At 42.9% G+C, this 144179-nt stretch overlaps 5 protein-coding genes across 12 annotated transcripts in view; 4 read left to right on the plus strand and 1 right to left on the minus strand.

Annotated features, from left to right (window-relative positions):
• The first annotated feature begins 36164 nt into the window (after positions 1-36164).
• miip (migration and invasion inhibitory protein) lies at positions 36165-43321 on the plus strand. Its single transcript, XM_079509788.1, has 9 exons — positions 36165-36692; positions 38274-38359; positions 39818-39923; positions 40013-40124; positions 41752-41831; positions 41925-42051; positions 42565-42661; positions 42816-42947; positions 43056-43321. The coding sequence occupies exons 1-9, from the start codon at positions 36344-36346 to the stop codon at positions 43152-43154; spliced, it is 1188 nt and encodes a 395-aa protein (XP_079365914.1). The 5' UTR covers positions 36165-36343; the 3' UTR covers positions 43155-43321.
• A 4572-nt stretch (positions 43322-47893) lies between these two features.
• On the plus strand, positions 47894-57520 carry tnfrsf1b (tumor necrosis factor receptor superfamily, member 1B). 3 transcript variants are annotated; one of them, XM_079511398.1, is made up of 10 exons: positions 47894-48088; positions 50906-51017; positions 52910-53038; positions 53137-53295; positions 54245-54338; positions 54440-54705; positions 55181-55276; positions 55434-55492; positions 55601-55703; positions 56297-57520. In XM_079511398.1, the coding sequence occupies exons 1-10, from the start codon at positions 48032-48034 to the stop codon at positions 56641-56643; spliced, it is 1422 nt and encodes a 473-aa protein (XP_079367524.1). In that variant the 5' UTR covers positions 47894-48031; the 3' UTR covers positions 56644-57520. The 3 variants fall into 3 exon arrangements, with proteins under 3 accessions (XP_079367524.1, XP_079367525.1, XP_079367526.1); XM_079511399.1 differs by having other exon boundaries at positions 50909-51017; XM_079511400.1 differs by having other exon boundaries at positions 56292-56427.
• A 2683-nt stretch (positions 57521-60203) lies between these two features.
• trim62.1 (tripartite motif containing 62, tandem duplicate 1) lies at positions 60204-115397 on the plus strand. 2 transcript variants are annotated; one of them, XM_079509463.1, is made up of 6 exons: positions 60204-60469; positions 61328-61893; positions 96371-96466; positions 105665-105921; positions 108859-108974; positions 113360-115397. In XM_079509463.1, the coding sequence occupies exons 2-6, from the start codon at positions 61486-61488 to the stop codon at positions 113908-113910; spliced, it is 1428 nt and encodes a 475-aa protein (XP_079365589.1). In that variant the 5' UTR covers positions 60204-60469; positions 61328-61485; the 3' UTR covers positions 113911-115397. The 2 variants fall into 2 exon arrangements, with proteins under 2 accessions (XP_079365589.1, XP_079365590.1); XM_079509464.1 differs by lacking the exon at positions 60204-60469 and adding an exon at positions 60589-60925.
• An 11089-nt stretch (positions 115398-126486) lies between these two features.
• LOC306930381 (uncharacterized protein) lies at positions 126487-138429 on the minus strand. Its single transcript, XM_079511323.1, has 3 exons — positions 138373-138429; positions 128523-128672; positions 126487-128291 (listed from the first exon to the last, which is right to left on the minus strand). Exons 2-3 carry the CDS (start codon positions 128668-128670, stop codon positions 127129-127131), a joined length of 1311 nt encoding a protein of 436 aa, XP_079367449.1. The 5' UTR covers positions 128671-128672; positions 138373-138429; the 3' UTR covers positions 126487-127128.
• A 5100-nt stretch (positions 138430-143529) lies between these two features.
• znf362a (zinc finger protein 362a) overlaps positions 143530-144179 on the plus strand; it is a 14831-nt gene continuing 14181 nt past the window's right edge. For all 5 annotated transcript variants that reach the window (XM_079511318.1, XM_079511321.1, XM_079511319.1 and 2 more), the window contains exon 1: positions 143530-143633. The gene's annotated coding sequence lies outside the window, so the exon portion shown is untranslated. The remainder of the gene's footprint in view (positions 143634-144179) is intronic.

A 144179-nucleotide genomic window follows, 5' to 3' on the forward strand; every position in this document is an offset into this window, starting at 1 on the left:
ACCAGAGTTTCACCCCTAGAGTGGCTGTACCAAAGCCACTGGCACCAGAGTTTCACCCCTAGAGTGGCTGTACCAAAGCCACTGGCACCAGAGTTTCACCCCTAGAGTGGCTGTACCAAAGCCACTGGCACCAGAGTTTCACCCCTAGAGTGGCTGTACCAAAGCCACTGGCACCAGAGTTTCACCCCTAGAGTGGCTGTACCAAAGCCACTGGCACCAGAGTTTCACCCCTAGAGTTGCTGTACCAAAGCCACTGGCACCAGAGTTTCACCCCTAGAGTTGCTGTACCAAAGCCACTGGCACCAGAGTTTCACCCCTAGAGTGGCTGTACCAAAGCCACTGGCACCAGTGACAACACACAGAAATGTGTGAGGGTATGAAACAATTGGCATAAGGACTAAATTGGGGAGGGAAAAAAGGAATAAAAAGCGCACAAAAACAGTGGGTGGACTCAGTTATTTGCAGTAATTTTGCAATGTTTGAAATTGCAAACCATTTTTATTTGTTTTGCACAAATGGAGTTTGGAATAAAAGTACTCCATTTGGAGATGAAAGTATGATTTTGTGTCGTTTCATCTATTTATGCAGTGCACAATGGTAGAACATACTAATTTATATACTTTATATGAAGGGGAAAGGCTTCAGAGTGTGTAATTGTCCATCTGTAATGGAAATCAATTGGAATTTACATGAAAATCCCCTGTTTTGAGGCAAAAAATCTATTTGGCACACTTTGGGCACATTTGCTATCCAAATGGCTAAGAGTAGAGTCCGTCTATTACAACTATGTCTAAATTGGCTGTATAATTGTTGTACTTCAGTTCTAAGACACCACATTTGTAGGAACTGCAGTTCATAAGTTGTAGAACACATTAGGTGCATCCTTGGCCTGCTGGTAAATGGTATAGTGATGTTATTCTCATTCAAATCCAAGTTTTGTTTAGGCGGAGGTAAAGAAATATAATTTCTGCTGTGTTATATCTGCTGTCACTCTGTCCTGGTGGATGCCACCACTAAACTTCCACTTGATATACATTTTTTAAGGTGTCAACTATCCATAGAAAACCAGATTGTACATCTAGGCCTTGTAGTTATGGAGTTATAACTGATTTAGTTTGGGTATGTAATATCAGGCGAATTTTTTTAAAATGACCCTGGGGTTTAAGTGGTTAAAGTATTTTGAAAATAGCCAATGCTATTTTCAAATAAATGGTGAAAAACAATTGTGACAAATGTAGTTATAGAAGGATGCTCATATATAGGGAGGAGCTGGGCTCGTGTGGCACTGCTGGTGGAGATATGAACCCTGGCCTGATGTCAAAATGAGATGGCACCGCTCCCAAGCACATTATCAGCTTGATTAACCACACTAATTATCTAATCTTATGGAGAAAGCCGGACCCATCGAATGCTGGTTAAAATGCTCCTAGTCACGCAATTGACCGTGCTGCTCAGGTGGTGGTGTTGAGTAATTTATGACGGGAGCTCATCTTCAAAGTAAACAATTTTGAAAGGGAGACATTTTCATGCAGCACTGTTATGTAAAATGACCATCTTTATACACAGGCACACATGTTCACATATAGGCTACAGTATCAGTCAAAATGAATGAATGAGTTCATGCCCGTGGTGACAACCTGAACCTGACAGTAACACAACAAAAACACTAAAACACTAAAATCTACATGAGAGAAGTACTGACAGGGAAATCAATGGTTGCAGTTGTGTCCACGAACCGAGCTCTGTTTTACCAACAAGGTACTTTCACTGTAAACGTGAAGCAGTCATTTTTTTTAAAGCCATATGTTATAATGGATCATGGTTATGCTTTAGAATTGGTTTAAAATACTAATATGAATAGATTTGATTGAGCTACAAAAAAATAATCATATAAAGCAGGGGTTTTCAACAGGTGGTCCGTGGACCACTGACGGTCCGTGGAAGTATTGCACGTGATCCCTGACCATTCATGTAGGATTTGTTGATTTTTAAAATGTTCTTTCCACAAGTTGGAGGTCAAGAAATTCAACAGAAAATGCACTGGATTGAGTCATTATTATTATTATGAAATTGTTAGTAGTCAATGGACCATTGTTTGAAAAACAGTGGGATGTATACACATGGGATGCATAGCAAGTGTTACGAAATCACTAAGCTTAGCCTAACCCAACACAACAGTGGTCCCCAGGTTGATTTGGTTCCTCAGGCTCAGACAGAGTTGGGCAAGACAGCTTATGGCCCAACCTTGTGGAACGAACTTCAAAATTCCTTAAAACTGAGCTCCCTGCCATCCTTCGGTCAGTTCGAAGGAATGCTCCAGAAAAATTTTCACCGTGATTGCTCCTGCTTCAATGGATTTATTTCACTGGTTGTTCTGCATTTAAGTTCCTTTGTAATTGTATCCTGATTTATATTGTTGTGTTGATCTTCTTCTTTCGTGTATCGTCGTCATATGTCCAGCTCAGTGTCAGAACATGGAAGAGGCCAGCCTCTGAAGGAGGTCTGTACAGAGGACAGGTGGTAATTATGTGGTCGGCAGTCTGCTCAGGCTCGCCACACTCGCATGCTGCGCTGTCTGCCAGGCCCCACTCCTTCATAGACGATTTGAAGCGTCCGACCCCAGTACGGAGGCGGTTTAACAGGGTCCAGTGTAGGCGTGGTAGGTGTTCTCCTTCGACTCCGTCTCCCGGGTCTTGGGTGTAGCAGTGCAGACGTGTAGGCTCGGCCGACTCCCATTCCCGCTTCCAGGTGGTTGCCAGCCATGCCCTTGTCGACAGGTCCTCAGGGATGGAACCAAGCATGTCTTGTGCTCTCCTGTTATAGTTTTGTACTCTGATGCAGAGTTTTGTGTTGATGTATTGTTTTGACTGTATTTGTGAATTGTAACCTCGGCTACATTGAAAATGAGGGTTATTTCCGAGAATAAATAAAGGTGATGATGATGATGATGATTCCAAATCAGGGTGTTGGTCCCTCGTTCACAATCAGTTGAAAACCTGGCCCTGATAAAAAAGCATTTACATCATATAAATTGGGCAGCAAAAAAGTAATGATAGTCTAAATGTAATTTATTTGACCACAGTCTACGTCTGTATGAGGCCCTCAAATATTTTCACTCACACTCATTTTCACTCACTCTCTCTTTGGTGACAATAACAGATCTACAATTACAATCTACAAGCTTGTAAATATGTTATTTTCACCGAATGTTCACCCCAGAATAGGGACGCTACGCTACGGTCGATGTGGTTAAATAACCGCTTCCTTAACCATAGTGTTTTCTCAGTCAGGGTATAAGCTGAGACAGAATGTTAATAGTCTCTGAAGGCTGAAGTGCTTTTGTCTAACATGGGCCCCCTGAAACATAGGTCCTTCTGAGCTTTGGTCATCTTCTAAAGTAAGGTATGAAGTAAGAAACGTCTGATCTGTGTTATTACATGCACAGCCGCTGGCTTGAATGAAAGGGTGAGTTGTGTCCTTTATCGTCAGGGGAAACACTGTATTTGAGCCATGTACTCATAGGGGTCAGAATAGAGTGAGAGAGCATGTGAGTGATCAATTGTCAGGTCCATGTCTCCAGTTCCCACTGAACTTACCACCATCCCACTGGGATTGCGGTAAGAGCATAATTGAAAATAGAAAGGAGTGACACTGTCCAGTTATATTATGGTTTAGTACAGAACTGAAAAGGGTTCTTAAAGTCAACTTTTATGAAAGGGGAAACTTAGACAATTTCCTTTGTGGGAAAACTATTCTCCCAACACTCTTTTTACGACAAATTCTATCAAATTTTATCTCATTGAAATCATATAACTGTACCCATGGACCTCGTGCTTTTAGTAGTCTGAGTATTTTTTTTCTTTTTCAGAATAATTGTACTGTGTATGTTTTCTTACATTTTCTTGTTTGAAAGCATAGAGCCAACTCAGCAAAGCTCTTTTTTTTTATCTCAGCTTCTGTGTTCTCCACTCTCTGCTTCTGCACACTTGTTGCTCCATGTAATGTAATGTAATGTATCATGGTCACTGAAACCGAAACAGAAAACAGGCTGTTTATTGACATAATTTGTCACGTTACTACTTTTGGTTTGTTCCAAGAGGAGGCCGTATAAAGACTTCAGTTATTGCAAGTCTTCATGGTATGGAATCTCAAATGTAATACCGTAATTGGAAAATTAGCTGCACTAAGTGAAAGGCTCGCGCTCACATAAAGGCCATAAATGAATTGCCTCTTGGTGGTCGCAGGGTCTGAACAACACGCCTGAAAGCTTTTTGATGAGGCTAATTGTAACCTATTTGATGGAGAAGGTTGCACAACTTTGCTAAAAGCCTTGGAAACAGAAATCTATCAGAACAGATAACGGAAAGGGTTGTCTGAGCTGCAGTAGGCGCAGCTCAGACAACAATTTGAGTTTGTGCTTGAAATGTACTGTAATTCTGCAAACTGTTAATACATATTTCAATCAATCAATCAATCAAAACAAAGAAGAAGAACAAACAAAATAAACTAAATTATAGGATGCACAATTTGGACAACATACATGAACCGTAGTGTCCCTTTTTGGGGTATGTCATAATTTAAAGGACCAAAATGGAAAGCTTTGTGTTTATCGTGTTTTATGTAAAAAAAAAAATTGGTACGAACAGACACGTAAACTAACAAAGCTGAAATCACACCCGGGTGAACTGGGTGACCATAGCAACCATGCTCATTTTTTGGTACGAACAGACAGACACGTAAACTAACAAAGCCAGTCGTAGGAGTGGTTTACACCACTCAAAAAAACATCAATCAAGGTGAACAATCAGTGACAACCTATTTTCAGCAAAGAGATAGTGTCTAGTGTGTAGAGAGAAAAAAGGAGGGTGTCACATACAGCATATAGGCCTACCTCTGTGGGACCGCATGGTTGTTATAACAATTTTCAATAGGAGTAAATACAATTTCCTAGTTCCTGTCAGTTTTATCCCCTGAGAAATTTTGTTGGATTAAGCCTTACACAACATGTACAACCAACCCAGCATACTTGGGCCCTCAACTGCATAATTTGTATCATATAAATATAATGAGTGGATTTTCTTTTCTCTCTTTTAACATTTAAACAGTATATGGCATTGCTACGTTGCTATGTGTTGTAATCTAAATACGGGACCCTCGTCTGGGTTGACAGACAGGTAGTGTGTGCAGGCTGGGTGGTGTGTGACAATCCTGTTGAAGTATTACTTTGGTACGGCGACTGTGGCGGCGGCCGGCGGGTACCCGGGAGAACAAATTAACGAGACACGAGACAGTATCACGCTAAGGTTCACAAAGTTTATTACACAAACATGAAACATATATAGTGCTGGATCATAATGACGTAACAATAAGATATGAGACAGAAGAACGTGCCTACTGCAGCAAGGCTGACCTTGCTGTCGCCTAGATGTCTCTCGTAGCCTATCTATAAAGAATGCTACAGTACCGGCAGTACACAATACATATCAAGTACACTGTATCTCAAGTTCAAGTACATAGACTAAGATGTACTGTGCATGGGCTAATATCACAACACTATGCTTTTTTGTTTTGTTTTGATCAGATAGGTCACTGAAGAGAGACAAGAAACCAAGGGCAGAGAGAATATAGTCCACACAGCTGGATCTCCGCTCTTCCTCAGACCTCGAACCTTGGTGGTAATTAAATAAATGGTAACATGATCCAGTGTGTGGACTCTATATTTCTATTTTGTAAGTGTTCAGCAAATGGGATTTCATCATTTTGATGCGTTTTTTTTTCCAGAGGGAGAATAGAGAAACATCAACACCAGATACCCCATGTGGATCCTATTTAAACGTAATCAAAGTAAATTGTCCCCATTTTCAAACCAGAACATCATGCTTGTGTGTTCTTGATTAGGTAACAAGGAATTGCTGAGCCCCGGATGAAATAAGAGACAGGATCCTTTCTGGTCAGTGGTGGCCGGTAAGGCCGGCCCTTCTGTCTGGTATGTCTATACTCTATAGTCGATACAGACTGTCTGTCAGGTTGGTGGTGGCGTACATTCACTGGCTGCCTTTAGCCTGACACTGATGCTGTGATTATTACTGAATAATCTGATTAACGGCTACTCCTGCTTTATTGATTTACCCCACATCTTTAAATGTATACTAGGGAGAAAAAAAAAGTTTTCTATCAATTACTCACTGCACGAAGCCTTGAATTCTTGGAGATGTTTTTGTTTTTGTCGCATTCCTGAACCAATAATCCAATATAGACTGATGCTGCTCTAGTAGTAGACGAATGCAAAATCATATAAAAGAATAATGTAAATTCCAAAACAACTCTCACAGTGTAATCTCTAAGAGGCCTACTGATGATCCAGGTTCAAAGAGAATGCTTCAAAAATAGTGTTGCTCTGATTGGTCTATTAGCTTCAATTAGTCAAATATTGGATTATTGACTCAGGAACGGGACAAAAAAGATTATCTCCGTGTATTCAAGGCTTCATGGGGCAAGTAAGTCATTGATAGAAAATGCGTAATTCTTGGGGTGAAGTATTCCTTTAACCAAATGGGAGGGAAAGGGAGGGAGACGTGTGTTAGTCCCACAGGGGAAATCCAATGTCAGCTGAAAGCTGCTCTGCTGGTCATGATGAGTGCCTGGGTGGAGCAGTTAAGAGTCTTGCTCAGGGACACTTTGACACATAGTTGGGGACGGAACACGAACCGGGGACCTTCTTTTTCCCAGACAGACAACTAAGTACAGACCCCTGGGGGACCCCGGTCAACAAACTATATAATATAGGGTTTAAGTGGAAAATGGGCCATCAGCCGTTAGGCACAAGCGTCAAAAATAAAATCTCATGATGGGGTCCCATATACTGGCTAACTCACGATGAATACATCTTAAAGCAAACTACATTATGATATTTCTCTTTGTCTCTCATTCATCGTTGTACAGCATAGTACAGCGCATTCATTGACGAACAACAAAGAAAGAGAAAGAAAAAAACCTACTAAGAACTCCTTAACCGCTTGGACCTTAGCGTCCCTATTCTGGGGCTAACATCGGTGTTAGTAATCTGCGACCTTCGACCGGTTGCAATAATAATTGCGACTGTAGGTCGCAGATTACTATGAAAACCTGAAAAACCTGTCAGTCAGGTCCGTCCGTCACGCCTCCATATATGGTGGTCAGTCCGTCACAGGAGGCGTGATGGACGGATGTGACTGACTGACAGGTGTGACGGACGGAATTGACCGACGGACGGATCTGACTGACGGACTGACTGACGGGTTTTTCAGAAAACTAGAGTTCTCAACAGGCCCACCTGTCCATTCAAACTCTAGACGGGCCTGCCCCAAAGTTATTAGTGCAGCCGAGCCCGGAAGCCGGCGAAAACTAGAGTTTTCAACAGGCCGAAAATAAAGGCCCAGCCCTACCTGGGCCCTCATCAAACCCTGTACACTCAAGAGAATGTCCCCGCTACCACCCTTAGATCTCCATATACTGTATGAGGCTCACCTGTACTGATATTCCATATGTTGCTCTGACCTCATCAAACCCTGTACACTCAAGACATGCTCCTTATATGGCCAGGACAGAATTCATTCCATGTACAGAATTCACCCCCCATGCCAAAGCACCAGCGCTCGCCCCCGCAGTCTGCTGCCAACGAGGCCGGATGCGTAAAGGGCGAGTTCGTCTTACTGGTCATTATTATATTGTCAAAACACCAATGTTTTGGCAGCAAGTCTGCTGTCTTCAGGCCTCGTAGAGCCCTTAGCAATCCAGGTTTTCCAATCAATCCATAAAGTTAATTTTGACAGAAGATTACTACTGTATGAATTATTGAATTTTCCAGGCTTTTTTTTTTTAAAGTTAGCAGACTTAAACAGCCAGTCTAGTCTTTGCTCTTCCAAACTGAATTTCAGGGTTTTGTTGAATGATTTAATAGATACAGTACTTTGGTGTTTGCGTTTTATTGATTGTGTTCTGTGTTTTTGTTTTGTTGTTTGTGTTAAAAGAAAGGGGGAGGGAATACAAATGGCATGTTTATTCCCTTGGACACATCGTAAAGTTGGATAATAATAATGAATTGCATTTTTATAGCGCTTTTCCAAGTGCTCAAAGCGCTTTACAATGGTTCATTCATTCATACATTGGGAGGTGAAGCGGCGAACAGTCAACGCCAGCGTCCTCACTTCCCACATTCACACACACCAATGGTGGCGAGCTCACACCGACCAACTCATTGGAGGCAACGTGGGGTTCAGTGTCTTGCCCAAGGACACTTCGACATGTGGACAGGAGGAGCCGGGATTCGAACCGCCTACCCTGGGGTCATTGGACGACCTGCTCTACCTCCTGAGCCACAGCCGCCCCTAAATACATACATGTAGAATAGCCAAGATTATTGCATAGTTTCAGTTTATTAGTCATAAATTCATCAGGAAAAATATGTGCTAGCATATTCTAAAGCAACAGAGCCAAAACTAGTTAGTAAACTAACACTAGTTTGTGTACTTCCTTCCTTTTGGAAATGTGTTAATTGTGTTTTTCCTTGGTTTATTGATAATCTACTTATGACACCATAGACTAACCACAACATATTGACAGATTCCTTAATCACATAATTGTATGTATGATAAATTCCTTGGGAGAGAAAATAAAGCATTATCTGCTATTAGTGCGTTTTCTCTCTCTCTCTCTCTCTCTCTCTCTCGCTCTCTCTCTCTCTCTCTCTCTCTCTCTCTCTCCTCTCTCCTCTCTCTCTCTCTCTCCCCATGTATGTTGAAGGTGGGTGGTGGTCTGAGCCGTCCCGTACAGATACAGAGGGGAATCAGGCAGGGGTGTCCCATCAATCACAAGTGTGATCATGTCATCACAAATGTGATGAGGTCAGCACATTTTGGGGGATTTGGGCACATTTGGGCAAGTGGCTATGGCCGTTTTTAGCCCAAGGAGTGCTTTTTGTGAAAGACTAATGCTTGAAATGGATTCAGAATCATGAAACCCCCTAGTTTGTCACATGTCACGTGCTACATAAAGAATAATGAACTTTTGAAAATCTTTCCTTGTATAGGATGTTAATGGTATGGTCCCATATAAACCCCTATTAAAATAATTGCTCAATGCCGACAGCCGGTCAGCAAGTGGATTCATGAATGTACGTAGACAATATTTTAGGCCAATAAAAAAAAGACTATACCAAATTTCCCACTTTAAACAAAAGAAGCCTGTCGGCTGCCGGACTAATAGCTGCGAACAGGTATCTGGCAGTAACAGGGTGGGGTCACTGGGGTGTCCATTTTGTGGACGAGATGAAACTGTGTTTCATTTGTTTGTTGAGTGTCCCAGGCTAAGTAGGGTGTTAGATTTTGCAGAGGTAACATTTTGCAGAGATAACAAGGCAAATAGGGGAACATTTTTGTCTTGAAATTTTTCTTTGGTCCAAAATACAGCAGCAAAAGAAGACCTGTTGTAGCACTGGTCAATTTTGTACAACGAGGAAGAATAAGGTGCAGGGTTTGGGGTCGGTTGATCCCTTGTTGATGGCAATGGGGATAATGGCAGCTCGCATTAAAGTAGAAAAGGCCTATTACAGTCTGGTGGGGGACATTGGGTGGTTTGTACAGGTGTGGTGAGTAGGAGAGGCATTATGCACAGTCACTATTGACGGCACCTTACAAATTGCTTTTTGAGTGGTGCAACCACTCCCTTACGGAGCTATGTGTGTGTGTGTGGGTGGGTGGGTGCGTCTGAGCACGAAAACAGCATGGTTGTTTTTCACCACCTAACACACACAAACACACAGTATTAACTCTATATATGGTGATTTTGGGTGTGCCAGTACAGTACAGTGACAGTACAGTACAGTAGAGGGTACAGTAGAGGGACCCCCACACGGTAACTCTGTCATTTCTCAACCGTTTCGGACACGGGGTGGCTCACCGGAATCGGGCCGGCACCCTGGGTGTGTTCCTGTGGGTCTGGAACTTCCGCCCCCCCCCCCCCCGGGACCCCCGCACGGAGTTGCACCACTCACTTCAGGGTGTGATTTTGTTTTTAAAGAAAAAAAGTGTTTTTTATTTTACTTCTGTTTTTAAATCTCTAATAATATATAGACACCCTTTGGCTATAATCATCTGACTGTCATTTATCATGTACTGAAAAAAGACTTAATAAAGAGTTCTTGAAAATCTTTCTCTCTCACACACGTGCACGCACGTGCACACACACACACACACACACACACACACACATGACACATTGTTTAATATATAGCTAATGTATAGCTCTATACAGTACATTTAACATCATTAATTCTGTGTGCCTGCCATGCAATGGCAAAACACAGCTTGGATTCCTCCATACAATACCAATCGTATAATATTTATTGCACAAAAGTTCTGCGCTTAATTCCGGCCGCACGGTTTACACAAGCTTACACAATATTTCCGTTACACGTTACCATGGCGACGTAATACGCAATAAACAACGCCAAAAATCCCCAATTGAAAGTCAATGGGGAATAACAGGGAAAAAGAGAAAACGTCACGTTACTTTGGAGCCACATTACTCTGGCATACGGTTACGTAGAACAATGATTTAAACGTCAAATAGGAACAGCACGTGAGAACAGCGACTTTCCCGTGTGAAATTTGCGCAAAATATTCCAAAATATTCACTTTACACTCATGTTTTTTGGTGATTTTGACACCTTTCACACAATGTGACTAGGCCAACATAAACATCAAATCGAACGACACTCTCATCACTGACAAGCTTGATGTGGCCAACTACTTGAACATCTTCTTTACAAACATAGCAACAACTCTGGTTAACAAACTGCCCTCCCACTCTGGGCTATTTGGTGTAGAGCACATTAAAACCTTCTACAGAAACCTAGGTGTTTGTAAAGATGATTTTAAACTAGTTATGGTAACAACTGATGAGGTAATTAAGAAAATGAGTGCCCTCCAACCCCACAAGGCCACTGGCCATGACAATATTCCCTCCAAATTTCTCAGAGACTCAGCCATCTCTATAGCTCCAATTATCACCCACATAGTAAACCTCTCCATCAAACAGGGACAGGTCCCCCAAGATTTCAAACTGGCCAAAGTAACCCCCTTGCACAAGAAAGGGAGTAAATTAGACCCCGGCAACTACCGCCCTATTTCTATTCTAAGCTCCATCTCGAAAGTGATGGAAAAAATAGTCTATGAACAGGTTGAAAAGTATCTTGCCACAAATAAATTAATGTACGAGTTCCAATCTGGCTTCAGATTGGAACCAGTTTGTTTTGGGAAGTCTGGAGCCTAGTTTTAAGGGCCTTTGAGGTGCTGTGGTACCAGGAGGTGCATGCATAGTCAAAGAAACCTTGTACGAGGGCTCCTGTTAAGGTCTTCAAGGTGTTTTTGTTGACCAGTGAGGAGATCCTGTAAAGGAATCTTGTTCTTTGGTTGACTTTTTTGATTACGTTGGTGGCCATTTTATCACCGGAAAGATTAGCCTCCAGGATGGAACCTAGGTAGGTAATTTCATCTTTACGTGTGATAACATTGTCACCCACTCTAACCAAGAAGCCATTTGCCTTGCTGAGATTACTATTAGAGCCAAAGAGAATGGATTCAGTTTTTCCCAGGTGTAAAGATAGCTTGTTATCAGCGAGCCAGGTGCAGATTCTACCGAGTTCAGAGCTGAGGGCCTTTTCAACCTGCAGTTTGTTCCTGTCCGAGACTAGCAGTGCCGAGTCATCTGCGAACAGGAACAAGTTGCAGTCACAAGCTGAAGTCATGTCGTTAACATATTAGGAACAGTAAAGGCCCTAGTATGCTTCCTTGTGGAACGCCAGCTCACTGGGAGGGGGGGGGGGGGACAGTGTTCCATTCACCTCCACCATCTGTTCTCTCCCCTCCAGGTAGGATTGCATCCAGCTCACTGATGTGCTATCGAAACCAATTGCTTTAAGCTTGTTAACCAGTATGGAGTGGTTCACGGTGTCAAAAGCCTTTTGGAGGTCCAGCATGACCATGCCGCAGTATTTGCCAGCATCCACTTCATGTTTGATGTGGTCGCTCAAATAGAGAAGGCATGTGTCAGTGGAGTGGGATGTTCTGAAGCCAGATTGGAACTCGTACATTAATTTATTTGTGGCAAGATACTTTTCAACCTGTTCATTTTTTCCATCACTTTCGAGATGGAGCTTAGAATAGAAATAGGGTGGTAGTTGCCGGGGTCTAATTTACTCCCTTTCTTGTGCAAGGGGGAGAGGTTTACTATGTGGGTGATAATTGTCTCCACCAGGCCGAAGGCATGGGGAGAGAGTATGTTTTGCACTCCGTCTGTGTGTCCGTCCGTCCGTCCGTTACCAGCTAATCTCCGGCACCGTTAACCCGGTCGATGCCAAACTTCGCACACACCCTCCCTGGATGCCAACGATGAACCTCTGCCCCACATTTTCCAGAACGGACTGTTATAGCGCCACCATGAGGCAGCTTTTCACATTTTTTACCTAAAACTGCACCGATCTGCGTGAAACGTTGCATTCACACTCCCTAGAGGCCAAGGACAAACCTTTGACCTGCATTTTCCGCATCTGCCTTTTATAGCGCCACCAGGAGGCCGACCTTTGTAAAACACATTTTTTGATATTACTCCTCCAGATTCTGTCCAAAAATCTCACAAATCCTTACACAGTATCTCTATGGTCATGTGCTCAAGTTGGATCTGTCCCATATTTCATATTCCATCCTAATTGGCTATAATTGGCTTTCACAGTTTGCAAGATTTCCCCGTTTTGAACAAAAGCCTCAAATCATGAACGCAGCATGCAATTTACGTGAAATCTTTCACACATTTTCTTACTAGGCTGAGGAATATATCCCACCCTTTTCACATTGGCCTGTTATAGCGCCACCAACAGGTTGATTTTTGCAAAACACATTTTTGGAACAAAATGCCTCAAATCATCCAATTGCCATCAAAGGCGTATGAAGAAATGGCAATCGGTACACATGATCTCTGTAGTCATGTGATCAAGACGAGTCTGTTGGATTTCTCAGATTGTACACTGATTGGCTTCCAAAGTTTTCAGGAGTGGCCCGTTTTGTACAAAATGCTGCACATGTCCTGCTCATCCAGAATTCTATCCTCAGAGATGCTATGAGTGATCTGGCTCTGCATTTCCTCAACAAAATGAAGAAAATTGTTGCAAAAACAAAACAAAAAAAACATCCTCCTAAACATTTTGCCAAACATCACACACACTCCTATCCTCCTGGTGGAGACATGTGCCCAGAAGGGCACTTTTTCTAGTTGGAGCTATAGAGATGGCTGAGTCTCTGAGAAATATGGAGGGAATATTGTCATGGCCAGTGGCCTTGTGGGGTTGGAGGGCACTCATTTTCTTAGTTGTTACCATAACTAGTTTAAAATCATCTTTACAAACACCTAGGTTTCTGTAGAAGGTTTTAATGTGCTCTACACCAAAGAGCCCAGAGTGGGAGGGCAGTTTGTTAACCATATTTCTCTGTAGGAACACAATTCTTAACTCGCTCTTATAATCACGTTTTCTATCGTACCAACTCCACAATCGCTCAATGTCTCGGGCCACTCAGAGTGAAAAGAATTCTTCTTCCGCTATAGTCATTCGTTCAGAGATACGTTAGTTCAGTGTAAAGTGGTGCTGCGCTACAAGCCATTTGGGTTTAAAACTCATCCACCGCTAAATGGCAGTAGCAATAGTTCAGCACAGGCCACCATAGATTTGTTCAATTTTTTTAGAACGAGAGTTGTAAGTGCTTAACAATATAAAAATCACACCCGTGTGAACTGAGTGGTGTAAGGTCTTATATAGCCTGTCTGACGTAATGAAATCATGTCTGACGTAATGAAATCACACCCGGGTGAACAGGGTGAACATAGCAACCATGCTCATTTTTTCTGCACAGACTAACAAAGCCAGTTGTAGGAGTGGTTTACACCACTCAATAATGAAATCACACCCGGGTGAACAGGGTGAACATAGCAACCATGCTCATTTTTTCTGCACAGACTAACAAAGCCAGTTGTAGGAGTGGTTTACACCACTCAAAACAAAGCCAGTTGTAGGAGTGGTTTACACCACTCAAAAACAACAGTGTTACATAACAATCAATTTACAACAACAAGGCAGAATGGAATTACAGTAGGCTATCAAGGAAATTAAAAGCATACATTGTTTATGGGTTTAAAAAGGCTTTCCTAAAAGTGTGTCTTTAATTTAGTTTAGTCCGATGGCAGGCTGTTCCAAAGCCTGGGAGCCCTACTTGCAAAGGCCCTATCCCCCTTTGTTTTTGGAACCTCTAGTAGGGCTAAATTAGAGGACCTTAATTGGCGAACAGGCACGTGGGGTTCAAGTAGATCCGCTAGGTATTGCGGTGTCAGGCCATTTCGAGCTTTAAAAGCCAGTATTAAAATCTTAAAATCAATTCTAAAATGTACAGGGAGCCAGTGCAGTGAGGCCAGTACCGGGGTGATGTGTTCAGATTTTCTTGTTCCAGTGATAAGTCTTGCAGCTGCGTTCTGTACTGTAGGCGGTGTATGGATCCTTTGCTGAGTGTTGAATAGAGGGTGTGGTGGCTCTTTTGTTGGTTCCAAACATTTCCAACAAACCCACTGATGCACCCAGAGACTTTGGATGTACGCAGATCAAATAAAGATTGTCCACAGGTTCAATGTCATTTTTGGTTGGATTTACTTTCCTTTCGAAGTGCAGTGATACATTACAAACAGGCACATTCTCTCTTCCTTATGGCATGATCTCTGTGCTGTGCTGTCTTTCTCTCTGTCTGGTAAAAACTGGTTTGTCCACCAGGTGCATGCCGCTCCCCAATCACCCAGGCCTACGTATGCTCTCCATCAATCAATTAGGCCTGGGGAGGCGTGCCCTTGGTGTCCAAACAGTGATTCAAATACATAATAACCCATCAAACCAATACCCAATAATTCCAAATAATAACTACAACAATTGTGATAATAATAATAACAAATAGACATACAAAACAGTGAGGATGGCTTCTACAGAGGGTGTTACAATAGTCCAAACAGGATGAAATGAGAGCGTTGACAACTTTATGAGTTAGGGGTGGAAAGGACTGGTATTTTGGCAGGCCTTTATGCCGTCGTAATGACTGATTTTACATTTGCTGAAAATAGCAGATCTACAAGCTCACAACGAGCGACGCGTTGTGAGCTTGTACGCGTTGTGAGCTTGATCTGCTATTTTCAGCATGCAACCAATACAAGTGTAAAATGACTTATACTGGATCTCTTGTCCACTAGTCCCTTCCTAACATTTTAGTCTAGTTTTTATTTGTTGACGAAATTGTCAGTATAATATTATTTAGTCTTAGTTTTAGTCATTAGTTTCCATTTAGTTTTCCCCAAACAATACTCATTTTCCATTAATTACACATTTTGTTTTTGTCGCATTCCTAAGCCAATAATGTGATGAGGTGTTGTTCACAAAAAACATTTAAATATCCATGCCAGGTTGGTTAACTAGGCCTGATTGAATCAGTCCTTGTGTTCTTCTTGGAAAGCCTGTTCTATTTAAACTGCATAGTGACGGTTAACCTCTGTGCTGAGGTATTTCACACCCACCACGTGACCTCTCCACCTGTCCCTCGGGTGCTGGCAGTCAGGACAGCGGTTTGGATGTACCTTGGGTCTAATCCTCCTTATCTTAATGGCATCCACTGCTATCGCCAGAGCAGCAGGGACAATCGACCACTTCTGTCGCTTTATCAGTCAAACCACCACATACCCACCCTGACACACACTCCGACACCCTCCTCCCCCCCCTCCATCTGATGCCTTGGCTGATCCTTCCCTCTTATATTATCTCATGCCTTTGCTTTGTCGGACTCTTATGAAATCAGCACTTCCTTTGCAGTTTTATTTCTAAAGACAAGTATTTTTCTTGCTCCTTTTTTTTTTTTACTACTATAGACTTTGTGGTATACATGTCAAAAAGCAGAAATAGATGATCTGCATGTTCACGGTGCATGTGTCTGAACACCAAGCATTATGAGCTTTTAGAACTTCAATCTTTGCAGAATGTTTATATTATGAACTGCACAAGAGAGGGGGGCTAGGGTTTATTTGGTGTATTAGTCCACTATCCAGTATACTATGCAGCCAGTTAAACACAAATAAGAGCTTAATTTGACACATGCACACACAGGAGTAATGTGTATTTTGGCTATTGGATTTGGTATGTTTTCCTTTCCCTTTTCCCAGTACATGCAGTCCTTTTGATTGATTGATTGAAAATTTTATTAACAGTTTGCAGAATTACAGTACATTTCAAGCACAAACTCAATACAAAGACTGTTAACTGTGAGTGGACGACCCAATTAAGCATTACACTTGTTTACAACAGGGTCCACCATGTTCAATTCATCAAAACATTTAGAGACGTACAAATAGACACTTCTATATAGACAAAGAACAGTACAGGAATTCATCATAATGGAGGTAAAAAGGGAAAAGAAACATATACAGTGAAGGGGAAAAAGGGGGGGGCGGTGGGGGGGGATTCAGATTTTACGGGGGCCAGTTTCGAATTGCAGCCCTCCGTAGGTGCCCTTTGAGAGCGGTTTTGAAGGAGTCAAGGGATTCGCATGTCTTAATGACTGTTGGTAGGGCGTTCCACATTTTGGTGGCATAGGAGCGAAAATAATTTAGTCCCTTGTTTGTGCCGAATCTGGGTTGAACATGATTCGTTGCACTCCCTCTGGTGTTGTGGGTGTGGACTTCGTTAACATTAAGGAAGTATCTACACAGGTACATGGGTATCTTGGTGGAATATCGAATCTTGTGGACCAGACCCCTTGGGCGACTGCTCTCCATTACATTGACTACAGTATGTATACGAGCACCGGGAAGAAGAAAATAAATGCAGCTCAACTGACCTTAACTTTTTGAGTTTTTTCACCTTTGGGTTATATAACAAAGTAGTTGTCAATGTGGGGCCCGGGAACCCCAGGGGTCCTTGAGGGGATCCACGAGTCCCCAGCAAAATGAGGAGCAGTTTAATTGCATTATTATTGCACAGGCTATATAAGTTGCCAACAATTACGTACATATAAGAATGATTTTTCAGATCGATTTCACTCTCTCCACTGTTATCTCCCTGTCTCTGCCTGTAGTATAGAGAATAACAAGATATGAGCCTGATATTTTGCGAATCAATCAAGATTCGCTCCACAGCAGAACGTTGGGGCACCCCGGGAACGTACGTCCCAGCTCTTTTAGGTGTCTGGTCCGGAGAGTACACTGACCTGTTCTATTCTCCACACACTTATATGGAACTATGTGCTTGTCTGTGGCTTTGCCATGTACAGCTACTGTGAACAAAGCAAAGCAAAGCAAAGCAAAGCAAAGTTACTATATTTACCCAGGGTAACTGGACTAAGCATCAGATACTTGTTTACAGCCAGGCCCTGCTCATAAAACATTTCATGGTAGTGGTTCAATGCCTTGCTCAAGGGCACTTCAGCGGTGGTAATTTTACCGTGCCGGTCCGGGGATACGAACTGGCGACCTTCCGGTATCAAGACCGCTCCGCAAACCGTTCGGCCACCGCTGCCACTCTTTTGAACACTCTTTTAAATAATGGTTGATGCTCTAGGTCAGGGCAACTTTGACGATGGAGAGGGCCACTATATTTCCACACTCACTCCAGAGGGCCATATATTATTGTCGTAGCAAAAATAGCCGATCTACAAGCTCAAAACGCGTCGCGCTGCGACAACTTTTGAGCTTGTAGATCGGCTATTTTTGCTATATTCGAATTGAAATCTTGAATTATTTTTTTCTATATTTGAATTGGAATACTGAAAATTTACATTTTTATGTAATTTCAAATGCCTTTAATTATACTTGTGTCGAGCAATGAGCTACTAATTTAGACTGAAGTAATTAAAGCGGGTCATGTTTGCACCAATATTATATCAGTATTCTGACATTAACCTGAGGGCCACATTAAGTGAAGGTGGGGGCCGCATGTGGCCCGCCAGTTGCCCACAAGTTCAAGTTCAAGTTTATTTGAGAACAGCATTGTATAACAGTATGAACTAGAACTGCACTCTGTCGAGTGCCTACTTGCTTGTTGCACACAAGTACACCATAAATGGCCTACTAGTACGCAAGCAGAGCACGCACTAGTGTTGAAAAATGGTGATGGTAATTACTTATAAGCTTGTTTGACGTCACACTGGAACACGTCATCGTTACGTCACAGTCAACTATACCCTGGCACTGGTACATATATTTAACACGTCATTATGCTCATGTGTCCATATATGTGTACATGTATATATGTATGTATATTTACTTTTCTGAGTGGTTGGTGGTATAATGTAATCGGCTGGGTCAATTGACACTGAAACGTATCATCATCGTCAACCAATTATACCCTGGCATTGGTACATAATCTAAATCACGATTCACGGAAAACATACCTGCACGGTCAGCTTCCGTATGTCCGTATGACATCATATCACGTGCATTCTAAGGGACATTTGTACATATCTTCATCACATCATGGGACATATGCTTCGTAGCATGACAAAAACACAGCTGCGCGGTCAGCTTGGGGTCAGCATATGACGTCATAACATGTGCTGGCCCCAAACATCGCACCTGGCCGAAAACATGACTTGCACGCTCTGCTTGCGCAAGTAATTATGATGTTTCTTACAAGAGGGACATGAGACACAAGAGGACCGCTCTATTAAAAAACAACCAAAAAAACTAATACAAATACAACACTAAAAAGGTTTCTATTACTTCTGATAAAGTTTGTACGCTCTTGGGAGGAACGACATCTGGTGCCTTTCTGTGTGACTCACAGGTTGTGTGACTCACAGGTTGTGTGAGTGTCCTCCCATTCGTGAGAACAGCGACTTTCTCGTGTGAAATTTGCGCAGAATTCCTTCGAACAGATCGTCCTCACGGCCAAAATATTCACTTTACACTCATGTTTTTTGGTGATTTTGACATCTTTCACACAATGTGACTAGGCCTACCGACACATACAGAATGTGAACTACAGCCCTTAAAGTGACAGGAGTACCGTCAGAATTAGCTATATTTTCAATGTTAGTAGTTGCCCAATTTCTCTTTAGGAACACAATTCTTAACTCGCTCTTATAATCACGTTTTTTATCGTACCAACTCCACGATCGCTCAATGTCTCGGGCCACACAGAGTGAAAAAAATCACACCCGTGTGAACTGAGTGGTGTAAGGTTTTATATAGCATGATCAGCTGTGGTCTGACGTAATGTCTGACGTAATAAAATCACACCCGGATGTGATTTCACAACTGGCTTTTTTTGTGCAGAAAAAATGAGCATGGTTGCTACAGTCATCCAGTTCACCCGGGTGTGATTTAATTACGTCAGAAATTATTTTGAACATAGCAACCATGCTCATTTTTTTCTGCACACAAAAGCCAGTTGTAGGAGTGGTTTACACCACTCAAAAATATAGCGTTTGACTTGTACTTCTTCCGCTATAGTCATTCGTAGTGAGTAGCGACTTGTATGTGTAGCCAGGCCCTGGATCATTGGACTGGTCCCTTCTCTCAGTAGTCTATTGAATTCCCTTAGAGTGGCCTCCTCTCTCCTCGCCTCCAGAGTGGGGAAGGAGTTAGTTGGTATCCCAATGATGCGGCAGCACCTTCTCTGCAGACATTCCAGTTCCTGTATCAAGTGTTTTGGGAGGCCGGCCCAGACAGGTGAAGCATATTCCAGCACTGGTCACATATACCTGGGTCAACACATCTGGGGGGAGCTGTGCTCGTTTGGCCACACTCAGATAATGAACCCTTGGCTGAGCCTTCTTCAGCATGAACTGAACTTGTGCATCCCATTTCAGGTCAGAGGAGAGCTGTAAACGATAGGAGGGGGAATTGGTCTGTTTTGAAGCTCCCTGAGACTAATCAACAGCTGCTTGCATCTGTCCCGGCAGGGAGCCCATGAGATGTTCGTGAGAGTCAAATCATCTGCATATTTTATTGGCTCGACACTAGTTGGCAACAATTGATCAAGAGAGTTCATGCGGAGAACAAACAGGAGAGGGGATAAAACCCCACCTTACAATTTACAATTTAGGCATTTAGCAGACGCTCTTAATCCAGAGCGATTTACATTAAGCAATAACAAAAAGCATGGCATACATCACATATATAAAAAGTAGTTATCATGAATCATGCGTAAACTAAGAACGTAACAGTGGAGTATCTATGTAAACTATACATACTATACTATATAATATATTATACATGTGTACTATAAAGTGCTATGACTACATAAAGTGCAATTCTAGAGCTGTCTACATAACAAGCTATAAGTCTGTTTAAAATACTATCTAAGTCTACATAATGTGCTATCTAAGGGGCTAGGCTAGGGCAAGTGCTACGGGCCATGGTGGAGTCTGAAGAGGTGGGTTTTCAGACTACGGCGGAAGATTGGGAGTGAGGCTTGAGGGACACCAGCTAAAACTGCCTGCGGCTTAGAAAGATGGTTTCCCCATTTGACTGTTTGCCTCCTATCCTCCAGATAGCTGCTCACTGTAAGCCAGATGTTCTTTGATACTCCAAGCATTTTCAGTGAATGAAGGAGATGACCATGGTTGATTGTGTCAAACGCACAAGTGAAGTCAATGTATGTAAATGGTAAATGGTAAATGGTGCATTTATATAGCGCCTTTGTCCAAGGCGCTTTACATAGATTGTGCATTACATTCACCCATTCACACACACATTCATACACCGATTGCGGCGGAGGCCATGCAAGGTACCAACCAGCACATCGGGAGCAATTTGGGGTTCAGTCTTGCCCAAGGACACTTCGACATGTAGACAGGAGGAGCCGGGATTCGAACCGCCGACCCATGGATCATTGGACGACCTGCTCTACCCCTTGAGCCACAGACGCCACAGTCGCCACAGTCGCATGTGACAGTCTAGACCTCCTGATCAGCAAGGCTTTTATGATATTCTTGAGGGTTGCTTAGCTGAGGAGGAGGGTGCAGAGAAAATCCTGATGGGCGATCTGAATACAGACGTACAGCGTAAAGAGGCGCCTGTTTTCAAATCATTTAGTAGGTTTTGTGATCTGCATAGTATTAGCCAGCTTATTACCCAACCCACTAGAGTGTGTGTTTCTACTCAAACTGTCATTGATCTCATTCTGACCTCGGACAAATCCAGAATCTCCAAGAAAGGTGTTATTGTATGCGGGCTTAGTGATCATTTCATGATATTCTGTACCCGCAAAAAACAAAAACAAAAGGCTGGCTGCCACAAAGCAGTCATATCAAGGGACCTCAAAACCTACTCGTGTGAGGTCTTTAACCAAGAATTGGAGAGTCTGGATTGGTCCGATGAGCTTAACAGCACACTTGTCGAAGAAGCTTGGCTTGGCTTCAAAACTAAATTTACATCAGTACTGAACTACATGGCTCCTCTGAGAACCATCAGGGTCAAAACCCGCTCGGAGCCATGGATGAATTCGGACATAATGACTGCAACGAATGCCAGAGACAAAAAATGCTCTGAATTTCTAAAATGCAAGTCAAAGCTTGCCAAGCGCTTCAACAGGGGTCTCCAAGCTCAGCTGGACAACCTAAAAACCCAACGAAACAGGCTAAGAAATAATGTTACTGCCATGATCAAATCCGCCAAAAGTAACTTTATTAATAAAGCTGAGGAAAACAAAAACAATCCTCGAGAGCTCTGGAAGCTACTCAACAACCAATTAGGCTATAGTCAGAAACTGAAAACCAGGTTTTCAAACATAAACATTAAAGCGAACAACACTCTCATCACTGACAAGCTTGATGTGGCCAACTACTTGAACATCTTCTTTACAAACATATCAACAACGCTGGTTAACAATCTGCCCTCCCACTCTGGGCTCTTTGCTGTAGAGCACATTAAAACCTTCTACAGAAACCTAGGTGTTTGTAAAGACGATTTTAAATTAGTTATGGTAACAACTGATGAGGTACTTAAGAAACTGAGTGCCCTCCAACCCCACAAGGCCACTGGCCATGACAATATTCCCTCCAAATTTCTCAGAGACTCAGCCATCTCTATAGCTCCAATCATCACCCACATAGTAAACCTCTCCATCAAACAGGGACAGGTCCCCCTAGATTTCAAACTGGCCAAAGTAACCCCCCTGCACAAGAAAGGGAGTAAATTAGACCCCGGCAACTACCGCCCTATTTCTATTCTAAGCTCCATCTCGAAAGTGATGGAAAAAATAGTCTATGAACAGGTTGAAAAGTATCTTGCCACTAATAAATTATTGTACGAGTTCCAATCTGGCTTCAGAACATCCCACTCCACTGACACATGCCTTCTCTATTTGAGCGACCACATCAAACAAGAGGTGGACGCTGGCAAATACTGCGGCATGGTCATGCTGGACCTCCAAAAGGCTTTTGACACAGTGAACCACTCCATACTGGTTAACAAGCTAAAAGCAATTGGTTTCGATAGCACATCAGCGAGCTGGATGCAATCCTACCTGGAGGGGAGAGAACAGATGGTGGAAGTAAACGGAACACTGTCCCCCCCCCCTCCCAGTGAGCTGTGGCGTTCCACAAGGAAGCATACTAGGGCCTCTACTGTTCCTAATATATGTTAACGACATGACTTCAGCTTGTGACTGCAACTTGTTCCTGTTCGCAGACTGGCATGGCTTAGGGTCGGCGACAGAGTACAGCATCTTGCAATGGGTCTGGTCCACAAGATTCGATACTCCACCAAGATACCCATGTACCTGTGTAGATACTTCCTTAATGTTAATGAAGTCCACACCCACAACACCAGAGGGAGTGCAATGAATCATGTTCAACCCAGATTCGGCACAAACAAAGGACTAAATTCTTTTCGCTCCTATGCCACCAAAATGTGGAACGCCCTACCAAGTCATTAAGACATGTGAATCCCTTGACTCCTTCAAAACCGCTCTCAAAGGGCACCTACGGATGGCTGCAATTCGAAACTGGCCCCCGTAAAATCTGAACCCCCCCCCACCGCCCTCCCCCTTTTTCCCCTCACTGTATATGTTTCTTTTCCCTTTTTACCTCCATTATGATGAATTCCTGTACTGTTCTTTGTCTATATAGAAGTGTCTATTTGTACGTCTCTAAATGTTTTGATGATTTGAACATGGTGGACCCTGTTGTAAACAAGTGTAATGCTTAATTGGGTCGTCCACTCACAGTTAACAGCCTTTGTATTGAGTTTGTGCTTGAAATGTACTGTAATTCTGCAAATTGTTAATACAATTTTCAATCAATCAATCAAACATGCACATCAAATTTAGGTTTTTCATCAACAGCATCATGCCAGCTTTGCAGAATGTGCAATAAAGCTGACACAGTAGATCTGTTCTTCATAAACCCATGCTCTGAATTAAGTATAGTTTTTTCAGTTTCCTGCAGAAGTTGGTCCTTCAGGATTCCCTCGAACATTTTGCCAACACAGCTCAGAAGAGAGATCTGTCGATAGTCCTGTGGGAACCGTGGTTTACTGCACTTAGGAACTGCACAGATCCACTGGGTAGGGAAATGTCCTTCTTTCAGACAAGCATTAAACAGATGAGTCAGCACTGGAGCAAGCTCTTCATTAAAGGTTTTAAGAATCCAGGCAGGAATGCCATCCTTCCCAGCTGCCTTTTTCCCATCAACTTTACGTAGAAGCGAAAACCCCACCCCTGCTCTAGGTTGAGAACCACCGATATAACAAATGCTGGCTGCAATCTCTGAAGGCAGCCAGCCATCTGAGATTGGCTCCTCTGGCCGCAATGGGACACCAAGAAACGGCAAAGCTGCCCTCTGGCCAATGGGAAGAGGAGGGGCAAATATTGCACTGTAGCCACGCAGGCTGCAGTGCAGAGCAACACGGCAGAGAAGCACTGCATGATCACAGTCACACTCACGGGGTGACGGGGAAGGAATAGTATCGATATGACTAGTACTCGATATAACTTCAAACCAAACGCGGCTGAAACAGCGCAGCCAATGCAAAGCCACAACAGTCATTGAAGCGTTATTATGTATCCCACCGCAGTTCTAGGAAAGCCCTGCCGTGATTGACAGTTCTCGTTTTTGCGACCAGTCATTAGTCTTACAACTACAACCTATCTCAAACCCTTAACCTAACCTCCCACGGGGCAGCACACCTAAACCTAACCTTAACCCATGTCTAATCAATGACTAACCAATGTCTAATTAAGTATGCACCCCCCTAAACCTAACCCGAACGGCCTAACCTCAGTAAAACGATGCCTTCCCGGGAGCCAATCAGACACATGGTGAGGCGGGTCTACCCTAGAACGTTGGTGGGATTCATAATCACGCGTCATTGAACCACACACAGAATGTCGGAAACGAACGCATATGGTCACGCATATCGTCATGCCACGTGACATCATCAGGGATGGAGATCCCTGATGTATGGAGATCCCTGATGTCATCAATATTAAGCCCATATATGCAGATCCCTGATGTCATCAATATTGGCCAGCAACTCTACATCTGACCTCATAATGTGGTACGAGGTGTACTTCCATAGGATTTCTTTGCTAAAATTGTTTTTTTTTTGCTGTTTTGGCTTTTATAGGGACCAAACTGTCAGAAAATGATGGGGTTCAAATTTTCCCGACCCCCATCCCTTTATAGTATGCCAGACGATTTTCATAATATTAGGGTTGTTTTGTAGGTTTTAAAATATTCTAAGTTGATTTCTTACACTTTTAAAGTAGCCAGAATAATCTTTTCTGACTTTTGGCTGGGGTCTTTCTTTCCCCCGGGACCCCCGGACTCATTACATTCCTCGCTCTGCTCCTGTTAGTCTACTTGCCAGCCCATAGAAACCCAGACATTTTGAGTACCCTAAAGTTTTATGTTAGAAATGTTGAGTATGGGTCCCCAGCATTTAGAAACTGCCGGATGCTAACTTGCATATGTTGGGCAATTTTCATAATTAGCATAATAAGCTGGGGTACCAAAACTGGCTATGGCCAGATCTAGCCCAAGGAGTGTTTTTTGTGCAAAACTTATGCTTGGAATGGATTCAGAATCATTGAAACCCCCTAGTTTGACCCGTCACATGCTACTTAAAGCATAATGATTTTTTTTTAATGTTGCCTTATATTGGATGTTAATGGTACCCCAGCTTATTATGCTAATTATGAAAATTGCCCAACATATGCAAGTTAGCATCCGGCAGTTTCTAAAAGCTGGGGACCCATACTCAACATTTCTAACATAAAAACATAAGGTACTCAAAACGTCTGGGTTCACATTCTGGCAAGTAGACTACAATGTCAAATTGGATCATAATTGAAGCATAAAAGTTTTTTGTAGCTGGGCTCCACATCATCACAGTGTGATGCCCAATTTACTTTCATTAGTCATTGTTGGAAATATTTAAGATAAGGGAAGACTCGAAGACCAATTTGTTGCATATAAAATGCAGCAGGGACAATTAATGATTTACTAATGATAAAAAGGACTGTATAATACTGTATTACTGAGCTGCAACAGAGCTGAAACTGTAAAAATACTTTACTAAAGTAATCAGAGTATAAATAAATACTCTGCACCAAATCTAGGCAGAGAACCTCTAACAATTGGCAAAAATGGTTATTAAACCATTGAGGATAAAGTTGAGAATTAGTTTTAACAGGAATACTATCAATATCCAAATGTTACCTTAAGCAGGAAATACTCTTTAGAAAAATACCTTTAAATACCCAATAAAAAAGATGAGACCACCAGGAAGAATGATTGTCCAGTCAGAGCAAATATGGTTTTGTCAGTTCATTTTCAGTTCGGAGAGAGCAAAGAACAGATCCCACATACAGCCAAATTACAAAATGTCTCTCCCCCGTGCCACCAAATGGACACGGTATATATGGGATACTGTAATCAGATGAATACGCTACACAGAGCAACGTGTCAAACAGCCAAAGGAGGATTCACTGTCACTTCCTATCTAAACCAGGAAGCATAATGTATGGGATATGTAGTCTTTCAGGTAAATGTAGTTCATAATTAAAAGAATGCCAACCAGCTAACATAACTAGCAGACAACTTGTCTGCTCTGGCAAAGCACCAAGGCCGAATAACAGGGTGTTGTGGCAAACAGGAGAAAACAATACTTTATCAGCACGCCGGCTGGGGGGAGAATTAATACTTATCTACAGGCTGGGCAGAAATGAGATGCAACCCAGTGGGACACAGGGCATGAAAAATACATGGTCATTGGGAACATGGAAACTTCCATCCACAAAATAACAGATCTACAATAATCCAAAATTATCCATCAGTCATCTCCTCAACCCTGCTAGTTCCCTCTGTCTTAGTGAAGGTGTAAGAGAAGACATCTCAATTGGAAATTGTTCCAGCTAACCTGCCGAGAGCAGACGTCGACAGAAAGAAAGAAACACCATGCTTTCTGAAGAAGTGTGATTTTCTGAGGTGGGAATTAATGTTCACAGGTTTCTCAATTAATTTGAACAATGTATGTGACTGACAGGCTCCTGAGGTGACTTTATCTTGGACACAATATAGTTTTCAATAGTGGTTTTCAACCCTTTTCATATCAAGGTTCATTATTTATTCGGCATTTGAGCCACGGACCATCATTTGATTAAATTTAGCCCCTGCAGACCCAAAACTAAAGAATGGATAAGATCCAAAATGCCATGCAGATGATTTGACTCTCAGCGAACATCTCATGGGCTCCCTGCCGGGACAGATGCAAGCAGCTGTTGATGCAGTCACAACACATCTGCTATTATTTTTCAGATGGGGGTCCACAGTTAAATACATATTAATTTATGGGTCCTTGAGTGAGTTGAGTTGAGCTATGCAAAACAGACATCATAATTTGGTCTGCCTTTCATTATTTTCAAGGAATAAAGCTAACTTTTGTCAACTCTCTGCCTTTCAATTGCCCTACTTCAGGGCAAAAACAAATACATCATGTCATTGATTAGTGAAGTGGTTAACGCTAAACTCTTATTTATTTGGTTTTACTGGAACAGGAGCAGAGCGAGGAATGTAATGAGAACTTATAGGCATAGGGGTCAGTCCGGGGGGACCCAGGTGAGGAAACACCCCTACCAAAAGTCAGTAAAGATTCTTCTGGACACTTTAAAAGTTTAAGAAATCAACTCAGAATGTTTTAAAACATACAAAACAATTCTAATATTATGAAGATCGGATATTAACTGGCATACTTTTCTGGGAGGTCCCAAATAGATGACCCCCCCCCCCCAGAAACGGGGTGGGTGTCCCCATCATTGTCTCCACCAGGCCGAAGGCATGGGGAGAGAGTATGTTTTGCACTCCGTCCGTCCGTCCGTCCGTCCGTGTGTCCGTGTGTCCGTCCGTCCGTCCGTCCGTCCGTCTGTCCGTCCGTCCGTCCGTCCGTCCGTCCGTCCGTCCGTCCGTCTGTGAACAGCTAATCTCTGGCACCGTTGGCTTGATCGCAGCCATACTCTGCACACACACTCCCTGGATGCCAGAGCTGAACCTCTGCTCCAAAGTTTTCACATTGGCCTGTTATAGCGCCACCAGGAGGCCGCTTTGTGCAAAACAAATGTTTTGACAGTACACCTACAGATTTTGTCCAAACATTACGCAAATTGGTACACAGTCTCTCTAGAGCCATTCAACGAAACGGGTCTTTCAGATTTTTCAGACTCCATCCTGATTGGCTACGATTGGCTTCCAAAGTTCGCAGGAGTGCTCCGTTTCAAACAAAATGCTGCAAATCATGAACACATCGTGTGATTTCCGTGAAATTTTGCACGCACATTCCCACTAGGCCGAGGAAGAAATGCCACTTGAATATTTTCAACTCAGCCTCATGGTGGCGCTATAACTGGCCGATTTGTGTTTTTACCTATAACTGTACCGATCTGTGTAAAACCATGTATGCACACTCCCTAGAGGTCAAGGAAAAACCTTTGCCTGGAATTTTTCACATCTGCTCTTTATAGCGCCACCAGGAGGCCGACATATGTAAAACACATTTTCTAATATTACTCCTTAAGATTTTATCCAAATTTCACGCAAATCGGTACACATGCTCTCCATAGTCATGTGATCATGTGATTTGTTTGATTTCTCATAATTATCCATCCTGATTGGCTACGATTGGCTTCTAAAGTTTTCAGGAGTAGCCCGTTTTGTACAAATCGCCACAACTCCTCAACGCAGCATCCGATTGCGGTGAAACTGTGCATGCCTATTCCCACTACTAGGCTGAGGAAGAAATGCCACTTGACATTTTTCAAATCAGCCTCATGGTGGCGCTACAACAGGCCAAGTCGCGTCACACACACACACACACACACACACACACACACACACACACACACACACACACACACACACACACACACACACACACACACACTCTCCTATCCTCCTGGTGGAGACCTGTGCCCAGAAGGGCACTTTTTCTAGTTTTCTCTCTATAGAACCAAGATCTGCAAAAAAATCAATTTTAGCATAAAAATCCTACGGGAGCTGGTTTTTTTACGCCTCGTACCACACTATCAAACCTCAAACCCTTAGATCTCCAGTCCATACATGGAGCTGACCTGTTCTAACATTCCATGTGTTGATCCTTCCCCATCCATCCTTCCTCTTCGATGTCTCCCTTTTGACTGATACCCGTACATTTAAACTCTAGACGGGCCTGCCCCAAAGTTATTAGTGCAGCCGCGCCCGGCAGCCGGCAAAAACTAGAGTCCCGAAAATTAAGGCCCGGCCCCTCGTCAAACCCTGTACACTGCCCCCACTGCCACCCTTAGATCTCCATATATGGAGCTGACCTGTTCTGACATTCCATATGTTGATCTGACCTCATCAAGCCCTGTACTACACTCAAGACACGCTCTATATATAGCCAGTACAGAATTCATTCCATATGTTGATCTGACCCCCCCATGCCAAAGTGCCAGCGCTCGCCCAGCAGTCTGCTGTCACCCAGGCAGATATGTTGATCTAACCCCCCATGCCAAAGCGCCAGCGCTCGCCCAGCAGTCTGCTGTCACCCAGGCAGATATGTTGATCTGACCCCCCATGCCAAAGCGCCAGCGCTCGCCCAGCAGTCTGCTGTCACCCAGGCAGATATGTTGATCTGACCCCCCATTCCAAAGCGCCAGCGCTCGCCCAGCAGTCTGCTGTCACCCAGGCGGATATGTTGATCTGACCCCCCATTCCAAAGCGCCAGCGCTCGCCCAGCAGTCTGCTGTCACCCAGGCGGATATGTTGATCTGACCCCCCATTCCAAAGCGCCAGCGCTCGCCCAGCAGTCTGCTGTCACCCAGGCAGATATGTTGATCTGACCCCCCATGCCAAAGCGCCAGCGCTCGCCCAGCAGTCTGCTGTCACCCAGGCAGATATGTTGATCTGACCCCCCATTCCAAAGCGCCAGCGCTCGCCCAGCAGTCTGCTGTCACCCAGGCAGATATGTTGATCTGATTTTGATTTGATTTGATTTGATTTATTTAGAAAAGCAATCATAATACAACATTATAATCAGCGATTCAAGGATTACACAGAAAAGTCCAAAGACTTATTTCCACTGAGGTCCTCTCACACTGAACGGAACAATACTTTAAAATACATCACAAATACATAACAGTACATATACATTACATACACAACACAACAATACATTTCAATTATTGATAGGATAGTAGGTTGACAGGAAATGGGGAGGGAGATGGGGAGTGATATGCAGGCAGGACTGGGAGAGGACAGTTACATTTTTACAAAAGTAAAAATAAATCTGTGTAGGCTACTTCTTCCAGTTCACTTATCAATCCTAAGTACTCTTGCAATTGAGCACAAAGTTTGAAAGTGTTTTCTAGAGTCACAGATCGCCCTCTACAGGTTATGAAATGAATAAGTGCACATCAATTATTTTTTGCTTGTATACCCCCAAACTGCTTTCATTCCTATGGGCTCCCCTGCTCCAATAATTGTTGCTACCGTCCTCCATATACAGAACATGTCCTATATCCCTCTTCCCGTGATAATAACATGCATGATGCAGATAAACCAATACCTTTTAATGCAGTCGATTTTCAATTAAACAACTTTTAATTACATGTTTGTAAACCTGCAGACTTTTTTGTTGTCGTTTCTTTTGCATTTGTTGTTGTGTTGTCTGTTATCTGTGCCTAATGAACGATGAAGCATTCCGGCAGCAGGCAGTAAATGTGTGGGAGTGTAATTAGATGGACAGAGAGGAGTATGACTTCATGACTGGTACCGTTTAATGATAATAGGCCTGGTGGTGCAACCAGTGATGGAGGAAGTACTCAGGTGTTTTACTTAAGTAAAAGGTAGCAAGACAATATGTAGATACTCTGTTACAAGTAAAAGGCATGTATTCCAAATTTTACTTAAGTACAAATAAGTACAAGTACAAAAGTAATGGTACTAAAATGTACCAAAGTAAGAATGCTGAACTTTGTGAGCTTGTAGAAGTATAAAACAGGGCTTAAGCGGTTATTGACTGTTTTGTATTAACAACAATAATACATCTGCAAAGTAACTAGGTAAGATGTCAAATAATTGTAGTGGAGTACAAAGTACAATTTTGCCTCTGAGATGTAGTGGAGTAGAAGTATAAAGCATTGAAAACTGGACATAGGCTACTCAAGTAAAGTAAAAGTAGGCTATACCTCAAAATTGTACTTGTACTTGAGTAAATGTACTTAGTTACTTAACTTTCCACATGGGTGCACCTCCACAGTATACTGAGTAGTACAGATAATCACATCATGGGACTGGCTCGGACACCTCTCAATGCAAACGAGCCGTGACCAGAATACAGAGCACCAGCTCGCCCACACGGTTCTGCACCATCCGCTCCGCAGGGGGTCATACATATGATTATGACTGTGACCCTCTGCCACCCGCAGAGCTATGATTAGCGTCACCGTGGATGGATAGGTTTAATTGTGGATAAACTAATCTCACCTGGCTGCACAGTCAATAATGCATACAAATATTTCCACTTTTTTCAAAACAGCATGACGTTTATGTCCAATATGGATGTTGTGAAGAACAGATTAAACCATGTTGTCAAGTGTATGTTGATATTGTGCCTTTGACATTTGCATTTGATTGTCTTAATTAGCCTTCTCACAATGAACCGTTTTTTGTTTTTTTGCAGGCTTCAACCTTGTCTATGTTGTGATACTGTATTATTATATTATACATACAGTATGGGAAACATGCTACAGGATATATTTCACATAATAGCTCATTTTGGCAGCTAACATAAGAATTGCCATTTACTCCCATGCATATTTAACAAATGCAAATTTTCCATAATTCAGACAAAAATCCTGGATTTCTTAAAAAGCCTTTCAATGGGAGAATACTGATGAGGTTTTTCATCCATACCATTTTTTTGTATCATTGTCATGACTTTGGTTTGACAGCACTGGAGATCTCAGGGCCACTAGCCGAGGTCTCCTGTATGACCAGCCTGTAATAACCTCCACCCATTGGCTTTCTCAAGTTCACATTACTTATGGGAATGAATGACAAAACGTTCCAACAGTGGGATAACTCCAAAAGCCGCCAACAAGATCAACAACGTCGACAAGGCGACAAGACCGTGGTGTGGAGGCCGTGGTGTGGCCAGGCAGAGAGCACATCCCATAGAGTAGACACTATAGTGCTGCAATGACGTGGGTCAGCGACTTCAAATTCCTAGGGATCATTGAGAAACTGACCTGATACACATGCACTCAATGGGTGGTAACATGCACTCAATGGGTGGTAAAGAAAACTTTCTCAAGCGACTGAACAAGTTCAGCATGGGTCCCAAAGTTTTGCAGGCCTTTTACAGCAGTGGTTCCCGACACGTCTGGAGTCACAGACACATTTCTATGGGCCCCATTATTTGTATTTAATTATTATTTTAAAACATCCACCCCCCCCCCGAATTTAATTTCAGTCAGACAACTCTTAGATTGAATTTAGAATATATTTATTGAGCATAATTGAGCATAGATACTGTATATGAAGCATCGTTTGGCGTTCATTCCCTGTAGCATGAACATTTTAGTTTGAAGTTATAAGCCAAATAGAATTGCAAGGAATTAATTAAGACCAACAGGGGGATCTAGAAACAGAGCCTATACAGCAGGGGTCCTCAATAGGCGGACCGCGGTCCACGACCGGACCGCGGACCACCTCTCTGTGGACCCTGGGCAAAAAAAAGAAAAAAATGTTTTTTTTTTTTTTTTTTTAAACTTGACAAAATAAAAGTGTTCTTTGTGCCTCAACACAATACCTCTCATTTGCTGTGAATTTTTGGAGGGGAATATTTGTGAAACATTTTATTTCCATACTCTGCACCCCAGTATTGGTTGGTTGGGAGGGGATCCGATTTGTATAAGCTTGTCTTGGTGTGACTGTACTAAAAAATATAGAGCCCCGCTCTCCGCTGGCCGCTGCGTGGCCCGCGCTGCGTGGCATGGGACCGGACCTTAGTCTTTTTCAAAAATGATTAGTGGACCTTCAGCATTTCTAGTTGAGGACCCCTGCTATACAGTCTACAGGTGGATGCTGGGGAGACAGTGGGATTTGCAAAAACAAATGTTTAAGAAGTAGTGAGAATAGCTGATCTACAAGCTTGTAGATCTGCTATTTTTATAATGTTTGCTTTTGTGGCTTTCGCCTTTATTTTATATTTTTTTATAGAGGGATAGACAGTAGGCTGACAGGAAATGGGGAGAGAGATGGGGGGTGACACGCAGTAAAGACCGTCGTGATCGGGAGTTGAGCCCGCCGTACACTGCCAGACTGGGCTACCAGCCAGGGTGCCTGGACCGCTGAACCACGGCCCAGGCCAGATCTTCTCTTTTTAAACATAGAATTTCTCTTTTGGGTCATGGACTAAAAGGTTTGGGAACCACTGTTCTACAGAGGTACTACCAAGAACATCCTGACTGGCAGTATCACTGCCTGGTATTAGGGATGTGTAAAAGTGTCCAAAATGAAAATCGATTAATTCAATATTAATGATTAATCGATAGTCAACGGTATAGTCTAAAATGTAGTTACTATGGGCAGGGTTTGGATGACAATATAGTCGTTGCAACAGATTTTCTTTTTATATAAAAAAATATATATATATATATTAATTTGTTTTTAACTATTAATCAGACCCATCCCTACCTGGTATGGGATTGGGAACTGCACTGACCTTAACTGCAAGGCAATGCAAAGGAATGTGCAAACCGCCAAGCACATCAGTGGATGTGACCTTCATCTTCAATCATCTTTAAAAAAAAGAGCAGAACTGCAGTTGTGTACACAGTCCTAGCTAGCAGTTGAACTTTATTCATTACTTATGGTAAATTGAATCATAACATGCTCTAATTTATTTATTTGGACGGTTTGTTGTCACGTTTTCTTCATGAGACACAGTCTAGACACAGTCTAGACAGTCCTAGCAGTCCAGGACACAGTCCTAGCAGTTGAACTTTATTCATTACTTATGGTAAATTGAATCATAACATGCTCTAATTAATTTATTTATTAGATACTTATTAGATACTTCCTTAATGTTAACGAAGTCCACACCCACAACACCAGAGGGAGTGCAACGAACCATGTACAACCCAGATTCGGCACAAACAAGGGACTAAATTCTTTTCGCTCCTATGCCACCAAAATGTGGAACGCCCTACCAACAGTCATTAAGACATGCGAATCCCTTGACTCCTTCAAAACCGCTCTCAAAGGGCACCTACGGACGGCTGCAATTCGAAACTGGCCCCTGTAAAATCGGAATCCCTCAAACACGGACGCAAGGACAACACAAGAGACGGTCGCGGCCACACAGCCAACTCAAGGTACGGCCACTGAGCCGACTTGGGGACCCAACGCAAGGACAACACAAGAGACGGTCACGGCCACACAGCCAACTCAAGGTACGGCCACTGAGCCGACTTGGGGACCCAACACAAGGACAACACAAGAGATGGTCACGGCCACACAGCCAACTCAAGGTACGGCCACGGAGCCGACTTGGGGACCCAACGCAGCTCCTCCAAGGAAAAAAAACAAATGAACGGAGCTGAACGTGAATCCCCCCCACCGCCCACCCCTTTTTCCCCTCACTGTATATGTTTCTTTTCCCTTTTTACCTCCTTTATGATGAATTCCTGTTCTGTCCTTTGTCTATATAGAAGTGTCTATTTGTACGTCTCTAAATGTTGTTGATGATTTGAACATTGTGGACCCTATTGGAAACAAGTGTAATGCTTAATTGGGTCGTCCACTCACAGTTAACAGCCTTTGTATTGAGTTTGTGCTTGAAATGTACTGTAATTCTGCAAACTGTTAATACATTTTTCAATCAATCAATCAATCAATCAATTTATTTGGACGGTTTGTTGTCCCACGTTTTCTTCATGAGACAACAGGCAGCTAAAGATGTTTGGCATATGGGGCTGCCTGCAGGGACAAGTTTGGCATTGGCATGGGGCACCACGGAGAGCATCCTGACTGGTTGCATCAATGTCTGCTTGGTATGGCAACTGTACTGCCCTCAACCACAAGGCACTGCGGTGGGTCATGCAGACAGCCCAGTGCATCAGTGGATGTGAGCTTAACTCCCTCCATCCAGGAGTTGTGTCAGCGAAGCCTGTAGGCTTAGCAAAGATCCTATAGCCACACCTATCACAGACTGTTTCAGATTATACCACGTGGTTCTGCAGCCATACAAGACCACTGACCAGTAGGCTGAACACGAAATAATCAGGCTTTTGAATGAGAAGACCAGGAAGCTAACGCTAACCCCCCCCCCCCCCCCCCCCCCCCCCCGGGAAACAGGATATGAATGATACAGGCTTGTTCTGTTTGCCCACTACTTACTGGACGGACGGACGGACGGACGGACACCCCCCCCCCCCCCCCCCCCCCCCCACAACAAATTTAGAAACCAAATAATTTGACACTATTGTGTACACTGTGTAGTGTGTACAATACAAATTGTATCAAGATTGCATAATACACAAAACTAAAGTATATCACCCATTCTTGGGAATTGGGATGATCTATCATGTCCTGTCAAACATTGCAAAGTAGTAGTAGGCCTACTTATTAGCATGTTGGTTGTGAAAATATATTCTTATATATTCTTATATTTCTTCTAGGACCACTACACTCTTCATATAATTGGTCCTCACTAATGTTCATGATAAAACACCACAATTTTTTCCTACTTTGTCTGTGTCTCATAGGACGGCTGTGGGCAGTTCAGAAACCTGTCCACCAGTGACATCATCGTTAGCAAGATTTTTTTTAAACAACATTTGTTTTAAAATATATTTAGATTTTTATTATCGTGAGAACGATGGCTTTGATTTTTGCATTGCAACTTTTCAGGAAAAGAAAGCCTGCAGTTTCTATTAGCTTGGATTCCCCATCGATGATGTCACTGGTGGGTTTATGAACTGCCCACAGCCCTAGCTCCTATGAGACTAAAATTGTGGTATATCATGAACATTAGTGACTAGTGAGGACCAATTATATGAAGATACGTTGAAAAGTGGTGAAGTGGTCCATTTTAAGGCATTTATGAATTACATATTGAATTTATACAATGTTTTGGTCTGGTTTGCTTTCTTTTTCTAACTAATCTAAACTTGCCCTCTGCCAGAATATACTTGTCTAAGACAAGGATTCAGATTATATATTTTTTAAAGCATATAAAAAACAACTATATGTGCATTGATAACATAGGTGTAAGAATGTATGTTTATCGTCTTTGTTTAAAAATATATTTTTTTGTAAAAATGTTGGCCCTTTAAAGTTGTGTTTTCATAACAATGTTTCTCTCATCTTCAAATGGTAACTTTAGGGCAGTTAATAGTTACCGTATGTAAAACCATTTCGTTTCACATCAGGATAACGACGGCGCCCTCTGCTGTTCAATAGTCTCCTCCCCCATGGTCTCCTCTCCATAGAGAGAGAGGGGGGGGGGGGGCAAAGAGATTATAGAATCTCTTTGGGGGGGGGGGGGGGGGGGGCTCCCGGGTTCTCTCCATTCGTCGGTTGCTCCTCTCGCATGGCATTGTGGGTAAACTGTTTCTATCCAATCAAACGGATGTTGTCAACGCGTTGTTGGCGAGTAAACGAACTTTAAATCCAAACCGAATTGATTTAGCAGATTTCCAGATCATATGTATTGACGTGTTTCCATAAACCGCGAGATAATTCAATGTGCCATGTCTTCATCCGATCGTTTGGCTGTTTTGCGAGAGCGCAACAAAGAACTACTGGTGCAGCTGAGGCAGCGAGGTGAAAAACTGCAGAATCTAACCTGCAACCACCAGGTCCTCCCAGTTAGCACTGATCTGATGACAGATGGAACAGTCGCAGAACAGAATCAGATCTCTCTACGTGGATCTGAAGCAGAGGAGACAATGGACAACCGACAACCTGAAGAAATGGTGACGCTGTTTGACGGCGACCGGGGATCTGTAAGAGCAGCCCTCACTAAACCTTCCGAGTCCTTCGTGCACAATGAAACAATGCGTCCAACAAGTGGAGCAACTGGAGTCTCCAGAAGTGCGGGTGAGCTAGCCCTAGAATGTCTCTATTGTATTGTTACATACATTGCAAGTATTAAACATACCAGAGCCATAGAACACTGGCATAGACTTGCGGCGGCATAAATGTGTTCGGCATTCCGTGTGTACTCGCTCAATAAATAATTTGAAAGACTTGGGAGTCAGATATGGTACTCAACTTTCATATCCATGTGAAGGTTCTGGCATAAAATGTTTGTTTAGTCAAATTAAATATCTCCACTTTTTCACGAGCTGCACGCTGACAGCTTTCTCCGGTCAAAGGCGCCCCGGAATGGCAGCTGGACTAAATTGATCAAAACTTCCTCTGGTCATCACAAACGTCATCAGGGAAACACAATAGTTTGGGGCACACAATTGGCAGGTGGTGTGATTAACCCAGCACCTATCGCCACCTGCCAAACTTGAGTGGTGATGACAGATTGATTGATTTGAAGAATGTATTGGAGAATTACAGTACATTTCAAGCACAACAGGGCTCAAGAGGTAGAGCAGGTCGTCCAATGATCCATGGGTCAGCGGTTCGAATCCCGGGAGACAAATAAACACTTCTATATAGACATAAACTGGAAATCATCAGGCGGTGGCTCAGGGGTAGAGTGGCTGCAGGTAACCGCAAGGTTGCCAGTTCGAACCCAGGCTCCCCCAGAGTTAGTGTCGAAGTGTCCTTGAGCAAGACACTGAACCCCTAATTGCTCCTGCTGTGCTGGTTGGTGCCTTGCATGGTTTCCGCCGCCATCAGTGTATGAATGTGTGTGTGAATGGGTGACAATCTATGTAAAGTGCCTTGGATAAAGGCGCTATAAAGGAGCTATATAAATGCACCATTTACCATTTATCATAGATAAATGTTTGTGCTTCCCAAAGGAAGTTTTGTTAAATTCAGTCCATCGGTCATTCCGGGCCTCTCGCCCGGAGAAAATGTCATCCGTGTGCAGCTCGTTAAAAAGTGGAGATATTTGACTAAACAAACGTTTTCTGCCAGAACTTTAACATGGATGTGAAACTAGAGGACACTATCTCACGCCACGTCTTTGGAATTATTTGTACAAACGGAGTGCCGATCACATTTATGCCGCGCATGTTTCATTGCAACCAGGAGTGGGTGCAATCGATCTATGGCTGTGTATACAGAATTTACGATAGTATATGAATGATCACAGACATTCTAGGGCTACGGGTGAGCATACAGTTGTTCAATCAGTGGTTCTCAAACATTTTCATGTCAAGGACCCCCCTAAACATATTTATTTGGCCGCAGACCCCCCATCTGAATATTGTGACCTTGTAGATCAGATATTTTCAAATAGCTGATGTAAGATGCTGGGTTAACCGGTTAAACCGATCTTTGATGCTAACTCATTTTACTGGAACCCCCTCGAGGACCCCTGGCGGTCCCCGGCCCGGACGCCACTTTGGAAAAGAAAATCTAAAAATAGCCACTGATTATATTAATATTAATTGATTCACTGAAGTTAAGTAATCTTACTTGGTTGTCAAGTTATCAGCATACGCATACTAGTCTAAAACACAGACGCACATTTCAGTCTTGATCACTTGTCTTCAGACATTTTCAAAGACGGTAACAGAAGACCTGATGACACAAGGCAACACAATCCCAGACCCCATCTCTTTGACGGAGACAAGGAAAGGGTGAGTAAGAGACATGTTGTTTATTACTTTGTGCATGATAAATTATAATGGCATTCATTGATTTCATTCAAACATAATGGCTCCATTAAAACGAACAAATGTGTCCAAAGTGGAGTTCCTTATTGTTTCCACCAGGCCGAAGGCATGGGGAGAGTATGTTTTGCACTCTGTCCGTGTGTCCGTCCGTCCGGGTACAGCTAATAGGCCTATCTCACAGCCCCCTTTCCACACCCACTTCCGGTAGATAGTGGTGTCATTTAACATTAGGCATTTACACTTTTTTTCTCTGGAGAATCTAAGTACATTTCCTAATGTTAAAATGTCAAAGACCGATAATAATATGAAGAAAACACAATGGTATAACAACTCAAATAAGTAGAATAAACCTTACCTTTACAAAACGGTAGTTTGTGGCTTGTGAAAATACCTCTTTTAACATGGAAGCCTATGGACCGCCAAAAAAACAAACACCACTAGCTCCAAAAGGGGGGCGGGGAAATGCTGTGAGATAGGCCTATCTCCGGCACCGTTTCCCCGGTCGATGCTCCCTGGTTGCCAACAACGAACCTCCGCCCCAATTTTTCGGCCTGTTATAGCGCCACCATGAGGCAGATTTTTGCAAAACACATTTCTTTAGATTACACATTTTATCCATACATCACGCAAATCGGTATACACCATCTCCATGTCCATCCACCTGTCCACTTCCCCATATTCCATCCCCATTGGCTAAGATTGCCTTCCAAAGTTTGGTCCATTTTGAACAAAATGCCTCAAATCATGAACATCATGAGTGCAATTTGAGGGAAACATTTTAATGCACATTCCCACTATGTCAAGGAAGAAATGCCACTTGAAAATATACACATCAGCCTCATGGTGGCGCTATATTTGACCCATTCTGTTTTCTGCACACTCCCCAGAGGCAAAGGAAAAACCTTTGACCTGCATTTTTCACATATGCATTATGCTCTTTATAGTGCCACCAGGAGGCCTTATGTAAAACACTTTTTTTTTAAATTACTCCTTCAGATTTTATCCAAATATCACACAAATCAGTACACGTGATCTCTATAGTCATGTGATCAAGACTGGTCTGTTTGATTTATCATATTCCATCCTGATTAGCTACGATTGGCTTCCAAAGTTTTCAGGAGTGGCCAGTTTTGTACAAAATGCCGTAAATCATGAACACCGCGTCCAATTGTGGTGAAACTGTGCACGCATATTCCCACTAGGCTGAGGAAGAAATGCCACTTTCCCGAGAGGCACTTTTACTAGTTCTGTTTTTATTGTCCCACCCATTTTGACCACCAGATGGTGCTTTGAACTGGAAATAATGCATTACCACTGAAAATTTAATTTTTATTTCCAGGGAGAAAACCATCTCAATGATTTCAAAATGAACTGAGCACTGATAACTTACTCAACATTACCCCAATTATTCTGTGTTTGTAGAGGGAGACTGCTAACAGAGTCACATTTCAGTCTTCTGCATGTGAACAGATGTCTGCCTCACACAGGCAATATGTGCAGCCCTTACTCGGATATGACTGGATAGCAGGTACCTACACATGATATTAATTGTCATATTTCACAGGCTCTCTCTTATCCAAGATCGGCTCTGACTCTGGTGTGTTCCTTTTCTGGAAGGAATCCTGGATGTGGAGAGCTCCTTATTAGAGCATTCTGACGAGTTCTTCAATGACCTTCTTACTTTTCGATCAGTAAATCAAGACAAATGTGTCCACAGGCAACAAGAAGGGTGAGTGGTTCACACACTCCATTGCACTGTGATATCGTCACTGTAATGGAAACCTTGTATGTCCCAAACTGTTATTCAATTCAATCTTTATTGCAGACTCAGGGGAATCCATATCACAGTACAAAACAACAATACAATAGATTAAAAAAAAGATAATATAGAAAGAAATATACAATAAAAAGAGTTCCACAATGTTCAGTTTCGAACATACAAACAAGTTCGCCAATGGTTCCACAGTCTGGAGGAGAACCTGACAGAACTACGTAACATCAATGATGTCATTTACTGACTCAGATACTCTGCACATAAATCTATACATAAGATTGCGCAGCACAGCAGAGCAAGTGGGGACCCCAACACTGACGAACATGTGGCTTGCACTGGAGCTTCTTGGAGCTCTCAGTAGCAGCCTCATACAGTCATTGTAGGCCACTGTCAATCGTCTAATACTGGCCTGTTTGTAGCGACACCACAGGTGGGCGGTATACAGGGGTGTACAAAAGGATTTAAAAAGTGAAATCTTCACCGGTACTGAGCACATGCTACATTTTCTACACAGCATGTTTCCTTGCGCATACAGCTTCCTTTTACTTTTCAGGAAATGGGAATAAAGGACCTGTGTTCCAATTGGTCCAGTGTAGTTATTATATAGTCACAATCTCTTGCTTAATACATTTTCAATATTTATAATACCATAACCACAGACACCTCTCTCACTTTCAAAAAGCTTCAGAATGATTGAAAATAGCCGATCTAGTCGCGATGCATTGTGGGTTTTTTAGCTTGCAGATATGCTAATTTTGATACTTTTCGCATGACTCTCCAATCTTGTGCGGATTAATTATGACATTTATGAAAAATCACACTTGAAGTGAGGGGCACCCACTGTATTTATATCGGTCATATGACGTCTCATGTTGTCAATGTTTGTTTAACTGCTGCCCTAAACATACATTAAAAGTCCATAGCCTTGGCTGCCATTTGATTTACGTCATAAGTCCTCTAAACAAACATTAAAAAGTCAATAGACTTGGCTGCCATATGCCATCTTCAAAAGCCATGCATTGGAGGGGCACCTCAAAATACATTAACACCCCGGTCCCCGAACGCCCGGGGGTATTTGTAACCATTAAATTAGGACACCCAGCGATTTGTTTCTTCAGGACTTATTTCAAGGTTGCTCCACGCCATTTCGGAAGTAGCTTGAAGTAGCTAGATGTAGCCAAAACACCCCCGAGGCGATCGACAACAACGGGAGGTATGATTAATTCTAACGTGACTAGCGACGGGACCGTGATGGGCCGTCAAAAACATAATCTTTGATTAGAATTGGACTGATTTAGATCAAGAGTTATTCACGTTTTAATATTTTCGGTCAGTCATCCACTAAAATGGAGGGGGGGGCATTTTCATGACGTCCCAACCGGAAATGACATCTAATGTTGCCCAACAGGTGCTCCCAACCTGTGGAGCGATGCGCTCGGTTTTGATATCAATTAAGTTCCGTCCTTTTATTAATCTCCGTCCTGAGCGTTGAGCGTTACTATTTGATAGGACGGAGACCAATATATTATGTCAAGCTCCACTCATAAGTATGTTGTTAAATTGTGCCTGGTCCTTCTAATAGATTTCCTGAGGATGACTTATTTGTCCCACCACTGCTAATTGATGATGCTGGACAAGAGGCCCACATGGACACTCATCAGTGTGAGAATTGTATTATAACAAATTTCTTTCTGTCAAAACAGTTTTGCTAATTCCCTTCAATAATTGTTTTGTGTCTGCTGTGCTATTTTCTAGGTACATTCTGTTACAGGATTAATAGCAGACTGTTCCCAATTCCACTGGATCCTGAGGAGCGTTGTCCTGTGTGCAAAAAGCCAAAATCCCTTCAGCCTCACACTACTGCAGAACCAGCATTTATTAGGTAACAATGCAGTTAAAGCACGTACACTGACGGGCAGGAATATGGTGCCTAAATACCTGTCAATCGTATAGCAGTATCAGTATGTGCCTTTGTGAAGCCTGAAACATACTCCACGCGCAAATGCGGACACTTCAAGCTGTGCGAAATCGATTTCATGCGTCGTTGGCGTTGCGTTCTGGAATATGTCACCTGAAAGTTGTGATGTGACACAAGCGTGATGTGCATTTGCAATGAGGGTTTTTATATAGAAGAAGGTGGTAACAAGAAGGAAGCTTCTGCTCTAGCTTTCATAATATAGAAGGTTGTAGTTTCAAATTTAACTTTATGGGTTTATTTAATCCACTGGTGCGTAATAGGCTAGCACACTTTGAATATGTTAACCACGAGACACGTTTGTGATGGCTTGGCCGGGCATTGACATTTGTGTACTTTAGTATGTTTCAAGGTGCTTTAGTCATACACAATCTTATTTTACTCTTGGGAAATGCTTTATTCTCTTTATTTGTATCTCAGGGTCAGCATTCCTTGTTCCACCCTCTTGCCAACTTATAAATACAAACCCCATCGACGGTGTAGTTTTGACCCCTCTGATAGTTTGGGGTTACCATCGGTGAGTGGAAAAGTCTCACGTATTTCATTATTATTTATCATTATTTATCATTTATCACATTTTCCAAATGTGAGTCTTTTCTATTACCTTTTGCAAATATTATTATTAAGCCTACATCATTACTCATCTCATCACTTTGTTTGCAATTCTCCAGCACTGTCTGTCAGGCTGGTCAAATACAGGCCAGAACACCCTGTCACAGCCTAGCACTCTTGACCTACGGAGCAATCTAGACACAGAGACCTCTGCTGGTCCCTTGGAAAAGTCACAGCACAAGGACCACTTGGTAAAACTTGTCAACTTGGCATGTCTCATAAATATGTAAAAAATGAAACTGTAATTAATTGTAAAAGCAGTAAGACATATTCACATGTAGTTCTTTATCATTTTTCAGGATCTATCTGTGTCCAGAGTGTTGGGCAGCCAGCGCGCTGACACAATCTTAGATGTTTCTCGATTTCAGAAAAACAAACTAACACATCCTACCATTTGATACTGTCTTTCATGTTCTGGTTTTAAATGTATACATCAATGTTTCTTACATATTGTGTTTTTGTTTGTTTTTTACGTTTTTTAATCTCTCTCTCTCTCTCTCTCTCTCTCTCTCTCTCTCTATATATCATATATATATATATATATATATATATATATGATTTTTTTAAACCAATACTAATTAGAGCTTGTAATTTGAAGCCAATACATAGTCTGTAGACTGTATGCAGTCTGCATGTCTGTTGTGTTACACTGGGAATGATTAAATAAAAATAGAAAATGATGACATCAAAGTTCAACTTTATTGTCATATCACATGTTTACACCAAGTATGAAGGAGTGTGTTCAATTATTTATCCAAGTTGCCTTCAACTTCGAATATGGAGTCGTTATTAATGTTTTTCTTTTGTGATAATTTTATTTTATTGTTTTAATGGTTTCCCCTACCCCCCCACCCCACAGGTTGAACAGCATAGACGGGGAGGTAAGCAAATAAATACAAAGTGACAATACAGCAAAGAACTAAAACAAATACAGGTACAATATCGTTGAAAAAAGAAAGGTAAACGTGCAAAGAAAATAATCAAGACAATAAATAATCGATTATGGAGTAGTTGATTATGTTCAGTGCTTTTGACCATTTAGCCTCAAGTTGATCGGAACATATTTCTAATCATAATTGACTATTTGTTTATCTGAACCAAAACGTGCAAAAATGTACAACTCGCAAAGGTTTTTCTTCACACAGTGGAATGGACATTATTTGGGTGAATGGTAATAACATTAATTGTAGATGTATTTCATCTGTAGTTGTTTCTGTATTCCAACATGAAGTTAATTGTGCTATAGGAGTTGTAACAGATAAATGCTCCCACATTGCTCACAATTAATGTTATTACTGTACCATGCATTTACCGTCTATGACACATCAACATGTCGGCTGTCAAAACGTTAGACTAAAGCAGTGGTAACCAACCTTTTCAAGCCCAAGAGCCCATTTTATTCCCAATTGTAAGCCATGATCTACCACTAAAATATGTTTAAGAAAACACTTGTTTTTTGCGATTTCCGACAGGCACACATCCAGACAAAGACTATAGTTTAAGAATAAATTCTGATAGTTATATAATTAATGCCTAAATATTAAGACAAATGTATTAGAAATATACATAATTTATACAATAAACATATTTGTTATTTTGTTTTTAATAAAACAAAACAAAAAGGACATGAAATGAATTGCTTATACAGCACAATATTTAGTTTCTCAGTTCGATGAATATTCACATTTACAGATGTTCAAATGACAAATGCATACATGACCATATATTTGAACAGATATGGTGACAGATACAATACTCTCAGGGTCAGCCCACCTTTAATGAGACACTGCTGTTGACTGCACATTATCTGCAAGTGTTTTGAAATCTTGTTCATAGTTAGTGATTGCCAGTCTGAGGGTGTCATTAAGATGTGAGTCAGATAGTCATACAAGTTCTAATAATGTTATTTTCATTTGTAAAAACTAAAAAGGCCATTTCACATAAGTAAGTGGAGCCAAAGTAGGCATGCAGCTTGAGTGCACACGACAAAATCAGGGGATACTTGTCTCTGCTCACCAAAGTCCTGGTCTCTAGCTCTGCCCTGCAGTTGGCAGTCATTTACTAGTTCAGAAATCTCCATTTCATCCAAAGTTTTGTCCTTTTTTTGCTTTCTCCAATGGAATAAGGGCAAGACTCGTCAAACTGAAGTGAAAAGTATTCACATTTTGACAAGTCTTTGAATACGTTTGTATCAATGCTTTAATTTCCTCCTTTTTTAAGGTTAGAAAACAAGCAGTCTGCCGTGACATTCAGCAATTCCCATTGTCCCCGTTCGTAAATGGTTTCTTGCGCTGTCGGAGGGATGCATGCTCCCATTCCTGGTGGAAATCATTATTGATTATTATTTTTTTCCGCCGGACCCTCCATAGTCTGAGTAGAGTAGTCACTGCTTGCCTGTGTATGTATAGTAGTGAGTGAGAGGCTGTTTAGCTCTGTGGGTTTTTATACTGTTCTGTATGTATGACTATTATGCACAAGTTGTGCATCACAACACAGGGGTTACCGGAGATAGCGGTCAAACAATAGAACAAACGCAGTTGATGGCCCAATACACATGTCTGGGGCCATCAGTTCACTGCAAGATATTTAATTAGTTCTGTGTATTGGTAGAGATGGCTGGCTGCCTGTCAGTCTGACACCCGCTTACTCCGGGATCTACTTGAATGGCTCGTGCGAGCTACTGGTGGCTCGCGAACCCCTGGTTGGTTACCCCTGGACTAAAGGGTCTATGGCCCACTCCCAAAGAAATAACAGCAAAGTCGATATGTGCAGTAGTATGTTTACATTGAATTACTGTATACTGTATGATTATATCTATGTACAGCAGTGGTTAATATACATACTGTATGTATATCTGAGTGAGCAAAAGCTTGAACTTGAACTGTGGTTTTCTTTTGTGTAAGACTGGAATAGCTTTAAGGAAGTGCAATAGTTCATACTTCCTTACTAACCATGACTAGCAAGTCTAAAGAATGAATGTGTAGTTGACATGGCAGGAAACCACACCACAGCACTTAACATCAACTGTCTGTACCTGACCATCTAATACTTAATTTGTATTCCATCATACAACAAAGCATAAATCAGTCTTTAATCTCGCACACACGGGACCAAAAGAAGAAACAGACCAGTTTTTCCACTTCCTCCCCTGAGTAGACTTCCATGCAGGTTAAAGGACCACTTCACCACTTTTCAACATCTCTTCATATAATTGGTCCTCACTAATGTTCATGGTAAAACACCACCATTTTTTCCTACTCAGTCTGTGTCTCATAGGAGGGCTTTGGGCAGTTCGGACACCCGTCCACCAGTGACATCATCATTAGGCAGATTTTTTTTTAAACAAGATTTGTATTATCGTGAGAACGATGGCTTCAACTTTTGCATTGCAACTTTTCAGGAAAAGAAAGCCTGCCGTTTCTATTAGCTTGGATTCACCATCGATGATGTCACTGGTGGACGGGTTTCTGAACTGCCCACAGCCTTCCTATGAGACACAGACTGAGTAGGAAAAAATTGTGGTATTTTATCATGAACATTAGTTAGGACCAATTATAGGAAGAGAAGTTGAAAAGTGGTGAAGTGGTCCTTTAATTCATTATGAGAAGCTGAACTTGCAGTCGTCACATGGTGTGTTGAAACGGGTGCAATGCAATAGTGTCGGAGTTCTTTGTCACTATTTTAAAGTTCAGTACAAAAACCTCAGCAATGCCTGTTCAAAGCCTGCATATAGTGCAGATAAAATAGAGTTTTGGTATTAACACTGTCTCGCCCACTGAGGGGAAATTTATTTTGTCTGTCTGTCACGCTCTGAGAACTAGATTGTATGTGGAGGCTACTGAAATCTTTTAGGTGTTCTTGTGTGACTTTAGTTTACCCCCAAAAAGGTGTTTTGAAAAACAGGCTGGTGCTATTGAAGGTTTCCATCTCTATGCTTTCTTCGCTATTGAGTAATTAATTACCTTCGAGACAGATGGATGTTCTGTGTCTATGTTGTTCGATGGATAATGCAACCTTGCATACTGTATAAGGCTTCTAAAATATCAGTTTCATGAGAAAGAACTATTAAGGAAGGTCTTTCAAAGATCTTCCGAGGTCGAAACATGTTGGCAGTTGCCTTATATTAATAAAGCCTTTTCCTCTGCTTTAATCCTGAGTGCCTGTTTTTTTTTCTCACGCTTTGATCACAGTTTGGCCCTGTCAGCACGATTGATACTTTCAACTACTTTTAGCTATCTTTATTTTTTATATCTTCTGTGAGCACCTGATTGTTCTGTTTTCTCTATCGTCAGTTTCAATTATCCTCTGGGCTATCAGTTTTCTTTTAAATAAAGACCTACAGTAAACCATCAGTATGCTATAGTAAATACAGTAGGCCCTATAGCTTTAATATATAGACATAATGGCATTTCATTGAAGGCCAGAAGATGAGACCATAAATAATACTGTGAATGCAACAGTAATTGTATGATTCATACATGAGGATTAAAAATTCAGCATATTGGTTGTGAAATCACAATGCTATGCTTCACACAGGAGTGAACAGCACTGGCTGACTCAGGATCAGGATGTTTGGTTAAGTAGACTACATTATAAGCATATATAACTTCCGGAACTTGCTTGACTTTTCTGTCTTATGCCCACAGATTATGACAGTATAATAATGACAAGCTACATACAATGCTTCACCACAAAGGAAGCTGGAAACAGGTTGAATCGGTGTAGCCTACTCAGAACTGTCTCCCTGCTCTGCTTTCAAAACACCTGTTTTACTGTACACATTTGGATTTTTAATGAATGTACAGCCTATTCATGATAGACTGCCTGTGTGGCCTATAGTCCTTTTGGTTTGTCCCAATTATGTGTATGTACACACACACACACACACACACACACACATTATACACACACACAGTAGCAGTAGACCCTATATATTAAATATTACTTGTTTTTATTAATTGATTTTTATGTCAGATAATTACTTTTTGACATGCCTTAAAATGTTGTGCGACCAAACGAGGTGCTGTCAATCAACTTCCTCTGACCACTGTGACCAGTTTAGAGGCAGTTCGTTTTGTTTCCTGTCTTGGCTCTAAAAATCACGGTCTCATTTTCGGGGAACTGAAAACACCTTGCTTGTTGTCAGTCACTGACTGTTTGAAAACGTCTCAGATTTTAAAATGAAGTGCAACAACAACAAGTTAGTTGTAGTTGTGTAGCATAGGTTGTAAATGTAGCCTACTTTAGTTAGTTACTAGTTAGATTTAAGAAAGCAATGAGGGATTCTACGTGTATACTGTTTGCGATCCTGCTGAATGCCAGAACGACGAAGGTAAGATTCATTCTGCCGTCTCTGGTGACTGCTCTGTCCTTCATCAAGGACGCCAGGTATCAATCGGGAGCGTTATTTGAAAGTGGGGCAGGCAGTAGCTTACTATTTCACTCACTCTCCGTAACCATCACCAGCTGATGTTATTATATCGCAGTTTGGGGTGGAATCCGGTATATTATAGATTAGACTACTTCCTTGAAAGTTGTCAAATTATTTTATTCCTATTTCGCTGGATTTCTTTAAAGGCAGTAGCACTTCACTTTCTGAAGGTTTTGTGTGGGGGTGTGGGGGGACCCCAACACACACACACACACACACACACACACACACACACACACACACAGGATTACTCTTAACATTCACATTGTCGGTGTCTTCATTCCAAAAGTTCTCTGAACTTAATTGTGCTGTCTAATAGTTTACACAGACTACCCGCAAGTATTGCTTTTATGAATATGAAATCCAAATAACCTAAAGCAAAATATGTCAATGTCTCTCCACAATCCAATTTACAACTTTGCCTTTCTACACAAATCAATTTTCCTGTGAATCTATTCAACAGCATTGATTATAAAGGGAGTATGTTATCAAATGTATTCATAGAATATTTTTTATTGAGTACTCTATACCAAAATATACCATAGGCCTATATGCCCTTTTTCTTTCTCTGTATCTTTACATGGGGATGGGAATAGAACAGCAGTCCCACTGTAATCACCAACCACTAACCAGGCTACAATTGGCATATGGCCAGAGGAATGTGGGGGAAATGTATCACATTTAATCAGATTGAAGTCCACTTTCAGTAATAACAATACTACTACACATGCATTGATAGTATAAGGAACAGCTGCAGGCTAAATAATAGTCAACCTGCATGATGCAGTTTCAGAACAACTCCCTGGCCATAACCTTATGTCCTTGTGTTCTGTTGCTTCCTGTCTAAATTAACTTTTATCACTTCTGGAGAAACAGTGCATGGTGGTTTAGGAATACAGCCAAGGCGAAAGGAAAAATAACAAGTTTCTCACAATGGCAGGAAGAATGTCTCTATCGTTTAACAGTTAGACGATAGAGCTCTTACTGTCAGTGGCTAAACCACACGTCGTTGTGTAGACTGTTCCATTTCCTGTTGTACAAGAAATACACTGCTATATGATAGGCCTTTCTTTGATGGGAGGACAAAGTTTTGAAGGAAATAGTTTGAACTTTAGCGCCTCGATACACATCAAAACGCCATCATCTAACGCTTAGAAATACAGATTTCCTTTGGGTAAATCAATGTGTGTAAGCCAATGAATTTCAGTGGTGTAAAGTACATTAACGTATATCATTTTGAGGTATTTGTACTTTACTTGAGTGTTTCAAATTTCCAATACTTTTACTTCTACTCCACTACATCTCAGAGGCAAATATTGTACTTTTACTCCACTACATTCATTTTGAAAACTTGAGTTACTTTGAAGATTTTGATAATTATTACAACACATACATTAACCACTTCAGCCCTATATACATTTTAAGCTCACAATGTGTCGTGAATAAATGGGACATTCTGCATAGTGAGTACATTTTCATACCAATACTTTTGTACTGTTACTCAAGTACATTTTTAATTCCAGACTTGTACTTGTAACAGAGTAGTACAATATTGTACAAGTAAACTGTACTGTATATGCATGTGGTACACCAGCCGTACAGTAGCCCAGAGGAAAAAGCTCCAGAGGGTCATTAACACGGCACAAACGATCGTTGGCTGCCCTCTTCCCACATTGGAGGACCTACACAGATCCCGCTGTCTCAAAAAAAAACACAGAACATTATAAAGGACACTTCTCACACCCCGGTCACTCACTGTTTGAACTGTTGCCGTCAGGTAGACGGTACAGAGTACTCAAGTCAGGGACCAGCAGATTCAGTAACAGTTTCTATCCCACAGCGGTAGCCACACTAAATGCTGCTAGGAAATGATCCGTTGCACGTTGCATGTTTTAAGGGTGTACTGTGCAATATATGTCATGTGCCAATAGGGATTTGTGCAATAACATGAAGTACGGTTATGTGTGTGTTTTGTTGTATTAGCTTTTATAGTTTTATATTCTAGTTTATGATGCACTGATCGGTTGGCACTTTTAATTTCGTTGTACTTGTTGCAATGACAATAAAGATCTATCTATCTATCTAAAACAACTGAGTACTTTTTCCACCACTGCTGAATTTGAACCTCTGTATTCTGTGTGGGAAACCAAACATCTGCAGCTCCAACAGATATTACCTGGCACTAAAAGTCCAAAACCAGCCGACAGCAGTAGGTCAGCGCTCAGCACAGTACCCTGCTTTTACCATCTAGATTCTAGGCCGATGCTCATTAGGAATGCATATCCCTTACTTATGCATTATGTTGCGTTCAGTACCCTTAGCACTTGGAGGCCAGTCTATGACGTCAGCACTATGACATCATGGATCTCCATATATGCACTAAAAAGGGATTTGTTTGTGGTTCTGGTCAAGCCCCTGAATTCCCATTCTGACTTCAACAAGACATGACATGACTTGAAGTTTATTGGTCAGACAGCCCTCAAGTTATTTACACACACACACACACACACACACACACACACACACACACACACACACACACACACACACACACACACACACACACACACACACACACACACACACACACACACAGGCTTAATTTATTTACAGCTACATGAAGGCTTCACACAGATTTGAGTTTGGGACTTTCTTGCGCTCTGTTCTAATTGAGCTGCTCAATTACAGCAACCTCTTTCTTTCTTTACTTTTAAACAGCAGGAGTATTCTCTGCCGTATCATGCAGATTCACATGGAGAATGTAAGAACCCAGAGAAAGAATACCTATTGGATGATGCATCAAACTTGTGCTGCAGCAAGTGTCCGCCTGGTAAGAGATGAATAGCCTCATACTGATTCCTACAGACTTTCAGGACTAATATACGATCATATTAATTTTAGAGGGCTTTAGTATAGAAAATATTGTCTGTTTATTATGCAAGACAACGTCAAGGCGTTCAGATTAGATGTACTGTACCCATACCCGAATATAATAAATCGACTCTAATTATAAGATTATTAAAAAACTCTCTACTACTACTCTAGTCCCCAATTATAATACGACCCTGTTTTTTAGGATAATTCCATTGAAAAAAAAACCCCCTAAAACATAGTCTTAGATTCAGCACAATGAAGTGTTTTGTTTTTCAATTGATTTTTTTTTTCTTCCTAATTTAGTCATTCAGTGATTGAAATTCCCTTTGTACTCTAGACTCTTTGTCGCTGCTGACCCTACTGGTTTGCTCATTCAGGAGGGTGTCAAACTGGGGTCAGGACTGGTGACCCCAGTTTGACACCCTCCTGAATGAGCAAACCAGTAGGGTCAGCAGCGAGAGGGCTCCCCAAATTATTTGGATGCTTAGATTAATGTGCAACATTGTTTTCTCACTCAACAGTAAACAAGCCAACATACAGTATATACAGTGTATATATGGTATCTGAACATTTCTAAAGTTACAATTTAATGGCTTTTAAGACCTTTATAATTGGTCAAATTGTCAAATGTTACATCAGAAAGACATTGACAACATTGTGAATCTAGAAGCTCACAACAACTCGCAGTGTGAGGTGTTTGTAGTTTAGAGGATTGATATTCTTCTCAGTTAAGCTCCCAACTGAACAGGTGCCCTGACCAACCGTAGGAGTTGATAGATATGTCCCAAACCACCCCCTCAGGTCCTCCACTGCTGGCCTGCTCGATGTGCTTAAAAATGGCGACAAAAAAATACGTGTGAACTGTGAAGCAGCTTTCTGCTTCTACAGGCCGACAGCGTATTTTAAATACTTTTAAAGCTCTGCTCTGTAAAGCACTATGAGCTGCATTTCATGTCATGAAAGGTGCTATACAAATAAAGTTGTATTATTCCTACCCGGTTTCCATGCCTTGAACATGGCCAATTGATGCACCACGGATAATACCCCTAGGGCGGTATTATGCATGTCTTAAGTACCAGGTCTTATTACTGGCCAAACAGCATTGACCACACCTCCAGGTCTTAAGTTAAGTCATAAGACCTGGTACTTAAGACACGCATAATACTGCCCCTAGTCTCCATGGCGGTGCACAGTAACATTACACCTGCAACCAGCCGACTCCGACTGTCCCAAAATCCTCAGTTGTAATGTAACGAGTGTACAAATGGAACCAAATGGAAGTGTCCACTACACCATTTTGGAATCAATTGGATAACAACCACTTTTCTGCTTCAAACTGGAATGAGATGTAGGCTACAGTAATTGCAGGCACCAGACTGTTGATGTTAATGACTGAAATGAAAGTTTAAGATTATCTCAACAGCATCACTTTATTACAAATCACTTATTACAGATTCCCCCCTCAATTTTCACTTATCAATTTACTATTTTGAAAAACATTTTAAAATACTTCAAATAGCCGATCTACATCGTCACATTGTGAGATTGAACTATTTAAAAATGTTTTTCAAAATAGTAAAAAGTGCTCTCTTCAAAGTAAATAGCATTCCACAAAATCTTCCCAGAACAGAGCATTGTTCTCTTTTATTTATTTTATTATTGATTATTAACTGACAACACACATGACTCTGACTGGTAGAAGAAGGCTTTATATTTACTCCAGCAAGAACACAGAAAAGCAACATGAAAAGTAGATTTGAAAACATGTATGCCACTATGCCACCAAATTTCTGTGTTTGTTCATTCAAATGTTTTTGTGTTTCTTGCATTTGTTTGTTTTTCTAACAGGGATGAAACTGATAAAGAATTCTTGCAGCGACACAAATGACAGCGAGTGTCAAGAGTGTGACAGCGGCCAATACTTGGAAAACTCAAACTATTCTCCAAACTGCATGAAATGCCCTGAGTGTAAAACAGGTGGGTGGATGCATTATTACAGTATATACATTACTGTACCTGTTTGGTAGTCCCTGACTCCCTGTATGTGAAATGCCATGTTGTTTCTTTTTGAACAGACAAGGGTCTGCAGTATGCCCAGAACTGCAACAGTACCACAAAGTCCAAATGTGTGTGTCAGACTGGGTGGTACTGCATCATGGACTTTGAGGACCCATACTGTACAGATTGTAAGATGTACAAATACTGCAAGGCTGGGGATGGAGTCTCTAGAGAAGGTACAATGCTCACCATTTTCCAGGAGGCCATTGATATCTTTTCAGAATGTAACATACAGTGTCTTCATTATTACAGATATGTGAAATCATGTTTGTCAACCCGGCATACCTATTTTTAGCATGTCATTATAACCCGTCCCAGCCTCCCAGGTGCATCCATGCGATGTTTTTTAGTTATAGTTCTTCTATTTATAGGAATAGACTATGTGACAACCAGGTATAGTCTGGTGACCACCGGAGAGACGGGTGACAGCCGGAATGTAGACGGCACCCGGGTGAGCAGTATGGGTTAGCGCCCCAGCCTGTGTCCTCCGTGAGGAGGAAGCCCAACAGCCCTCAGTGAGGCCTTTGGGAGGGCCATGCAAGCAGCAAGCGGAACCGCAGCACCATGACCCTGCGGAACCATTGCCCACCACTCCTGAATGAACTGTCTGGTGCTGGGACTCTGGTGCAACGCACAGGTCCTCGCTCTACTCCTGGTGAGAGCAGGAGTGGACCTGGTGAGACGTAGGAGGGGCCCGGACAGGAGACAACCCACAGAGCCTAGTCCCTCCATGCGCCAGAAGTGTACCTCCCAGCCCTGGCAGAGTAGTTCTGGAGTAGTTCCAACGGATTGTGTGCCCCTGGTTTTTCCCTAGTGGGACTGATTGAGGGTAGCTACTGGGACGTAAGTCGGGACTTGATCACTCCCGGCTGGGTCGCCTGAGTGAGGGGTATGATGTTGAGAGACCCGAAACCCCGTTGACCTCAGGATACATCACTGAGGATACGTCCCAGGTGCATCCATGCGATGTTTTTTAGTTATAACAACATTTTCAAACGTTCTAAAATAGCTTACAAAAAATTTAAATTAGTATATAGGACTTACAGTAAGTGGTTAAAATGAGATATGTATATGCACAGTATAGTGTGATATATACATTTAAAGGGATTTTTGTATGTATTTCAGGCGGAAAAGACGACGATGTGAGGTGTAAAAAATGTCCTGATGGGACATTCTCTGATAAGATCTCTTACACCGAACGTTGTCAGCCTCATACAGAGTGAGTGAAGCACGTGAGTGAAGCACAACCACATAGCTATAGCTATAGTTATTTGTGGTGCATAATCTAAGATCTTCTGAATTGTTTCCCCTCCTCTCCAGTTGTCAAGGAAGGGCTATCGTGAAACATGGCAATGCTACCTCGGACACAGTGTGTGAGCCTGCGGTTGCTGCTTATACAACCCTGCATCCAAGGACACAGACTGATCCACGTGGCACTGGTACTGTGCACCAAACCATAAATCTACAAACGACTGCAAATCCATCAAGCTTACCCTCTAGACCTGTCAGTGATCCAGTTGTCGTCCCAGAAGAACCAACAAAAACCCAAATACCAACACCATGGCCCAACTCTGGGCCACAATTAGGTATGCTGATTGGTCAAAGTTTATTATAAGTCATGAAGAAGTACAGTTGGGTGCCACCAATATTGTCCCTTATCATTTGACCCATTTAGGCCTGACCTCAAAATTTTAAAAAATCCTTCTAAATCCTCCAGTTTTCTGAAATAAATATTTTCACGATTTTTCAAAAATAGCAGACCTACAAGCTCGTAGCGCGCCACTCGGTGGCGCGCTATGAGCTTGTAGATCTGCTATTTTTCAATAGCTAAATTATAACATAATGTTTAAAACACCAAAAGGGGTTCCCGCCCAAAATGGGTTAACTGTCCTTTTGCGCAGATCACGCAAACCTCAGCAAAAAGAAAAGAACAATATCGATGGCCTCCAACTGTACCTTTGTGACCAAAGCAGTGTTTCAGACTTTACTTTGTTTGTGTGGACATATAGAAACATTGTGGATTTACATCATGTGTGTACTTTTGCCTACCTACTTTTTTAGTTGCAGTAATTGCTGGTGTCACTGGACTTCTTATGGTATTCATTATTGTGCTGGTGCTGTTGATCCGCCGTAAAACCATTCCGATGAATGGTGAAGGTAGCCTGGAACAAAATTCAACATTTTAAATTACATTATTTATTCTGTTGATTATGCTGCACATTTGAGATAAGTTGTAATTATTCAACCTTTGTTCATTTCTGATTTATGTCGTGTCAATATTTTTCATCTCTCTGCACGGTTCTTTCTTACCTAGAGGCCCAAACCCTTCCTCCAAAAATAGATGCAAATGGCAATTGTGAGAGGGACAATGACGTGAGTTTCTTTGCTTATGTGCTTATTTGTTCTGAAATCATTTATATTAATATAAGTTATACTGTGTATGACTTACTAATAGAGTCTGTCTCTCCTTCTCTGATACAGGTGAATCCGTGTCATTCAACGAACGTTGAGCTTGTTGCTTTCTCCAACATATCCCCAGAACAACAGTGTCTTTTGAGAACAGAGGAACCCTACAATAAATCTGGTCAGTCTTTTTTATTATTTTTATTTATTACATTTATACGTTTATTTGTCAGGGACAATGCATAGTCGCTCTGGAATACAGCGTCTGCGAAATGCCTAAATCTTAAATTGCAATAGGTTACAATAATGTGTTGCTGCTTATACATGTACGGATTAAAGGACCTCTTCTCCCATTTTCAACCTATCTTCATATAATTGGTCCACTCCTGACTAATGCTCTTTATACTGTAAGATGTCTCAGAGAACTGTGGACAGTTCCCAATCGGTAATTTCAAACAAGATTTCAATTTTATTTTTTAGTTACTGCAAGGATAATGGCTTCTATTTCAGCATGCTAACTTTCCAGGAAGAAAAATGCTGTAGTTTAAATGATATGAATTATGAAGATAAGGTTGAAAAGTGGTTGAGAAGTGCTCCTCCCCCTATGTCTCTGCTTAGGGTTTCTACATATAAATGGTCATTACATCATTATTACTAAGTTATTAAGTTAGTTAAAGTGAGCATATACTAGTGACATATTACCTAATCATACGATTACCGGTACATCATTTTATTTGGACAAAATCTATATTTCTGATGTCTTTACAAGGATAGAGGGTTACAGCATTCAGGAGGACCCGTCCATAGGCTCACTTCAATCCACCCCACCACAGCAGAGCCCACAGTCTTCACTGTCAGAGCCCATGCCCTTACTCACCAACACTGAGTCCATCAGTTTCCAGCCCACTATCCTCCCTCAAACCACCTCTCAGCTCATTAGTCCCCCGGCCAACAGTTCCCATGTGAACGTCAGCATCACTTTCCACATTGGAAATGGGACCTGTAGTGGTGCAGAAGCCCCCATCATTCCAGCTGAAGATGCAGCACAGGCAGATGATGACCTGCCCCTTGGGGAGGAAGAGGAGTGCCTCACCATTCCACAACAAGTGGAAGTTCAGTAGTTTTGTCATGAATCATGTATGAAGAATCCTATCCAACAGATGACACAATTTAATGTGTGGCAGTTGCTCAGGAGATAGAGTTGCTGTTTGGGAACCATAAGGTTCCAGGTTCGATTTCCAGCTCTTCCTGTCTTAGTGCAAGGAAGCTCTTTCTGAAGGAAAGGTTGTTCTGGACACCGGGGATGCGCCATGGCGCTTTTATAGGTGGCAAACATCGCACCGGAAGTTTGATGAAATACATGGCAGTGACATATAATCGGTTCAGGAATATAAAAGAAAATATTACAGGTTGTTTTCTAATCACTTACTTTTCGATGTGCACAGTACATCATTTTATTGAGGATCTAAACAGTGGCAGGTATCGTTTCTGTCTCGGAGGTATCGCAAGATTTGGTTGCCAGACAGGAAACGGTGGACAGGCTTGCGATACTTGGCACGTTCAGAAAGGTACATTTTGAGCTCTTTAGATACCTCTATAAAATGACACAGTGTACACATCGAAAAAGCAACACAGCAGAAAACAATGTGTGATGATATGTTTTATTTTATAAAGGTCTCAATTTTCAGAAATAGTGTTTGTTCATAAGCTGTCCAGCCGGCTCTCATAGACTCTAATTTTGTTTCTGTGAACTTCCGGTGTGAGTTCGACACCCCAGTGCGACGAGTCTGCCGACTCGAATTGCATCTTATCGAAAATGACGTCATATATACCTTGGCTAAGGCTTAGTGTCGAAAATGTCCTTGAGCAAGACAATGAAATCCAACTGCTCTCCGGGTGCTGTTTAATAGTTGCCCACTGCTCCTAATAATTAGGACATTATTATTGGGAGCATTTGACTTTAAATACATATGACTTTAATTACAAATTACTCTTATACTGTTGGTTACGTATTCATTCACATACATTTATTATTTTAAAATGATAAATCATAGCAGCTACTGCAATGTTTATGTACATATACTGTAAATAATTTAGTAAATAAATATATATTACAAAAATACTGTGTAACATACGTTGTTGATTGGTCCTGAGTGGGATACTACATAGTCTCTGGACAGTATAATGCAACTGGAGAGCATGAGAACAACGGATGCATTTTGCCCAGCATAAAGTTTTCTTACAACACAAGATGCTGTGTCAACAGGTTCAAGGTTGTCTTGGAGACAGAGTCACAGCTGCATACAAATAACAGACACGTTCACATACAAAAAGGAAAAACACCATGAAACACCCAACATACACAAAACAGAGATATTGCACACATTCCCTTGATAAAGTGCTTTTGGCAATCCCTGAATCTCGAGTCAGTAAAGTGCATTCGGCGATCTCTGATTGAGCATTTTGATTGACAGGGGAACAAAAGAGTGTTTAAATCTGTTATACACATACCGTGGAGTTCTATACCTCCTACCGGATGGCATTAGCTCGTACTCTCTGTACAACACATGCAAGGGGTCAGATATAATATGCCGAGCTTGTCTCAACACTGCTTGTTCAAAGATGGCCTGGGGAGTGATGGTGGACATGCCCATGATCTTCCCAGCCATGTTTGCTAGCCTACTTATTTGAGATTTGTACTTCACAGTTAGATTGCCAAACCAGCTGGACATACCGTATTTTAGGATTGACTCTATACTAGCTCTATAAAAGGTCAACATGATATTTACACTGACTCCAAAAAGCCTAAGTCTTCTGAGAAAGTGTAAACGCTGGTGTATCTTAGAACACAGTGTTGTAACATGTGTGTGCCAGCTCAGGTTCTCATCGATCTGTACTCCCAGGTATTTATACGAGGGGACCTGTTTGATGTTATGGTCATGGACAGTAATCATACTGTGGTCTCCTATGGACCTGGGGTCCACTATGACCTCCTCTGTTTTGTTTACATTTATTTTCAGATGGTGTAGATCACACCACTCTATAAACTTGTCTACCCCCTCTGTATGGCTGAGGATGTTATTATCACTTTTGAGCAGACTAAGTATCACTGTGTCATCGGAAAACTTGATAACAAACTGATTTGGATGTGAGCTGACAGTCGTCCGTATACAAGGTAAACAGAAAAGAGGAACTGACTGTTCCTTGCGGCACCCCTGTACTACACAGTGTCTCCTCTGAGAACACAGAGTTAAATCTCACCCTCTGGGCTACAGTTATGTACTGTCAGTGGTTCCACGAGGGAGGCCCACATGGACCCTTACAGGTCTGTAACAGAGTTACGGGTGTCCTTGAAATTCAAAAGTTAGAACCACACTGGGTGCACAATTTCTCAACTCAATACATCTTTGGGGGAAAAAAATGATGCTTGATTTGATATAAATTCAGTTAATACTTTACTAACAAAACTTGTTCATAGTAACAGCTGCTCTCCCAATTGTGTTGGAAGAAAATGAGTCATCAAACATGTGTATGTGCCCCTAGGTCATTATTACCTAACTGCTAAACTGGGTCAGACAGCAAGAATACATTTGCCCTAAAATAAATAAATAAATAAAACTGCATTCAGTCTGTAAATTATCCTTATTGCAGTTTTGCGCATGTTGAACTTGCACTAATGTATTAGGCTACTGTATATGTATTATACCTTCCAGATACGGAATTGTTAATATATTATCCTCTTATTTTATTCACTACCTTTACTATTGCAAACTTGATATTATCTTTAAAAAGTCTCCTTATATTACATAGTTTTATCTTGTTTTAGGAAGTAATTGTAAGTGTGGAACATGCTGCAGCTACACCAACATTTAACTGTTTTCCAGTTGTACCTGTATGAGTGACAGCACTAACTGACTGACTGGGTGAAAGACTGGTAACTTATCTAAATGCAACGACCCAGGCCCAATTCAAATGCCCAGTTGGAGGCAGGGACGGATTAACCCCCATGAGGGCCCCTGGGCCGGTAATTTTTGCAGGGCCCCCATAGCGCGTGTGCGTGCGATATTTTCATGTTTTTCTGTGTTTTTGTCATCTTTTTGACCTAATTTTAACTAAATCAATGGCCAATGAAGGGCTCCAGATTCCCTTTTCAGGGCGTCTAGTACTGTGCGGTCCAATTTCCTCAAAGGGCCCCTGAGAGCCAAGGGCCCCTGGGCCACGGCCCCCAATGGCTAATTTGTCCCTGGTTAGAGGCCACACAAACTGAACTCACTTTGCAAAAGTATCCAGAGTAGATTTACTAGACTACCGGTAATCTGAGTTCCCAGAAGTTTTATTTTTTAATAGACCAGTTCACCTGTACCACGTACAGTGTTGCCACCTACTGGTCCAAATCGGACTAGAATATAATGGATGTCAATGTACTTTCGCTTTGCTGTTTGTGTTCAATGATTCCTTACCCCACCAATTAAGGTTTATTATGTAATACATTAGTACTAGGACAGTTTTAGTGGTAATATTTGTATTCAGCGCACGATGGAGGATTTATTACAGTCAAAGCAAGGCACTGACCGCCTGCCGGGAGGAAGATTTAGATTATCAGCTGTGCGCGGCGCGCGAGCAGGCAGCGCTACAAAAGAGGAGGGCCAGAGGAACTGGACCATTGCATTACTGGAGGGGCGCAACGCATCTTCATAGGACCAATTCAAACGGTTTATTGTAGCCTAGTTGTACATTTAATAATTGCAGTTGTTATGTGAGAATATTATAATTAAACTACACGCATTTACATTGATGTAAGCTTTTATATGACACATTGGCCGTGAATATTAGTAAATATAACACCCACGCGCTCGCACAGGGGGTTTGTGCCAACGCCGCTTGTGGTTCTTCCTGAAAGGAGGAGTGAACAGTGGAGCTGATGGTCGGTGGTGTGTCGTTTAGCTGGTGAGTTCAGTTTTAGTATTATTGTAGTCTAAACGGCAGATGAATACTTTGTCATGAGAAGATACGTGCAAATCCGCTTTGATAATCTTTTTAGGCAGTTAACATTTGGTTGGTGTTCGCTTTTTAAACGGGTTGGTTGGTTGTGGTGTGCGTGTGTGTGTGTTGCTCTCTGCACTGTGTATCCCTGCTGCCGTGGTGGTACCGTGTGGGTCCTGCTTGGATGTGTTTACAAATGCCGCTAGTAGCAAGCAAGGCGCAACCAGTCAATTAAACACCAAGCATGCTCATTTCTAGTGCAGATGGTATCTCGACTTTCCCCGGTAGAAATAAATAAGCAACTAGTTAAGGTTTGCTTGTTGCCACTGAAATATTCCACCCAAAGAGGAGGAAATCAAGGAATGTGTCAGTGACCGAGAGGGAGGAAAGACAGTTGCTTTCCCACCGCAATGACTGCAGGTGCTTCCTGAAGTAACAGCACATCTCACTAGACTAGAACAATACAAATACTGTACTGTAATTAAAACACCGCGGTGGAACAGGAACGTATTTTTTGCTAATGGTAAAGTTTTCCGGATCTTTATTGAACACTAAGGAAAGAGAGTGTGTGATTCTGGTTTCTTGTGGAAGACTCATGAGGCAAAATGCAGCTGTAATTTATGGGGATGAGAGTGTGTGGGCTTGTTTCCAATTTCGTGCAAACCAACATTTGTTTTGATAAGTGATGGCAAACTCTGAAATGATAGAAATCCTCAGTTGTAAAAGTACATTTAGATTTTGACCATTTCTGTACTGTGTATGCAACAACATCAACCGTGCCAAATTATTAGTATTAAAGTGTCCTTGTGCTTTTTCCACCAGATACATCAGAAGTGGCAAAATCCTAAGATCTGTCGGTCAACATCTGCATGACACCGAACCCCTCCAAATCTGAGAAGTGAATCTGAGAAGTGAACTGAATCATCCATCGCACCAACAAGGTGTCCCTTTTAGATGCAGCTCTGTCTCTGTGTTTGCAAATGGCTTGCTGTCTGAAGGACGAGCTCCTCTGTTCCATCTGTCTGAGCATCTACCAGGACCCCGTCAGCTTTGGTTGTGAGCACTACTTCTGCAGACAGTGTATCACCGAGCATTGGAGCAGGCAGGAGCCTCGCGGAGTACGGGACTGTCCGGAGTGCCGGAGGACCTTCGCCGACCCCCTTCTCTCCCCGAGTCTCAAGTTGTCCAACATTGTGGAGCGCTACTCTGCCTTCCCGCTGGACGCCATCCTGAACGCTCAGAGGAGCTCCTATCCCTGCAAAGACCACGAGAAGGTCAAGCTCTTCTGCCTGAGTGACAAGAGCCTGGTGTGTTTCTTCTGTGACGAGCCAGCCCTGCACGAGCAACATCAGGTGACCACGATTGACGAGGCCTACGAGGAGATACAGGTCAGTGTCACAGAGATGTGGGTATAGGGCGCTCAGGTGGAGTGTTTAGACAGTTTTTGGTTTAGACTAGTCATTGGTTAGACCAGTCATTAGTCCTACAACTACAACCTATCTCAAGACTCAAACCCTCACCCTAAACCTAACCTCCCACGGGGCAGCACACCTAAACCTAACCAGTTAACGCATGTCTAACCAATGACTAGTCTAAACTAAGTATGCACCCCAGTCCCTGCCCAGTGCCCAGCACCACAGATGTTGTCTGTTTGAATTCACCGTGGTGCATCCGGCTTTGTCGAGCGTCTGTACGAACACAATTGACCTGTGTCTGGGGGCAGTTGGAGGGAAGCCGGGCGGGGACGGTGACATTGGTCATTGGATGTACACCTACAGGCGTGGGAGTGTTGGGCGGGGCGAGTAGGATGAAGGCCCTTCCAGTGGGGGCTCCTCTCTGGCAGGATACAACAGCAGTGACAAGACGACACACAAATGTGTGTGGAGAGGAATTAATGACTAAATTGGGGAGAAAAGGCTACTCTAAATTTAGGAAGAAAAAATAGAGATGTGGGGATGTACATATTTGACCTTGTTCTGAATCACCTATCGACCCATTTACATGCATCTTATGGAAACGCTAGGTGTAATGTAGGTCAACCTTTTGGTCAGATTTTCAGTTTATAGGAATTGGATAATAATAAAACATCACTAGTGGTATTTTAACTACTAAAAACATAAATGTAATATTAAGGATCACTGTGGTTATTTTATAGTATCGATTTTCAGCAACCAACAATTGGTTTCCATTTGTACTGTTGTGTTTGAGCTTAAACAGAATTTGAATTGTGCAGTGCATTGAAAAATCACCCCTGAGGCTGACTTCTGTTTATGTCTGCACGTCATTACAATTAAATAGCTCATACTTTCTGTTTTTAATGTTGCACAATATATATAGTGAATGAACATATTGCATGATATGATATCATTACAAGATATAAAGTCCTTCAGAAAGGGGCATAAACTGACCGATACAGTAGGCTGATTATGTGGTTCTGCTCTAATCCATCAAATATAGCCTGTAATTAAATGGCCAAATTAACCCCATATCCTGCTTAAAGGCCATTTCCATAAATCAAAAATGTATTCTTTTAATTAATGTATTTTTAATGATCGAAGTTGTTTAGCAGTTTCTCATGAATGAGACTGTTCGTGCTGTATGAGCACTGAGTGTTATTGATGTTAAATTAGTTAAATTAGTGGCAGCGGTGGCCGACCGGATTGCGGAGCGGTCTTGATACCGGAAGGTCGCCAGTTCGAATCAGCGGTCCGACACGTTAAAATTACCACCGCTGAAGTGCCCTTGAACAAGGCATTGAACCACTACGATGAAATGTTCTATGAGCAGGGCCTGGCTGGAAACAAGTTCTTGAGCTTAGCCCAGATACCCTGGGTAAATATAGTAATCATTTCATTTCATTTCAAGTATTGAGCCTCTTGTATGCCACTTTCACAGTCTGTGTGTGTCGCAAAGACATTCCCATTCACATGGCCCAAGGCCTTGACTGTTCATTGTGTTGCTGTCCACTTTACACCATTCTGAAGGTCTGTATTTAAGCCAACATCAAGGCAGCCCCTCCATTCATCACCCTGCACCAGTGATGAGGTTAATATATTGTACCAGTTCACTCTTCACTGGGTTAATGGGCAGCGGTGGCCGAACGGATTGCGGAGCGGTCTTGATACCGGAAGGTCGCCAGTTCGAATCAGCGGTCCGACACGTTAAAATTACCACCGCTGAAGTGCCCTTGAACAAGGCATTGAACCACTACGATGAAATGTTCTATGAGCAGGGCCTGGCTGGAAACAAGTTCTTGAGCTTAGCCCAGATACCCTGGGTAAATATAGTAATCATTTCATTTTTTCATTTCATTTCAATGGGTAATTTTAATTTACTCCCTTAGGACTATTGTGAGAATATTATATTATTTCCATTTCTCTTTATATTAGCCTCTTTGTGTTATTTTATGGCTGTATGTATTACAGAAAAAAGCTCTTAAACTCTTTGACATTTCAGTTGGATCACAGTTCAGGCATTTATGAACTATAAAGACATCAACCACTTAACCAATGACCTTTTCCATAGTCACCCCATGAAGCCTTGAATTCATGGAGATTTTTGCGTTCCAATATTTGACACATTTATGTTAATATATTAGACCAATCTTAACGAGAGCAAAACCATAATTAAAATGGTGTACACAACAAAATGTTTGGTGTTAATTCAACTCACAATGGACCCGTGCCGTGTAATCTCCGTGCAGAAGTAATTAGTCCCAGTACAAGACGTTGCTCTTTCTCTTGGGTGGTGTCTTGTCCCGATCCTTGGAGCTCTTTTCAAGGCAGAGTGATGTGGCATTTCCTACGCTGGCAGGAGGTTTGGAGGCTGCCCAGATCTGCAACCACTCAACGGGAAGAAGAGCACACACAGTCTCTAACTACTTGGCTCACTTACCTTTTTGTGTGCGCAGACATTTACAAGTAGAGATGTTCTTTCTTCTGCAGCTTGTAGAAACGCAAATGTCAATAGAACTAAATGGATGGTTTTTTACTCTCTCATCTGTTATTCACGATCAAATCTTAAATCAATAGCAGTGCCTGTACTGCACATGTAGAAGAGAATATTCTCAGAATTAACATTTTGAGAAAGTAATGTACTAGTCATGTTTCGGTTTTTGTATTTCTTATATCCTTTCTTTTCAGTGAGCAGACTGTGAGTTGGATGGCACAGTTGTGCTCAGAGGCACACAGGTCATCTTTAGCACGAGCTTTTATTATACACAATATAGCACTGGCCCTAGCCTCGACGACCTTACAGGCGACCTTTTACAGGCGTATGCAAAGGCTCAACTTATGTAATTTAGATAGCATTTTATGTAGACATGGCGGTGCATACTTAGTGCATAGTTTCATTATATAGAGATTCCACTGTTAGACGGTGTTAGGTTCTTAGCTTACGTATGATTCTTGATGACTATATTTGATGCATTACCAATTTACCATGTGGTGTTCTTGCTGCACTGGATTAAGATGCGTCAGCTAAATTGTAATACACAGCCTTAAACACTGCCCAAATGACATGATGAGGACGTAATAAGGTGCAGCGATCATCTCCAGTTTATTGACTGAGGTCAGAAGGTGGTGGTGTTTGTTAAATACATGTTTCTTTCTTGTCGTCTTATTTATTTTTAACATTTAGAAAGAAATTGGGTAATGGGCATTTGATTTGTATAGAGCCTGGGCAATTTTAGAGACCATTTATTTTGGTGGCATGGTTCTGTGTTGGAGTTCCCTAGACGTCTATTGTTTGTATTGCTCTTGCTTTCCCTCTTTCAGTTTGAGATGACTCTTCATCTCGTTGACTCTGAAGAACTGGGACTACTGAGGGTTGTACGGAGTTAGCTACAGTCTGAACTCTGAATCTTCTGTCAGTTAAATATCCTGCAAAGCAACATTACTTTGCTATGCCAAGAACTGGACTGATTGCTATAGGCAAAGTCATTCTCTTGGGCCTCGGCCCCATCATCCATTAGTGCAAGAGGCATAGGAATGACAGTTCTATATCACCACCTTGTTGTTTACCTATTACCTAACAAACGTCAGACAGCAGAGTGTAAATGGCTTTGTGGTCATTTCTGGTTTATTATTGACAGGACACTAGAGAGAGGGAGATCTAGAGAGAGACAAGGGTTACTTACAACACATGACTCTGAAGATCTTATCAATAGATCTTGTGTCTATTGACCCAAACATCGCCTAAATTATAATAAAATAACCCGCACACCATCTACACAACTTACTGAGTGCGATCAACACAGCACACCATCCCGATTGGCTAAGATTGCCTTCCAAAGTTTGCAGGATTGGTCCGTTTTGAACAAAATGGCTCAAATCATGAACACAGCAGGCGACTTATGTGACATTTTGCACGCACATTCTCACTAGGCAGAGGAAGAAATGCCACTTAAAATCAACCTCATGGTGGTGCTACAACGGGCAGATTTGTGTTTTACCTGCACTTTTCACATCTGTTTATAGAGCCATCAGGAAGCTGACTTATGTCAAACACATTTTTGAGGGGCGCTAGACTCTCCTATGTCTAGCTTTGAGGGTTTGTGTTTGTGTAAACGCAAACATTGTCCTTACGCAAACATTGAATATAGAAAATAGAGGAATGGAAGCGCTGCAGGGATCTGTTAGTGGCTCTTAAATGGCTGCTCTTTGGTGATACAGGTAAGACAATACAGACAAAAGGTATCCTTCCTCCAAGTAGTACTGCTTGTCAGGGTGTAAATTGCAGACTTGAAAAGAAAAGAGTCCAAGGCACTCCGTCTTTGGTGAAGAATTAAATAATTTATTTTATGATGAGCAAGGCAAATAAATAACAGGACCTACGCGTTTCGACCAAAAGGTCTTCGTCAGGGTCTATCTGCCAGCTTGGCTGATAGTCACCTTTAAATACAACCAGGTGGTGGGTGTGATCCAATCATGACATTGCATTGTTATTATTTCATTCAAACATTGAATGCCATTGACAATGAATGGCCAGTTTTGAGTGTTTGTGCAAACACAAACATTGAAGACAAAAGTGAGGACGCAAATTGGGATTGGCCGGAATGAGATTATGTATGATAAGAACGGCCCTCACTTCACACATGGGTGTGATTTAAAAATATATATATATTATTCCTTCAGATTGTATCCAAATTTCACGCAAATCGGTACACATGATCTAGTCATGTGATCAAGAGGGATCTGTGTGATTTCTATTGTGGTTGGTTGGCAAAGATTGACCTAAGATCTAATGTTTGCAGGTGTGGCATGTTTTGAACAAAAAGCCTAAAAAAACAAACCCACATTTATATTACTCCTACATATTTTGTCCAACCCTGACCTGGTGGAGACCTGTTCTCCAAGGAGCACTTGTTCTATATACATTGTGTTTTTGATAAAAGTCAAGCTTCACCGGTTTACAAAAGAGATCTAATGAGAATAGATAATAAATATAAAATAAATAATAATAATTTGTACCAACTATTGATGGTACATGGGTCTGTCTAATTGTAGACAGACCCATGTGCAAAATTTGCATTTCAAACTGAAACATGCATTATTACATGCATTGCATTTCAGATAGGAAGCTTGGCTTGGTAATGTAACGAGTTAAAACATGCAATGCATCACAGACAGCTTGGCTTGGCGATGCAATTCCTTTTCGAGTCCCAAATATTTGATTTCTCAAATAGCCTCCATTGGGGTTCAGATGAATGAGGTGTTGTTGTGTGTTAGACCCAGTTTGTTGATGCTGGGCGTCAGTATGTCGACAGTGTGTTGGTCCGTCCAGCCACTAATGAATGCACTTTGTTTGCTATGCGACTGGAGCTGAGGGTGTCCTCATTATCCAGGTGACTTACTCCCCCGGACCAGAGTTGTTGCGATGACTTTGACCTCCTGCTGATTTACATCCCTCTCTCCCATGGATATTGATGCAGTCAAATGTGCTCAAAACTCAGCATGACTCAAACCCATCTGCCACATATGTACGCTAATATATAATTAATTGTCTCTATGTAAAGACTATTAAGGGGGGGGGGGGGGGGATCGAAGAGGATTTGCCATTTGCTAGGGGAACTGATGCATTGATTAGGAAGGGCTTTATTCTACAGATCGCTTAAGGTGGTATCAAACGCTGCTTAAATCCAGTTATAAGAGCAAAACTACTCTTACGCTAAATACTGTTTGTCCCAGACTTGACTGATACGATTTCCATGATGACAATCGTAAATTATGACCTAAATGACTGCTCAATTCTTAATACGTTGATCTTCTATAAGTATTTTTAACCCTAAAAGTGGATATCACCATGGCAGGGAACCAAAGTTCTCATTGCCATTGCTCATCATTTAGCTACACTGTAAAGCTTGTAATGGGTTGCTTGTTTAGGAAATAATGACTTTGTTTTAGGCAGCATAGTTAATGATGGTGAGATTAGTGTTCCCATCTTCAGACATGCCAAACTGGCGCCACCTAAAATAGAGGGTTCAGTTGATTGCACTCTAACCCTCAGTGCAGATAGATCTCCGTAGCTTTTTAAAAAAAAACACATTTACCACTGTGCCTCCAATTATGATGATCAAGATTGTCACTAGGCAGCGTGAGACCGAGACGGAGCGTCCCGGGGGACCTCCACAGTCCACATGCACTGCATGTCATTAGAGCAGTGTGGCGCTGGATAATAAAAGAAACGGTCGCTTTAGCCCCTAGTTATCCATGCGTGCAGGGTTGTGTTGGAGGCTATCCAGAGATTAGAGCTAGACTGTTTAGGCAGAAGGAGTCGCAGGAGCTGGCTGGTGGCTTGATAGCACTGTGTCCCTCTGGCGAGGTCCGTCAGTCAAATGGAGAAGCTGCACCGCTCTGTGCAGGTGTGTTTTCTCCCATATCTAGCATAACGGTATGAATAAGGTGGAAGGTTTGAAGTAAATACAAATGCAGTATAAAACCATTCTGAATTAGTTTGTAATAATAATGTTGAACGATGAAATTATATTTCAGAATTAATTGACTGTAATTGCCGTTTCTTTAATTAAAAAAAGGGAGAAAAAAAAAAAACGCATACAATTTTATTTTGGTTCCATAGCACACAGTCTGTCACTCTGACTGCCAGTACTAGGCCGTAGCTCTTCCAGCCATCGTACACATGCTCTCACTACTGCAGTAATGAGTCAGGCTATTTCAAGGGCACCCACGTCTGCCATGGCTTGCCCCAGTCCTCCATCCCTCCCTTAAAGCTGTTTTAAGCAATAATATGTCAAATTTTGAATGACCTTTTGTTGTGTTTTTTGGTATTCAGACGGCCAGCAATGGCCCCCAAAACATTTAGTCTCTGTCACCTCTAGGGGCCACAATCTGCATTCAAAGATGTTCCTAGAAGCTTTGTCATTGGTTGGGGAAAAAAAACGGTCGAAATGACTAACCCATCAGGAAGTAGACAGGCAAATCGACCAATGACAAAGCTTCTAGGAAAATCTTTGAATGCAGATTGCGGCCCCTAGATGTGTCACAGAGACTAAATATTTTTGGGAACGTTTTACCCATTGCTGGATGTCTGGAAAATAAATAAACAAAGGTCATTCAAATTTGACATATTATAGCATCAAGTCTCTCTCTCTCTCTCTCTGTCTCTGTCTCTGTCTCTGTCTCCTCTCTCTCTCCTCTCTGTCTCTGTCTCTGTCTCCTCTCTCTCCTCTCTCTCTCTCATATCTCACACTCTCTTGCTCCACCTACTGTATGCTCTGCTCTCCTTAATCTTCTTGTGCTTTATTAAATGCTTGGGATTTAGGTTGTTAGTTAATTATTTGGAGGGAGATGGCTGTCAGCAGGGCCCCCAACAAAATAATGATCTTGTTGGCAATCAGTTTCAGTACAGGTGGTGTTGCAGAGAGGTTTCATTCATGCGTAAACAGAGCCATGGGGAAAGGCAGAAACTCTTATTCTTGGAGGCATTATGATTATATCCTCATCCAGAGGGATTGCAGTGGCTTGTTGCAGGCAGCACTTTACTGTTACCATTGTTGGATTTTGCCCAAGGTTGGAAATGAGGGCTAGGCTGGATGCCAATTTAGCCCAGTTGGTAAATCCGTCAGATGCCTGGTCAAGTGGTCATCTAGCGTCTAGCCCACACACTGTAGGTCATTGCAGGAAATGGAGTGGACCATTTTCTATTTATTTTTTTCTAATCTTGCCGTCAGTCTGTTTTGTTTGATGTTATGATTGTTTGTTTTTAGATGGAGGGTGATTTCTTTGGCTTGCATTTTGTTGGGTTGGAATGTTGGTGCATCTGTTAGACTTTTTGCTTCCTCAGGGAATTGCATGTATTATGGATGCTCAAGGCCTTCTGGACAAAGGGCTTAGCTCTAAAATTATACCATATGTTTGCCAGTGTGCCAAGCCTTAGCCAACATATTTTGTTTTGACAGTTACCATGTCCTCAACTTACTCCAGGTTTTCTTTGATTGTCTGCATAATTTAATTAAACAATAATACTCTTATTGTTCCGCAGGAGCCGTCTTTTCATTCTTCAAGATTTTCTTTTTTTTTATTAATTTTTTTAAAAACTTTTTACCTCCTTCGGTTGTTCTTTGTTCCACCAACTCTGCATCTGTTGTTTTGTTCCAAACCGGCCTACTCTACTTCTGTTCCTGTCACTTCACTTTCACATATTCCCAAAAAAAGTGAGCATAGGGCTTTAAAAGTCTTTCTGCTGCAATAGGCAAATAACAGAAAGATCTTTCATGTGTAAATGTGATTTATTTTCATTATAATGCTCTGTACCTGAGCTAAGGGTTTTGGCAATGTGTGTGTGCAAGAGAACTGGTCTGGCAGGACCAGAGAATGAGCGAGAGGCAGCCAGGGTCACTGCAGAGGAGGAATTTGCAGGTCATCCTGCTAAAGGAAAGGGGAAGTTAATCTGCCCCCCAACACACACACACACACACACACACACACACACACACACACACACACACACAGTGTTAACCACATGGACCTTAGTGTACCTATTCTGGGGGGCGATCATCTGGCGAAAATAGCAGATATACAAGCACAAAATGTGTCTGCAAAGATATTTGGTGTACAGAGAAAAGAGTGGACCTAGTATAGACCCCTGGGGTCAACTAAGTTTATCCCCTCATAAAGCCCCCAATAAACCAGTGACAGTGCGTTGACAGATGTTTCAACTCCATGGCTTCATAACCAGAGAGAGAGCGACTCAGTTCAAATGGCAAGTCTAATGAGATGTTTCATTCAGGGACTTGGTCAAAGCAGGCCAAATGTCACTTTGCAAAAGAGAAGCTCAAGTGACTAGATTAAAGACCGCTATGTAATTGGTGTTAATTCTTCTACTTGTGACGATTCTTTCTCTACTTTGAGTTTAATGCATGTTTATTGACCCCTGAGACTGAGTCTGAGCCTGGCGCTCCTGATTAGCTGGGGAATTCATGGCAGATTTCCAGGCCATTGTTCAGGAGGCCTGCGGTTGGTTAGGTCATAGATCTCCTGTAATTCTGTGTCTACGATTAGCCAGGGATGATTCAATTAGACATGCTGTTGATAGGAGATGTCACGTATGCACTGTACACTACAACCTATGAGTCAGACTGAAGTCTGACCCAACTGAAGCATCCGATGAGAGTGAAATGAACAGACGAGAAGAGGCCAATGGAACTGTCTCTATTCTTTAGGTTCAACGCCTGGTTCAGCTTTTTTGCTTACCCACTGGCTAGGGGTGTCTCTTGAATAATAAGGTCACGATTATATTTTTATTTTATTTATTTATTTGACAGGGACAATGCTCATTAATCAACAACAAGTTTTCACTTCCATGTAAATGTGCCAGAGTTAGCCATAAGCTAATTTACATCTGTAGTCCCTGAGCAGGCTCTTAAAATGGTAGTAAAACTAAACATACAATGACACATACAATACAATACAATACAATACAATGCAATACAATACAGATAAAAGAAAGACAGTGTATAGTGTGCCAGCACACATTTTTACATTTTACGATTTCATCTTTTGAAAACACACTTTGAAACGAATCTGACAATTCTAATGATGGTGGCTTTTGCATTAGGAAAATGAAGTTGCTGTAATGTAGGCTACCCTTAATCTTTTATGTAACTGTATGTGTACTCTTCACACCAACAGCAGGTGCCATTCAGGCTCTTGATGGTAATTCAAATGTTAGTCACTGATTTGATTTGACTTGTTCATTTCAAGCTATGATTGTTTGCTATGCCCTGCTATTGGCAATGGTGTTTGTAACTGAGATCAGGTACAGTGGAATGGGAAGAGATGCAGGTACAGCACAGGGTGATTGTCATGAATGTGCACTCTATATGGCAATGATTCTCAGCCTTTTTGAGGGGCGCTATTCCCTCCAATGTCTGGCTTTTGAAATGACGTCGTATGGCAGCCAAGTCTATGGACTTTTAATGTTTGCGCCCCTAACTTCACACAAGTGTGATTTATTTATTTATTTCAATAACCCCGATTTGGGGTTATTGAAATCTATCTTCCTTCTATCTATAAATGCACCAAGTCTCTGTTTGTACGTACGTGTGTAATCCACGTAACTCGAGAACTGTTCATCCCCACCGACTTCGACTTCAGAAATTTCGAAATTCGACACGCGCGTTCCAAACCACCGCTGTCCCGAACCGCCCCGAAAAGGCCTCTGCCCAGGTGTGGACAGGGCCCTTGCCCAGGGTCCATATATGGAGCTGGCCTGTTCTGACAGCATTCTGACATGTGTGCATAGACTCCATATTTGGGCATGCCTGACAGAGAACTCCATATATGGGCATAAAAGGGACACAGACATAATATCTGGGAGGGGCATTTCCAACTTGCATCGTTCCAAGTAGGCCACTAGGCCAGTGCCCAACCGTCACCGCTGTAGAGGCTCCAACGCATAATATCTGGGTGGGGCATGCATTTCCAACTTGCATCATTCCAAGTAGGCCAGTGCCCAACGGGCACCGCTCTAGTATCTCTAAATGCACCACGTCTCTGTACGTCTGTGTATGGTTGTAATCCACGTAACTCGAGAACCGTTCACCCCTATTTTTAGGGGAGAATGTTGGTGTTTTTTTGTCACAGTACATTTGCAATTTGCCCTCTGCATTTACCCATCCTAACTATTAGGAGCAGTGGGTGCCATTAATACAGTGCCTGGGGAGCAGTTAGGAGCCAAGTGTCTTGCTCAGAAACACTTAGACCTGGGCCAGGGGTCGAACCGGGGACCTTCTGATTCCCACTCGGCCTCTCTACCCATTAAGCTGTCAGTGCCCAACTTACATACAATATATAGTTAATAATAATAGGATAGTAAATAATAGCATCTGTATCTTATTATCATCACAAGGTATACACAGATACCACAGACATGGGTAAAATAATGAACTGTGGGCACATTTTTTGAATCGTACCATTTTTCTCTGACCACATATTCTTTTGAGGCTATTTTGCTCTCCCATAATTCACTCCTGGATTTGGGTCTGCCGGGGTCAGACTAATCATCGCGCAGAGCGGTCGGACCGTCCCGCGTGGCCTCACCCCGTCACCTCTGGCCAGCTCCTCTCTCAGGAGGAATTCCAGCACCTGGCCTGGCCCACGCTAGCAGAGGGTTCTGCTCTATACGGTTTGTATCCTCAGGCTAGAGGTCATAAATGGATTCCACTTGGACACTCTGACCCGCTTTTTACTCGGAGTTTCCAAGATATGTGTTAAAAGGTTGGTCTATTTTCAGAGCGTTTTCTGGATAGTGCGAGTCATGGGCTTTGGCTTTGAGTGGATGTTATGGCGGTACAGTACGATGTTGGCTCAACTAACCTAGATACCATTAATTGGAATTGAAGAGAATTTATCAACACGAGAGAATTTATCAACAGGCAGATCTATCTAGTGAGTAAGCCTATATTAGGCCTGGAAATGGTTTGTGTACTGTCTGGTCACTTTACAAAACAGCCCCAAGAGATAAGTTAATGTCAAGGGAGTTACAGAAAACAGACTTAACTTTATTAGGGCAGAAGTAGAACATTGATGCTGGCAAGAAGAGGCCCGGCAGACATATCGTTGTGGCTGATATGGCCATTATTTGACTTTTGTCGGTATTATGCAATTATGCAGCCAATGCGTCGCAGATCAACAACAAGCTTGTAAATCGGCTATTTTTGGAAAATGTAGTTAAGTAAAATAAATGTTTACTCTCAAGTCGGGATATGCAGCATCATAATCGGCTCTATGCTGGCAAGCTAAAATGATTTCAAAGCCTGCATACACAACTGCTGCATTCAGCCCACCAACACGGAGGAGTCTAATAAATCTGTTTATCCCCGCTGTCTGTTGCTAGCATGCAGCAATATCACATTTTATACAAGGTGGTATGTGCATGTTACTAGCTAATCCTTGGAAGCTTTTTTGAGCTGGAAAGGACATGAACATATATTTAGTTGTGATGCTAATCCCCTGGCAGTCCAGGATATCCCAGGGTCATTTCCAGGGCGTTGCTCCGTATAAAAATACCTACTGGCAGCAGGAAGTGCTTTCCTTGAGAATGCCACTTAGTTTTTCTTGGTTAGTAGAACATCTCTGAATATAACTTGGAATCCATGTTACTAATGCCTCCTTCCTTTCGAAATAATTAGAAAGCTGATTTATGACAGCTGGCAGATTTGTTGCGATATTATGTAATGTCGGAGGAGGCACAAAGCTCATTTTAGCATTGGTCCATTTTTTCATCTGTTGCCTGTTGAGATGATGTATGGTCCATTCACAGATTGGTGCCTAGTACTGCCTACTGTAGCTACTGACAGAGATGATTGATGGCTCTTCAAAGATGGGCTTAGACTGGAATATACTGTATCAGATGGGATGCTGATCGTTTGGGCCTCGTACTTGTCTAGACAAGTCTGTCTACAGACTCTACACTGTTATAATACCATCTTCGGAAATAAAAGCTATTGCTTGTGAATATTTGCCAGGATTCAAGGATGATTCCTTGGACTGCTAGCTCTGCAGAGTGCAGACACAGAAGTCTGTTCTCTCAGTAGTCAGGGGAGGAAGTTGGAACAGCTACAGTATGACAGTAGAGAAACTCTGGCTGCTGTGCTAAGGCTTAATTTATCTTCCACAGTGAATTTATCTTCTACAGTGTCCCGTGTCGGAAATAGCCGATTTTACAAGCTCACACCGATTCATGGACAAGACGTGTTGTGAGTTTGTAGGTCGGCTTGTAGATCATGTGAAACCGCCACACGACTAAGTATGAATTGACTTTTATGTAGACTAGAGAGTAGTAGTGTACCCTGCATGTCTCTGGCAGGCAGCTCCCAGCTCAAGCAGCAGACCTTACTTCATTTGCCCCCTAATTACCAAAAGTACCACTGAACGCTGTGACACCAGTGTATCGCTGAACATTGTGATACCAATGTATCTGATCTGATGACCCTTTTTTGTGTGTGTGTGTGTGTGTGTGTGTGTACTGTAAACCTGCAGTACTTTTCTGGTTCTGTGGTGCAGCACAATTTGTTCTCACACAAGCTTAAGCCCTTCAGCATCGTTCTCATTCCAGCGAGCTCCGTTTTGGCTCATTAGCATTCTGATTAGCAATTTCAAGACGTATGCATCCATTTATTGAGTTGACATACACTGCTATGTGTAATGTTAGGGTTTAACAGAAGTATGGAAAAGGTACGTTTGCGTACTCCGTGCCCTTCCTCGGTGGAAGTGGAGCAGCGTGCTCTGAACATTCATCATTTACATGACGTGCCCTACATTCTAATGGTTGGAGGACTACGGCAGCATCAGCCCCTACACACACACACACACCGCTTCTCCTTTCACCCCATACATATACATACAGTACCTGCAGGTTCCTGTGCATGAAACAATGGTGGGTGTTATGCTTGTTAAAGTCATATGCTTATACCCAACTACTGTGCCCCTAGAGATGACGGGGGGGGGGGGGTAATGAGCTTGTGCACCTGCAATGTGCATGTGTGTGCATAATGACTAGCAATTGCGAGTGGGTGTGCATGCTATTATTTTTTTCCCCCCCTGAAACTAATTGATGGGAATGCAGATTTCTTTTTCTTCTTCTTCTTAACCACATTAAATCTAGCATTGCTATTCTGGGGTGAACATTCAGCAAAAATAGCCGATCTACAAGCTCACAATCCGTCACAGTGCGACAATGCGTTGGAACTCTCTGGTAGAACGGCTATTTTCTAATCTAGCCTGACACTCGGCCTGAATTTTAATTTCGTTTCACCGGCTAGCAATACGGGGGCATATTAAAGCCAGGCTAGCTATTTTCAGTATGGACCCTGGTTAATGAAGCATATTGCAGGGTTACATTTTATGTAGATACGAACATGCAATGTTCTGTGTAAGCATTTCATACATATTGTACAAATCCTTTTCAACTATTTGTCAACATTTTGACAATTTTCTCTTATAATGAAATCATGCAAAAAAATGCAGAAGTCGGGTTAAAAGTGGTTAAATGATCTACATTTATGTTACTTGCTGTCAGGCAGAAACCTCTTTTTTTCCATATTAAATGTAATGTTTTTTTGTAAATTGATGCCCTACTTCATCATACTACAGTGTCACACAAAAGTAGCAAATCTACAAGCTCAAAATGTGCCATAAATGCGACTTGTTTCTTTTGAAACTTTCTTTTGATCTGGTACTTTGAATCCTGGAATGTAACAGTTTTGCACATCATGCGGTTTCCACCCAGCAAGCAGCAACAATATTTAGAGAGTATAGAACCTTTTACACATTTAGTGTAAAAAAAAGAACTTGATATAAAAACTTGAATCCTAGAAGTATACAGTACGAAAGTGCTTTCGATAGCAGATCTACAAGCTCATAGCGCGCCACCGAATGGCGCGCTATGAGCTTGTAGGTCTGCTATCGAAAGCACTTTCATGAGGAAACCCCAAAAGCCCTCGAGAGAATACTGGCAATGTGTTTTTAAACCATTTAGGCCTGACGTCAAAATAAAAAAAACGTTCGCTCTGAAAGAATATATACATATTCAAAGATTTGTGCTGCATTTTTACGATTTTTCAAAAATAGCAGACCTACAAGTTCATAGCGCGCCACTCGGTGGCGCGCTATGAGCTTGTAGATCTGCTATTTTTCAATAGCTAAAGTATAACGGAATGCTTGAAACACCAAAAGGGGTTCCTGCCCAAAATGGGTTAAACAAACAAAAAAAGAATCATCCGTGGAAAATTGATTCATAGAGGGGCACAAAGTGAGTCCTTTTTTGTTTTAGGGGCATTGTCTGGTATAGTAATCTTGTTGTAGAGTAGATAATCCGGCTTGCTGGGCACACGACACGGCTGTGAGCTGATCTCCTTGTCCAGTGTGTGGCCACTGGCACTGTAATCTCTCACAACATCCCAGCTGACTGGCAGCACTTGGCACAGGGAGGAGTGTTGCCATCGGCCAGTGTAAAACAAAATAAAACATTGTTCTTTTTGTGTGTTGCGTAACGTTGAACCTTTTCTTTTTAGATGCATTTTGTATGACTATGAACAGATATCAAGTTTAGATTCAGATTAGAACCCAAACAGTCTTTAAACTCTATTCTGTTTAGATTTTCATGTCCATATGTTCCTTCAAACTATTTCATCTGGTGAGGTGATACTGTCGTTTGTTTCCAATTTGAAATAAAAATACAATTTAAATTAAGCATAATATTTTGCTTGATTAGTCAGCAATTTCACACACACACACACACACACACACACACACACACACACACACACACACACACACACTACTTTCAAGCCTAGTTTATCATACTTTGTTCTACAGCAATGTCGCCGTCTGAAAATAATATCTTGACATTTGAAATCCGTTATTGTCGTTGAGCGCCGCTCAGCGAAGTATGATTTGGCTATACGGCTGCCTCTAACTTAGCAGGGCACTGTTATTTTGGAGGCAGATGCTGTGGGTCCAAGCTCCAGAGTTCTCAGTCATTCCTGCTCAGTCAGCTCAGCTGGCTGCTGGCTGCTGATCTCAGGCTACAGGGACAAGGCGTCTCCCCTGGAGAGAGGCTGTTGGCTCTGCTGATGCTAGGGGAAAACTCACCGGCTAGGATACAAGGCACACAGCTTGAGCTCAGAATAAACACTGGAGTTTATAGCTTGAGACAGAATTTTTTTGTTTTGTTTTGTTGCCATGTGTTCAGTTGTTGTTTTATGAAGTTTTGTTCTTTTAGTCTGGGCCCCGGGGGCCAATGACTTGGTTATAGCCGGCCCCTATTAAGGAGGAAGTTTGCGCACGGCATGGCGTCCCGTGCTCGTGAGGTAGGCCTACTTATGCAGGAAATGTGACGCACAATTTGGATCAGTGGTTCCCAAACCTTTTAAGCTCGGGATCCAAAAGTTACATTTGATGTCTCCTCGGGGACCCAAATGTACCAAAATACATTATGAATGGGACAGTGACGTCCAAATTATGATGACGTTGACATCTATGCCAGACTCTTTCAAGAGAGGCAGCAATATGATTATGAAGATAACAGACATGGTAGCAGCAGACCTACAGCACGACAGTTGCAATCAATGTGGTCTGCACAACAACAGGTTGTGCTGTAGTCTATGGGTTGAACGGTTCTTTGTTTGACAAGAGACGATACCATTTTTGAGTGGTGCAACCACTCCCTTACGGAGTTGTGTGTGGGTGGGTGCCTGCCTGGCTGGCTGGCTGGCTGGGTATGAGCACGAAAACAGCATGGTTGTTTTTCACCACCTGTGCGCAACCTAACACACACGCACATATTAACTGTATATATGATGATTTCGGGTGTGCCAGTACAGTACAGTGACAGTACAGTACAGTAGAGGGACTGTAACTCTGTCATTTCTCAACCGTTTCGGACGCGGGGCGGCACGCCGGAACCGGCCCGGCCCCCTGGGCGCGTTCTTGGGGGGGCTGGAGCTCCCCCCCACCCCCCGGGGACCCCCACATGGTAACTCTGTCATTTCTCTACCGTTTCGGACGCGGGGGGGCTCGCCGAAACCAGGCCGGAACCCTGGGTATGTTCCTGTGGGTCTGGAACTCCCACACGGAGTTGCACCACTCACTTCACACGGGTGTGATTTTTACTTCCTTAGTGTAGAAACCGCTTGTTTCATAGAGCTATGGAGCTATGACGTTGTTTTATGCGACTACATTATTTTAAGAACAGTCTACACACTACTAGTTAAGTTTTGCCTTATACAGTCGTGGTGCAACAGACTTTAGTAACCCACTAGTTACATACTAACTAGTAGTTACTAAACCTCTAGTAAGGACTGTACTCCCTAACTTAAGACAGAGCGTAAGTGGTGCAACCCCCTACTGCTACTGTCGATGTTCTTGTGTGAAGCCGAAATACGATCAAGTATTCATTTACGAAAAAAGTCAAACACAGTTAGTAAAAAAAATGGTTTCTGCCCTGGTTTCAATGGGTTAAAAAAAATGCTAATCTTTTTCAATATGGGTCCGGACCATTGTTTGGGAAACACTGACTTGATTTCTCAGTAACTGTAGTGGCCCAAAGGTGCCATCTGTGTCATCTGTGTTTCCCAAACACAGCCTTTATTTGGTGGGACAATGTATAGAGAGAGGCTATGCACATGCATGAAGTGCATACCCAAAAATTCCTGCCGGGTGGGATGATGATGATGTCATTGTCACGCGCATAACCTCTATTAACCCATTTAGGCCTGACCTCAAAATTAAAAAAAAATATTCTAAATAAATATTTTCACGATTTCTCAAAAATAGCAGACCTACAAGCTCATAGCGCGCCACTCGGTGGCGCGCTATGAGCTTGTAGATCTGCCATTTTTCAATAGCTAAATTATAACATAATGTTTAAAACACCAAAAGGGGTTCCCGCCCAAAATGGGTGAACGGTTGCCAAGTTTCTTCTTTTTTTTTTAATCCCACGTTTATTTTTTCCAGAAATTCAGAATGATGACATTTGTGTGAACGGTTTTCTTTTCACCAATTTGCACATCACATCACTGTGTGGGGTCAATTAACCTTGTTGGAGAGGGCGCCTTGATTCACATCACATCACTGTGTGGGGTCAATTAACCTTGTTGGAGAGGGCGCCTTGATTCACATCACATCACTGTGTGGGGTCAATTAACCTTGTTGGAGAGGGCGCCTTGATTCACATCACATCACTGTGGGGTCAATTAACCTTGTTGGAGAGGGCGCCTTGATTCACATCACATCACTGTGGGGTCAATTAACCTTGTTGGAGAGGGCGCCTTGATTCACATCACATCACTGTGTGGGGTCAATTAACCTTGTTGGAGAGGGCGCCTTGATTCACATCACATCACTGTGTGGGGTCAATTAACCTTGTTGGAGAGGGCGCCTTGATTCACATCACATCACTGTGGGGTCAATTAACCTTGTTGGAGAGGGCGCCTTGATTCACATCACATCACTGTGTGGGGTCAATTAACCTTGTTGGAGAGGGCGCCTTGATTCACATCACATCACTGTGTGGGGTCAATTAACCTTGTTGGAGAGGGCGCCTTGATTCTAATCTACTGTGTGAGCGTGGCACGTCACTGGCTGCTGGAAGGTCAGCCTCTTCCACTGAAAGCTGGAAGTAGGGGGCGCTATATCAATTAGCGCATCTCTAACTTTGTGCAGTACTGCAATTAGTAAAAATCTGATGCACTATTAGGTGCTACTAATTAAACCACTTAATCACAAAATGTATAAGAAATATGGCCCGGTTAGGATAAAGCAGAACGTAGAAGAAAGTAGAATAAGCTAAATGTATGCATTATGTCCACTCTTTATGTGTATAATATCAGTACATGTAATGACACAGGCTAGTGCAGGGTTCCCCAATAGGCGGCCCGCGGGCCATTTGCGGCCCACAGAGCGCCCCTTTGTGGCCCCTGGAAGTTTTTTTTGAGGGGGTCCCAGTCCCAGATATAAATGGCATTAAATGGGGGTCAGTAGCCTATGCATGTCAAACTGGGCATCCTTTTCAGATGGGGTCTTGCCGTGAAAATGAATTTTCAGGGCAAAACCTCGACCTTGCGCGTGCAGACTCGGCCCCGAGCCTGGTACCCTAGTCAAAATATGGCACTTGAGGAAAATTAATTGGGGAACCCTGCTAGTGTACCATTCGTTAGCCCAGTGTGTTTCTAATATGTTGCTTGCTATGCTGTTACACATAGGGTGACGGTAATCCGTTTACTGTCCAACCTGCTTACAGAAAACATGGGATATAATTTCACATGGTTTCATCATTATGTGTGTGTAGCCTCACTAGCCTGCAGCAAAGCCATTACGGCCTAACTAGCACATTACCATGGATTAAAGTTGTCGGTTGCCAAGACTGATTTCAGTGGTTTGCATTCCATAGAGGCCAGCGTCGGCTTGTAACTTAACACTGTTGCCCTGCACCATGTCAAGCCCTGCAGTAATGTATCTTTTATTTTAGGTTTAACCTAATAGGCCTGACGTCGAAATTAAAAAAAAATGTCTACATTTTTTTTGACAGTTTTTCTGAAAAACCTTATGTTTCTGTATCAGTGGTGCTCAATATTTCATGTCAAGGACCCCCAAACTATATGTAATTGGCCACCATCCCCCGTCCCCCACCTGAAAATATGTTGTTCCAGGGACCCCCCCAGAAGCAAAGTTAAAATGTTCACTCTGTAATAATACATATTCAAAGATTTGAGGCACATTGTCACGATAACAAAAAATAGCAGACCTGCAAGTTCGTAGCGCTATGAGCTTGTAGATCTGCTATTTTTCAATAGATAAAGTATAATATAATGCTTTAAAACACAAAGGGGTTCCCGCCCAAAATGGGGTTAAAGAGTATTTGAAATGGCCAAGCTACATGGCAACATCTTCAGAAGTGTCCTCCTTGAAACTGGTTGGCCATATAAAAGAGTAGGAACATAGGTTTTTAGAACGATAATACCAAAACCTCATGATATTGTCCCGAAAATTGATCTCTAAATATGGGGTGCTCGGTGCATTACCTTTCATGGTATTCCACAAATCACAGATTGGGACTTTCTTGTATTAATCGCTCACTGCATTACTGATTTGGTTCACTTTCATTGTATTGAGGTGGTGAACATTTCTGTGATTGTATTAGCTTCGTGCTTTGTGTAAAACATTTTGGCAGAGAGCTCAGTGTTTACAATGTGTGTTGCTTCCAGCAGTCAATCGCCTGTGTTTTGACATCGGTGCTCCTTAAAACACAGTGACACACAATGAAATGCGTCTGTGTCTAGACTAGTGGTGGTCTCATACCTGCAATTTCATTCCATTTATGGCTGCTGCTTGCAGCCCGTGTCATCTCCTTGAGACTGCGTGCCTGGTTTGTCACTGAGCGTTGGGTCACAGTGTCTTTGGGAAGGCATGACCATGCACTAGCTAGTTCATACTCCCCTCACTTGTCATCCTGTGTTATCTGATGATGAAGAGAAGTGCATTGTCCGGGGGGGGGGGGGGGGGGGGGGGGGCAGCTTTTTGTTTCTTCTACTACTGTGTGACCTAATTGGCAAACGCAGACACTATAGAGATTCCAGGGGACGTGGGGTCAGCAGACTGGAAGAAGCCATCATTAACTACTGTCTGTCTTTTCTCCCTCCATTTGATCTTGACTGCTAGCCAGGTTTGCTTTGTGTTGATTGAATCATAGATGTCTCTAGACCAGTGCTTCCAAACCCTGATGCGCAGCCAGGTATGGCACTGTTGGTTTTCCTATTGGGAAGCTAATCATTGAATTGGCATCCTTGTCATTTAATCGAATCGCGGACAGTGGACTAGTAAGGCCTAAAGATGGCAGCAGCTGGGTGAATGCCTTGAACTACCTGGTAAGACAGAAAACGTCTATCCTCCGTCGTATGGCAGTATCTTGTGTCAAACATCTACAAGTTCATAATGCGATTGACCAACAATAAAAAATAAAAAAACAGATCTACAGGTGCACTACACCATTGATCAGCAATTTTTGGTGCAAGACGATGTATAGGGCGGCTGTGGCTCAGGAGGTAGAGCAGGTCGTCCAATGATCCATGGGTCGGCGGTTCGAATCCCGGCTCCTCCTGTCTACATGTCGAAGTGTCCTTGGGCAAGACACTGAACCCCAAATTGCTCCCGATGTGCTGGTTGGTACCTTGCATGGCTTCCGCTGCAATCGGTGTATGAATGTGTGTGTGAATGGGTGAATGTAATGCACAATCTATGTAAAGCGCCTTGGATAAAGGCGCTATATAAATGCACCATTTACCATTTATACAAATGCATGAGAACCAGGATTGATTTGACAGCAATCTTATAAAAACTAGTCTGGTCTTTTGTTCTGTCCCCTCGTCATTCTGAGAACTGATCGTTTATTCTCTGTCTGGATGTAATTGAAATCCCATCTTGAGGTTGAACAGAGTCGTTTATCCTCCCTGGGTGGGGCAGAATGTCCTCCCTGGGTGGGGCAGAATGATTCACTTCTCCAATGTACAGTACAAGCCTTTCTTGGTAAAGCAGCACATCACACATTTAGGACGGGGCATGTTTAAGCGTGTAGCAGAAATGATTCACTTTCCGTTTAGGGCTGATTAACCCATTTTGGGTGGCGGGAACCCCTTTTGGTGTTTTAAGCATTAAGTTATGCTTTAGCTGTTGGAAAAATAGTAGATCTGCTATTTTGCTATTCTGCTATTGTTGAAAAATCGTGAAAATGTGTCACAAATCTTTGAATATATATTCTTTCAGAGTGCAAGTTTTTAACTCAAATCTTTGCTTCTGGGGGGGGGGGTTCCCTGAAACAGCATATTTCCAGATGGGGTCGGTGGCCAAATACAGATAATTCTGGTGGTCCTTGACATGAAATATTGAGCACCACTGACATAGAAACATAGGTATTTCAGAAACCTGTCATGATTTAGAAAACATTTTTTTAAATTTCAGGCCTAAATGGGTTAACCGAAAATGTAATCTAAATAATATACCCTAAATTATTCAAAGATTAGTATTATTTAATTGAGCTTCGTTCAAAACGGTGCTGCTGCTGTAGCAGTGCTACACGCTCGTTCGGCATTTCAAAGCGACCTTTGGCAAATGTGCCAGCGTTTAGGCCTCTGGTGGTATATGAACCTAGCCTGGCTAATAAGCCAGACTCAAATCACACTGTCGTGTGGTATTTGAGTCTGGAGATGCTGTGTATGGATCTTGTTTCCCGGGGGGCGGGTTCAAACATTTTCTCTTTGACGCAATTGGTCAGAGCTACTGTCAGTCAAAGGTCTCAAGCGTTGAACGTCAATGTACCAAAGCCCGCCCATATTGCATACCGTGTCCCGATTGGCCACACCAGTTCTCTGGTGTAGGAAATGGGCGTACAATTGAGCCTCTCCAGACCGTAATCCGCCGGCAGGAAATTTCTTTTTGCCAACGGCTGATTCGGTCTGGCTTATTAGCCAGGCTAATATGAACCACCCTGCTCACTCAGTCCTTCAAAGGCAGGTGGATCGGCGGCTTTGTGTTCTAATCTACAGTATGTACATAGCAGTTAACAAAGTTGCCTTTCCAGAAAGACAGATGAGTGACTACTAAGCTGTTCGTCTTGTTGCCTCTGTCTGCTCGCTCGCTGGATTCAAGGATGTCATTTGAGCAACATGTTAAGCTACTGTACGCCATGAGTGTTCAAGGCTCGTGCACGGCAATGTTACATCTATAAATATGACATCATGCTACGATTAACGGCAGACAGCCCAACATCATTTTCAAGTTTACACATTTAACGGAAAAAGCCCATCCCCAACACACCTGCATGGCCTGTTTCTTGTCCTAACAACAAGCTTTTTTATTTTGCTTTTTATTGTGAACAATAGCCAAGTAAGACCAGTAAGACGCCCTGAGGGCAAGAAGTGACCTCGCCCTAAAGGAGTGACGGCAGACTGCTGGACGAGCGCTGGCGCTTTGCCATGGTGGGTCAGATCACCATATGGAATGAATTCTGTACTGGCCATATATGGAGCGTGTCTTGAGTGTACAGGGTTTGATGAGGTCAGATCAACATATGGAATGTCAGAACAGAATGGACGGGGGAGGTAGTATCAACATTATGGAATGTGACTGTCAGAACAGGTCAGCGCCATATATGGAGATTGGAGATCTATCTAAGGGTTTGAGCTTTGAGGTCCGATGTAGAGTTGCTGGCCGGCTCCATATATGCAGATCTAGGTGATGAACGAACAAACGGGAAATGATATGGCCATATATTGACATTCCCACATATGGGGACGGGCCCCTGACAATGTCGTCTACGTGCGACTACATATTTTCCCATTATATGGAGATCCCACGTGATGTCAGGAGGCATGGGTGACTAGACATGACGTCACGATACGTGACCATATAGGTATGCGTATGGTGATTAACCGATGGGCTGACTGACGGGAAATGCACGTTTTCATAGTAAATGCGACTTGCGTTCATTTGGCCGATCATACGGTTCACTGCAGCTTAACAGTCGGTGTGAGGGGTGGTCAGGAGATGTCTATGAACTCTGCGTTTAAAGACTTGAGACCATTGTCTGTGATGGAATCAACTACTTGTACACTTGTACTTGTACATGCTCTGGTAGGCTGTTCCACACTCCGACAGCAGTGTGGAGAAAGGTTCTGTCCTGTGTGTGTGTGTGTGTGTGTGTGTGTGTGTGTGTGTGTGTGTGTGTATTATTTAGAGCCTAGGGAGGCTGAGAGTGTGTTCTGGTGTGGCTGTGCAAGCTGATAACTACTTAAGTTTGCACGTGTGTTTATGACGACGCCCTTGTGAGTGACACACCTATTCGGTGCAAGGACCGTGGCTGTCTATGGGCGGCATATTTTCCGACCCTGTGCCCATGGTGATTTACAAGACCTGTCTGCAGCGGGCAGCGGATGCTGTGTGCTCACCGCTGCTCTGTTGGCAGCCTATTTACCCCGGCTGTCTGCTACCTGACAGAATTACAATCTGAGCTCCAGGAAGGTTATGCTAAACTGTCCTTGTATAAATCACTTGCACCACAGTTTATGCGGGTGCTTTTGGGGTGTGCACAGGTAATGACAAGCGGATGAAAGGGGTGGATGCTGCTGTTTTTCAGTGGACTAAAATGAATTATGAATTTGAGCAGCATATTGCCTGTGCTGTGCATAGTATATGCCCTTCAGGATGGCTTTGAGTCATAACTTTTTCTTTGCCGTGTGTGTGTGTGTGTGTGTGTGTGTGTGTGTGTGTGTGTGTGTGTGTGTGTGTGTGTGTGTGTGTGTGTGTGTGTGTGTGTGTGTGTGTGTGTGTGTGTGTGTGTGTGTGTGTGTGTGTGTGTGTGTGTGTGTGTGTGTGTGTGTGTGTGTGTGTGTGTGTGTGTGTGTGTGTGTGTGTGTGTGTGTGTGTGTGTGTGTGTGTGTGTGTGTGTGTGTGTGCACGCGTGCGCTTCATTATACGTTCAGCGACTGCATGTTTTGTTCCCTCTTTGGTGCAGGCACTTTGAAACCAATAACTGCCTTTTTAACGGTGAACGAACGAGTGGCTGAATTTAATAAAGCTAGCAGCTGTGAGGAAAGTTTGTGGAATTTTAAGCATCTTGAAGAAATGTACCCCCCCCCCCCTCACACACACACCACGCGTACACACCCCTCCCAACTTGTACCCTGGAGCTGCTAATATGAGAGAAGCCAAGAAAGGATGGAAGGACAGAAGGATGACATTGGTTTTAGATTTAAAACCATACCAATGAGTGCTTTAACCTTTTAACAAAAATTATAATGAAACATTACAACGTTCTATACTTGGTGAAACAGACCTGAGTTGCACTGTATGTTGTGTGTTCTTTTTCGATCTACAGTACACAACGCGTTGCGAATGTTCCTCCAAGAATAGGGAGGCTGGTTGGGTCAATGTCAAGTATTAACGTTATATTCAATCTGCCCTAATGGAACTTTATAATCTCCCAGACCCAAGTCTTCCTCTTGACATTCTGTGTCTTGGGTGGAAAAAATATGACAAATGTGCTATAGAGCGTCGCAGTCCCGCCTCCTACCCTGGACCAGGAAATGAAACCCAATGCATTATTCTCATAGACATTTCTTAAAGTATTTATTTAAAGACGGTTACGCCGCGGACAAAGCCAACTCGAGTCGTGACAACTCATGACAACACAAACAATATTTTGGATCAAACAAATAATTACAAAGAAGAAAAACAACAAAAAGTGTTGTAACCTGCCGTTTTTTTCTTCTTTCTAATTATTTGTTTGGTCCAAAATATTGTTTGTGTTGTCATGAGTTGTCACGACTCGAGTTGGCTTTGTCCGCGGCGTAACCGTCTTTAAATAAATACTTTAAGAAATGTCTATGAGAATAATGCATTGGGTTCCATTTCCTGGTCCAGGGTAGGAGGCGGGACTGCGACGCTCTATAAAGTAACAATGTAATTCAGGGGTGCCGTGGAAGTGTGCCCCGAGTCAAACGTTTTCGAGAACCACAAAAACCAAGGACCAATCTATATGGGTCACGACTTGAGTAAAAATGCCATTTTATTTTGCTACATTTAAAAATATATATATTATACTTCAAAAGATTTTTTTTTAATTAATTCTTTTTTTATATAAATTTTAAAACGAACAAATCTAAGAAATTCCATGAATAAAAATAAAACGAATGATTAAGGAGTAGTGAAAATAGCCGATCTACAAGCTTGCAATGCGGTGCAAAGCGACACGTTGTGCGCTTGTAGATCTGCTATTTTCACTAGTCTGGGTCCCAGGCAAACGTCTAATCTCTTTTTTGGGTCTCGACCTGAAAAGTTTGGGAACCACTGATTTTAACCCATTTGGGCCTGACCTCGAAATAAAAAAAAAATCTTCTAAATCTTCTAAATCCATCCTTTAAAAAATAGCAGACCTACAAGCTCGTAGCGTGCCACTCGGTGGCGCGCTATGAGCTTGTAGATCTGCTATTTTTCAATAGCTAAATTATAACAATGTTTAAAACACCAAAAGGGGTTCCCGCCCAAAATGGGTTATTTGACCGTTTTGTTTTTATGTTATATATTGTGTTGTAGTAATATGTTGTAGCCCAGGGGTAACCAACCAGGGGTTCGCGAGCTACCAGTAGCTCGCACAAGCCATTCAAGTAGATCCCGGAGTAAGCGGGTGTCAGACTGACATGCAGCCAGCCATCTCTACCAATACACAGAACGAATTAAAAAGCTTGCAGTGATGGCCCCAGACATGTGTATTGGGCCATCAACTGAGTTTGTTCTATTGTTTGACCGCTATCCCCGGTAACCCCCGTGTTGTGATGCACAACTTGTGCATAAACAGCCTCTCACTCACTACTATACCTACACAGGCAAGCAGTAACTACTCTACTCTGACTATGGAGGGTCCGGCGGAAAAAAATCATAATCAATAATGATTTCCACCAGGAATGGGAGCATGCATCCCTCCGACAGCGCAAGAAACCATTTACGAACGGGGACAATGGGACATGGTTAAATAATTGCTGAATGTCACGGCAGACTGCTTGTTTTCTAACCTTAAAAAAAAGGAGGAAATTAAAGCATTGATACAAACGTATTCAAAGACTTTATTATTCAGTTTGACGAGTCTTGCCCTTATTCCATTGAAAAAAAGGACAAAACTTTGGATGAAATGGAGATTTCTGAACTAGTAAATGACCAGGACTTTAGGTCAATTGTGAGCAGATACAAGTATCCCCTGATTGTGTCGTGTGCACTCAAGCTGCATGCCTACTTTAGCTCCACTTACTTATGTGAAATGGCCTTTTTACAAATGAAAATAATACCATTATTAGAACTCGTATGACTGACTCACATCTTAATGACACCCTCAGACTGGCAATCACTAACTATGAACCTGAACCAGATTTCAAAACACTTGCAGATAATGTGCAGTCAACAGCAGTCTCATTAAAGGTGGGCTGACCCTGAGAGTATTGTATCAGTCACCATATCTGTTCAAATATATGGTCATGTATGCATTTGTCATTTGAATATCTGTAAATGTGAATATTCATCGAACTGAGAAACTAAATATTGTGCTGTATAAGAAATTCATTTCATGTCCTTTTTGTTTTGTTTTATTAAAAACAAAATAACAAATATGTTTATTGTACAAATGATGTATATTTCTAATACATTTGTCTTAATATTTAGGCATTAATTATATAACTATGAGAATGTATTCTAAACTATAGTCTTTGTCTGGATATGTGCACATGCATTGAGCCTGTCAGAAATCGCAAAAAACAAGTGTTTTTTTAAAAACACATTTTAGTGGTAGATCATGGCTTACAATTGGGAATAAAATGGGCTCTTGGGCTTGAAAAGGTTGGTTACCACTGTTGTAGCCTATCCCACACTGTATACCAAGCCACTTGTATAACAAGTGTATTTAGTGTAAGGTAAAGCCCACTGAAAAGTTGTGTTGCAATATTAACATCGATCGATTTGACCATGGAAATAATAATATAAAGTTATCGGATATCTGCCCAAATTTCTATATTTGTGCATCCTTATAGGCCAACAAACGGTTGCTCTGTGTGGTTTGTTGAAATGTATCCCGGTGAAAAATAACTAACATTGCTGTCGAGGAATGCCATTTATACTGTATCACCCCATGTTATGGAAATAATATTTTTTTACCAGAAACAAAAATACAATACCTTGTGGCAGTTTTATGTGGCTCTGCGAAAGGCTAGCCGTCTGTCTATAAAAGCCGTCTGTGTGTCTGGAGCTAATCTCACAAACCGCTGGACCAATCTGTGTCAAAGTTTGCATGCAAACTGCCAATAAGCATGTAGGTTTATATTTTCTGAAATGCTTTTTTTCTGAAATTCCATTTTATATTCAACTCAATGGCTCTATTAACCCATTTTGACCTGAGATCAGATTCTAAAAATGTCTTCTACATCCTGACAGTTTTCTGAAAAAGCTATGTTTATGTATTGTCGTTCTTCGATTTTTCAAAAATAGCAGACCTACAAGCTCGTAGCGCGCCACTCGGTGGCGCGCTATGAGCTTGTAGATCTGCTATTTTTCAATAGCTAAAGCATAACATAATGCTAACACCAAAAGGGGTTCCCGCCCAAAATGGTTTAAGTGAATGGGTGACAGATCGGCTGTAACCTTGTCAAAATGTTGATTCATACGTCATCGATGCGTCTAGAAACAGGCTTGCAACATGAAGTGCGAGAACCCCATTGACCAATGCCGGATTTTGGATGAAAGGAGATGAGTGAATCACCACCTGTTATTATCTGTCCATTTCCCTGTTGTATATTGAGACGTGCCTGATAATAAAAGGGGGTGTACGTCATTGATGGGGAGGAGCGGGGGGAGAGTGCTGCTGGACCATGCTACCATTATGCTGTACTGAGACCCACTGACAACTTGAAATAAAGAATGATGCCACGATGATGATGCTGTGTCCTGCTTCCGACTCTGTCCGCTGATCACAAATAATGAGACCAAATACTCCCTTAACAGTATTAAATGGGGCATTAAAAAAAATGATTGGGTTTTTTTTTTCTTTATTCAGTGATTTATAACTTATATATAAATTATACACACACACAAAAAATACAGGCTTCTCGATGAATCGAAACCTCCACCACTAAAAGTTGTCCTTTGATGGCTAGACAGCTCTGACAACATGATGGTTCTTCCTTCATCTGCCAGTGGGAGAGGCCTTTGACCCACCGCAGATGAGAGACTGCTGATCCTGCTGCACTCCTATTATTAACATGGAGAGTCACGTTCCCTCTCTGACTGCAGTACGGATGGTTTTCCTTGTCCTTGGAAGGGGAGGGGAGGGGGGGAGTGCTTTATTTCCAACAGCCCATATTTTATCTGCCTTTAATTTTCTAGCTCATAATTGAGGTCAAGGATTCTCTGAATGTCAATGCTGTTGATTTGTTTTGGTGCGGCTGATGTTCTGCCCAAGTGGGTAGAATTTGATGCCCTTTCTGTACCCTCTCAAAAAACGTTTTATTTAAAAGAAAAGAAAAAACATCCCTCTCTATTTTGGTATTCATGAGTTTTTAATGACCCTACTAAACTGACAGTTCCATTTGAAGCTTTTCTTCTGCAGTGGTTGTTGTCCCTCAGGATTACAGGAAAGGTGACACACAGGCTGCATGACACACAGACCACATTTAGCGAACAGGCAGGTTGTGAATACAAAGAGCAAGATGGCATTTTAACTAGGGCTGTCTCACAATATCAGGATTTGTATCAGTGATGCCTGTCATGTTGATGGGTCCTTACAGCTCTCTCTGTGTGTGTGTGTGTGTGTGTGTGTGTGTGTGTGGGGGGGGGGGGGAGGGGGGTGCGGCACGGCACGTGTGTTTTTTTGTTTGCATTTGCTTTTAATAAAATGTCTGCATTTGTATTCCATTGAGCTTACCCTACATTCTGGTAATGGAGAAAGATGAGACCAAGGAGGACATGAAAAATGGCAGTGTAAACCTAGTCCCTGCCACTCTCAAAGCCCATTATTTTGTTTTGGCTTCATGTATATTGTGGCATTTTGTATTGGCAAACGTATTGTGAGTTTTCTGCCACTATCTAGCCCTAATGTTAACTACTTTCAACCTCACGGCCCTATTTTGGGCATGTCATTTAGGTGAAAACTTTAAAAAAAGGCATATCTACAAGCTCACAATGCAACGCATTTTGAGCTTATAGATTACTGGATCTTTTATTATAAAGTATAGTAGTGGCTATGTTGTTGTGTTTGCACTGTTGTCCATTCCCTCACATGGGGCTGAAGGGAATGCATCTCTGCTGTGCCAAGGCTCGGGGAAATGTGTATATATATTTGAGATTGCATTTGGACAAGCGCAGGGGACCAGTGTACAACATGCAACCATTTGTGTGAGGAGCCCATCCTGAGGACTCTTGGAGGGGGCTGAGAGAAACACTGGTTATGTGTGGGGTTGCCTGACTAGAGACGAGACCCAAAGAAACACTAGTTATGTGTGGGGTTGCCTGACTAGAGAAGAGACCCAGAGAAACACTGGTTATGTGTGGGGTTGCCTGACTAGAGACGAGACCCAAAGAAACACTAGTTATGTGTGGGGTTGCCTGACTAGAGACGAGACCCAGAGAAACACTAGTTATGTGTGGGGTTGCCTGACTAGAGACGAGACCCAGAGAAACACTAGTTATGTGTGGGGTTGCCTGACTAGAGACGAGACCCAGAGAAACACTGGTTATGTGTGGGGTTGCCTGACTAGAGAAGAGACCCAGAGAAACACTGGTTATGTGTTTGGTTGCCTGACTAGAGACGAGACCCAGAGAAACACTGGTTATGTGTGGGGTTGCCTGACTAGAGAAGAGACCCAAAGAAACACTAGTTATGTGTGGGGTTGCCTGACTAGAGACGAGACCCAGAGAAACACTGGTTATGTGTTTGGTTGCCTGACTAGAGACGAGACCCAGAGAAACACTAGTTATGTGTGGGGTTGCCTGACTAGAGACGAGACCCAGAGAAACACTGGTTATGTGTGGGGTTGCCTGACTAGAGACGAGACCCAGAGAAACACTAGTTATGTGTTTGGTTGCCTGACTAGAGACGAGACCCAGAGAAACACTGGTTATGTGTGGGGTTGCCTGACTAGAGAAGAGACCCAGAGAAACACTGGTTATGTGTGGGGTTGCCTGACTAGAGACGAGACCCAGAGAAACACTAGTTATGTGTGGGGTTGCCTGACTAGAGACGAGACCCAGAGAAACACTGGTTATGTGTGATTGTGTGGGGTTGCCTGACTAGAGACGAGACCCAGAGAAACACTAGTTATGTGTGGGGTTGCCTGACTAGAGACGAGACCCAGAGAAACACTGGTTATGTGTGGGGTTGCCTGACTAGAGACGAGACCCAGAGAAACACTAGTTATGTGTGGGGTTGCCTGACTAGAGACGAGACCCAGAGAAACACTGGTTATGTGTGATTGTGTGGGGTTGCCTGACTAGAGACGAGACCCAGAGAAACACTAGTTATGTGTGGGGTTGCCTGACTAGAGACGAGACCCAGAGAAACACTGGTTATGTGTGGGGTTGCCTGACTAGAGACGAGACCCAGAGAAACACTGGTTATGTGTGGGGTTGCCTGACTAGAGACGAGACCCAGAGAAACACTGGTTATGTGTGGGGTTGCCTGACTAGAGACGAGACCCAGAGAAACACTGGTTATGTGTGGGGTTGCTTGACTAGAGACGAGACCCAGAGAAACACTGGTTATGTGTGGGGTTGCCTGACTAGAGACGAGACCCAGAGAAACACTGGTTATGTGTGGGGTTGCCTGACTAGAGACGAGACCCAGAGAAACACTAGTTATGTGTGGGGTTGCCTGACTAGAGACGAGACCCAGAGAAACACTGGTTATGTGTGAGGTTGCCTGACTAGAGACGAGACCCAGAGAAACACTAGTTATGTGTGGGGTTGCCTGGCTAGAGACGAGACCCAGAGAAACACTGGTTATGTGTGGGGTTGCCTGACTAGAGACGAGACCCAGAGAAACACTAGTTATGTGTGGGGTTGCCTGGCTAGAGACGAGACCCAGAGACACACGTTATGTGTGATTGTGTGGGGTTTCCTGACTAGAGACGAGACCCAGAGAAACACTGGTTATGTGTGATTGTGTGGGGTTGCCTGACTAGAGACGAGACCCAGAGAAACACTGATTATGTGTGGGGTTGCCTGACTAGAGAAGAGACCCAGAGAAACACTAGTTATGTGTGGGGTTGCCTGACTAGAGACGAGACCCAGAGAAACACTGGTTATGTGTGGGGTTGCCTGACTAGAGACGAGACCCAGAGAAACACTAGTTATGTGTGGGGTTGTCTGACTAGAGACGAGACCCAGAGAAACACTGGTTATGTGTGGGGTTGTCTGACTAGAGACGAGACCCAGAGAAACACTAGTTATGTGTGGGGTTGTCTGACTAGAGACGAGACCCAGAGAAACACTAGTTATGTGTGGGGTTGTCTGACTAGAGACGAGACCCAGAGACACACGTTATGTGTGATTGTGTGGGGTTTCCTGACTAGAGACGAGACCCAGAGAAACACTGGTTATGTGTGATTGTGTGGGGTTGCCTGACTAGAGACGAGACCCAGAGAAACACTGGTTATGTGTGGGGTTGCCTGACTAGAGAAGAGACCCAGAGAAACACTGGTTATGTGTGGGGTTGCCTGACTAGAGACGAGACCCAGAGAAACACTGGTTATGTGTGGGGTTGCCTGACTAGAGACGAGACCCAGAGAAACACTAGTTATGTGTGGGGTTGCCTGACTAGAGACGAGACCCAGAGAAACACTGGTTATGTGTGATTGTGTGGGGTTGCCTGACTAGAGACGAGACCCAGAGAAACACTAGTTATGTGTGGGGTTGCCTGACTAGAGACGAGACCCAGAGAAACACTGGTTATGTGTGGGGTTGCCTGACTAGAGACGAGACCCAGAGAAACACTAGTTATGTGTGGGGTTGCCTGACTAGAGACGAGACCCAGAGAAACACTGGTTATGTGTGATTGTGTGGGGTTGCCTGACTAGAGACGAGACCCAGAGAAACACTAGTTATGTGTGGGGTTGCCTGACTAGAGACGAGACCCAGAGAAACACTGGTTATGTGTGGGGTTGCCTGACTAGAGACGAGACCCAGAGAAACACTGGTTATGTGTGGGGTTGCCTGACTAGAGACGAGACCCAGAGAAACACTGGTTATGTGTGGGGTTGCCTGACTAGAGACGAGACCCAGAGAAACACTGGTTATGTGTGGGGTTGCTTGACTAGAGACGAGACCCAGAGAAACACTGGTTATGTGTGGGGTTGCCTGACTAGAGACGAGACCCAGAGAAACACTGGTTATGTGTGGGGTTGCCTGACTAGAGACGAGACCCAGAGAAACACTAGTTATGTGTGGGGTTGCCTGACTAGAGACGAGACCCAGAGAAACACTGGTTATGTGTGAGGTTGCCTGACTAGAGACGAGACCCAGAGAAACACTAGTTATGTGTGGGGTTGCCTGGCTAGAGACGAGACCCAGAGAAACACTGGTTATGTGTGGGGTTGCCTGACTAGAGACGAGACCCAGAGAAACACTAGTTATGTGTGGGGTTGCCTGGCTAGAGACGAGACCCAGAGACACACGTTATGTGTGATTGTGTGGGGTTTCCTGACTAGAGACGAGACCCAGAGAAACACTGGTTATGTGTGATTGTGTGGGGTTGCCTGACTAGAGACGAGACCCAGAGAAACACTGATTATGTGTGGGGTTGCCTGACTAGAGAAGAGACCCAGAGAAACACTAGTTATGTGTGGGGTTGCCTGACTAGAGACGAGACCCAGAGAAACACTGGTTATGTGTGGGGTTGCCTGACTAGAGACGAGACCCAGAGAAACACTAGTTATGTGTGGGGTTGTCTGACTAGAGACGAGACCCAGAGAAACACTGGTTATGTGTGGGGTTGTCTGACTAGAGACGAGACCCAGAGAAACACTAGTTATGTGTGGGGTTGTCTGACTAGAGACGAGACCCAGAGAAACACTGGTTATGTGTGGGGTTGCCTGACTAGAGACGAGACCCAGAGAAACACTGGTTTATGTGTGGGGTTGCCTGACTAGAGACGAGACCCAGAGAAACACTGGTTATGTGTGGGGTTGCCTGACTAGAGAAGAGACCCAGAGAAACACTAGTTATGTGTGGGGTTGCCTGACTAGAGACGAGACCCAGAGAAACACTGGTTTATGTGTGGGGTTGCCTGACTAGAGACGAGACCCAGTTTCTCTGACAGAGCCGGCCATCTCCAGAGAGCAAACTTTCCTCTGAATAAACCTTCTCTTTCTGTCTGACTTGACATTTGCTGTGCTGTGACTTAGCGTGCCGTGCTGCTAATACAATCAGTCTACCTTAATCAATAAGTCATGGAAGCCCTTTAGGGCTAGGAGGTGTCTGAGACACCTGAACCTCCCACTGAGCTGCCAGGACGAGGAGAGTCCAACCTTGAAGAGAACTTGGACCTTTGGAGTCTGCACTCTTTATAGCCAACTTGTTGCTAAGGGAACTGTGTTATTCACCCGTACAAATCAAATGGCCGCTCCTTCCTCTTGACTAAATAAGTCAAGCACAGTAAAACCGTTTCATGTCCCAAATGAGAGCTCTGTCGTTTGGAAAAATTGACACTTATAAAATGACAATCAAGTTAAACAGATTTTTGCAAGATGAGGATAAACTGTTGCCAATAGTACGCTACATGAGCTCACAATCTACACGCTCAATCTGCCAGCTCAGTCTACAAGCTGACAGCACATCACAATACGACATGTTGTGGTTTTCTCACACATACAGTGCACGCACACGCACACACACACACACACACACACACACACACACACACACACTCTTTTTTTCTCCTACTCGTCATACAAAGTATGTAGGACTTCAGTGGTTAAATACATCCTTCCAGTATAATTCCGAATGTAATGGATTCAATTTGGGAGTTGTGAAACCCATTCTGGGGGGCGGGAACCCCTTTTGGTGTTTTAAGCATTATGTTATAATCTAGCTATGGAAAAATAGCAGATCTACAAGCTCATAGCACGCCACCGAGTGGCGCGCTACGAGCTTGTAGGTCTGCTATTTTTGAAAAATCGAAGAACCACTGACATAGAAACATAGCTTTTTCAGAAAACTGTCAGGATGTAGAAGACATTTTTAGAATCTGATCTCAGGTCAAAATGGGTTTAAAGTCCTTTCACCAGTTTCTCATGTGGAGTTGTTGTTTGTTTGTGTGTTGCAGAGGGAGATGAAGGAACAGCTGGCCACCCTGCAGGACAGTGAGAAGGGCCACACCGAGGCCCTGCAGCTCCTGCAGAGACAACTCACCGAGACAAAGGTACCTGAACGCTCCTCAAACCAGGCAGCTCATTTCAATAGAATGTGTCTATTTGAGTCACTTAACCCATTTTGGACTGAGGTCGATTAAAAAAAAAAGCCTTCTAAATCCTATTTTTTTTCCTGAAAAACCTATGTTTTGATGTCAGCGGTGCTCAACCTTTTTCATGTCAAGGACCCCCAGAATTATCTCTATTGGGCCACAGACCCCCCATCTCAAAATATGTAGTTCCAGGGACACCCCCCAGAAGCAAATATTTTAGTTAAAAATGTTCGCTCTGAAATATATATTCAATGATTTGCGCCACATTTTAACGACTTTTCAAAAATAGCAGACCTACAAGCTCGTAGCGCGCCACTCAGTGGCGCGCTATGAGCTTGTAGATCTGCTATTTTTCAATAGCTAAAGCATAACATAATGCTAACCAAAAGGGGTTCCCGCCCAAAATGGGTTAATTGGATTATTGAGCAGCCGTTTTAATCTTGACATCTTGTTCTAATCAGTGAGCACATGAGCGTTTAGTCAATCCTCCTTTCCCTCCCTGTCTCATCTCTCTCCCCCTGTAGTGACGCTGAGCTATTGTATGTCTTGACAGCGAGGGCGTCACAGATATTTGTCACGCTTTTCTGTTTTATGCGTGGCTTGTCTCTGCCGTCACAGCTCTCTGTCATTCTTTCCGTTTACGTGTGGCTGTGTCCCATGTCACGGCACTGTGGTTGTCAGTCTGTCGGTCAGAGTCCTGCACTACTGCAGGACCTTCCGCCAGCCAACCAACAGAGAGGCAGATACAGGCTCAGTCCATTTTGTGGCATCGACTATCTGACCGTGATTCATCTGTAGGTCTCTCTTTTCAGCCATCTGCTGCTCCCCCCCCGTAGTGTAGTAAATCAGCATCACCAACTCATTACGTTTACATCCATTTGTAGAGGCTGGACGGGGGTGGGCACAGTGTGACTAAAATTGATCTTTCTGATGCATTTAGGAGGCTGACAATGGAGTGTCTCCGCACCCCTGCTGGTGCGTTTTTCAGTATGTTGGGACCTGCTTTGTCACAGTCACATTGGATACAAGAATGAATGTCAATAGCAGGATTTATCACACAGCGCTGTGTGTGTGTGTGTGTGTGTGTGTGTGTGTGTGTGTGTGTGTGTGTGTGTGTGTGTGTGTGTGTGTGTGTGTGTGTGTGTGTGTGTGTGTGTGTGTGTGTGTGTGTGTGTGTGTGTGTGTGTGTGTGTGTGTGTGTGTGTGTGTGTGTGTGTGTGTGTGTATATATGCACATACAGTATACTTATCTCATTTAATTACATGCCCAAAGTGGGGATCTATTATCAATCAATTATTTTATTACGTTATCAATTATTTGTTACAATCAACGAAATCGATCAGTTCAATTAACTGTTACACGCGTGTTAATCAACTGTTGCACCTGTGCTGTAACCCCTGCTTGGGGTCTTGGGGAGAGGGTGTAGAGATCGTTTCTCTCCCCTGCCGGGTTCCCACCCACGAGTGCTCGTACTGGGCAATGGAAGCCCAGTCTCCTCGGCCGGTGGTGGAAAGGAACTTTACCTGGATGCCCTTGTCCCATGTAATTCTAACCCGTCTACTCTGAGACTGGTTGGGGCGACCTGATAGAATGGAAAACCAGCAGTACTGGGTGTCCCGAGGAACCGGAGTTTTTAGGGATCCACTGCAATAGAAGAGGAGTTGTGGTGAGGAGCAAACGTAGCCTTTTCAATGGAAGAGGAGTCATGGTGAGGAGCAAACGTAGCCTTTTCAATGGAAGATGAGTCATGGTGAGGAGCAAACGTAGCCTTTTCAATAGAAGATGAGTCGTGGTGAGCAAACGTAGCCTTTTCAATGGAAGATGAGTCATGGTGAGGAGCAAACGTAGCCTTTTCAATGGAAGATGAGTCATGGTGAGGAGCAAACGGAGCCTTTTCAATGGAAGATGAGTCATGGTGAGGAGCAAACGGAGCCTTTTCAATAGAAGATGAGTCGTGGTGAGGAGCAAACGTAGCCTTTTCAATGGAAGATGAGTCATGGTGAGGAGCAAACGTAGCCTTTTCAATAGAAGATGAGTCATGGTGAGGAGCAAACGTAGCCTTTTCAATAGAAGATGAGTCGTGGTGAGGAGCAAACGTAGCCTTTTCAATGGAAGATGAGTCGTGGTGAGGAGCAAACGTAGCCTTTTTAATGGAAGATGAGTCGTGGTGAGGAGCAAACGTAGCCTTTTCAATGGAAGAGGAGTCCTGGTGAGGAGCAAACGGAGCCTTTTCAATGGAAGAGGAGTCATGGTGAGGAGCAAACGGAGCCTTTTCAATGGAAGAGGAGTCCTGGTGAGGAGCAAACGTAGCCTTTTCAATGGAAGATGAGTCGTGGTGAGGAGCAAACGTAGCCTTTTTAATGGAAGATGAGTCATGGTGAGGAGCAAACGTAGCCTTTTTAATGGAAGATGAGTCATGGTGAGGAGCAAACGTAGCCTTTTCAATGGAAGATGAGTCATGGTGAGGAGCAAACGTAGCCTTTTCAATAGAAGATGAGTCGTGGTGAGGAGCAAACGTAGCCTTTTCAATGGAAGAGGAGTCCTGGTGAGGAGCAAACGGAGCCTTTTCAATGGAAGATGAGTCATGGTGAGGAGCAAACGGAGCCTTTTCAATGGAAGAGGAGTCCTGGTGAGGAGCAAACGTAGCCTTTTCAATGGAAGAGGAGTCGTGGTGAGGAGCAAACGTAGCCTTTTCAATGGAAGATGAGTCATGGTGAGGAGCAAACGTAGCCTTTTCAATGGAAGAGGAGTCATGGTGAGGAGCAAACGTAGCCTTTTCAATGGAAGATGAGTCATGGTGAGGAGCAAACGTAGCCTTTTCAATGGAAGAGGAGTCGTGGTGAGGAGCAAACGTAGCCTTTTCAATGGAAGAGGAGTCGTGGTGAGGAGCAAACGTAGCCTTTTCAATGGAAGATGAGTCATGGTGAGGAGCAAACGTAGCCTTTTCAATGGAAGAGGAGTCGTGGTGAGGAGCAAACGTAGCCTTTTCAATGGAAGAGGAGTCGTGGTGAGGAGCAAACGTAGCCTTTTCAATGGAAGATGAGTCGTGGTGAGGAGCAAACGTAGCCTTTTCAATGGAAGAGGAGTCGTGGTGAGGAGCAAACGTAGCCTTTTCAATGGAAGATGAGTCGTGGTGAGGAGCAAACGTAGCCTTTTCAATGGAAGATGAGTCGTGGTGAGGAGCAAACGTAGCCTTTTCAATGGAAGATGAGTCATGGTGAGGAGCAAACGTAGCCTTTTCAATGGAAGAGGAGTCGTGGTGAGGAGCAAACGTAGCCTTTTCAATGGAAGATGAGTCATGGTGAGGAGCAAACGTAGCCTTTTCAATGGAAGATGAGTCGTGGTGAGGAGCAAACGGAGCCTTTTCAATGGAAGATGAGTCATGGTGAGGAGCAAACGTAGCCTTTTCAATGGAAGATGAGTCATGGTGAGGAGCAAACGTAGCCTTTTCAATGGAAGATGAGTCATGGTGAGGAGCAAACGTAGCCTTTTCAATAGAAGATGAGTCATGGTGAGGAGCAAACGTAGCCTTTTCAATGGAAGATGAGTCGTGGTGAGGAGCAAACGGAGCCTTTTCAATGGAAGATGAGTCATGGTGAGGAGCAAACGTAGCCTTTTCAATGGAAGATGAGTCATGGTGAGGAGCAGGGTTAGGGTTAGGGTTAGGGATCCACTGCAATGGAAGATGAGTCATGGTGAGGAGCAGGGTTAGGGTTAGGGTTAGGGATCCACTGCAATGGAAGATGAGTCCTGGTGAGGAGCAAACGGAGCCTTTTCCCAGCAGATATACTTTGATGGTTAATCGTTAACCCATTTAGACCCGAGGCCGATTTTAAAAACTAAAAAAGACCTCTAAAATTGTCTAAATCGTAACCTAAAGTTTTCAGAAAAACACCATCTAAAATGACGACAATATAATGGAGCCCTATTTTTGCCAGTGCCTTACCCCTTATTACTAAAATGATTTGACTTTTTTTGTTTTGGCTATTTTGAAAACGATTTTTGAATAGTTCGAATAGCCAATCTACAAGAGACTGGAGCAGCACGGACATTTAGAGCCTTTTATTAGGTGCTAAAGTCATGACTCTGATGAAGACCGCAAGGTCGAAACGTTAGTCTTTATTAGGTGCTAAAGTCATGACTCTGATGAAGACCGCAAGGTCGAAACGTTAGTCTTTTATTAGGTGCTAAAGTCATGACTCTGATGAAGACCGCAAGGTCCAAACGTTAGTCTTTTATTAGGTGCTAAAGTCATGACTCTGATGAAGACCGCAAGGTCGAAACGTTAGTCTTCATCAGAGTCATGACTCTGATGAAGACCGCAAGGTCGAAACGTTAGTCTTTTGTATACTTTAGCACCTAATAAAAGGCTCTAAATGTCCGTGCTGCTCCAGTCTCTTCTCCTTCTGCAACTCCAGTCCTTGTACCTGTGAAGCACCAGATCAGCCGTTTTAGGCTTGAGGCACGTTGGTACTAGACTCCCTTTGAGCCAATCTACAAGCTTTCGATGTCAGGTCTAAATGGGCCAATTAACTGTTGCACCTGTGCTGTAACCCCTGCTTGGGGTCTTGGGGAGGGTGTAGAGATCGTTGCTCTCCCCTGCCGGGTTCCCACCCACGAATTCCCACCCATAGTTCGAATAGCCAATCTACAAGCTCACAACCCATCGGCTAGTTGAACAATTTTAAAATGTTTTTTTTAATTGTAAAAGAAGGCAAAGAAGATTTAGGCACTGACGAAAATATAGGGCCCATAGGCTTTCCCGGTATGAATGGGTTAAATCATGGATACGATTCATTAAGGTGTTTCTGTGTGCTACACCTAAATGAAACACGGACACAATCAATGTTATTACCTTTCAGTTGTTTACCCGTCAAAAATATCTACTGTGGGCCTGGGCCATGGCTCAGTGGTCCAGGCACCTTGGCTGGTAACCCAGTCTGGCAGTGTGCCGCGGGTTCGACTCCCGATCCCGACGGCCTTTACTGCATGTCATCCCCCCCCCATCTCTCTCCCCATTTCCTGTCAGCCTACTGTCCGTCCCTCCATAAAAATATAAAATAAAGGCGAAAGCCACAAAAGAAAAAACATTACAAAAAAGATATATATATATATATATATATATATATATATATATATATATATATATCTACTGTGAATGGGCTTTTTATCCATTCACAGTATCGGCCCTCCTCTAATGGGCCATGCCAGCCTTGTGCTCTGGATTGTCTCGCGGTCTGACGGACAAGAGACATTATGTCCCATTCTCGTGCCCTCAAAGGCAGCCAGCGACCTTCTTCGTTCTGTTCTGTTCTCTTCCCAGCAACCTCCGCAGCCTGCCGGGCCAGACAGAGACAGAAACGTCGGTTTAAAGCGAATGTCGAGTCGCTGCGGTTCACAATCTCTTTCTCCTCTCTTTGCATTAGCAATCCCAGGTGGGAGGACAAGGGGAACACGCATCCCACATTGATGTCACAGCCCTCTGTGCCTGCACAGTAGGGATATTAACCCATTTTGACCCGAGATCAGATTCTATAAATGTCTTCTACATCCTGACAGTTTTCTGAAAAAGCTATGTTTCTATGTCAGTTGTTCTTCGATTTTTCAGAAATAGCAGACCTACAAGCTCGTAGCGCGCCACTCGGTTGCGCGCTATGAGCTTGTAGATCTGCTATTTTTCAATAGCTAAAGCATAACATAATGCTAACACCAAAATTGGTTCCCGCCCAAAATGGGTTAATGGGCTCCCTCTGGAACACGGAGAGAATATTTGCCCTTGGTTTGAGAAGGAACACGAATGGGGTTGGATGGTGATTGATTTTTTTTTCTTTAGGCTGGAGTAATGAAGCCTTGGGTCACATTGCTCCAGAATCCAGCTCCTCTTGTGAGGAGTTCTAAATTGAGATCTTTGGTCTTTGCGGACACTTAACAGATGCACAGAGAGAGTAGTCCTCATTCAAATTCATACCTTACTTTAATAGAATGTCTGCTGTTGTTAACAGCCCTATTTTAGGCAAGAGCACAAATTAAGTTTTCTTGCCTAAAATAGGGTTGGGCATATTGATATTGTAACATGAGACTAGATTCTATCACCTGGGATTTTTTATATTTTGTAATGTCGTGATTACAGTAGTAAGTGTTGTCTTTTTCTGGTTCTTATCATAGTAAAAAATAGCCGATCTACAATCTCACAACACATTGAGATAATTATCCTTCTTTTTTTTTTACTGTTCTAAAACTATGAATGTCACAATATATATGTGTGTGTGTGTGTGTGTGTGTGTGTGTGTGTGTGTGTGTGTGTGTGTGTGTGTGTGTGTGTGTGTGTGTGTGTGTGTGTGTGTGTGTGTGTGTGTGTGTGTGTGTGTGTGTGTGTGTGTGTGTGTGTGTGTGTGTGTGTGTGTGTGTGTGTGTGTGTGTGTGTGTGTGTGTGTGTGTGTGTGTGTGTGTGTGTCTATTACAACTTGAGCCCCGTTTTATGCTTTGTCGCACAATGGTGTAATGCAAAATAGTTGAAATGGACAATCTTCATGTGATCCCTTTCTTTGTATCTTAGTTATGTACTCTTCTTTCGTGTATCGTCGTCATATGTCCAGCTCAGTGTCAGAAAGCCACGCCATTGTCTCTGGTCCCACATGGAAGAGGCCAGCCTCTGAAGGAGGTCTGTACAGAGGACAGGTGGTAATTATGTGGTCGGCAGTCTGCTCAGGCTCGCCACACTCCCATGCTGCGCTGTCTGCCAGGCCCCACTCCTTCATAGACGATTTGAAGCGTCCGACCCCAGTACGGAGGCGGTTTAACAGGGTCCAGTGTCGGCGTGGTAGGTGTTCTCCTTCGACTCCGTCTCCCGGGTCTTGGGTGTAGCAGTGCAGACGTGTGGGCCCCATTCCCGCTTCCAGGTGGTTGCCAGCCATGCCCTTGTCGACAGGTCCTCAGAGATGGAACCAAGCATGTCTTGTGCTCTAGTGTTATAGGGGTGGCGGGACTTGAGTCTATTTGGGGGCGCTGCCTTTGTTGTTATCTCATGCAGGATATGCCAGTCGTTTTCCTTGGCTTTCCTTGCAATGTACTCAACCTATTATAGTTATGTACTCAACCTATTGGTTTTATACCTGTATATATGTTGTGTGTATCTTAGTTATGTACTCAACCTATTGGTTTTATACCTGTATATATGTTGTGTGTATCTTAGTTATGTACTCAACCTATTGGTTTTATACCTGTATATATGTTGTGTGTATCTTAGTTATGTACTCAACCTATTGGTTTTATACCTGTGTATATACGTTTGTATGTCTGGCCTCGTGGGGAAAGATGGTGGGTGGGTGGGGAGGATTGGGAAAGGAGTTGTGGGAGAAAATGTAAAAACAAAGAGTTGTATTTTCTTTCTGTGAAACTTGCATATGATGTCATACTCTTTGAATAAAATGTATTTAAAAAAGAAAAGAAATGGACAATCTTGTAGATCTGCTATTTTAACTAGTTTTTCTGCATAGGGATGCTGTTGCACCCCGACACAGCATTTCCTTTTGGTCAGTAGGTCTGGTGTTGCTTCTCTGACTATTGCAGCGCTCTCTCATCTGCCCCCCCTTTGTTCCGTCTCCCTCTCTGACGCGCTCCGTCTCTGATGATTCATTCCCTCTGATGTCCGGCTTCTCATTTACCCCCTTCAACAAAATCAATTCCCGCAACTTCTCTTCCTTCTCCTCAACTTGCAGCCCTCTCTCTCTCTCTCCCCCTCAGCACAGTAATAGCATCGTTTTAATCCATTTTGGGCGGGAACCCCTTTTGGTGTTAGCATTATGTTATGCTTTAGCCATTGAAAAATAGCAGATCTACAAGCTCATAGCGCGCCACCGAGTGGTGCGCTACGAGCTTGTAGGTCTGCTATTTTTTTTTTTAATCGAAGAACGACTGACATAAACATAGCTTTTTCAGAAAACTGTCAGGATGTAGAAGACATTTATAGAATCTGATCTCAGGTCAAAATGGCTTAATCTTCCAGTCTGCCGTTCTTCTTCTAATCACCCACCTTCGTACACAGGGGGGTTTTCCCTCGCAGCTCCTGTCTGATTACGCCTGTTAACCCATTCTGACCTGAGATCAGATTCTAAAAATGTCTTCTACATCCTGACAGTTTTCTGAAAAAGCTATGTTTCTGTGTCAGTCGTTCTTCGATTTTTCAAAAATAGCAGACCTACAAGCTCGTAGCGTGCCACTCGGTGGCGCGCTATGAGCTTGTAGATCTGTTATTTTTCAATAGCTAAAGCATAACATAATGCTAACACCAAAAGGGGTTCCCGCACAAAATGGGTTAAGTTTCCTCTGGAAAAAATGTACTAATGGCCTCAACAAAACCATATGCTATGCTGCACCCGTGCGTTTGTCCCATCAGTTTGAACTGAGATGGCGCTCACAAGATCAATGCACGTAGGATCAGAATGAATGAATAAATGTTTACATAATGTTTATGTTGTTAAAGCACATTGCAAGCCCCCGGGGGGATAAGGAGTCATGTCCAATTAAGAGTCTGCCACTGTAGCGACTGGAACACTTTAATGAAGCCAGCCACTGTTCAAAGCCTCGTATTGTAATTGTAGTGAAGGAGCGCATCAAAAGGAACTTTGCATGAAAGCTTTTTTTTTTTCCTTTTGCACAAATTCAGTGGTGGAAAGTAACTAAGCACTTAACCCATTTAGGCCGGACGTCGAAATAAAATAAAGTCTTCTGAAAGAATATATGTAAAATTTTCAAAGATTAGTGCCGCATTTTCACGATTTTTCAAAAATAGCAGACCTACAAGCTCGTAGCGCGCCACTCGGTGGCGCGCTATGAGCTTGTAGATCTGCTATTTTTCAATAGCTAAAGTATAACGTAATGCTTAAAACACCAAAAAGGGTTCCCGCCCAGAATGGGTTAAAGTAAAATTTGTATGCATTTGTATTTTTTTACTTAACTTGAGTATGTCAATTTCTCAGTACTTATTATTATATTTCTCCTATATGCATTTTGTTTTTAAACATTTCACAAATTTACGTACTTTTACTTTGGTACTTTTTTGGATGCCAATGCTTTTTTACTTTTTACTGCTGCTTTTACTCTGGTAAAACAAAGTCGCACAAATTCACCATCTCCACCCTCTTGTCATTTCCCAGTCGTCGGCGAAAGGCCTCCGCGCGACCATCGGCGATGCGTTCGAGCGCCTGCACCGGTTCCTGCGCGAGCGCCAGAAGAGCATGCTGGAGGAGCTGGAGATCGACACGGCGCGCAAGTTCGCCGACATAGAGCACAAGATCCAGCGGTACAGTCAGCAGCTGCGCGACGTCAAGGAGGGCATACAGATGCTTCAGGAGCGCCTCAACGAGACGGGGCGCCACGACTTCCTGGAGGGCGTGGCCGTCACATCCGAGAGGTTTGCTCGGATCATTACTGTACTCTCCAGTGGTTCTCGGACCTTTTTCTTGTCGAGGATCCCCAAATTAATTCTGCTGACCCCCATCTGAAATGATTTTGTGCCAGGGGTCATTCAAATGTTTCAAAGATATTCCAAATTTGTGTTTTTATTTTTGAAAATGCCACATCTGCAAGCTCCCAACAATGCCCCTGGAACGTTCTCAAGGACCCACTTTGAGAACCACTGCTGTAGTCCATTACAGTTGAACTCACGTCACTTTTATCTATTTATTCTTCTGACATATCCCAACAAGTTGTCTCGAGACACCTTGCATACATACTCTTACAGAGCACTTCAACACCATACATACTCTTTCAGAGACCCAACAGTTTTCACCATGAGCAACCGCAAGGAAAGAAATCTTAACGGGAACAAAGCTCAAGCAGAACCTGGCTGTGCTGTAGGTGGGTGGCCATCTGCCTTGACCGGTTGGGTTGAGAGGTCTATTTATTCGGCATTTGAGCCACGGACCACCATTATTTTGATGAGATTTAGCCTCTCAGACCCAAGACTTAGAATATTTTGTATCGCTGGATACAATTTTGTCCACAATTCCATGCTCTATTGATGTGATGCCATAGGAGAGATAACAGGCAAACGTTGATCAAAATTACAATTCTTCTAACTGTGTAGACTTCTTGGAAATTAAAGTTGTTTAACAACAATTTAACACATCATTTAGCTGGGGACCACCTAGAATCCCCTCAAGGAACGGACACTGGTGGTCCCCCCGGACCACTGGTTGAGAACCAAAATCAACGAAAATGACAGAACACTTCACCATGCCACTACAGCCTATTTAGTTTAAAAGGCAGGTGGCGGCCCAGGCGGTGGCGTAACCGTCTGGGCACCCGACTGGTAATCCAGTCGCAGTGTGCCGCGGGTTCGACTCCCGAGCCCGACACGGCCTTTACTGCATGTCTTCCCCCATCTCTCTCCCGTTTCCTGTCAGCCTACTGTCTGTCCCTTCAAAAACCAATAAAAGGCGTAAGCCGCAAAAAAATAAATAAAAAAAAAAACAAAAAAAAAAAGGCAGGTGGCTTGCGCACATCCAGTTCCTGGCTGGTGCCGGACCAAGGCAAGTACAGTGCAGTGTTGTTTTTGGCAGCAGATTTTGATTTTAGTTTTAGTCATAGTCTCTTGAATAGTTTTCATTTAGTTTTAGTCACATTTTAGTCACCCGGGATGTTTTAGTGTTAGTCTAGTTTTAGTCGACTAAATATCATAAGATTTTAGTCGACTAAATCAACTGTAGATTTAGTCGACTAAAATGTGTTTTGGCGGGCCTTGATGCCGTCATAATGACTGTTTTTACTCTTGCTGAAAATAGCAGATCTACAAGCCCACAACGCGTCGCGCTGCGACGCGTTGTGAGCTCGTAGATCTGCTATTTTCAGCATGCAACTAATTGTAAAATGACTTATACTGGATCTCTTGTCCACTAGTCCCTTCCTAACATTTTAGTCTAGTTTTTATTTGTTGACGAAATTGTCAGTATATTTAGTCTTAGTTTTAGTCATCATAGCTTAGTTTTCATTTAGTTTCCATTTAGTTTTCGTCAGTGGAAAAAGGCAGTCGACGAACATTTTTCGTCTTAGTTTTAGTCGACGAAAACAACACTGGTACAGTGAAAAGATGAAGAGAGTCCGCACACAGGATTGCTCGTTTCGACCGCAGGCGGCCTTCACCAGGTGATAGATCACCTGATGAAGGCCGCCTGCGGTCGAAACGTTGTGTCTTATCTATGGTGTTTCAATAAAAGAACACCGTTGGAGCAATCCTGTGTGCGGACTCTCTTCTTCTCTTCTCTACAGCCTAATTAACCATTTAAACCTTTTATACTTCATTGATTGAGGTCTCTCAGGGGTCTCTATACTACCCTTTTTCCTGGTACACCACATCTCTTCACCGAATATAGCAGCTGTACAAGGTCACAAGTTAACGCATCGCATTGTGACACATTGCAGATCGCCTTTTTCGCTTATTTTTGCTGATTGTTCACCTCCTACAGTATATAATGAGATGCCCAGAATAGGATATCACACGTTAGCATATTTAACCATATAATGTGTCTGGGACTCAAGCACCCAGATATCATTATTATGATGGTGCCTGTTCATCTCATACTGTTAACCAATTTAGGCCTGACCTCAAAATTTAAAAAAAAATCTTCTAAATCCTCCAGTTTTCTGAAATAAATATTTTCACAATTTTTCAAAAAATAGCAGACCTACAAGCTCGTAGCGCGCCACTCGGTGGCGCGCTACGTGCTTGTAGATCTGCTATTTTTCAATAGCTAAATTATAACGTAATGTTTAAAACACCAAAAGGGGTTCCCGCCCAAAATGGGTTGATCATCAGGGTTCCAGACATTTTGGAGAAAGTAAAACATTTGAACAACAGAATGAGCTAATCTCTGAGCAGACGGTGTCTCTTTGCCTGATGTAAACCAGCTGTAATGTTTAATCTGTGGGGGTGGTTAAATTGAACCATCCTAAAAGTTATCCCTGGTGGGATTTTATTACTTTCAGGCGAAGCATTTTAATCAGCCTAGCAATTTACAATAGGTTTTTATATTATTTTCTGGAGTCCCAATATGGTCCTAAACTCTCTTCAGCCCATTATGTGTGGGTGTTCACAGTTCATACTAGTCTTAACACCAGCAGACCTGAGCTGAGCCCTCCTCTTACTAATGATGTCTGTTGCTGTGGAATGATAGACATTCACAACACATTGCCCCAGTTGTTAATGTCAACGAATCCACGTTCAGACCAGACACAAACCAGATCCAGTACACACACACACACACACACACACACACACACACACACACACAAACAAAAAACCCCAAGGACATGCATAGAATAATGATCATTGATCTGTTTTCTGTCATAGGATTAAAGGGAAGATACACGAGACCAATCTGACCTATGAAGATTTCCCGACATCCAAGTACATGGGGCCTTTACAGTACACAATATGGAAGTCTCTGTTCCAGGACATTTCACCAGGTATGTATCACACAGGATATTACTGCAACATTATACACACACGAGTGCCTTGCAAAAGGCCTAACTGCGTCCACAGGGTAACTCGATGAGTGCACAGTGGTGTAGTTCTGTTCAACACACACTCTCCGGGTTCATATAAAACAAGCATGTCCTCTGAAGTGAGGAATGCAGTGGGGGGTCACTCTGGACAGTTCATTATAATTTCATTCAGCAGCAGGATATCTGACCCAGATGATGAAATATCGCAGCGTGAGAACTAATCCCAACCTGCATTAACATTGCTGGGATGCTTGTACTGTAAGATGTTATTGTCCTCTGATGAGCTATGGATGTCTGGAACTGCAGGCCTGTGATGAACCTTCTGTGTTAGAGTCGGAATGTTGCGGAGGAGCTAACCCCCCCCCCCCCCCCCCTGCCTATGGCCATCACTCAATCTCACAGAAGATTACTTAAAGTAATGCACCGAGGAATATTTCACTCCCGTCGATCAATTCTCTCATTTTTAGCCTAACCCTCCTGGCATGGAGGCATGGCATTCTCTTGGCCTTCATTGACTGGCTGCCATATGGAACAATTGCTTCCAATTCATCACCAGTAGCTGCCAGTGAGACAGGACAAAGTCATTTTGTCTGTCTGTCTGTCTCTCTTTCTTTCTAACCTTTTCTTAAGTTTCTTCCCCTCTCTCTTGCGGTCTTTCTCTGTCTCTCCCTCTCTCTCTCTGTGTTGAATGCTGTAACTAACAGGCTGGCTCCTCACAAACCTGGTGCCTGTTTTCACTCATCCAGCTGGCAGTGCCTGTGCCTGCATGTTGTGTAAGAACAGAAATTCATACTCGGAATGCAACTGAAAGTGTAACACACACTGGCATTGTCATTGACTGGAGAAGACACCCCCCCCCCCTTTCCCTCACTGGCCAGTCGCATTACCACCCCTCTCCATGCTCGTTTATGCTGACTGACATAAATTCTAGAGGAAGTGCACACATCCAGTACAAAATCCCCCTCTCACTCGATTCTGAGTTGGCTCTCTGGATTTGCGAGAGAGAGAGAGAGAGCGAGAGTGCATGGACACAGAGAGAGAGAGAGAGAGAGAGAGAGAGAGCATGGACACAGGCCTGTATTGTTCTCCCTGATGTGGCTTCATGATGACTGGCTGAACTTGAACCCTGTGCTACTCTGAGGCGATACGGTCACTGTTTGAGAGCAGGGCTCCTTGTCTAACCCCGGATTTGTTCAGGCTGCATCAGAGCCTGTAGTACTCGCCTAGTCGCCTTGACCACCAGACTCTGGTTCTCAACGTTTTTGGCTGGGGACCCCCGAAAATGCTTTGTCCATGTCTCGCGACCCCCGCCCCGCCCCCAATACAAATTGACTGCTACAATAACCTTAATAATAGACCCCCCCCCCCCCCCACCCCACCCCCCTTCTTTTTTGTTTTTTGTTTTTTTTTACCCATTTTGACCTGAGATCAGATTCTAAAAATGTCTTCTACATCCTGACAGTTTTCTGAAAAAGCTATGTTTATATGTCGTTCCTCGATTTTTCAAAAATAGCAGACCTACAAGCTCGTAGCGCGCCACTCGGTGGCGCGCTACGAGCTTGTAGATTTTAAAATGTCTTTGACTGATATGACATGCCCCAAATACGCATGGCAGTTTGAAAGTGGTAAAAATTTGTCACAATAATCTTATTGAATTTTAATGAAATCTTATGATTGTCTTTTATTTAGTTTTTCCACTTTCACTCTGTTTTCCAGTTGCCCCGTGGGGGGGGGGGGGCGGTGGCTAACCTGACTCCGCCAGATGGGGCAGCAGAGAGTAGTGAGAGGCGGGATCAAGGCAGCACTGTGTAAGCCTTGATCCCGCCTCTAGCTGCCGCTGATTGGCCAGGCCGTTTTGTGGCCGGAGCATCAAGTCTGCCTGAGAGTTCCCAGATGGGAGCAGGAGGGGGGAACCCAGTGTACTCTCTGCTGCCCCATCTGGCGGAGTCGGGTTAGGGGCGGTGGCCCCAACTATGAGAACCACTGCCCTAACCCATATATATCCTTTACAGAGCAGCTTTGGGCCTGTGGGAGCCGGTCAACCTCCCACAGCTGTAATTACTGCTCTCTGCTCCACTACTATTTGCATACCTTGGTATGACATTGCTGCTCGTTTGGACTCGGGGGAACACTTGACTTTGAATGAACTCTGTGGTCATTTCTATCCTCTTTTTCTTCCCCCCACCCCCCCCTCTCTGGACCATAGTTAATCTATATGACATTAAATAACAAAAGTACCACAGTGCAGTTTCGGCCACATGTCATCGTATGACTCTTGTCACTTCCTGAAATACTATAAGAAGTAGAGAGTCAGAGGGTTCATGAGAACACGCCTTCCACCATCTTTCTCCCTCAGGGCATGCTGAGTATGCCCCATGTGGTTGAACTGCCACATTACAGTTTCAGTGTAGTGACTGAGGGACGACCTAGAGAGAGAGAGAGAGAGACTATCAATGTCTTCAGTAACTTCCCTGTCCATTAATATTATAGGGCAGGGTGAGACCTAGGGTAAGATAATACAGCAGCAGAGATTTTAGAAGTGCACAACAATGAACAATTAATACAATCATGCAACAGTAGATGGAGAAATAAACTATACTTGGTCACAGACTCACACACACTGTGTATACTCACTCACATACTTTACACACACACACACACACACACACACACACACACACACACACTAGTGTGAGTCAGTTCCACATTTTAAATCTCTACTTAAAACTAATTTTTATAGACTAGCTTTTAATTCTGATTTCTCCTGATTGTGTTCTATTGATTGCTTACTCTGCCTTGTATTATTATTTGCTTTGCATTGTTCTGTGTTTTTCCTGCTGTGTGCTGTTTACTTTTGCCGTTTCCTTTTTGTAAAGCACTTTGTAACGTTGTTTTGAAAGGTGCTATAGAAATAAAGCTTTATTATTATTATAGTGCTGTTTACACTAGTCGTGACAAAGCAACAGGCTACAAGTCATTTTCAATGGAAGCCAGCAACATGAAGCTGCAAATGGACAGCCTACCCATGTCAATGCGTGACAGGCAGGTGTGACACTGACGATCCATTGACGCACTGAAGCGTCAATCAGTCCTATGTTTTTGTTTCACAATTCATTCCACTCTCCTGAAAATCAGCTGCTGGTAATTATTTTCTTGTTTAACCCTAGCCTTTTCTCTTACACAGTGCGGCTTCAGAATCACTTCAACAGTGACCCGTAGCAACAGCGTAGCTGACCATGCTTGGTCATTTTGTCGCCACTAGTGTGTGTGTGTGTGTGTGAACGCAGCAAACATATTATACAACAATAAACTATATGTTTATTAAAGGATCCCCATTAGAGACACATGAACGAGCCTCTTGCCTTCCTGGGGCCCAACAATAAACTATACTCGCTCGCACACGCACGCAAGCACACACACACGTGTGTGTGTGTGTGTGTGTGTGTGTGTGTGTGTGTGTGTGTGTGTGTGTGTGTGTGTGTGTGTGTGTGTGTGTGTGTGTGTGTGTGTGTGTGTGTGTGTGTGTGTGTGTGTGTGTGTGTGTGTGTGTGTGTGTGTGTGTGTGTGTGTGTGTGTGTGTGTGTGTGTGTGTGTGTGTGTGTGTGTGTGTGTGTGTGTGTGTGTGTGTGTGTGTGCGCACACAAACAACACACTGGTTCATATGTTTGATTGCAAACGGTTCACACCACACCTACCTACCCTAAAACATCAAGAGCATGTTTTAGGGTAGGTAGGTGTGAACTGTTTGCAATATTTCTTTCATTTCCACTGACTGTCCTTGATGCATCCTTCTTGGTGACATTTCGGTCATTCTACACACTTGACTCACCCCCCCCCCCCCCTCCCCCCTCCTTCTGTAGAGTGGTTGAGCTGCTCACTGCCTCGGCATAACAACCATTCACACCACAGCTGCAGCGAGAGAGTTGAGTCATGATGAAGCCTGATTTATACTTCGTTGTATGATGGTGTCCCGTCCCAATCTACAAGCTCGCAACATGCCGCATCGCGCGTTTGCAGATCAGCTATTCTTGGCACGCGACCCCATCGTACCTCAAAGTATTAAGTACAAGAGTGACACAGCAAATATGTGTACAGGCGTCAGGCGTGCTGTTTACCTAAGCTTTCTCATTACTTATTGAAGTGGGGTTTGTTTTTTCTTCTCCCGCTCAGTAAACTTTTTTTTTGTTCTGTTATTGGCTTGTTTATCTGAGTCAACCGTTTATTTGGCTTTAGGTAAGAGCACTGAGGACTTTCTTTCTTTCTGCATCCTACTCTCGCTAGCTCACCTTAACTTCCTACCGTCGCTCCCTCCGTTCACGTTGTCCGTTTTCATTCCCCTCTCCCAGTGCCGGCGGGCTTGACCCTTGACCCCATCACGGCGCACCAGAGGCTTATCCTGTCGGACGACTGCACCATCGTGGCCTACGGGAACCTGCACCCGCAGCCGCTGCAGGACTCGCCGCGCCGCTTCGACGTGGAGGTCTCCGTGCTCGGCGCGGAGGGCTTCGGCACGGGCGTCCACTACTGGGAGGTGATGGTGTCGGAGAAGACCCAGTGGATGATCGGCTTGGCCAACGAGACGGTCAGCCGCAAGGGCAGCATCCAGATCCAGCCCAGCCGCGGCTTCTACTGCATCGTCATGCACGACGGCAACCAGTACAGCGCCTGCACGGAGCCCTGGACCCGCCTCAACGTCAAGAGCAAGCTGGAGAAGGTGGGCGTCTACCTGGACTACCCCAAGGGCCTGTTGGTGTTCTACAACGCCGACGACATGTCCTGGCTCTACACCTACCGGGAGAAGTTCTCCGCCAAGCTTTGCCCGTACTTCAGCCCCGGCCAAAGCCATGCCAACGGCAAGAACGTGCAGCCGCTAAGAATCAACACTGTGCGCCTTTAAGACACGACACTTGCCAAAAAAAAAAACTTAAAAAAACACAGTGCTGATCTGCGGGCCGGGATCTCTCTGCCTCGTGTATCCGTCACGGATGAATCCATAAGACTTGATAGGTTTAAAAATAAAAAAAGAAGTTTAAAAGGAAATGTTTAACAGGGTGTTTGACATGGTGATGTTTCTTTCTTTTTCTTTTTTACTTCGGTATTAAGACGTGTGCTGCTGCTCTTATCACCTGTGCTGTTTCGCTGTTTCTTCTCTTTCTGCCTCCCTCTCCTTCTTTCTCTCTCTTAGGATTTTTGAAATACACTGTGGCCTGGACTAGAGCCTCATTCTCCTTTTTTTTCCATTAAAAAGATGTTGAGACTAATGGGGACAGAAGGACCCCTGGGCTCCTTTTGGGGCCTCTGTGACCCAGAATGGGATTTTTTCCCCCTTTTCTATTAAGGACTGTCCCAGGCCCACCTCGCACAGTCCCAGGGGCCACAGCTTTCTCTTATCAGAACTCTACTCTGACACTGACATGGCCCTCTGGACACTGTCTTATCTGTGCTGTACAGCTGAGCTGTGTTTGTATTCATTTCCTTTGGCCACACTGTCAGGCTCGACAAGCCTGTCGGCACTTTTCTCTCTGTGTGTGTGTGTGTGTGTGTGTGTGTGTGTGTGTGTGTGTGTGTGTGTGTGTGTGTGTGTGTGTGTGTGTGTGTGTGTGTGTGTGTGTGTGTGTGTGTGTGTGTGTGTGTGTGTGTGTGTGTGTGTGTGTGTGTGTGTGTGTGTGTGTGTGTGTGTGTGTGTGTGTGTGTGTGTGTGTGTGTGTGTGTGTGTGTGTGTGTGTGTGTGTGTGTCCCTTTTTCTGATGGGAAATATGATGTCATGCTTTTGGTTTCTCGGCTGCTGTCTTTGGGTCACATCGCGGATGTCCATGAACAGGGTCCATTGTTACGAGGAACGCTACCGTTTCATGTCCTCGAGAAATGCGCCTCGTGTCGCCGACTACAAAATGAATGAACGAGTTTCAGGGTAGACGGATTGACCTCACCAACCCACCACCCCCTGTTCTCGCCTGTCCCAGACTCCATCCACACGTGTGTGTGTGTGTGAGAGAGAGAGAGAGATCTGAGGGTATGTCATTTGTCTGAGAATAAGCTGCTATTCTGGGATGAGGGTCGTCGCTGTTGCATGTTTGTACATATCCCAAGTTATTAAGGCATCCATTCTTCTGCTGCTGTATGTTGGTTTCTGCTCTTTCCTTGGAAGCGTGAGTATTCTTGGATCATGCACACAGTATACCTTTGGGTATTTGATCATACTGTTAACACTCGAACAGTGATTCCCAGTGAGTGGTCCACCAAATTATTGGAAAAAACACTACGATTTTAATGATTTTTATTAAAACATTAATGTAAAACAAATTACATGGTATTTTTTTTTCTTTAAAACCTTGAAAAATGAGCTTTCATTTGTGATGCCAATAAATAAGAACTTAAATTGTACTACATTGGTTCCATTTATCCAAGCCATAACAACAATCAATTGATTGATCATTAAAATGTAAATGGCCCCCCCAAAACCTGGCCCACCTGTTGACAGTCACTGTTAAGTGGTCAGATGGTTGGGCCGCGAACGCTTTTGAGGTTGTCAAGAGGGAGACTGATCCAGAAAAGGTTCTCTCTAGAACATGTCATGCTTCTGTTTCTCTGCTTCCTGACATTATGTGTCCATTGTGTCTTAGTGTTAAAAGGCCAGTCAAAATGAATAAATCAGAACATCTACTTAGTCAAATGGGGAATCGTTGTCATCATCATCCTTTGAGTGCCCTCGAGATGAAATGGGGAAAGTGACCACTAATTTAAACATAGGCGTCATTAATTTGCAGATGTCTGGAAAGTTTAATTAAACCTGACATCCCTATTTTGGGCATGTCATTCTAGGCAAAAAGTCTTAAAAATAGCCTAGGCCTGAATATTTGATTTATACATGGTGACATGTCGCGATGAGATGCATTGTGACAATGAGCATGTAGATCGGCTATTTTTGCTGTGCTGTTAACATTGTATGACAAAGCATAAATCAGGCTTTTTTTTTTTTTTTTGCATTCTATGATTTATATTCATGGAGTGAACCGGCATATTGAGAAAATAATTTCCATGGGATGTGATCTGATGAATGCACTTGCATTGTTGGACTGTCTGTGTGTTACATCAGGGGTTCTCAACCCGTGGGTCGCGACCCCTCGGGGGGTCGCCAAATTATTTTGGGGGGTCCCCAAAATATTTTCCAAAAAAAAGATTTTTTTAAAAATATATATTTTCACGTTTTTTCAAAAATAGCAGACCTACAAGTTCATAGCGCGCCACTCGGTGGCGCGCTATGAGCTTGTAGATCTGCTATTTTTCAATAGCTAAATTATAACAATGCTTAAAACATCAAAAGGGGTTCCCGCCCAAAATGGTTTAAGGTTATTGTAGCAGTCAATTTATATTGGGGGTCGGGAGGGGGCGGGGCGGGGGTCCCGAGACATTGCCAAAGCATTTCCGGGGGTCCCCGGCCAAAAACGTTGAGAACCCCTGTGTTACATGATGGTTCAGTCCCTAATAATATCCTCTGAAGCTCAGTTATGTGGTTGCTACTCAAGTGCTCGTGTTCTTTTACTGGTTATACTCAAGCACTCCACGGTCTGCGCCAAGAGGCCCTTGTCCCTTAGCCGTGTGTGTGTGTGTGTGTGTGTGTGTGTGTGTGTGTGTGTGTGTGTGTGTGTGTGTGTGTGTGTGTGTGTGTGTGTGTGTGTGTGTGTGTGTGTGTGTGTGTGTGTGTGTGTGTGTGTGTGTGTGTGTGTGTGTGTGTGTGTGTGTGTGTGTGTGTGTGTGTGTGTGTGTGTGTGTGTGTGTGTGTGTGTGTGTGTGTGTGTGTGTGTGTCACACAGACTTGATTCAAGCTGAATTTTAAGTCATCAGCCCACATGGCCCTCCAGAAGGGCTCTTGGCTGTAGCTAAATCTGTTTTATTGGGACATTTGTTTTGAACCCGGTGTGAGAGTCTTCAACAGAAATTCAAGAGCTAGAGCTTCCCCTCCCTTTGCTTCCGTACTTGTATAGTGTGTTTGAATGTACGTACGTTTGTTATCCGTGTTGTCCATTTGACAGTTTTGTTGGCTTTAAATGGACCGAGGTGGACATGAGTTCCACTCTGTGCAGTATCACTATGACGTGGACCTGGGTCAAATAGTTCTATAAAGAATACAAATAACTTGTTGGCATTTGTTGTAACCTGCTTGGAGGAATGGACGGGTGGCTCTGCTGTATAAGATCCTAATAATACAGGGTGCCAGAAGGACAGTGTGTAGAGCCCTAGGCCATTGATTCTCAATCTTTTTAACATTGAATCTGTACACATGGGAATATTTGTACACCCAGTGTTACAGACCTGTAGGGGTCCATTTGGTATTTAACGATCAATCATGTAGCAGGGGAACCCCCCCACCCCCTCCTCATCAAGGACCCCTGGGGGCTCCCCGGACCTCGCATTGATATCCACTTGTACAGGCAGTGACACAATTTTTTTTACTTTTTTTTAAAATAAAAGTTCCTCTGATTGGCACAGATACACCCCTCTCACCTGGTCTATCAAGTAGGCTAAAACAAACGCCAAGAATGATTGGCAAAATGCTTCACAGTAAAATCCTGAATGTTGATTATTCTCTTCGGAGTCCATTTGTTACCGTTTACTTGGCCCAGGTCTGGTGGTCCGGTCTAGAGACCTCTGTGGGGTCTGTCTTAAAGGACCACTTCACCACTTTTCAACCTATCTTCATATAATAGGTCCTCACTAATAATCATGAAAACATATGCGCTTTTTTTTTTCTCCTACTCGGTCTGTGTCTCATAGGAGGGCTGTGGGCAGTTCAGTAACTGCCCTCCAGTGACATCATCGATGGGGAATACAAGCCAATAGAAACTGCAGGCTTTCTAGTCCTGAAAAGTTGCAATGCGAAAATGGAAGCCATCATTCTCACGATAATGAAAATATAAACTTTTGTATTGTTTAAAAAAAACTGCCTAATTATGTCACTGGAGGACGGTTTCTAAACAACCCTAACCCTCAGCCCTCCTATGAGACAGACTGAGTAGAAAGAAATCGTGCCATTTTATCATGATTATTACTGAGGACCTATTATATGAAGATAGGTTGAAAAGTGGTGAATGATTTGGATGTTAAGATAATTAATATGAGACTGTGGTGGGTAACCGGTGGTGGTTATAATGGTAATGCTTAATGCAAAAATGATGGCTGAAACATTTTGATTATAATAACGACGATGTCCTTTTTTTCTGATGATGGCCCGTTGTGCACCTATCGTTGTGTGAACACAACCTTTTATAGCGAGCTTTCGCCGCTATAAAAGAGGTTTGTGTATGATGTACTTAAAATTAAAAAGAAATACCATGAAGAGCAACCTAATTTGTCGTGACTCTGTCCTGGTTTTGTGGCGATGCTGCAACGACGTGCACAGACACATCACACATCATAGGAATCATTTCCCGGGAGCAGCGGAGGAGGAATGCTATTTGAAATGCTCTCTCTGCCCGTGCTTGTCCACACTGTACCTTTTATACACTTCACCGTCAGAGATCTGAAGCGTCGTACAGTCAGTGATGGACAGTTAGGAAGTACATTTACTTTAGTACTGTACTTAAGACCTGAGATCAGATTCTAAAAAATGTCTTCTACATCCTGACAGTTTTCTGAAAAAGCTATGTTTCTATGTCAGTCGTTCTTCGATTTTTCAAAAATAGCAGATCTACAAGCTCGTAGCGCGCCACTCGGTGGTGCGCTATGAGCTTGTAGATCTGCTATTTTTCAATAGCTAAAGCATAACATAATGCTAACACCAAAAGGGGTTCCCGCCCAGAATGGGTTAAGTACATTTACTTTAGTACTGTACTTAAGTATTTTTTTGAGTAACTGTAGTAGATTTTATACTTGAGTTTTGGAATTTGTGAAAACTTTCATGACTTTCACTCCACTACATTTCCCACTACATTTTAAAGTCAAATATTGTACTTTTGACACCTCTACATTTCTAGGTAGGAAAAATTTACATTGTGAATTAACCATATAAGTCCTATTTCAAATATTGACAATAGCAGATCTAGAGTAGATTTTCTACAATTATGTTTTGAAAATTTCTGGAAATTGTAATTTTTTTTCTTACATTTGTATACCACAATTTCACCCAGTGTCAATTGTCTAATGTAATCCTCCATCAGGTGCCCCGGGCTGGCCAGGGGGAGACCAGAATTACATGTTTTTGTGAGGGTACCTACCCTATAGGGGACTTGGGGAGAACATGCAAACTCTACACAGAAAGGCCCTTTCGCCAACCCCACCTAGGGTAGTATTGGCACTGATGATGCGGAGGAGAGAACACACCCCCAATGCCCACAGCATCCCCGACCTTCTCGCTGTGAGGCAACAGTGCTACCGACTGCACTGCTGTGCCCCGGTAATTTGTTCTTTTGAATACACATTTTGGGCGGGAACCCCTTTTGGTGTTTTAAACATTATGCTATAATTTAGTTATTGAAAAATAGCAGATCTACAAGCTCGTGGCGCGCCACCGAGTGGCGCGCCACGAGCTTGTAGGTCTGCTATTTTTGAAAAATCGTGAAAATGTGGCACAAATTTGGAATATATATTTTTTTTTAACTCAAATCTTTGCTTCTGGGGGGGGGGGGGGGGTCCCTGGAACAACATATTTTCAGATGGGGGTCGGAGGCCAATCATTTTTGGGGTCCTTGACATGAAATATTGAGCACCACTATTTCAGAAAACGGTCAGAATTTAGAAGATTTTTTTTTTATTTTGACGTCAGGCCTAAATGGGTTAAAATCAAGTACAAACGTGACAGAGCAACTTGTTTTTTTCAACTACTTCGCTTCACAGCTGAGTAACATTTGACCAGTCGAGTACTGTGGAGTGCTTTGTCCACCACCACTATCCTGCAGTGAAGTGAGAGCTTGTTCTGCGGCTATCTCCGTTCTGTTCTCATGTTGATGCCGACACACAATGAGCCAAAAAGGACCCCCAGTTTGATATGCATTAGGCCACAGATCCCCCTTTGATACCTTTTTTTCCTCCCCCAGTCTACAATAATAATTGCAGAATTGCATTTTTATAGCGCTTATAGTGCTCAAAGTGCTTTACAATGGTTCATTCATTCATACATTGGGAGGTCAAGCGGCGAACAGTCGACGCCAGCGTCCTCACTTCCCACATTCACACACCAATGGTGGCGAGCTCACACCGACCGACTCATTGGAGGCAATGTAGGGTTCAGTGTCTTGCCCAAGGACACTTCGACATGTGGACAGGAGGAGGAGCTGGGATTCGAACCACCGACCAAGGGAACATTGGACGACCTGCTCTACCTCCTGAGCCACAGCCGCCCATATATAGGCTAATATACAAAACTAGATGTTAATGCACTTCTCTCAGAATTACAGATCCACAGGGGTCCATTTGGTTCCTGACTATCAATCAATTACATAGAATGGCACCCCATGAACCCCCCCCCTCAAGGACCCCTGGGGGTCCCAGAACCAGGCTCTGTAAAATCCCAGTTTTCAACTATTTGACCTTTTGGGATTGGCTTGCGATATCAAATCCAAAGATTAAAAGCGGAACTATCCCTTTAAAGACCAGGGTGAATCGATCATCATACATTTTTAATGAAAGTCTTCTATAAAGTGGAACAGACACACCCATCTGGTATCATACATACCAGATGGGTCACTTGAGGGTGTTGAAACTATAAATGTGTGTCTGGGTTGATACTCTGCCATGCTGTTTTATATTCTAATTCAGCTGAATTGACTCTCGTTGCATCACAATTACACCCTCACCCCCCCCCCCCCCCCCCCCCCAGCAGAAAAAAATGAGATTGAGCCTCTTTGTTCACTCCAGACCTCGCAGGCAAAGTGCCATCTTTCTATCATCTTTGGCTCGGTGTAACTTTCTTCCCCCAGATCAGCATGATTTTAACCTCAGGAGAAAGTGTCCATTAACCAGTGACTGAGCCCTCTGCTGTGAAACCACAATCTAATTCAACTGACATGTGACCACCATCCTGAGGCAGCCATATTATGGTCTGTCACTATTGTCACCTCCGAGTCCCTGCTGTGAGGCTGCGTCTGCCGGATGAAGGCATTCGTATTCCGTCATCAATGACATTATCTCACTTGTTGCTCTATGTTCAAATGTGAGATCAAAGATATCCGAGGGCAATTGGGTACAGTACATGTATATTGTTACATGATGCACAGCGGTATTATGTAAGAATCCAGTGGCATCATTGTGGCCCTGTATGAACTATGAACCCGGCCCTGGTCCTTCAGTGCACACTAGTTTCTAGTTATGAATCACACACACACACACACACTCACTAACCATTAGGCAATACACTATTTGCCAATCTGGTAAATCCTGTTCAGTAGCGTAGCTCGGAATCTGTTCTTGAGAGATGAACTATTTACCAACACTGTTGGATTGTACAGTCAAACTCTTGCAAGTGACTTACAGTAGGTGGCAAAGTAGAGGTCAAAGAGAAAGCTATCAGAATTCAGCACCTGACAAAATCATTATTGCCACACATGACAATCAAACGTAAAAAAAAACATTTAAATTATTAGTTTTAGTAGAAAAGGTATCATTTTGTTATAGATTGCAGACTATTCCACCAAAACATATGAACTATGGAGAATACACTTTAGCCCTGATGAAGTTACAGCTCGAAACATTTAGTTTTTATAGTTTTTTTTTAACTGATTGCCCAGATCTCCCATTTTTTATCTGGCACTTTGTCAATGTTTAAACTTTAGGGTAAGTGATATTCTTTACAAACAAAAAAATGTTCAAAGCACTATATTCTGACAGTAATCAGGATATCAGTAATCAGTAATTTTTTTTAAAGATTTGTTTCTGGCTTTTGTGCCTTTTATTGGTAGTTACAGTGAAGACTGACAGGAAAGAGAGAGAGAGAAGGGGAGAGACACGCAGCAAAGGTCATCATGAACAGGACTCAAAACACACAACGCGCTGTCAGGCCAGAGCCTATATGTGTCATGCGCCTGGACCACTAGTCCAGCAGGCACCTCGACAGTAATCATTGTTATAGACTAGTGTTTGTTCAGGTGCGGCCTCCCTGTCACTCAAGCTCTTTAATAAACAAAATACATTTTCAGGTGGATTGAAAATGTTCAGCCAATCAGGAAATGTATCGGCCCATTCATCAGCTTCAATTTAATAGTGTTCCAGTTCTCATTTCTTAGTGGCATCAATTCCACTTCCACTCAAATGTTTAATCTGTTTTCTGTGCAAGATGGGATAAAATGGGTATCCCAACCTAGGAATGCATTTTCTATTTTCTAAAGGGCAGGATAGACGGGGAGACTCCTGTTACTGAACAAGCACTCTCTAGCAATGAGTATAGGCTACTATCACAATATAGAGCTATTTAACAGTTATTTTAATTTGTTGAACACAGGCATACTTTTGAAAGGGCTTTTGGGTAGGGCTCATCCAAAGACTTGAGTTAAAAAGTTTGCTTTAAAAAATGCAAGATTTGCAGAACTTTTCCTTTAAAAAAATAACAGATCTATAAGTTCATAGTATGCCACGAAGTGACGTGCTATGAGATACTATTTTTTGAATAGCCAAAGCAAAGTATAAAATTACACAGATGCTTTCCTGAGTTAGTACAGCTTATAGTTGCTGTAACCCTTGGCTGTTCTGTTTTGAACAATGATCCAGTGTGCCTCTGGAGATGATGGCCTAATAACTAATAGAACTTCTGACTGGTCTCTTTCTTTGTGTGACTTACTTTGGATTACACAAGATGCTGAATGTGGGCGTGAAAAGTGCACCCCTGAAGCCTTTCATTTGGATGAAGCAGCGTGCAGAAGTGAGTCACATGTTTGGTGCAATATGCAGCTATTCACTTGGCTGAGAGTCTAGAGTAGCTAAAGCACTTGAGGGCGTGTGCCATCGTTCCTTTAGTTTAGAATGATAACACCATTCAGACCAAAATTGTCCCCGGCGTTTGTGACACTATACTTTACCATTATCCTATTTGTCATGTATCATCTGTTGTGGCAGGTGAATGCAGAAAGGATAGGGGGGGTGGGCAGGTTGCCATAATGAAGTCACAATATCTTGATTGAATCTTGGTATTTTGTCATCCCTTCAGTTTTTAAACGATAAATCTGAAAAGCCAACTCACTCAATCTGCTCTCTCTCTCTCTACGTTGGTTCTCAACATGGTGCCCTGGGACCCCCAGGTCCCCGGGCACCACCTTGAGGGGCAGTTCAATTATTGATAGGAAACAAATAGAACGCTGTTTGGCTAGTGAGGCTACATATTTAACCACTCAATTAAACACACTGATGATTTACAGTGTAGATTAGGGTTACAGGTTACAAGAATTCAGCATATCAAATTGGGGGTCCTTGAAATTGGATGTATTGGATGAAGAGACACTCCTATTGAATCATCAAGACATTAATGTCTACATCTATTTAATTAAAGGATAAATGAATAAATGTCCACATACATCAGAAGGTCACACATATCCAGACGCTATACAGTAGGTGTTACAGTTAATCTGTTTAGTATTCTATGTTTCAGGTAGATTTGTCTGTACAAGTCTGACTGCCTTGTCAGTCAGTTTCACAGAGAGAGGTGTGGTATTATTATATAGACTCATCTGTATGCTCAGCCATAGCCCTCTGGCTCCATCAAAACAATTCTTTTGTTTCCCAGAATCCCCCTCATCCCTCTCCTGTTTCATCCTATAGCATGTCTGTCATGCAGCCTGAGATCCTATCCTCGTATCCAGAGCTTGTCACTGTGTTGGACTGCCACCTTGTGGTGCAATGTGAGAGTGCGTATTCAGGTGTCTATACAGGCTCCGTCTTTTTGGCAAATCTAGAACTTCCTGTTTGAGAGCTAGCAAATTTAAGACATCCGGTTGCTTTCAGAATAAAAGCGTAGTTAATTAAATAATTATTACATTACATTATTAGTATTAGTATTACATTACAGTTATTGTGAAGACACACATTATGTTTCTGTGTAAAAATAAGTAATTAAATAACGTAAAAAAGTTATCTAAATGGATAAATGCCCAAGTCCATGCACTGGAGTGCCCAAGTCCATTCACTGGAGTGCATGGACTTAATAAAGTGGATGCTGGACAAAAATACCTTCTATGTATCGACTAGTGTGACATATGCACATGTCCGGGGAGACCTCCTCTACAACACCACACCGTCTGCTAAGCAGCAGAGGTGTAAAAAAAATAATTGCATGCCATACAGCGAGGTCAGAGGTAAAAAAAATCCCATTTCCAGACTAAAGTGGAATAAAGTGGACGCTGGACAAAAATCCCTGCTTTGTTTCGACTAGTGTGACATATGCACGCGTCCGGGGAGACCTCCTCTACAACACCACACCGTCTGCTAAGCAGCAGAGGTGTAAAAAAAAAGATTGCATGCCATACAGCGAGGTCAGAGGTAAAAAAAATCCCATTTCCAGACTAAAGTGGAATAAAGTGGACGCTGGACAAAAATCCCTGCTATGTTTCGACTAGTGTGACATATGCACGCGTCCGGGGAGACCTCCTCTACAACACTAAGTTGCCGTGTTGCCGCATCCCGCCACAGCACATTTCTTCTGCGGCTCCAGAGGAATGTTTCTGCGGGGGCGTCTAGCAGCGGCAGCGGTCTCCTTCGACGGGGAATACACGTATGCTGTCGCTGGAGTCTTCCGTCGAAAGGGGGCCAGGAATTAGCTGACTGTTGCGAAAGCGAATGAAGACGCTATGGCGTAGGCGGCGCGCTCACTAGATGCTTCGAGATGCTTCATCATCGCTCTTAAACCCACAGTACATTTTTGGATTATATGTACTGTGGGAGTTAATGAATGAAGTTTCTGCCCTTTAGCTCTGCAAAGGGTGTGAACGATTACTTAACAAAACAACAGGTCTCTCTCACTGCTATGGATTACATTCATCATTGCTAGTCATTCTAAGGATTACACGTCACATTTTTACCGTGCTTTGTCATATATAGTCATATGTAGATAGGGAGTGTGTGGTTCCATTCATTGGTTTATTTGTGTTAAAGAACAAAGGAGCCATCCATCACATTTATCGTAGTAATGTAGCAAAGTCAAGATTTTGTATTTTCTTCCACGGAACAGTGCATTAAACCTTTGTGCACTGTTCTGTGGAAGTGGGTCAATGTTGTCACAGAAAAGGGAGATAGAATCTTAAGAAGGGTAAGCTTGCCTGATTGAGTCAGCATTACTAAGCACTTTAGTCCACTGTAGTCTGGAAATGGGAAGTTTTTTGACATTTTTTGACCTGTGACCTGGTGCCAATTTTTGTTTTACACCTCTGCTGCTTAGCGGACAGTGTGGTGTTGTAGAGGAGGTCTCCCCGGACGCATGCATATGTCACACTAGTCGAAACATAGCAGAGATTTTTGTCCAGCGTCCACTTTAGTCCACTGTAGTCTGGAAATGGGAAGTTTTTTGACATTTTTGACCTGTGACCTGGTGCCAATTTTTGTTTTACACCTCTGCTGCTTAGCGGACAGTGTGGTGTTGTAGAGGAGGTCTCCCCGGACGCGTGCGTATGTCACACTAGTCGAAACATAGCAGGGATTTTTGTCCAGCGTCCACTTTAGTCCACTGTAGTCTGGAAATGGGAAGTTTTTTGAAGTTTTTTGACCTGTGACCTGGTGCCAATTTTTGTTTTACACCTCTGCTGCTTAGCGGACAGTGTGGTGTTGTAGAGGAGGTCTCCCCGGACGCGTGCATATGTCACACTAGTCGAAACATAGCAGGGATTTTTGTCCAGCGTCCACTGTAGTCTGGAAATGGGAAGTTTTTTTACATCTGACCTGGTGCCAATTTTTGTTTTACACCTCTGCTGCTTAGCGGACAGTGTGGTGTTGTAGAGGAGGTCTCCCCGGACGCGTGCGTATGTCACACTAGTCGAAACATAGCAGGGATTTTTGTCCAGCGTCCACTTTATAAAGTCCATGCTCTCCAGTGAATAGCATTTATCCATTTAGATAACTTTTTAATTACTTATCTTTACACAGAAACATTACTTATTACTTATTTTTACACAGAAACATAATGTGTGTCCTATAGCATCGTTTAAATGCTTAATTAATCGTTTTAATGTGCAAATTAATCTTTTTTTCAATACTCTAGAGGGTACTCTTATTTTGAAGAGATCGTCCCCCGGAAGTCTTATATTTGCTAGCTTAGATTTGCCAGAAAAACAGTGCCTGACAGCTTCAGGGTTTTAGATGGGTTCCGTTGAGTGTCAAATCTCCCAGACATTTGTGAACGTGTGCATTAGAGATGTTTGAGTTGGTTTTGTCTTGGTTCAATTTCACCAGTTACATCACATCTCAATTTACCGCCGGCGCCTTGTGGCTGCACTGCACATGATCGCGCAGTGCTTTGAAAGCAATACCGTAACCTAAGCGATAAACACGCTTCATAACGGCTTCATGTCGTCTTTATTCACTCATGTTGTGTTCTTACTTCAGGTGTGACCATTTTACAATTTTTGCATTTAGCAGTCGCTCTTAATCCAGAGTGGTTTACAGTAAACCGGTAAATACAATGTAATTACATCAAATGCATGGAAATAGTAATCTAGGATCATAGGTAAACCAAGAACCCATCATCAGTATAAAGTCTAAATATCAAAAAAAAGAAAATCTGTACAAACCTATACACAATATAGGAGGCCAGAATTAGGCTAAATCTCAACCGAAGAATTGATTGAATACTTTATTAGTCAGGCCCTATGCATTTGATTCATCAACATAGCATTCCCATGAACCACCATTCAATTATAATATAAACCTGATGCATTTCAAACCTCAAAAAGAGTATTTCTGCAGTCTTAGTCAGTGTTTAGTGTCTGTGCTTGTGGGAGGCACCACACGCGCCTCAACCTGCCTTCTCAGCACCTTTCAGCGGCTTTCCACAGATTACTTGACACATGTGAATAGCTGCTTAGAGAGGGCTTGTTTACACTCTATTAAACCAGTATTGACAGGTAGACCAGCTGTCTACATACTGCATACATGCAATATTAATTAGATGATCCATATACACCAGCATAAAGAGCTTCCAGTCCGGTCAGTATGTGTGGAGAAACAGAACCTTCTCTTGTTGTCTTTTCCACGGAGCTACTAAGGACTCCATAGCCATTCCCAGCACAGTCTCTATGGTTCGTATCAGTAGAATGTTCACACTGAGGTTCAGAGGCAGCACGCAGAGAGAGAGCACACCCGCCAACCCTGTGATTACATTCACCCCCAGGCAGGGAAAGCCCCTCTGCTGCCACCCACACTGGCTCCAGTATGGTGGGTCTGTGAGTTGCTCTGTGCAATATGTCAATGGTATACCTCCCTTTGTCCTTTTGTGCTCCTGTCCTCCCCCGTCTGCAGCCACACATGAAAGGAGGACGAGGTCTCCATGGCGACAGGGTGGCATCTGCACGCCGCTCCAGGAACACGACCTGTGAACAGTGCAGCTGTTGTGTGCTTTCTCCAGGTCAACAACGGGCGGCTCTGGTCCCGGCACCGACACCCACACTGACACGGTCCCTGCACCGCTCGCAGGCTTGGGCGACGCGCCGAGGCCCGGAACGAGGTGCCACCAGCCACCATAATGGTTCTCGGCGTGTGGTTCCGCGCGCTGCAGGCCTGTCGGCGCGCGACAGGCCCGGCGCCGCCTCTGAAGGCCCGTGCCCACGGTCAGGAGCAGCAGGAGGGAGAGGGAGGCCAGGAAGGCCAGGCTCCAGCAGGGCTCAGAGAGGCTCGGCCAGGAGCCGGTGAGCAGGTTTGGCAGGCACACGAGGAGGGTGTTTGAGTCGGTTGTGTACATGCAGGCAGCGGCCCGCAGCATCTCCAAGTTCCACCCCCACCTCACGTGCAGGGCGGAGACGACCCACACCGTCAGGCAGCACAGGTAGCAAACAACATGGCACTGCAGCCACTCTTCGTCTTCTCGCTCTTCGTCGGTGACGTCGCCTTCTTTCGCCTCCGCAGACACCTTCGCTGCGCCAGAATATGGTGTCGGAGCGCCCTCACACCCCTGCCTGTCCGCGGCGTGACCAGCGTCGGCGAGGGGCCACAGAAGTCTCAAAAAAGACTCCACAACGATCAGAGGAGGGGTCAAGATCAGTACGGCCCCATATGTACGGCAGAGAAACAGCAGGATGCGGAGGGCATTGAAGTCACTGGACAGGGACAGCTCAGGTAGCCAGGACTCAGCGATCCACAGGACAGTTAGAAGTACTGTATGAAAGACAATAATAATAATAAATCTTATTTTTATAGCACTTTTTAAACAGTTGCAAAGCCTTTTGTATGTCACCAAAGATAAAAACAAAGGGCGAGAAACATAATAAAATGGAATCAAAGATGAATGTGTGCGAAAAAACATAATAAAAGAGTCTTAAGCCTCATATACTTTGTTGTTGTATGAGCATGTCGCTCGCCAAGAAGGACATGGAGGGACGCTCTTACCTGAGACGAGCAAGTCTGTGAAGAGGAGCAGGCAACAGCAACAGAAACTGACTGGACTGAGAGACGCGGTCACTGCGGGCAGGAAGAGAAGGCTGCAGGCGAGCTTACATAAACACAACACAGTAGCTCCCTCCAACACACCATCCATGGCTGCATGGGACAACACACACAAAACACAAAACCACAGGACAGAGAGCAATTATATATCAACAAAATTCATCCACTTCTGGTTCTTCTGGCTTTTTCCCCCTCGGGCAGAAGATCCCTGGAATGCCAGGAACTCGGCTAACAATACGCTTAGCAGAGTTCCCTACTATTTTAACTTTCAAACATGCTGTGACAAAACGTACTCTCACTGTACGAGCGAGAGGATCTTTTCTGACTTTTTTTAAATGATTCTACACGCGGTGTGTGTTATCCAGATGTTTTTGACCCATGGCTGCAGATCAATATTTTTGTGTACAATAGGGAGTGAAAGTGAACCCTGGACTGCACTTCTGCCCTAAATGTTACAGGTTTCCTCTCTCACTCTCTCTCTCTCACTCACGCACGCACGCACACACACACACACACACCAAAATAGTCACACATAGTCCTTGGGCCAGATCAGATATCGGTACCAAAACTTTACCTATACTAAATTGTTTATAGGATCAATATAAGTAAATTAAAATATGATAGCCTTTCCATGTGTAGTGAGTTGAGCTTTCCTAGACATGTGACTCCCCAATCACCCATATTCAGGACAGCTGTGACACCTGGCTGCTGACTGAATAAAGAGGGACACACTAGGGGGTCCTGAATCATAGCCACGTTGACAACGTTTGGAATAAACCAACCCGTTTGTAAATCCGTCAAGATTTGAGAGAGTTATGACTGTTTCTGTTTGAGCTGCCATTGAACATACTGTACTGTAGCCCCGAAGTAAGATGGCTGCCGGGTGAACGACGTCAGAAACTCCGCCTTGAGCCATCTAGAGTTTATATATATCTATGGTAGATTGTAGTGAGTTGAGCTTTCCTAGACATGTGATGTGACTCCCCAATCACCCATATTCAGGACAGCTGTGACACCTGGCTGCTGACTGTCGTAGGCTTAAGGCCTTGTCTGCCATTAGCTGCTGATGGTTCAGTGGCATGGCGCCTCGAGTCATGGCCTCGTATGCCGACTGCATGCGGCGCCCTTCAGCTCCGGTTCGGTGTCATGCTGCGTTTATGGACCAGAGCCAGGGCTGGACTGGGACAAAAATTCGGCCCGGTCATTTTCGCATGAATTTGGCCCAGACCGGCCCACCACAACCAGCGCGCAGATAGCAGAAACTCTACCGCCCACTCCGTCGAGGCACACACAAACAAACAAGCCCTAATACCACCACTTTTACAGAACAACATAAATTATACAAACCAACAGACAACTACAAAACCCTTTGTAGAGGGTTTATTTGTCACTCACTGATACAGGTACTGTGGAATTTCCTGGTGGCCTGCCGCCTATTGGCCTGTCTGCCTTTATCATGGCGGCCCCCTATGGTCGCGGCCCACCGGGAAAATGCCCGGTATGACCTGTGGCCAGTCCAGCCCTGACCAGAGCACTGACGTCATGGCCTAGTGTGGCCCTCTTAATTTGAGGTAAAGAGCTGCCTATTGTATTTGTATGTTTTAAATTGTAATAATAAGTATTGGTTATTAATATTGTCCTTTTGTTTTATTAGGAGGAGCTCTTTACCTCTGCTGTTTTTGTCCCTATTATTTTGGTTATATATTTTGTTTATTATTTGTGCAAACCAGCTGTTTTAATGATTTAACTTAATAGTAGTTCCTCATAACGGTGTACATTTGGCCCAGCTGTGCCAGTATAGCAGGTATCAGATAGCAGTCCGACAGGTGGGATGGTCACGGCCCTCACGGGTGGTAGGCTGTGTTTGGGATTTAGTATAGTCTGCATGCTTATTCCCAGTTTTGTTGCGAGTGTTTAACAGTATCTCTTGTCTTGCAGTGATTGAAGAGTGACGTGTGTCTTGCCGTGTGTGGGCTCGTTGGTGGCGGTTGACATTTCCCTTCTCTCCCCTCACTCCCTGCCTCTCTCCTGTGTCAGGACGTTTAAAACCCCTGCTACCTGGTATAGTATAGCATATAGGCCCCTAACTGTCATTTTCATATTTGACTTTGATATTGATTTTAGTAATGAAGTCACTTTTAACTAAATGGCATTTTGCTAATGCCTGGAGAACAGATATTCAGGAGGATTTAACAGTGGAACAATGGAGTACGGCTTGTGCACAAGCTCAATCCCAGACTGGGAATACTCGTCTAAAACTTCTACAATACAATTGGCTTATGAGAGTGTCATTACACCAGTTAAACTTAATAAGTATAATTGTAATATTCCAGATGTATGCACCAGATGCGGTGAAGATAGAGGCACATTGTTCCACTGTCTATGGTCCTGTCCAAAATTGATGGAGTTTTGGGGGAAGGTCGGGCAGGAAATAAAGAAGATTTTGTCAATACATATTGTACCAGAACCAAAGTTCTTCCTGCTCGGTCTATATCCAGAGGGACACAAGATAAAGCGTAATGAACAAATGTTTATAGATATATGTATTTTACAAGCTAAGAGTGATAGCATTGACCTGGAAGAGGCCAGACAAACCAAGTATTACACAGTGGTTCAGGGAATTGTCTTTATGTTTACCTTTGGAAAAGATTGCATACATTCTTAAGGACAAACAAGAAATGTTTCAGGAGGTGTGGGGCCGTTTTATAAGATACATAAAGAACAATAATTTGTCACATTTAATGGATGGAGCTGAAGAGTAGTGCTGTTGTTGTTTTTTTTAGTTTTGTTTTTTGGTTATTGTTGTTTTGCTTTCTTTATATCAGTAATTGTCTTGTAATGTTCATTGTGTTTTTTTGTATATTTGTATTGTCATTTGTGTGTAAAAAAAAAGGAAAATAAATACATTGTTGGGGGAAAAAAATTGCATTTTGCAACTGATAAATGGATATTCTAACCTGATATTTATGCTGTCCTGAGTTATAAATAAAACAAAACGATATATTTTGTATAACTGGAAATGCACGTCTCTGCTCCCCTTTTATTTCAACCTTGTGGGTATTCATTATGTATCATATATATATATTCTCTGGGTGAAATTCCCATTGTGGCGTAGTCTGGCTCTGTTTCCGGGCCTTAGGGCCCAGGTTACACATGTAGTAGCTTTTTAGATTTCTTTTGACATTTTGTTATTTTCCTCTTTAGGCGGATTTTCATTCATTCCAAAAAGACAGCCAATAGCATATTAAATGCCATATAACACTCTTTTCGGACGTTGCACTGTTGCTATTTTATAAATTAACCCCTTTTGGTGTTAGCATTATGCTAGCATTTAGCTATTGAAAAATAGCAGATCTACAAGCTCATAGTGGCGCGCTACAAGCTTGTAGGTCTGCTATTTTTGAAAAATCGAAGAACGACTGACATAGCAACATAGCTTTTTCAGAAAACTGTCGGGATGTAGAAGACATTTTTAGAATCTGATCTCAGGTCAAAGTGGGTTAAACACTGACGTGGCTGTGGCCTATTAGTTGGTGGTGGAGCAGTTCTTTCAGGAATCAGTGACAGTCATTCATAGTCGCACTCAGTGCTGTACCATTCAACCCATCATTCATTCTGCAGCCCATGCCTGTGGTACCCAATAACCATGTGCCTACAAACTAAGTAAAGCTGCCATAATATACTCTTCAATCTCCTGTCAAATGTGTCCTGAGTCGAGAGTGACCCACGCCCCCAGGGACAAATGAAGCATAACCCCCATATCCCCGTCGCTGCACCCCATTCGACCGTTATCATACCATTAAATCGGCGAAATCATCCGTTATCATCACCATCGAATGGCCTCACTGTTGCAGTATGTCATTATCACCGATTGTGACGGGTGATAATGTCACTGATGTCCTGACGGAGGCGCGCCGTGTCTGGTGGCCTTGAGCCGTTGCGACGGCCACCAGACCCGACTCAGAGCCGTCCGAGTTACGTCCCGATAGGCAGAGAATAGTATATATTAGTAGCCCCTAGTTTCCATGCGCCGACAAGAGTTGGAAATGTCGGCCAGTATGGCCAATGGCCATACTGGCCCCATTCGATGGTGATAACGGATGATTTCGCCGATTTAATGGTATGATATCTGGTATCTCACAGAATTTCCCCGCCCCCCTTAATACGCCCCCTTTCGGGTCTGTCACATTTTTACATTAGAAAATGTACTTAGATTCTCCAGAGAAAAAAACGTGTAAATGCTAATGTTATAAAGACACCACTATTTACCGGAAGTGGGCGTGGAAAGCGGGCTGTGAGATAGGCCTATTGGAACAATCTCCCGCTGTCTCTTAGATCCATCTCATCTTTCAGTAGCTTCAGGACTTCCTTATATTCACATCTAGACTCAACTTCTCTATGCTTCTAACCTGACTGGAACCAGTAATGACACTGAAGTATTTGCACTGCGACCGTATCTCCATTGTGTAACAGCTGATTGTGTAGTGGTTGGTGGGGTAGGTGGAAGAGGGTGAGCAAGCTATTGTATGTATATCCGTTTGTATCTGTGTACTGTATGTTTTGTGTAGTCGTGTACAGTATGCTTTTTTGTATTTTGTTTGTTTATGGGTCCATCTTGAAAATGAGATGCTGCATCTCAAGGGGCTGTCCCTTCAATAAAATCTGAGAACCAGTCCCCTTATACAGTCCTTTACAAAACCTCTACAATATTTGATCCTTCGAGCTGAATGTTCCATTTACCCCTGGACAACATGAGCATGGCGTCAGACATGCCCGCCAAGCCGTTTCAATAACTTAAAACAAAAACTGTACCTATGAAGGATGTTACAGTGGTGATATGAGAGAGGTTTCTTATCAAACACCTTAAGCGCACTCTTATATGCTATAGCTGTTTATGAATATTGGTTTAAGAATCATCACACTGCAAGACCAGTTTGTGAAGTAGTACATGTGATCATGCAGTGGAGATCTAACAGCACTAACTTGGAACAGGAAGTCTCTAATTTGAAAAAAAGCTGACTAAGAGCCAAGTCATGTCTGCTAGCAGCCGCAAAGCGCCACCAGTAAAGGACGGCAGTCAGCCCCGGCACCTCCAACCCTGGCAGCTAAGCAGAGAGCTCCCTACATGTCTTCCACCTTCACCGCGCCCGGCACCATCAAGAGGACCCGTCCTATGCAGCAACCCATACCCCTCGACAGCCTGGGAACTTTCCCGTCTCCACACAACAAGCTTCATGGACGCAGAGACGGGGCCAGCAAACCCCCTGTTCCACAGCACCATGATCCAGCAGCCACAGCTGAACACATGCCACGCCCCTTCTGCGCAAGGGAGACATGCCTCGGCTTATTATTATTATTATTATTATTAAAACATCGACTGGCTAAAGATCCAGAGCATGCAAGAGCAGAGCCTACAGCACAGAGATCCAGAAGCTGCTGGCTGCAGGCTCCGTCACCGAGCTAAACCCTGAGACAGTCGAGGCCAAGTCCTTCTGTCCTTCCCCCTGGCCCAGTCCAGAGTTGCACCCAAGCAACTCCTCTCCATACCCAGATTGGAGCTGTGTTGAGCTGTCACTGGAGTCCAACTGGCTAAACTCATAGAGAATGAGCTCACACTGAAGATGAATCAGACCATCCCATACTACATTCCATCAGACCATTCCATACTACATACTACATTCCATACCTGTGCCTACAACCTCAGCAAAGTTGCCAGTAAATATACTTCAAATCTCCTGTCAAATGTTCCCTGACCGACGGCCCAGGGGCGAATGAAGCATAACCCCATAGAACCAGTCCCTATGTCTTTACAAACCTTCACCAATATGAAAGTGTCCTTAATTAGAAAATACATTGCGATGATTTAGACCCGACAATCGGGTCTATGATGATTTCTAGGGAAGAAACTTTGAACAGCAGCAGTCTATTGCTTTAACCCAGGGGTGCCCAAAAGGTAGATCGCGATCTACCAGTAGATCACAAAGGCTGTGCAGGTAGATCACATGACATGCGATCCTATAGGGACACCCTATACTATAGGGTGTGTAGGATGGGTGACAAATTCCAAATGTACTTTGTCAATGAATTTAGCTTTCTCTCTCCATTCTGTCATAAACTATAGTAAAACCAAACCAAAACAGGGCGGCGGTGGCTCAGGGGGTAGAGGCCACTCTACCCCCTGAGCCACCGCCGCCCTGTTTTGGTTTCGTAAGATGAACCTAAATAGGTTTGAATGGGGTTTCTATAGGTGTAAATATGTAGGACTAGTAGCATGCCAAAGTTTGTGCTATTGCCATTCAGAATGCATTGGGCGTTTAAGTTAAATAACTCAGAAACTACAAATCATTTCAAAGTAAAACGTTCCAGCATGTGTCTCCACAGTAAGCTGAATTATAAAATGTGTGAATAGAGTTTCTAGGTGAAAGTAATGTTTTGACGTGCCATAGAGCTGCCATTGAGCCCCATATAAATTTCTCAAATTTGAAAGCACTATATTTCTAAAACTATGAAACATTTCAAAGATTTATTTTCAGGCAAACATGTCCACCGTAAGATGAACCTACTGTAAATAGGTTTGAATGGGGTTTCTAGGTGTAAGTATGTAGGACTAGTAGCATGCCAAAGTTTGTGCTATTGCCATTGAGAATGCATTGGGCGTTTAAGTTAAATACGGGGGGGGACATAATTTCTCCCCCCTCCCTATTCCAAAGCCCCCCCAGGTACATTATATATTTAAACTATTTTCAGCAATGGTACACTTATTTTTTCAGTGGGTAGATCTTGTTGAGCTGGTCATTTTGAAAGTAGATCTCACGTCATAAATGTGTGGGCACCCCTGCTTTAACCCATTTAGGCCTCATTCACACCTAAGACACACTTGTGTCCTGTGTCTTCTGTGTGTCATCAAACCATGTGACTCCCATTGGAAATGCATTGAGGCGGCCATGACACAGAGAAGACACAGGACACAAGTGTGTCTTGCGTGTGTCTTAGGTGTGAGTGAGGCCTTAGACCAGGGGTTTTCAACAGGTGGTCCCTGGAAGTATTGCATGTGGTTCTTGACCATGCATAAAGGATTTGTTAAAAATGTCATCCCACTAGTTGAGAAGCAGTGAATGACCCAGTGACCTAGTGACCTATATGATGGCCGTCCATGTACTGTAGTCATTTACTGACAAGTTTGGAGGTCAAGAAATTCAACAGAAAAAGGGAGTTGTTGGCAGTCAGCTAGTCTTCCTGGGGTCCACACACAACATTACAAAACACATACATACACACATACATCAATTCTCAATTACGTATAAAATAGATTAAAACAAACACTAGTATAGAATAACTATAAATATATTTAGCCTAAAGTTGTTCTTTCAACTGGTCATTCAAGTAAATAATTCTTTATCTTTTTCTTAAAGGCTGATTTATTATTTGTTAGACGGATGTCAAGTACTAACTTGTTCCAAAAATCTATAGCTCTATAAGTATAAATTACTGTTTTTTTCATTGAGTTTGTGTTTGAACTACAGTAGGTACAGCGATATGCCCATTCACAGCATGCCTTGTATTGTGGGTGTGTATATCTTGACAATAATCTATTTGTTCAAACAAAAACAAAGGCATCTTTGACTTAATAACACAAAAGAAAAATGTGGCCAAACTTGAGGAAACTCTTTGCTCAATAGTGAGCCATGAGAGGCTGGAGTGCATATTTACAATACTAGTTCTTATAGAACAGCCCTGGCTGCCCTATTTTGTGCAACCTGTAATTTAGCTAGATACATTTTAGTAGATGACCATACAGTTGAACAATAATCCAAGTGACACAAAACTAATGATTTACAAACTTGACCCATGATGTCAGAATGAACATAAGATTGACACTTTCGTGTGACTGCAATACCTCTGCCCATTTTGCTGACTATTGTATGAAGTAAGAATCTCAAGAGGGGGAAGTTCACCGGAATGTCTGGATGAGTCATTATTATTAGGAAATTAATAGTAGTCAATGGACCATTGGTTGAGAAACAGTGGGATGTATACACACGGGAACACAACAGTGGTCCCCAGGTTGATCCTAAATCAGGGTGGTGGTCCCTGGTTCACAATCTGTTGAAAACCCCTGCCTTAGACCAATTCTAAAGCCCAAACCACACCAATGACTCGCCATACAACTCCTTGCAACATGCAACATGTCATGTCATGATGAGCAAGAACTTACAATTGTGCCCATAATGGCAGTTGGAAGGAGTTTGCAGTGTTGCGGTTGACTTAACTGTTTTGTTGCAAGGATAGATATAGTTGCAACTGGATTGGTGTGGTTTGGACTTTAAAACGCCTTCTAAATTCTGAAAATATTTATTCAAAAATTAAATTTGCTATAGCCTACTATACATGACAACAACAGCCCAAAAATAATAGGTTTCCGAAAGGTGAAAACCCCCAAATGGGTTCCCGTCCTTAATGGGTTAAGAGGTCAGCAAGGTGTATCACATATCAAAACTTAATCTAGGGATGTATAGGAATCAAAAAATCAAAACTAGAATTTGCCCCAGTTGGTACCGATATGTGAAATCTGGGATCTTGGCCCAAGGACTAACACACACGCACACACCAAACTATTCAATAATAATGTTAGATTAATCTTTCAAAAACTACGGTCTGCATTTATTTCACGGATATCATTTTCACATTTTGTCCAACCAGGTGCTGTACAGCCATATGCAAAATCAAGTTGCAAATGCATTTCCTTTGCAGATTTTCCTTTTCAGTTCCTGCTTCGGTGGCGTTATAAGTAAGTATGCAAACTATAACCCCAAACACATTATTCTGAACATTGATGATACTGTACCAGACCAGTTTGGTCTGTAAGTTACAGTAACGGTACAGTACAGTGACATACATATCTTTATGAAAGCTGTACATCAAAATGACATACACCACACCTCAATCAATAAACAGGTTAATTGACATATTACATGCAGTGAGAAATGGTTGTGATTGTGAATGCTGTCCTTACCTGTGGTCACAGGAGCCTCCAGTGCAGCATGTCAATAATGAGTCAAATGTTTTATCCTATGTGTTCTTCTCTTCCCCTGTGTCCCTCCCCTTTGAGGTTAACAAGACTCTCCCCCTGTCTGTCTCTCCACTTCGCACCTGGCCTATGTGAGAGAGAGAGCACATGTGTGTTTCAGAGGGTGTGGTTATTTGTACAGAACACTGCAAAACCAGTCCAACAACTAACTAACTTAACACTGGTGTGTGTGTGTGTGTGTGTGTGGCAATTATATGGTGATTTATTTACAAGCTACTAATAGAGGAAAACAATCATGGGCTTTTTCGTTGTATGATTTCTTATTTAACTTCATATTTTCCAGGAAAAGTAGCCAAAAGCAGCCGAGGAATGGCTGTATTTTCTGTGTGCAGTCACTGTGCACAAACTATGTCTCATTGCACATGCAGACGTTTATTCTGGCAATATTTGTATTTGTTCAGTTTACAAATCTACTACAGCAGTTCCCAAACCTTTCTGGACGAACGCCCTCTCGAAAGCATTTTCAGAGCATCAATCGATTGTATACCAGCTTGGATCAACGGAACTAAACAAAGTATAATATATTTACTGATATCACAAAAGCTCTTTTTCATGGTTTCAAATCCACGATTGCTTTATTTATTTTTTACAGAAAGTTTTTAATATGAATGTTATTAAAATCTTAGCGTTTTGCCAATTATTTCAGTAGGTCATATTCTCATGTACCCCCACAGATTGCTGATCTATACACTATAAACAACTCACCTGGCCATTCTCTCCCTGTTGAAATAGCAAGACAAGTGATCACACGGCTTACGACACACTGCTGCCATCTCCTGCTGAACTAAGCACAGAGCATATTAGTAAGAGCTTTGCGGTCTGTTCATTCTGACACTCCTCCTGAGAGGATTAGATGTAATATCACTGTCTGTAAATATCAGTCATGCCATGAGGGACTGCATGGGAGTCTGTACACCAGTGGTTCTAAAACCTTTTTGGCTCAGTTCACCCTGTACATTTTCATCCACAGCACCCCTGAATTACATTGTTACACCTTATGTCATATTTAACGGTTTGTACTGTATGTAAATGTTTCCCCCTAAGATACAGTATTGCATGAGGAAAGTTTGTTTCCATTAGGACAGATTGAAAATAATTGTTATACTTTTAACGTTTAACCACTTAAACCCCAGCATCCCTATTCTGGGGGGAACGTTGTGACGCATTGTGAGCTTGTAGGTCGACTAGTACTGTAGACAGAAGAACACCACCACTACGGGACCTTATGGTCTGTGTTGTGGCGCTTTTGTTGGTTCCAAACATTTCCACATTGCCAACAAACCCACTGATGCACCCAGAGACTTTGGATGTACGCAGATCAAAGAAACAGATTGTCCACAGGTTCAATGTCATTATTGGTTGCATTTACTTCCATTAAAGTGCAGTGATAGTACATTATAAATAGCTCATTCTGGCATTGTCTCTTCTGTGTTGTCTATCTGGTAAAAAAAAAAATTGTCCACCAGGTGCATGCCGCTCCCCCATCACCCAGGCCTACTTATACCCTCTGTCAAGCAATTAGGCCTGGGGAGGCGTGCCCCTGTTGTCCAAACAATAATTATAACCCATCAAACCAATGCAGTAGCTACAATAATTGTGATAATAATAATAGACATACAAAACAGTGAGGATGGCTTCTACACTCCCCCCTAATTGTGCACAGTATGGACACAATTATTAAATACATTTCAAAGAAGCCATGAACACAAAAAACATTATTCAAAGGTATGTGGTATGTGTGTTGTATTTAGGCTTGACTGAATCTTCTTTTTTGTTGAAACTGCAAAAAAGAAAGAAAGAAAGTGAAAGATGGAGAAAAGAAAGGTCAAAGCTCTCAATGGTCTGGAGAAGTCTTGATGTAGCCCTCAAGCCACCACAGGAAGCAAAGCAGGTCGTAGTCCCTTTCCTTTGGCACATCATCCTCCTCTTTCTCCTTCTGCTCTCGCTTGGCAGGCCTTTTGTTCCTTTTCTTTCGGTTCCTATGCCATCTTCCTTTCTTCTTCAGAGGCGGCTCTTTCTTGCCACCCTGTTGGTCTTGGTCAGATGTAATTGTAGTTTCCTTTATGGTGCCATTTGTCTTTCCACCACTGGCTTTCTGTAATGGGGAAGGACGCCTTTCTCCACAGAGTGGCTTTCTCACCTCTTCTCAGCCTCCTCACGGCAGCTGATTCAGCCAAACTGCTGATCATGGCACCCTGCTTGCAGTTTTCTTCTCCCTCAGACATCTGTCCATAGACCTCTTCCGCTTCAGATATGACGCTGAAACAACTATGCCTGTTTAGTACAGTCAAACCAAGCTATACAAACCGGGTCCCATCCCGACCAACCAATACTGGGGTGACAGAGTATGAAAATATATTTTTTCACTTTGACAAATATTCATTATTCACCTCCAAAAATCCAATTTTGTTCATTCAACTGAATGTGTGAATGTGTAATTGCTAGTGAGCGCAACATTGTCATCATGACATAGGCCTACACACGCACACACACACAAACACAATCAGTCGGTCCATATTCAGAGGCACATATAATACACAGGCACACACGCGCACACACACAATCAGTCCGTCCACATTCAGAGCGTTAATTGCGTTTCTCGGCATTGATCGAATACAATGGAGAATTCAACTTGCGGTGACTTTTTCTTCTTCTCTTTATTCTTTTTTTTTGTGGCTTTCGCCTTTATTTTATATTTTTTATGGAGGGACAGACAGTAGGCTGACAGGAAATGGGGAGAGAGATGGGGGAGTGACATGCATTAAAGGCCGTCGGGATCGGGAGTCGAACCCGCGGCACACTGCCAGACTGGATTACCAGCCAAGGTGCCTGGACCGCTTAGCCACGGCCCAGGCCTTTTCTCTTTATTCTATCATTTCTCCAGGTCCGCAGAGAGGTGTGCGGTCCGGTCGTGGACCGTGGTCCGCCTGTTGAGGACCACTGATGTAGGCTATGTATTTGGCCGCGGGTTGCCACCCGCCCCTTAAAATACAGAATCGTCCCTTATTTGAGAATTAAATGATGCGTCCCTTATTGAACCAATAAGGAATGCAGTTTGTTCCTTATTTTCCTAAATAGTCCCTACACGTCAACACTAAATTTAACAATAATGAACAAAACAAAACAAAACACAGGAAATATTAAAGTCAGCACAATTGTTCTAGCGGGAGGCACACAGTACCTAAAGTAGCCTAAACCAGTGGTTCCCAAAGTGAGGTCCGGGGACTCCCAGGGGTCCTTGAGGGAGTTCCAGGGGGTCCCCAGCTAAATGATAGTTTGGAACCAAATGGACCCTTATGGGTCTGTAACTCTGAGTGTACAAATGGAACCAAATGGACCATCAGAGTTAAATTAACATTGCTTTTACAATATGAATTGGGGGTCCCAGAGATAGAAATGCCATTAAATGGGGGTCCGTATACTAATGCATGCAAACTGGTACTTGAAATTAAATGGGTTGAGAATCACTGCGTAAAAATCTTCTCTTATGGGGGTCGCTGGCATGTATTTTCTAATGGGGGTCCGCGGGCTAATTAGTGTCAATTTGGGGGTCCTTGACATGAAAGAGTTTGAGAACCACTGAACTATATTGGTGTATGTTTTCTGTGCCGCATGGGGACTAACATTACTTATATACTGTATAAGATCACAGAAGAACCAAACATTATAGTAGTGTCACAGTTTGATTGATTGATTGATTGATTGATTTATTAACAGTTTGCAGAATTACAGTACATTTCAAGTACAACTCAATACAAAAAACTGTTAACTGTGAGTGGACGACACCATAAAGCATTACACTTGTTTACAATAGGGTCAACCATTTTCAATTCATCAAAAACATTAAGAGACGTACGAATATAAACAACTATATAGTCAACAGCAAATCATCATAGAGGAGGTAAAAAGGGAAAAGAAACATATACAGTGAGGGGTAAAAGGGGTGGGTGGGGGATTCAGATTTTACGGGGGCCAGTTTCGAGTTGCAGCCATCCGTAGGTGCCCTTTGAGAGCAGTTTTGAAGGAGTCAAGCTGGATTTGCATGTCTTAATGACTGTTGGTAGGGCGTTCCACATTTTGGTGGCATAGGAGCGGAATGAATTTAGACCCTTGTTTGTGCCGAATCTGGGTTGCACATGGTTTGTTGAACTCCCTCTGGTGTTGTGGGTGTGGACTTCGTTGACATTAAGGAAGTATTTAGACAGGTACATGCATTATCTTGGTGGTGTAGCGAATCTTGTGGACCAGACCCATTGCAAAATGCTGTACTCTGTCGTCAACCCTAAGCCATTCCAGCCTGTCAAAGTGGGCAGGGGTGAGGTGGGTTCGGGGAGTGAGGCCAAGTAGTAGCCTGACCAGTTTGTTTTGGGAGGTCTGGAGCCTTGTTTTAAGGGCCTTAGAGGTGCTGTGGTACCGTCTAGGAGGTGCATGGATAGTCGAAGAAACCTTGTACGAGGGCTCCTGTTAGGGTCTTCAAGGTGTTTTTGTTGACCAGTGAGGAGATCCTGTATAGGAATCTTGTTCTTTGGTTGACTTTTTTGATTACGTTGGTGGCCATTTTATCACCGGAAAGATTTGCCTCCAGGATGGAACCTAGGTAGGTAATTTCATCTTTTCATGTTCTTCATGTTCAGTTCATTTTCAGTTCTTCATGACCCAAACATCTCCTGAGATCGATTCGGTATGGGACCTTATATTATTTATCATCTTATTTATCCGTGTTTTTACAAGATGTCATGTCAGTAGTATTTCTAATACCTGCCCAATAGCCCACATCTTGGCTGCTGATGTGGGGATAGGTTAGCCTGCTATTTCAGTAGACTATCATAGTTGATTGTTTAATAATGTTGAGTTTTTAAAGTCTAATATAAATATAAATCAATATAATTAAATATTGTGCCCATTTAAAGAACCACTCGGATTCACAATCAGAACTCTTTATGTTGTTATGCTCATTTGGAAAACAAAATTCTACTTCAAAAGTTGTGGATAGCATAAACAATAAGTTAACTTATTGCTTCAACTTATTGCTTCAACTTATTGCTTCAACTTATTGCCGGCCTTGCCACACACGCCTGCACCGCAAGGCCGCGGCAGGCGTAAAGAGTGTCCCTTATTTCAAGATCTCAAAGGTGGCAACCCTACCGCATCCACCCATCTGAAAATGTTTTTGTGCTAGAGTCGACCCCCCAGAAGAGAATCTTTGTGTTATCTTTTTTTATATTATAAACACTTCAAGATAAAAAATAGCAGAGACACACTGTGAGCTTGTATATCTGCTATTTTTGAATAGCCAACGTATAAATCAATGGATATTAAAAGTAGTTACATTTTATTTTGATGCTGTATAAATGTGAAAGGAATGTTTTTAGAAACAGAAATATTCGCACACCTGCCACTTATTTGTAGAACATACTACAGACCCCCCCCCCCCCCCCCCCTTTTTTCAAGGAATATAATGGCTATGATGTCAGTAACATTTTATACTGGCTTATATTACAATGATAGGATATTACATGGATTTATATGAATTCAATTGAAATATATAATCATTTAATTTATAAGGCACATATTTCACACTTTGTGTCGCTATTATTATTGCTTAAACTGGATATAGTGTATGATCATTGATGTTTACAGGGAAGAGAATGTATGGCATCCACATCCATCCTTTGCCTTCTATATGAAATATGGTAAGTTTAAAATACTACACACGTGTAAGGTCTATTATAGCTCAATACAGCACAGCAGCCTACAGTTTTTATATAAAACATATCTAATCTAGCTATATTTGGTATACTTTGGAAAAACAAAATGGGTTAAAAATATCTCGGCTCACTGAATTCTCTATACCTGCAGCACCCAGAAGTGAACAGTAGGCGACCCGGAAGGTCTGAACTACGACAGAAGCAAGCAGAAAGAACAATCTAACCATTTATAAAATACATCTTATATCCAAGGTTCAGGTACGTGTGCACTACTGGATGCAATTCGTTTACATTTTTCTGAGATGCACGGCATTCCAGTGTCGTTTCTTGATCGTTTATGTTTGAGTCGTAAAAAGTTCTAATAAAAAAATACCGTTTCTAGAGCATATTTGAAAAAGACAGTATTTTGCCATTATTGTGCAAACACAATTTTGTGTTATGTGCCACGAAGCGGTTTCCCTGTAGCCTAAGTAAACGTACGGGACTGCAGTTGCCATAATAATAACGCAATGCATTTTGCAAGGCATGATGATTGTTGTAGTAGGAAGTGTCTAGGTTTTTTTTTTTCTTCCTCGAGCCGGGCTATTCAAACCTGCAAATCAAAGTAAACAATCATCCGTACACTTAATGCAAATAAACGGATGGCACATCCCAATGCACCGCGACCATTCGAATTTGTCAGGCAAATAAATGTGCCTTATAATTTCGGATCTGCAGAATATGGCGTCCTGTCCTTATAAAAATAAGACGGGCTGCCATTTTTGTTTTTCTTTTGTCTGAACATTTTTTAATAAACTGTCTGAG

The sequence above is a fragment of the Electrona antarctica genome (assembly GCF_951216825.1).
Source record: "Electrona antarctica genome assembly, chromosome: 9".
Classification (NCBI taxonomy): Eukaryota; Metazoa; Chordata; class Actinopteri; order Myctophiformes; family Myctophidae; genus Electrona; species Electrona antarctica.

Bases quoted from the DNA above. Each gene is read 5' to 3' on its own strand.
- trim62.1 (XM_079509463.1), top strand. From the start codon at position 61,486: ATGGCTTGCTGTCTGAAGGACGAGCTCCTCTGTTCCATCTGTCTGAGC. The intron at 61,894-96,370 runs GTCAGTGTCACA...TGTGTGTTGCAG, and splicing joins AGGCCTACGAGGAGATACAG to AGGGAGATGAAGGAACAGCT. The intron at 105,922-108,858 runs GTTTGCTCGGAT...TTTCTGTCATAG, and splicing joins GTGGCCGTCACATCCGAGAG to GATTAAAGGGAAGATACACG.
- tnfrsf1b (XM_079511398.1), top strand. From the start codon at position 48,032: ATGAGGGATTCTACGTGTATACTGTTTGCGATCCTGCTGAATGCCAGA. The intron at 55,277-55,433 runs GTAGCCTGGAAC...TTTCTTACCTAG, and splicing joins CATTCCGATGAATGGTGAAG to AGGCCCAAACCCTTCCTCCA. The intron at 55,493-55,600 runs GTGAGTTTCTTT...TCTCTGATACAG, and splicing joins ATTGTGAGAGGGACAATGAC to GTGAATCCGTGTCATTCAAC.
- LOC306930381 (XM_079511323.1), bottom strand. From the start codon at position 128,670: ATGGATGGTGTGTTGGAGGGAGCTACTGTGTTGTGTTTATGTAAGCTC. The intron at 128,292-128,522 runs GTAAGAGCGTCC...TCTTTCATACAG, and splicing joins CACAGACTTGCTCGTCTCAG to TACTTCTAACTGTCCTGTGG.
- miip (XM_079509788.1), top strand. From the start codon at position 36,344: ATGTCTTCATCCGATCGTTTGGCTGTTTTGCGAGAGCGCAACAAAGAA. The intron at 36,693-38,273 runs GTGAGCTAGCCC...ACTTGTCTTCAG, and splicing joins TGGAGTCTCCAGAAGTGCGG to ACATTTTCAAAGACGGTAAC. The intron at 39,924-40,012 runs GTACCTACACAT...CTTTTCTGGAAG, and splicing joins CGGATATGACTGGATAGCAG to GAATCCTGGATGTGGAGAGC.